Genomic DNA, 144,179 nt, shown 5'->3' with positions numbered 1-144,179 from the left:
CCCAAAGACAAGGCACACCTACAGTGTCTGGGAATCTGAGTACAAACTTAAATTTCAACTTAGTCTGGAATAGGGTTGAAATTTCTCTCTTGTCACAAGTCCCAGGTGGTGCCACTGCTGGTTCACACTTTGAGAAACCTTTTAGAACAAGCTGACCAGTTGAGAAAGAAGCCACCCACTTGGTTTGTAGCCAAAGTGATTTTACCAGATCTTTGGATCCTTATGACAGGTTCACTGTCAGGTCAGTTGCTGCCTTGTGGAAAGGGGCCACTGTTTTGCTAGCATACTAAAATTCCAGCTCCCTATACCTCCGAAGTGTGAAACAGCGATGTCTGGTCTGGAGTTGGTACCACAAGTTTTATTGTTTGACTTCAAAACTTCAGGAAGAAATTTTGTCTTAAGTCCTTTCAACGTTTACAACAAAAATGAACAGATGAGCATGCAGTAATCCAGGGCTCACAGCCCCTGATGGAAATACGGAAAAGCTGAGACCCCTCCAGGAAGAACAAAAGCTCTGAGAGACGTTCACAGGTGTACAGGAGCTGTCTACATAACCTTGAACTCGCAGAAGAGCCATGAAGCGTGATGGGCTCTGCGGGAAGACCTGGAGAGGATCTCCCACCTGGGAGCCCTGCAGCTTGGTACTGAGTTGCCTCCACACACCAAGTGCCAAGAACCATGCTGGGCCATCCTGATATTTCCAGTCCCTCCCCAGGGCACCCTGGGCCTCAGAGCTATGCATTTAACATCAGGCAATGGAAGAAAGGAGCCCATTATGCCAAAGAACCCAGCTGGGGTGAAAATGCCAAGTAAAAAGATCTTTGACTTGCAAAAAATCCACCACTTGAATAAAATTTATTAAATTTTGAGCTTTCTCTCCAGAGTTCTCTTGGCATGGCCTATTGTGTTGCTTCAAACAAAACAAAGTCCGCGAGTCATGTTCCTTGGTGCACACAGAACAGGAATACAAGTTGGAGGAAAATCTGAATGTATCCAAAAACAGCAAATGCATCCAGCTATGCAGAACTGAAGACTTGGAGACCTAGGAACTGAGTGGTCTCAGGGGTACTTGATTTAAGTAACAAAATATAAATTCTGCTCCCTTAAGATGACACTTATGAACACAGCCAAACTGAATACCAAGCATAAAAACAACTTCTTCAGGCCCAGCCTGTTAAGCCACCACCCATAAAGACAGCCTCTGGTGCTTCATTTCCAATCCAGCTCCCTGTTACTGCACCTGCAAAAGCAGCACTGGCACTCACCATGGAGGCGCAGATGGAATTCTAACCTCCTGACCTCAGCCTGACGACGCCTGGCTGTTGAGGTCATTTGGAAACTAGATGGAAGATCTGCTTGTCTGTCCCTTTCTCTCCGTCAATCTGCCCTTCAAATATGCAAATAAACCTTATTTATTTATGCAACCACTGTCGAGGTCTGTATGGCTGGCCTGCACATTGAAGAACGCTTTCTGGGGACAAGCACGTGTATTCCAATAGCTTTCAGTGGAAACCTTGTGAGATGCAGAGTGAGAAGGGTGGGAGAAATTGAAGGTTTAAGCAATGTAGTTATGGATGAAAGGATTAAGAACTTCAGGGAAATTTTACCTTAAAGAGAGAATAATGTGAAAGTTCCAGAAAGGGAGTGAAGGATACAAAAAACAGAAGAGCCAGGAGAATTTATTGCTACAGAAGCCAAAAGGAGAGAATGGTTTCAGAAGGCACAGAGGCCTGTATGCCACGCCAGACTGCTTAGGTTCGAGTCCTACTTCCTCCACTTAGCATTAAGATTTTTGCTAATGTGTGCCCATTAGATGGTTCCTTAAGGATTTGGTCCACACCACCCAGCTGGAAAACCCAGATTGAGTCCCGCACTCTTGACATTCTTCTGGCTCAGCCATGACTGCTGTGGGCGTTTGGAGAGTGACCTAACACCTGGAAGATGTCTTTCAGATAAAATGAAGACATTTTGTTTCAAAAAACTGAAACATCAACAGTGTTTAATAAAGAATATTAAAGAAGTAAAATCCACTGGAAAAAAGTTATTGGGTTTCCCAAACAGCTAGCCATTGTTTTTTCTTGACTCTATAATTTAATCAGATTCAATGAAAATGAGATTAGAGAGAGTGAAACTCAGGACTGTAGAAACCCACCTGGGCGGGACCCTTGGAGCATGCGCCGCATCGGGACCCTGGCTTGACGTCGAGTGGCCATTCTCCGTCCCCGGGTACTGGACGGAGGTTGGGTATGGCCTGTCCCCTTATCCCTGTTCTCCTACCCCACACAGAAATAGAAAGAAACAGAACATTTGTAAACATTTGTAAACAATACTCACACCTACTTCTTCCTAACCCTTGATCCATTCCACTCTGATCAACTATGTTAACATCATCTAAAATTTAAAAAAAAAAAAATGTTTTCTAACTAATAAAAAAAAGAAAGGGTGAAACAAAGAACAAAGGTCTGGCTGAGAAATGAAGTTGCACTTTGTGTAAAACACGATTAAACAGAATAAGAAAATGAAGTTTTTGAGAGCAAGAGAGAAAGGACAGGTCTATCTTGACATCCCAGGGAGGGCCCAAGCCTGGTGGCTTCAGTCTCTGAGCAGTCAAAGGTAGCAGGGCTTTTCTGAGGAGCAGAAGAGTAGGCCTGAAACATTCAGGAAACTAACAGATGAGAAACGCAAACACTTCTAAGCAAAAACACAGGTACATTTTCTGTACTTGGCACTAAAATTATCTTAAGGTACCCATTATAAAAATTAGTGCTATATCTTCAAGTAACTGGTTTTATCCTTGGCAGTTTTATCCTTATTTCTTAGGAAATAAGGTTTACAGTAAACCTTTTCTTTAAAAAAAATCTATTTATTTATTTATTTATTTATTTATTTATCTGACATGCAGAGTTAGAGAGAGAGAGAGATATTCCGTCTACTGTTTCACTCCCCAGATGGCCGCAATGGCCAGAGCTGGACCATTCCAAAGCCAGCAGCTTTTCCTGGGTTGCCCATGTGGGTGCAGGGGTCCAGGAACCTGAGCCATCTTCCACTCTGCATTAGCAGAGAATTGGATTGGAAGTAGAGCAACTAGCCCATGAACCAGTGCTTCTTTGGCGTGCCAGCATCACAGACAGTAGCTTTACTTGCTGTTCCACAACACCGGCCATGCGGACTCTTTCTAATCAATGATATCATGTTTGCTTTCCTATGTATGTCTCTGCACAGTAAGAATCACAGCAGGAAACCTGCAAAGAAGTGTGGCTGCAAAAAAAGTCCTGGATAAATATTGCTCCAGCCAGTGAGTCGAGGTTTGCGTTTTGCACAGGCCACACAGTAATTGCCTCTCATGGCTATAAATCCCCCCATTCGTCCACCCACCTTCATAATTCCATCCTTCAGATAAAGAACAGCAGCTAAAGGTTTTATTATCTTCTGGCATTGGGTAGCCAACAAGAGATGCAAATGTGCAAACCTCTTGAATTGAAACCCAGCCTCCCCACTGCAACTCCAGGTTATCTCCCTAGATAGGCAGAACTCAAGAGAGAGAGCGCCCTGTGTTCACTCAGCATTTTATCTACTTGGTAACTGTCCATTTCCTAATGAAATCTAACAGGGTATACCAAAGGATGTGTCATCATTTTTAAAAAATATTTTTGTATTAAATATTAACAACAGTACCATACAGAATATCTTAATAAAGATTTTATTTATTATTTTTGCAAGGCAATGGTTATATCAAATAGACTGTTTCTGTATCAACAAAATGACATCAACTGAGAGGCTTATCAATAACAGAAATCTATTTCTTTTTGCTCTGGAAGTCAAGAAGTCAAAAATCAAAGCAGAATTGGTGTCTGCCAAAGATTTCCTTCTGGTGTATACATGGTGTCTTCTTGGTATGTTCCCACATGGTCTGTTGGTTCCTTCTCTCTGTTTTCTTTCACATGGGCTAATCCCATTCATAATAGCTCCATCCACATGGACCCAATCACCCCCAGACAAAACTTCCTAACATCATCAACTTGATTGTGAGGATTTCAGCATGTAAATCGAGATGGGAGATCAACAACACCCAGATCACAGCGTATGCAAGCCAATCCGTGGTTTATCTTCAGGGGTAACTTGCACGCACTTTCACAATCTCCATGCAAATAACTGTTCCTGTCTTAGAACTGCAAAATACAAATCTGTGTGTATGTGGATATCTCTGTCTTCTGTCTCATGGCACTGAGTCACTCCCATTCTTTTGCTTAGAATTCTTTATGATGGTGTGCATTCGTGCCTGTTTCAAACCTTGTTGGAGACTTTGGTGTAAATAAAACCATTCTTTCTCTTGCTTATATGGAAAATAAGCCTACAAATTTAGATTCATCAGTATCACGTTCAAATTGTGTTAGTTAACTCCCAAAGCAGCTATTACCTGGAATATGTTTAGTTCTAACTCAGAATACAATCTCTTGATAATTTTGTCAATACTGCTATGATAAACATTGTTCTAGCTGTGTCTGAAAGATGAATCAAGGAGATGGGATCAGGGATTAGAGAGCGAGAGAATGAGAGAGACAGAGAGAGAGGAGAGATACCAGTTGAGACCAAAGGAATGCAGAGGCGAACAACTGGATTCCTGGTCAACAAAGAGCTGTGGATCAACATAAGTCTAAGCTAATTTGTGTTGATGTAAAACTCAACGCAAAGTTGTGACAAAAGGCACAAGCAAGAAGGTTATGAGACACTGAGAAGGCAACAAACACGGTTGCAAAAGCAGGGAGGGGACTGTTGCTTGACCCACATTTTAGGAGAGCCAGAAAGCTCCTTGTAAAGAGTAGGCACCTGTTTTGGTGGCAAACAAATAAAATTCAGATTAATGATTCAAAATCTGCTCTTCATTCATCAAGAGTTTATAAACCATCAGGTTGAGACATGCTTTCATATTGCGTACAAAACAAGGCAGATAGAATCAGGTGTTTTGTCATTTTCCCAAGCATCTGCTTGTACCAAATTTATAATTGTCCCGCTAAAGCACATCTCTGGTTAAGTCCAGAGTCAGTATGAAATGGCACTACCAAAGTTGCTGCCAACTGGGACCACTGAGGAAATCACCACCCCACTTTGAAGGGGCATCGTCAGTGCCTTGGCCATTCAGAGTCAGGTAATGAAGACCGATAGGTGCATGTGTGATCTCTTGAAAGATACCTTCAAAACTGACGTGTGGAGAGAAAGTACTGAGCTTGTAAATACTTGCTCACATGCTCCAAAGCGGGTACAGGAATTAGGAGCATTCAAGTCCTGACTGCACATTTCTACCTGCCAAGGCTTAGAAAGCAGTGGGACATTCAGGCTAGATATAAAGAAATTCTTGCAGACAATGAGAGTTGTTAAACACTGGAAAGGATTACTACAGGAAACTGTAATTTTCTTTTCTTTTCAAGTACTTAAAATCCAACCAGCCAGCTAGTTATCTGGTGTGTGTTCTTGGACAGAAGCAGAAAGATGAACTAATTGACCTTTTAGAGTCCCTCCAGACCTATTATTGTCCTGCTGAAACTATTCACACAGTGCAAGAAAGATTCTAACAGCCTGCCTTTTATTCTTACCACTTAACACACCTTTATTGCAGACCCCTCTCTGTTTGGCACTTTGCTTGGTGCTAGGGATGTAATCTCAGTCTTTAAGGAGATCATAGGCTTTGGTCAAAAGGTGAAGCAAAAATACCCCACCTACATTAGTTAATGGACTAAAGGGATAGAAGATGCTATTTAAAACAGTGAATGTCTTCAAAGCACAGACTTCTGTGAAGGGAAAGGTCCCTTACCTGAGTTTCTGCCTATCTTTTTGCCAGCCAAAGGAGCAGCAAGTTCTTTTGTTTAGGCAAAGCCATTGATTGATTTAAGAGAGACAACAGGCTTGGAGTACGATCCTAGGTTAGGGGCTAGAGAGAGTACTGTTCTCTGTATAATCAAGTGGAAGTTTGTGCTTTTTTTTCTTTTTTCTTTTCCTTTTTATTTAAGGATTTATTCATTCACATGTCAGAGTGAGATGACGTTAGGTAGAGTTGGTAGTTAGGTAGAGATGGTGAAAGAAAGAAATCTTTCATCTGCTGGTTCACTCTCCAGAGGATGCAGCTGCCTCAAGGGCTGGAGCAAGCTGAAGCCAGGAGTTTGATCGGAGTTTCCCACAGGGGTACAAGTACCCAACTACCTGAGCCATCTTCCGCTGCTTTCCCAGGTCACTAGACATGACAGCAATATCACAAGCAATGGTTTTACACAGGATGACACAATGCCAGCCTGAACTGGTGTTTTTCTAGAAAGCTACAAAAGAATGTGAGAGGAACAAAGATGCTTCGTGGAAGGAGAAGTACAGGCATTGCATTGGGGAGCTTTGTCAGTAGAAAATTCTTGTTGTTTAGGAATCTAACCACCCAACGTTAAATAATTCTAACAATGATGGCTGTTCTAGCCTCATTTCTCTCTCTCTCTCTGTCTCTCTCTCTCTCTCTCTCTCTCATTATCCCTGCAAAGTTCAGTGATAAACCTGGAAATGATGCAGAAGGTGAGTCAAAGGATTCGGAATTGTGCTCAGCAGGACCAACCAGGGCTGAGAGCCTGTTCTGATCAGCACACGATGAGGCCATTTCACCAATCCTGCCAGACACAAGACAGCCGCCCAGGCTCAGCAAAGAGGGCTCACCACAAGCACCCAATCCAAGAAGCTCTCTTTGTGCCCAACGCGCGATAGACTGTTCCCTCCCCTGGAGAGACACAAGAGGTGACAGGCCTACACCAGCAGGGACCAGTAAGATTTGCTGTAAGGAATGGGTCATGGACTTTCTTCTAATGGAAATGCACTGAAAATAATGGCATTCCTGTGCTGTGGGCAGTGTGATCCCTGCTTGGCTTCTTCCAGGTCCTTGCCTTCATGCTTGAAAGAATCTAAAGTGAAGGTAGGAAGATGTGCAGGGAAGCAGGACCCAGTCAAAGCAAATAGAAAGCACAGCACATTTTCCCCAGAGTGAAAAAGAGAATGAACCAACAGCCAACTCTCAAACACAGGGTAAAAAAAAGCCCTCAGAAATACATCGCTCTGTAAGATGCGGGCTGCACCTTTATGCTATTGGAAGACACGGTGGGTAATGCCTAGGCTGAAATAGAACTGATTATTCACACAGAGTAGAGCTTATGGTGCAGACTGAGTACTGTCCAATTCTGGGCCCGTTTTGGAAATGTCAGAGGGGTCTTGAGGAGAGAGGGAATGATCCCCTTCACAATTTTTTATGACAATATACTGACCTAAACCTCAGGGGACAACTCCTGCAGCCCTTTGTATTATCGCTGACTTGTGCTGGTTCTAGCATAGCAACATGGAAAAACATGCAACTTCCATTCTATGACAAAGCGGTTGGCATGGAGGTAAATGGGGAGCTGAGTCTGGACACTGTGAAGAGAAGCTTGACTGGGAAAAAGGATGCAGGTTACACAGGCCAGGGCCACGCTGTTCTGGAGGGTGAGGCAACAACTGTCCTGCAGCAGGTGGGCCACCAGAGCCCACATCACCATCCAATTTGACTGGGGCAGTCAATCACTGGGCCACCAAACCATGGTGGGCAAGAGCTGTCAGACATCAACTCCCTTCTATAACAATATATACCTGCCCATATTACCTGAGCATGAATAAGCAAGAAACAAGGAAAACACTGAATACATACTCTTTCTAAAACGCATGCTGTGGGAGACTGGCATTGTAATGTAGCAGGTAAAGCTACCCCCCCATAACACCAACTGGTTCAAGTCTCAGCTGCTTTACTTCCAATCCAACTCCCTGCCAATGTGCCTGAGAAATCAGTAGAAGATAGTCCAAGTGTTGGGGCCACTGGCATCCACGTGGGAGATCCAGAAGAAGCTGCTGGCTTTGAATGGGCCCAGCTCTGGTCATTGCAGTGGCCATTTGAAGAGTGAACTAATGATTAGAAAGACCTCTCCCTTTCTCTCTTTCTTGCCCTTTCTTCTTCTTCTTCTTCTTCTTCTTCGTCTTTGTCTTTGTCTTCGTCTTCTCCTTCTTCTTTCTCTCCCTCCTTCTTACACCACCTCCCCACCACATCTACCCCATAGTTTTGCCCTCCAAATAAACAAATCTCTCTCTTTTTTTTGCCACTGTTTCATACTGGCATTGGTTCCAGTCCTGGCTGCTCCAGTTCCAATCCAGCTCCCTGCTTGTAGTCTGGAAGATGGCCCTACAACTGTGTGGGACACCCAGAAGCTCCTGGCATTAGCCTGACCCAGCCCTGGCTACTTGGCCATTTAAAGAGAGAATAAGTAGATGAAAGCTTGCTCTCTCTTCTTTCTCTGAAATTCTGCCTTTTAAATAAATAAATCTTTTTTTTAAATGCATACTGAGATTGAAATAAAATGTATGACACAAATACTTAATTAGAGGTGGAGGTGAAGCATTGATAATGGTAAGACTACCCACCTGTAACCTGAAGCAGCAAAGCGTGGATGCCAGCAGTGTGTGACAAGTCTCACATGGATATTTTAACAGCAAAGCAACCACTGAGAAAACTTACAGGGTGAAACACTCAAAAACACTAGAAAAACATGAAGACAGAATTGAAAATAATTCAAGAAACCATGACATCAAGAGAAAGAAATGAACAAGAAAATCTAGAAATTAAAAAAAAAAATGTTCAACGTATACACTAATATACCAAAAGTTCATAGTGAAGTTGTTTGATGTAATAAGATTAGGGTTGGAGTTTAAAAACTGACCACTTAGAATTAACTCTATTAGCTCAACTAAACGGCAGAAATCAGTAGAATGGATTAAAAATGACTCAGCTATATGCTGTTTTCAAAAAAAATCACTTTGCATTCAAATGCATAATAGATTGAAAATAGACAAAGAAAAAGAGAAACCAATAATTTTCTAGAAAGCAAGGATGGTTATATTAATGTCAGATAAGGTGACCATTAGAGCAAAATAAATCACAAAGACCAGAGGAGTCATTACGTTATGACAGAGTACAAACACCCTAAGAAGATGCAGCAGCCATATTATGCATGTATACACAACAAACAACAGGCCATCCAACTGCATGAAAAAGCTTGATAGAAATGAAAGGAGAAACAAAAATCCATAATTTTAGTGGGACAACAGTATGCTCCTCTCACCAATTGACAGAAAACCAACAAGGATACAGATTTTAAATAATATAGCATGATTGACCCATTTGGAACACTGCATCCAATTACAGTGGAGCTTCCATTTTTCATGTCCTCATGGGAAGTTCAACAAGACTACTCACATCCTAAATCATAAAATAAAATTTCAATCCATTTTAAACAATTAAAACTATACAAAACATGTTCTGTGGCTACAGTGGAATCACAAAAACAAAAACACAACAGAAGGCCTGGTCTGTGTCCCAGCGGTTCAAAACGTGGCTTGGAACATCAGCATGCTGCATCCGAGTGCTTGGGCTAGAGGCTTGACTTCTAGGACCAACTCAGCTTCTTGCCACTGTGTTCCCTGACAAACTGCAGCTGCTGATTCAGATGCCACTGTGTGGGGGAGTGACTTGAACTCCTTCATTTTGACCCAATTGCAAAAAAAAAATAATAATAATAATTAAATTAAACACACATAAAACTAAATGAAAATGGCAATACAAATTTTCAAAATATCTGAGAGGCAGAGAGAATTACAGAGTGCTACACTCTTGGAGCAGAATAAATGTCTCCAGTCAATGGTCTAAGTTCCTATCCCAGGAAACCAATGAAGCAGAAGACCAAAATAGCTCAAATTCAGGCAAAGGGAAGAAATCATACAGGGTAGAATTTAGAAAAACTGAAAGAGAAAAACAATAAGGAAAAACAAAAGTTGAGGGAGCAGCATTGTGGTAGAACCGGGAAAGCTGCCTCTTGCTGCACAGGCATTCCAAATAGGCACTGGGTCACATCCCAGCTGCTCCACTTTCAATCCTGCTCCCTGCTAATGCGCCCGGGAAAGCAGAGGATGGCCCGGGTATCTGGGTATTGGAACCCACATAGGATGCCCCAAAGCAGCTCCTGACTTTGGATTGGTCCAACTCTGGCCACCACAGCTATTGGAGGAGTAAATCAAAGAATGGAATCTTTCTCTTTTTTTCTTTCTCTGTATCTGCCTTTTGAATAAACAAAGAAATATTTTTTATAGAAGTTATAACAGGAAATCTTGCTCTTTGGTGAGAAAAAAAACAAAACTTCTAGTAAGATTAAGGAAAATGAATAAAGACACAAGTCATTAATATATCAGTGCTGGAAAAAGGTAGAAGACTGTAATTTGTGTTCATTAAAATGATAATAGGGGGATACTGAAAAACACACTATAATTAAAAATCAGCCTAGAAGAAATAGACTATCAAAACCTAAAACTATCAAGTTAACACAACAAAATAGATAACCCAAATAGTCCTGTAACCATTACAGAAATTGAATTTGCAATTGAAAAGATCCAAAAAGCATAAATCTTCAAGATTCAGATTGACTTACTCATCGGAGAATTCTCAACAGCATTGGAGGTAGTATTAACAATTGCTTTGTGTAACCTCTTTCCAGAAAAAAAAAAGAAAATAGAAGAAAATATATCCCAATGAACAACATTACTCTCATGCCAAAACAAACCCCAAAATGGAAAAGAAATGTACAGGACAGTGTTATCTTACAACCTACATGCAAATACCCTCAACAAAATAAGAGCAAAGCAAAGCTAAAATGTATAGTGAAAGTTACGGCTGTTCCCAATTAGAATTTATTTTGGTTCTATGAGGCAGGCAACACTTGAACATCGACCAATGTAATTCACCAGAGTTGTAAACTGAAGGAAATCTGTTTGAGCACATCAATTATGCAGAAAAAGCATTTGACAAAATCTTCAACTCATTCATGATGAGATGCTCTCGGCAATTTAGGGATACAAGTTAACTGACTTAGAAATAGGCCCAACAAATATGCTCAACTGCTTTTTTTTTTTTTTTTTTTGCAAAAATGAAAAATTAGCTCAAACGTGGAAAGCTAGCTTGTTCAACAAATGGTGTTGGGGTCCTTGAATAATTATCAGCAAAACACAAACCTTTGATCTAAAGTTCTGAATTCACACTTGATACCAATTTAGTATAAAAATACATATAAACATGTATCTGTAAGACAGAGGGAAACAGGAGAAAATATTCAGCATATAGGGTTCGGAAAGACATCTTGGACATAAAATTTGAATATTCAGTTAACATATGACTCAGTAATTACAGTCCTTGGCATTTATACCAGAGAAATGAAATCATATTCACACAAAACTTGCATATAAATTTTTATAACAGTTCTATTCATGTCACTGTGTACAATAAGTGGAAACTGCCTGGGGTTCCTCAGTGAATAGCTCAACAAACTGTGCTGTGCCTGTACCATTGGATACAACTTGGCAAAATAGGAAACCAACTACTGATACATATTGCGACTTGAGTTACAGTATGAGACTATGCTAAATGGGAAACCCTGATACAAATGATATAGAGGCATCATTTGGAAATCCTTGTGATGGAAATGATCCACATTTTGACTGTCTTTTTCATTTTCTTTATTGCAGTATTTTATAATAAATTTCAAAAATAACTTTGAGGAGGCCTGGTTCAATAGTCTAGTGGCTGAATTCTCACTTTGCATCTGCCTGAATCCCATGTGGATGTGGGATCATATTCTGGCTGTTGCACTTCCAATACAGCTCCTGCTTGTGGCCTAGGAAAGCAATAGAAAATGGCACAAAGTCTGGGACCCTGCACCTATGTGCGATACCTGGAAGAAGCTCCTGGATCCGGCTTTGGATTGGCTCAGCTCCAGCCATTGTAGCCACGTAGGGACTGAACCAGCAGAAGGAAGATCTTTCTCTCTACATATCTGCATTTCCAATAATTTTTTTTTATTGATTACACCGCACTATGTGACACAGTTTTACAGGCACTGGGATTCCCCCTCCCCTTCCCAAAACCTGCTCCCCCCCATGGTGGATTCTTCCATCTTGTTGCATTACCACAGGTCAAATTCAGTTGAGATTCTCTCCTTGCAAGCATCTACAAAGCATAGAGTCCAGCATCTTATTGTCCAGATAAGTTCAACAGTTTCATGGGGAGACCATCTCTGGTCTGAAGGTAGAGCTGACAGAGTATCATCCCAATCAATTAAAAGCCCCAACATTACAGCAGTAACAATTTATAACGTAATGGAATTAGTTGACATGATATTGTGTAACAAGCATGTTCAAAGAGAGAGAGAGAAAAAAAAAAGAGTGCTAGTTCTGAACCACATCCTATGACTTCTACATTGATATTACAATTATTAGTTTATATACAGCTGGGTTCTATACACCTTAAAATGGCTATAGATTACTATTCAGCTGTCTCATGTCTATTTTCATTTTAGTAGTTAGCAGTTTATAGTGTTGAAGCATGATTTTGCAGAACCTGGCTGTTTTTCGGGTAGTCTAGCTCTATAAAAGACACATGTCAACAGTTTAGGTGAACAGTTTTAGGAGGGGTGGGCAGAGAAATCTTCAATACCCTAGTGAGTAGTAACTAATCTTTGTGCCCCACCCAGTGAGTTATAAGTGCATCCCCACTGCCTGTTTCCTGTTTCTAAGCTTTCCTTGCTGTTCTCCATCTATTCTAGCGGTTTTTTTGGTGTTTATTTGTTTATTTGTTACTTTGTTTTGAGGGGTTTCTGGAGCGATCTTGATGGGTCGGGGACCCAAAGTCGGCACCAGGCAAGAACCAGAGAAAGCTCCTCTCCCTAGTCCCAAAGGAAGTTCACTGTTTTGTTTCTGCGGACCGCTCAATGCTCTTGGTTGTTGTTCCGATGACCTTAGATCCTGCAAGACAGGGTATGGGCTTTTCCCATCCCATTTGGTAGATGCAAATGGAGGTGGGTGACCTCAGAGTTCTCGGCCTCCGAAGGCACTCCAATTCCCCGTGGTCTCCTTGGCGGTTGGGATGTAGTCCTCGGAGCTCGTACTGATAATCCTTGGTGAGGATCTAGGAGTCTTCAGAGTCGGGATACAAGCTTCCTCCTGTCTGCCTGCTCCACTCTGGGGTTCCCCCCTGCTCTGTGCATATGACCTCCTGTTAAGAGGTTGTTGGGATTGCTCCTGATTCCCCCATATGCCTTCGTAGTTTTGCTATTGTCTAATGCTGATTTGAGTCTGTTGTCTATGAGTTACCAGTCATGATCCTGACAGGTTATACTTCCTGTCTTCCTGACACCTTCTTGGGTGATGAAAGATTTCTCTGTTCTCCCTCCTCATTTCCGAGTAGCATAGGGCCTTACAAGTATATTAGGTTTTACAATTATTTGATGTAGATCAGAAGCAGTCTGACTCATATCGATTATTGATTCATTGATTACTTCACAATATCTTATTGCATGAGATATAGGCTGTTTGGGGTTGAAATAATATTACTGTTTCAGATTGACATCAATTCATAACAGCCACATCATCAACAACAACAACATCAACAACCAATTATATCACCCTGAAAAAAAAACACACCACTGAATAGCCAACACATACATGACAAAAAGGAAACACAAAAGTCTTTTGGGAAAAATGATGCCATCATATACTTCATGAGCACGTGATGAATTCTACCAGAGAATAGAGATTATTTTAAAATATAACTTTGGAGTGAGCGACTGAATAAATGTTGGGATCTCACAGAATTTTCTATATATATCTTATATATCAATAGAAAGTTTAGTTTTATAAAGTCAGGTAAGAAAAATGAGAATTTACATAGGAAAACTGAAACCTTACCAAAAGATCCAAAATAAGACAAAAACATCACAAAGTTTTTTTTTTAAAGATTTATTTTTATTATTTTTTTTTATTGGAAAGGCAGATATACAGAGAGGAGAGACAGAGAGGAAGATCTTCCATCCGATGATTCACTCCCCAAGTGAGCGCAACGGGCCGATACTATGCCGATCCGAAGCCAGGAGCCTCTTCTGGGTCTCCCACGCGGGTGCAGGGTCACAAAGCTTTGGGCCATCCTCAACTGCTTTCCCAGGCCACAGGCAGGGAGCTGGAAGGGAAGCGGGGCTGCCGGGATTAGAATCAGCGCCCATATGGGATCCCGGGCGTGCAAGGTGAGGACCTTTAACCATTTGCGCCACCGCGCCAGGCCCCACAAAGTTTTTAATGAAAAGATACAATAGTAAATATTATTTTCTCAAATTAGTGTCTGAATTTCAGTCAAACTGCATGTAGGATTTTGGGGACAGAGTAAGGCAAGTTGATTCCCAAGAAGAGTGATTTGGCCATATTTGCTGAAATTAAACACTTGTCAACTACGAAACCCCACCCGTAATTTATTCCACCAAATCTCAGGCAGGTGCACATGGAGACATATTGAAACATTAACAGACTAGAAATTCTTGAATATCCGTTAAGAGTTGATCGGGTAATAAAATCATTGCCATTGGAATATTACGCAGCTGTTAAAGAATAAAACAAATCTATGGTGCTGGAGTATCACTATACATACACTTTTAAATTTTTCAATTTTGTCATTTAAATGTAAGGTTCAAAACACTGAATATAATGCAATCCCATTTGTTTAACAAAAGAAGCTGGAAAATATCCATAAATACAAGAATACAAAAATCATTAATGCTATCTAGTTATTTCTGGGAAGGATACTTTGAGGTCTCAGGCAAGCGTACCATTTTACATATACACTCACATGCCCTTTGAACATTTTAACACATGCACTAATTAGGGATTCTAAAGCTGATATAAAGTATAAACCAAAGGAAAAAAACCAGGACAAAGAGATGCACAATTGTATGTTGCAAATGGCAGAACTGCAAAGATGGATATTGTCCCTTATGCAAAACACAACATATTTTTATAAAAGGCTTGCTTAGCCTGACCAACTGCCTACATGTTGCTCTGGGCATGAAGGACAACTAAGTTTTGTGCCCCAACCAGGTTACAGTAGCCATGAGATCCAGAATGAAAGAAAAGAATTTAGCAGAAGCCAAAGCAGACCACAACTGACTGGAAATGTGAGCTCCCTGCCTGCTCAACCACCTTGGTCACAACGATCCTGAGAGCGCTGGCCGCTGAGCGGTCCTTCGTGTGTATCACCAACACGGGCTTCCCTTTGCTGTCCCCCAGGCACCAACCATCTCATGCATGCCCGCTCAGATCCACTGACAGAAAACAGAGCTTGGATGATTTGATCAAAAATTACACGTTTACAGCTCTCAAAAACTTTTAAGATACTGCCCACTGACAAATTTTATTACTTAAATTAAGTAGGTGTTATTCCTAGGCTATAATAGCATCCCAATCTTCAGGTTGGAGCTATGTAAAGAACCCATAGCTTGATCTGTAGTAGATTTACTTTCACGTTTAGAAAGCAAATGGCCTGCTAGCGAAGCCCACAGTGACAAATCCTGCTCCTGATGACAGTGGCAGTGGGTGAGACGGATGACTCGAGCTTTCATACATTAAAATTTCCCCCATTAGCTATTTATAGGCAAATGTTTTAAAAATGTATATGCTTAAAAGTTTAAAGTGTGCTATTCAGGACATTACATTGACAAATGAGTATGCTGTAGGTTACTCAATTCTTTCACTTCAGACTGAATTTTACTGCCAAAAAGTTGTTCCAAGTTGTTGATCCAGATTCTTCAACAGCAAGTTTTTTCTTGAGGTAAAATTAAAAAAAAATCCTAAATAGAAAGCACCCCTCCTTTTTTGTTTGTTTGTTTCTTTGTTTAAGAAAATACACTTTTGGGACCAGCACCATAGCGTAGCAGTTAAAGCCCTCACCTTGGGAACACCGGGATCCCATATGGGCACCAGTTCTAATCCCAGCGGCCCCACTTCCCATCCAGGTCCCTGCCTGCTTGTGGCCTGGAAATGCAGTTGAAGATGGCCCAAAGCTTTGGGACCTGCACCCACATGGGAGACCTGGAGGAAGTCCCTGGCCTCAAATTGGCTCAGCTCCAGCCATTGTGGCTGCTTGGGGAGTGAACCATTGGATGGAAGATCTCCCTCTCTGTCTCGCCTCCTCTCTGTATAGCTGCCTTTTCAATAAAAGTAAATAAGTCTTAGAAAAAAAGAAAGAAAATACACTTTTAAGGAGTGATATATGAAGATGCAAAAGAATATTTGGACTAAATGAAAGAAATGACAAGGAAAAACATCCCAGCAGACCAATCCACACGGCTCCTATTGGGTAGTCTTGTTTCCTGGCCTCTGGCCTCTTCATTCATGTGACCTTGGAACTGGCCAAGTGTAGAAATGACCACGGTGACTGCTACAGGTGAATTTTATCTATCTAACTATTAACCGAAGTTTGATTCCAGTAAATAGCTTAAAGTGCATAAGTCAGAATATTGCGGTGGAGGGAACAATTGTATATAGTCAAATGCCACATTTAATTATCAAATAATTATTTCATCCTGGAAAGAGGTCTTGTGATCTATGCATGCCCATTGATAACAAAAAAAAACAGACCAAATCACGTCTGCCAGTACTGCCAGTACGTACTGCCAGTACGTACTGCCAGTAACCAAGGGCCTTAAAATTCTTAGAATCTACTCATTTATCCTAAAGCTAATTTTCAGAAAGTCAAATTGATCTTCCACTTGGCTTTCAGCTAGAAAAACCAAAACTCATTAACAAATAATATAATTTAATTTGAGTGACACCTCTCTTTTTATGCATATTTAAATCCTTGTGCAAAAGTAGTTCAGAAGGCACTTGGCAATCTTTCAACTTGTATGAGTCATACCGGAACAAACTCCCCTAAATTTGTGCATTCAAAGAATAAGTATTTTGAAGATCTGAATTTCTTCCCTCCTGCCCCCCAGTCAATCTCACTGCTCCTTCTTTTGGCTTCTATTATGTAAGCAGACGGTACACAGAAAAGAAATGGGCAAATCCAGAAAACCACACCCAAAAGCTGTCTGAAGATTAGCACCCAACAGGCGCAGCTTGGAAAAATGACTCCTGAAAAAGTCTGGAATTGTATTGGCTTTATTTGTTACTTACATAGTCTAACTCAGCTGACATTCCCCAGGATTCTCCTTCCAGATAGCTGTTCCTCAAGAGTGTAAACAATATAACAAATTATTCAGCAACACACACAAAAAAATTGTAGAGAGAGAAGCAAAAAACATCATCATCATTGTTGAAAGAAAAAAATATTTTACCCAAAATATGTGACAACAAGCATTTTCCCTAATGAAATGAGCTAGGCACTACCAAACTCTGTTGTAAACCGAGAATATTAAAATTAAGCTTCCATCTTCAGAGAGACCCAGTGAATGACCTCGGGCAAGTTATTCACCTTGCGTGTCTTTCTCTCCACATCCAAGCTATGAAGGTAGCAGAGTTCTATCACTCATGAGCTCCATGTAGAAGAAATGACCTTTTTTAGGTCAAGATTCAACAAAAGCACCTATGTTTAGGAAACAGGATACAATAGCTAAAGATTTCCTTTGATAACTGCTTTTATGTTTGCTGTTTTGCAAACATTTCTTTTTTCATTTTTTTTATTATTTTTTTGACAATCTTTACATAGTTAATTAGGGTAAAAAGATTCAAGGGCTATAGGAAAGTGGGTAAGACTATTATTTCCATATTGTTTCCTGCATGTATCTGAGGTAAAGGGGGATACTGAGGGAGAAGCCTCACCCAGTTTCCCACCCACCCCGGGTCCTGGATGTGGGGCATGCTCCAAGATTCTTGCTCAAGTGGTTTTGCTAGTTCACCAACTATGAATCGCTGCCAATCTCGCCACTCCACGCACGATGAGGTCATTGAAGAATCCACTGATTGACATAGTCCATCACAGAGTCTCCGGCAAACAAATTTAAAAAAAAAAAACCACTGAATTTTTTTTCTAAAAAATTTTTACATTATTAAAGGTAGGGAGAGTCAACAGAACTTGAAGTGTCTCCAAAAATACCTATCTCTAAGGATTTAAATTATTCAGTCTTCAAACAAGCTGACAATAGATTTTTTTATGAAATAGTTTATTTTAAAAGCATCTTGAGCTGTTCTATCACAATACAGAATACGTGTGAATATCATTTGTCAACTATAAAGCAACACAAAATTTAGATATCAGCACCACTCTCTAGCGCCAAGAAATGTCACACATGTTGCCATTGAGCCTTCAGCTTGTGTGGCTCATACCTCTTTATCTCCAGTGACAATCAAATCCAGATGTTAAAACAAGTTTCTAAGCTAAACCATCCATATGGATGCTCTACCGCCTTTGTATTTGGAGCCCTCGGCAGAGAGAGACATTGCCTAAGATGCTCCGGCACCCTTATTCACATACAGTACTGGTGCTGATTTTAACTCTAAGGCTACCTGGTGTCATTCATGTGGCTCTGGATGAATGAGTTTTAATTTGACCCTCAAGAGTCAGCCTAGCCAAATAATAACAATGAAAATGCATGAGAACAGCAATTTCAACCTGGCTATTTCACAGACAAGCTTATTTTATGCATCAATAGCAAATAAATCAAGAAATTGGATGGACTTGCTGAACGTCTTTCACCACTCTAAGTAAATCCATCTAGCTAGCGTAACAAGCAGTTCTGAAGATTGGAGTGTAAGCAGAGAAGAAATATTGATTGATTGCTTTATTTAGAGTAGAACTGTAACACCACCTATGCAAGGAATTTAGCATATACAGCTAGGCAGTACCATTTTGTTGCTATGAACTTAACTGCAGGAGAGATGAGACACCAGTGTCTGAAGTCTGATCTCATAAGGTAAAGCCATCTCTAAGAACAAAATGGTTCTTAATAAAGTCATTAACTTTCAGGAGATGCAAGTGTCTGCTGGGTGGTGCCCTGGATTTCCAGAATGCTCCTCGCCCCTCACAGGATTGCTCAACATGTGTGGAAACATTGAAATCCACCTGTAAGAGAGGCATTTCCAGTCAGCTTGGTAGCCATGTTGAAGAGAAAGAATGTCTGCCATCAAAGAAACAAGTTATACATTTGTGGCTCATTTGGAGGCTTGGAAGTTGTAATAGCAACAAAGTATTCTCTAGAACAACCTTCTCTGTCCGGAATTCTCTTGTTATTGTTTCAATTATCATTTCCCAACTAGTAATAACATCACTCAACTTTGAGTCATGCTTTGAGACCTACTAGATGTCTTATTGAGTCTAAAGGAACATGAAAGAACTGTAAAGAATAGGAAATTCCTGTATTAACAACGTAACTGCCTTGGTAGGGAACTGTGCCTAAGCTCCTGTTGTGTGAGGAGAAGTTGTACTCATAAATTGAGAACCATTTTTCAAATTACCCATTGGTGTGGACTCTCCTCAGCAGCTTAAGACCTCAAGAAAGACATCTGAAGAGGAGATAATCAAGACAGGTTTAATCCCCAGAGCTTCAGAGATCCACAAATTAATACATGGCACCATAATTTTTGAATTATTCTATATAATAAAGCAGGTTATATCTGGGGGGAAAATCCCAGTGACTTCTTCGATCCTTTCAGAGAGAATTGCTTTGCCAAGAATAGCCAGCTGAAAGAAGCATCCAGAATACAGGTGGGCCACTGCTCACCCCGGAGTCACAAGCCCTGCCCTGCCCTGCCTAGAAGTCTTACACTACAGGGTCCAGACAACTCCTTTAGAAAAATCACAGGTTTGCTGCAGAACCTGAGGTTTACAGACGGTCTCTTCAAACGTGCCATGTTGCTGTGAAGATCTTCATGGTCAGTTTCATCAGAAGAAGTTATCTCTTCTCCCAAACCAATGTGCAGAAGCGTTGATTATATCTGATATGAAAATCAAGGGGTAATGTTTCAATACACTGACCTGGAAGCCCAGGAACAGCAGCAATTTATAAGCTCAAGATGGATATGCACTTGTTGTTTTTAAAATCCTGGCTTACAAATGCCTGCAATCAGGGTCTTCACAGACCGTCTGTGACACCAACATATGAGCACCCTTCCCTCTGTGTAGGAAGAGCTAACCTATCGCTGCTGCCTTTTCCAAGCACCACACTTCCCTTCCTAGAAAAGCAGGTAGCATGTCTGGCTCCTAGTTCTTAGTTTTCACTCAGGCACAACGATGCCCAACAACACAAAACAGTGCATCTCCCTTCCGAGGAGATCCTGTCCTTCCACCAGCCTCTGTGGTGGCCCTCCACCCAGTGGTCTGGTCTGAACAGCATATGACTATATATACATCTACCTCTTTAGGAAAGTCCTCTGATTCATCTTCAGGTTCCCAACGTCAGGCCAGAAGTTCTCTCTCCTGGAAGTTCACACGACATGTGGTTACTAAGCTAAGTTGAATGATGGCATGTCCAAGCATTCGACTCTGGTTGCTCGTAATAAAGCATGAACGAAATTGAATAAATACCCTTAATGTCAGAATCACTCAATCGTACTTGAAGTGATTGAGTGAAAAGAGAGTCTGTAAAATAGTCCTGTGTTAACAGTTTGTTTCCTCAAGTACAACTACAGATTTTGATTTATAAAGCGAAAGAAGCTTCAGAAGCATCTTAGAAAAGGCTACTCGGGCTCTCGAAGGCAGGGATCAGATGGTCTCAGTGGGTGATTTTCTTCAACACAAAGTGCTGTCTCCAGCATGATGGGCTGGTTGTATGGAAATCCACCTTTCTCCCATTGGTGAGTTTCCTTCCACAGCCTAAGACAAAAGGAAAAGAGAATTCAGTTCTCTTAAATATTGCTTCTGCTGGTGTCAGAGAAGCGTTATCAAAGAGGTTACACAAGGCTGTCTGTTGAGGGCTGCGCAGGAATGATGGAGAAGACCGGGAAATGAGTGCTCATCTCACAGTGGCATGGCGTAGGGTGTCAACCCTGGTGGTTTCAGCCACGGTCTGTGTCCGACTCCACATGATGGGGGCAGTTTGTGTGTCTGTTCTAGACCTCCCTAGCAGTTATTTTCCTGAGTTTCTTTAACTCCCTTTCTACTCCAAGTAAGTCACAAGTTCATCTTCAAGGCCAAACAGAAGTGTAAGCAGCTTAAAACAAAGAGTGATTTTGAAAATGAGATGATTTTCCCAATTTCACACTTCTACCCTACTTTACATATTTTCCAATTCCCATAAAAGACCAGAAAAGCATTTTATTTTTAATCATATTTGGTAAATGAGAAAACAATTGATGTTAAGGTCTACTCTGAAGTTGGCAAGATGAAAAAAATTACAAATCTCTTTAAGATAATATAATCAACATATCCTAACAAAGAAGAAATTAAAGAAATTTCAGACAACTGTTTCCAACTATACAGAAAAGACATAAATTCAAGTCCTTTAGTGTATGATAATGCTTTCATGAGAAATCATTAAGGTGTGGACAGTAATGCTTAAAATGAAAAGGAGAGAAGTTTCTCCAAAATACAGATTAACTTCTGAGAAGGCCGTCATTAACTTATATACAAAATGGTGCTGAAAATGTGTCTGGGTAACTTCCACATCTGCAGAATAAAGAAAGCATCTTCAAAGTTCACACCCATGAAAGATTAACTGCTACAGGAACTTCCACCTGCTATCCTCATCTACAAAACTTAGATGAGATATACGAAACAAACTTCTCAGACAACGAAACAGGTCCGAGAGAAGAGGGGGAGGGAAAATGAAGTCACCTCTACGGGGAAGCAGCTATAGGACCAGAAGTGGGGACACCAAGAGAGCTGGCGATGTCTCAGGCAGAGTTTGGGCTTTGAAAAAAACGTTTTTTGACATGTGCAGACAAAACAGCTGCCAAGATCTATAGAAGGGTCCAAAGTGGTCATTGCCTGAGCGCTAAGCTACACATGCACAAGGTACAGTCAGAAAGCAGGGCGTGGGAATTCACCTAAGAAAAGCAGAACTAATGAAAATTAGAAAAACGTGAACAGTGCATTGACAAAACGATACTAGAATTTCTGCCTTCATCTCTACCTACAATATACAATACCATGATGCACTTAAATAGCAGAATGCTAAACTAGTAAGTGTTATAAAGTACTACACTACTGTAATAATATGGGGGAAATGGGATGGGAAAGGGAGGAATTCCTATACCCAAAAACTGTATGACAGGACCTGGCATGGCAACCTAGGAGCTAAAGTCCTTGCCTTGCATGTGCTAGGATCCCAAATGGGGTTGCTTTGCGTCCTAGCTGGCCCACTTCCCATCAAGCTCCCAGCTTGTGGCCTGGGAAAGTGGTCGAGGATGGCTCAAAACCTTACCACCCTGTACCTGCATAGCAGACTCTGAGGAGGCTCCTGGTTCCTAGTTTCAAATAGGCTCAGCTTCGGCCCTTAAAGTCATTTAGGGAGTGAATCAGCAGATAGAGGATCTTTCTGTCTCTCCTTCTATGAATCTACTTTTCCATAAAAATCAATAAATCTTTATTTTAAATGTTTTTTCAAAAAATCAATTTTTTAAAAAAATAATTTTTAAATTAGAAAAATCAATAACTGACAAGATGATAGGATTAAACCAAAACATATAAGTAATTATGTTTAATATAAATGGTCGAACAGTAATCAACAGTCATAAGTAAAACAAAACCTCAGTTATATGGTATATTCAAGAAAGTTAAATATAAATGTAAAATCTATATATTTAGACTTCATATACAATAGTTCATAACAAGCAAATATCAAAGAATGGAGAAAGACATAGCATGAATGAAAAATAATCAGGAGAAAACTGAAAGGGCTGGCATTCGGCCTAGCAATTTAAACACTGGCTAAGGAGAATCAAGATGGCAGAATAGGGTAAGAACACATTTAAATGGACTGAGAAACATTTAATCAGGATGAAGCAGAGAGGACACATTCCAGGAAATAGGAAAGGCCAGAACAACAGCAGAGGGGTACCTGGAGACTGACAGACACAGGAAAGCAGCAGACACAGGACTGTGGTGTTACAGTGACTGATATTCCAGCAGCATTCAGCTAACAGCAATCTGAACTCCACCAGCAGCCGGATCTCCACCAGCAACCAGGTGGGAAGGGACTTTCACTGGGAGCTCGGGAGGTGAACCCAGACAAAGACCCATCTGTCCTCCTAGTCTGTTTGATTTGAACAGGAGCAGAGATAGAGCAGCAGATTTCACAAGGGCAGTGCAAGAACAGAGTGGATTTCATAGCCCAGTCAGCCCCCTACAGCCGAATTGGGCACCATTTTTGCATAAGGAGGCAAAGGCAAGGGAAAGGACTGAGGATATGCTGAGCTGGGAGTTGACTCATTTCTGACTCAGTGAATTGCATCAACGTGGCATTCTACAGGTTTCACCCAAGACAGGTCTGGGTAGCCCTCCAGACCTGACTGCCAGCAGATCAAGAACTCTAGTAGTGGTGCATCAGACGCCATTTTGTACACTGTGGCAAAAGCTTTAGGACTGCAGGGACAACAGTGAACTGCGCATGTGCTGAGCTCACAAGAACTCACTGAGTTCCGTGGATTACACTGGTCCCACAGGAAAATAATACTGACTGTGGCATCGTACAGGTCAAAAGAAGTCTGTGAGACACCCAGAGCTAACATCTAACAGGTTACAGCAAGACAAGCAACACCAATAACCTAGCTATAGAGGACACATGGTGTCTCCCTAATGCTGGGACCTGCTCCAACTGCAAGTGGGAGAAGGTTGTACAGACAATGGTGCAGCCTCAGCACAGTGTCAGAGGAGGTGCAGACTTTGTGAGCCAGGAGCTGGGACTACTGAGTTCTTTGTGGAAATCTGACATAAGAACCCAGACATAGAACTTACTGGAGGGAGTGGCACAATTGGCTGACTACAAAGAGTCGTGTACCAACTGCAATAAGTAAAATCAAACTGTAGACCTGTGGGTAACACAGCTTAGAAACATGCCCCAAGGAGAAGACTCTGCTAACTAGAAGTACAATAACCAAGAGCAAAACAAGAGACAAAGGCACAATGAATGTTATTAAAGATTCCCTGCAAAGGAGCAAAACCCTTTGCCAACCTCAGAGTTCACTGAGGAAGACATCGAGAAAATGGGGGACACAGAATTCAGAAAACTCATTTTAAAGCTTCTGATCAACGATGAAAAGCACTATGCAGGAATTCAAAGAATTTAAGGAATATTTTACACAAGCAATAGCAGCAGTAAAGCAAATCAAGGCTGATATATCAGAAATTAAGAACACAGTAGAGCAAATGAAAAGTACAGTGGGGAGTCACCAAAATAGAATGAAGCAAGCAGAAGAAAGAATCTCAGGATTGGAAGATATTTCCTGTCACCAGAGGGAAGTAAACAAAAATCTGGAAGCAGAGCTGGATCAGGCCAAAAAAGTATTCAAGAATTGAAAGACACTATCAAGAGGCCAAATATAGGAGTTATGGGAGTCCCAGAAGGTGCAGAAAGAGATACTGGTTTTGCAAATATATTTAATGAAATAATAAAAGAGAATTTCCCTAATCTGCAGAAAGAATTGGGAAACAAGATCCAGGAGGGGCACAGAACTCCCAACAGGCTTGATCAAAAGCGATCTTCACCAAGACACATGATTATCAAGCTCTCTTCAATTGAATATAAGGAAAAGATCCTTAAATGTGCATGTGAAAAAATCAATTGACATATAAAGAAATGCCAATTAAACTCACAGGAGATCTCTCACAGGAAACTCTACAGGCCAGAAGAGAATGGTGTGACATATTCCAGAGTCTAAAGGGAAAAAAATTGTTGGTCCAGGATAACATATCCAGCAAAGCTTTCTTTTGTCTTTGAAAATGAAACAAAATTTTTCCATAGTCAAGAAAAGTTAAAAGAATTTGCCTCTTCCAAGCCTGCCCTACAGATGATACTTAAAAATGTCTCTTGACAGAGAAGAGGAATATCACCAAACAAAACTAAAAGCAAATGTGAATAACATCCCAGTAAAATAACAACAGAAGACTAAACCAATGAACAACCCATTCCTAAAATGACAGGACCAAAGTACCACCCATACATATTAACCCCGAATGTAAATGGCTTAAGCTCAATCAAATGTCATAGATTAGTAGACTGGTTTAAAAAGCAAAACCCATCTCTTTGTTGTCTTAAGAGACACATTTCACCAACAAAAATGAGCAGAAACTATCTACATGGGTTTTGGCGTTTTCTGTTAGTTTCATCTCTTCAAAACACTTTCTTCTGATTAAATTCTTCAGTTACTCATAGATCATACAGCAGTATCATTTTCTTCAAGAAGGTGCTTAATTTTCGTTTCTTCAGCTACACATTATTCATTTAGTAGCACGTTACTTAACTTCATGGTGTTGTTAATTTCTATTTTCTCCCTGATATTGATTTTGTTTTGTGGCTTTTCACTTAAGGGAATGTATAGTAGCTATGTAATGGGAGACTGTTATATCTAGTAACATGTTATTTAACTTCATGCCATTGTAAATTTCTATTTTTCTTTCTATTGTTGATTTTGGATTGTGACTTTTCTTTTCTTTTTTTTAAAGTATTAATATTTTAAAATTTTACTTCTTTTTATTATTATCATTTTATGACACAGTTTCATAGGCCCTGGGGTTTTCCTTATCCCCTCCCCAACTTCCCTCACCCTCACTGAGTTTCCCTATATCATCACTTTAGTGTAGTTCTTCACACACAATCACATTTCCATCATTGTGGGCTGGGACAATGGCAAAGAGCCCAGCATCCTATTGTTAAGATACAGTAAACAGTTTCATTGGGAGTCTATCTTTGTCTGGAAGTAGAGATGCATACTGCCTTGTATCTTCACATCTGGATGTGATTGTCTCCATTACACAGTTACTCTACATCCCCTTAAATGAAAAACCAAAATACAAAATCAACAGGAAGAAAAATAGAAATTTACAATGTGATGAAATTAAATAACATGCTACTAGATATGAACGTCTCCATTACACAGTTACTATACATCCCCTTAAATGAAAAGCCACAAATCATCATTAACAACAGAAAGAAAAAAAATGAACGACACCATGAAGCTAAAAAAAAAACATGCTACTGAATGACTAATGTGTCACTGAGGAAATGAAAAAGAAAATCAAGAACCTTCTTAAAGAAAATGATGCTACCATATGATCTATGAATCACTAAAGAATTTAATCAGAAAAAAAAAGTGTGTTGAAGAGATAAAATTAACAAAAAAAATCAAAATCCATGAGATAGAGTTTCCGCTGATATTTGTTGGTGAGATATGTCTCCTGTAGGCAACAAATAGATGGGTTTTGTTTTTTAATTCAGTCTACTAATTTATGACTTTTGATTGATGAGTTTAAGCTGTTTACATTTAGTGCTAAGACAAATAGGTGGAATTTTTTTTCTTTCATTTTAACAATGAGTTGTGCATTGATTTAGACTTCGGTTATTTTCCTGGAATGTTCTTCACATTTGCCTTTGATTTTGGTGGGTGCTATTCCTTTTCTCTGTCAAGAGAACATCTTTTGTCAAGAGAATATCATTTGTAGGGCAGGTTTAGAAGAGGCATATTCTTTTAACTTTTCTTTACTGTGGAAGAATTTTATTTCATTTTTAAAGACAAAGGAAAGTTTTGCTGGGTACATTATCCATGACCCACAAATTTTTGCTTTTAGAATCTGGAATAAGTCGCTCCATTCTCTTCTTGCCTGTAGAGTTTCCTGTGAGAGGTCTCCTGTGATTTAATTGGCATTCCTCTATATGTCAATTGATTTTTTTCACTTGCACATTTAAGGATCTTTTCCTTGAGTTTGATTGAAGAGATATTGATTACCATTTATCGTGGTGAAGGTTGCTTTTGGTCAAGCCTGTTGGGAGTTCTGTGAACTTCCTGGATGTTGTTTCCAAATTCTTTCTCTGGATTAGGGAAACTTTCCCTTATTATCTCATTTAATGCATTTTTATTGTTATTAACATTGTATTATGTGATACAGTTTTATAGGCACTGGGGATTCCCCCCACCCCTCCCATACCCCTCCCCCCATGGTGGATTCCTCCACCTTGCTGCATAACCACAGTTCAAGTTCAGTTGAGATTCCTTCCTTGCAAGCACATACCTAGCATAAAGTCCAGCGTCTTATTGTCCAGATAAGTTCAGTGGTCTCTTGGGGAGACCTTCTCTGGTCTGAAGATAGGGCTAACAGAGTAAAGATCCGGTCAGTTAAAAGCCCCAACAAAACCTCAGTATCAATATGCAACATTATGGAATTAATCGACATAGTAATGGGTAAACAATATGTTAAAAATAATGCAAGTTCCATTCTTCGAAACATCTGGGTTGAGACAGTATCAATGACAGGTTCAAAAAATAACAAACAACCAAACAAAAATTACAAGTTAAATCAAGGCAAACATGTGGTATCTAACCTTTTGGGATTCGCTCATTTCCCTTAGCATTATAGTTTCCAGTTGGGCCCATTTAGCCACAAAGAACTGCATTTTGTTTTTTTTAATAGCTGAGTAGTATTCCATGGAGTAGATGAACCAAAGCTTTCTTATCCAATCTTCTGCTGATGGGCATTTCGGTTGCTTCCATGTTTTTGCAATTACTGATTGTGCTGCTATGAACATAGGGATGCATGTTGGTTTGTCGTAAAACAGGTGTTTTGGATATATTCCTAGGAGTGCTATTGCTGGGTCATATGGTATGCAGATTTTGAGTTGTTTGAGTGCTCTCCAGACTGATTTCCATAAAGGCTGTACCAATTTGCAGCTCCACCAGCAGTGGAGTAGGGTTCCCTTTTCCCCGCATCCTCGCCAGCAAGCGTCGTTGGTGTTCTTGTTTATGTGGGCCAATCTTACTGGTGTTAGGTGGTACCTCATCGATGTTTTAATTTGGATTTCCCTTATTGCCAGGGAGCTGGAACATTTTTTCATATGTTTGTTTGCCATTTGGACTTGTTCCTTTGTGAAATGTTTGCCCATTTCCCATGCCCATTTCTTGAGTGGCTTGTTTGTTTTGGTTTTTTGGTTGTTTTAAAGTTCTTTGTATATCCTGGAAATTAGCCCCCTATCGCCTATATAGTGTGCAAAGATCTTCTCCCACTCTGAGGGGATGTACAGTAGCTGTGAAATGGAGACTAGCATATCCAGATGTGAGGATACAATGTAGTATTCATTTCTACTTCCAGACAAAGATGGACTTACAATGAGACTGTTTACTATATCTTGAGAATAGGATGCTGGATTCTGCCATTGTCCATGCCCGCAATGATGGACATATGACTGTTTATGAAGAACTATACTTTAGTAATGATATAGAGGAACTGGGGTTGGAGATATTAAGGTTGGGATAGGGGAAACACCAGGAGCCTGTGGAATTGTATCATAAAATAATAATAACAATAATAAAATGTGGGAAAAGAAAAATAAACAAATAAAAATATTTCCTGGTTAAAAAAAAAATGCTGGCCCTGATGTAATGTGCTCTTTACTGCAACACATGGATTCAATCCCAATTCTAGCTACAAATACCAGCTTCCTGCTAACAGAGACCCAGAGACCCAGCGGTGAATTAGACGAAAGTTCAGTGTCAAATTCCCGGGATCCACCTGGAAGATCTAGATTTAATTCCCATCCCAGGAAGGCAGCCTCAGCCTTACCCAGCCATTTCAGGCATTGTGGTAAAGAACCAGCAGAAGTGAGTTCATTCACTCTCTCTCTGCCTTCTCTTCTACTCTCTCTTCCTCCCTTCCTCTTTCACTCTTTTCCTACTTCTGGAAGGAAGGAAGGAAGGAAGGAAGGAAGGAAGGAAGGAAGGAAGGAAGGAAGGAAGGGAGGAAGGAAGGAAGGAAAAGAAAGAAAGAAAGAAAGAAAGAAAGAAAGAAAGGAAGAAAGAAAGAAAGAAAGAAAAAGAAAGAAAGAAAGAAAGAAAGAAAGAAAGAAAGAAAGAAAGAAAGAAAGAAAGAAAGAAAGAAAGAAAGAAAGAAAGAAAGAAAAGAAGGAGGGAAGAAAGAGGGAGGAAGGAAGAGGGAGGAAGGAAGAGAAAGAGAGAGAGAAGGCAAGAAAATTAGAAAACTAAAGTGGCATCAAACAAAGTGAGATCAGAGCAAGGCCTATTACCAGGGATTATTAGGGATATTTCATAGCAATAAAGAAATTAATCAGTGACAGTCATAACAATGGGTGTTTCAAATACATGTAGCAAAACAGCTGGATAAGGGATATACAGATAAATTCAAAATTACATTTTTTCAGTTGCAAAAAACACAGAAAATTCATGAGAATATTGAAGACCCTAATAACAAATATTGATCAACTTGGCCAAACCAAAGAATACATGTTTTCTCATTAGAAGAATATTCTCATTAACTGAATATAGAACATTCACTAACAAATACCATGTTTTAGACTGGGAAACAGGTCAGTAAACTTAAATACACTAAAATCATTACAAAATAGGTTGTTAAGTAATGCACTTCTAAATAACACATGAGTTAAAGAGTATCACAGAGAAAATATTTTAAATTAAATAATAATTACGCAAATGAAACATCAGTATTATGAGATGCAGCAGAAGTGATGTGTAGAGGTAAATTAATGGCATCATATGCTTATTTCTTAATCTCAAAATAATCATGTATGAAATTAAATCTGAACTCTTCAGTAGAAAGGAAATAACAGGACATGTATGACGTACAAGACTGATTAAGAAAAATCAAAGTCACCCAAAGTTGATTATAAAAAGCAGGAAAAAGATATGTTACCAATATTAGAAATAAAAGAACATCACTACAAATTTAGACGTTATAAGAAAAATAAAATATTTTAATGCATGTAGATAGGAAAAGGAACAAAGAAAGTATATTTGAAGACAGCATGGTCATTTATATAGAATGTCCTAAATAATGTGGAAAAACTCCTGGAACTAAAATTATCATTTATCAAAGTTGTGAGGTCATTATAATTCATCAATTACATTTCTACAAACTAACACTAAGCAGCAGGAAATTGATTTATAAAAGGAAAAATAACACATATTTGCACTGAAATTGAGAAACTTGAGGATAACATTAATATAAAATCTGAAAAACTACACAGGGAACTTCATAAATTAAAGAGAAATTAAGGAAGAGATACACCCTCATTTGTTAGGTATATCTTGTTAGTGGTTTTAAAATATATACTATTGTTGAGAGATAAATTCTCCCTAAACTAAATTCTACATTTAATAATGCAGTCAAAATTAAAATTTCAGCAGGATTTAGGTAAAAATTGACAAGCTTGTTCTAAAATTAATGAAGAATTGTAAAAGCTTCACAATGGTCAAACCAATTTAAAAAGAGAAAAACAAACATCCTTAGAGAAGTTACTAATTTCAGAACTTTTTTTTATAAAGAAACAGCAGCCAATGGGCCAGAGTTTGTCTCACGTTAGCCCTCTCTTGGGACAGTGGTGTTCCGTATAGGAGGACTTGGTTTAAATCCCAGGCTTTCCACTTTCAGTCCAGCTTCCTGCTGATGTCATCTTGGAAGCTGCCAACTGATGCAGCTTCAGCACTTGGGCCCCAACCGCCATGTGGGAGCTGCAGACTGGGCTCCAGGCTCCTGGCTCTAGCTGGCCCAGCCACTGCTGCTGCTGCACACATTCTGAGCAGTGAAACCAGCAGATGGAAGACCTTTCTGTTAGTTTGAGTCTCTGCATTTTAAGGAAAACCTAAAAATAAAATAATTACAGAAATAAAAACACTGTGGTGTAGGTGTAAGGACAGACATTAGTCTCATAGACCAGGATAGACTCCCAAAATATACATCCAAAATTATGGGGGATTTTTTTCTCCATAATTGAAAAAAAAACCACAAAAATTCATGAAAATACTGAAGACTTTCATCACATAATATTTATGTTCAATTGACATTCAACACAAATATCAAAGTAATTGAAAATTGAATAGAGAATAGATGTACTTTTCAATTAGTGGTGCTAGAGTAATTATTTACCCATAGAATAATCATTTACCAAATTATCTCTCATATTAGATCATTCAAAGAAATTAATGCAGCACGAGTCATAAGACTGTATTCAGCATACGTTCCTGTCCTCGATGCCTTAGGAGACAGCGCCAACCAAGGGAAGGGTGATAAAGTGGATGTCTTTCATCTCTTAATCTTCAATCTCTCCTTAAATAAGAATCTACAATCTTCAATCTCTCCTTAAACAAGAAGACCTATTTTCAAGACTTAACTGTGAAATATTTCACAAACTTGTATTTTGATAATAAGATGATCAATAATCCAACAAAAACCATACATAAGTGTGTGGGCATTTCTTAAAAGGTACTCAAACGGCACGTTAGCACATAGGTAGCTGTTCACTACCCGGGCCGTTAGGAAATACAATTACAACATACGCACTAAGTTGGTTAAAATTTTAAAACCTGGATCTAGCAAGTGTTGGTGAGGAACAGGACTCCTCAGAACTCTCTAATCTGGCTATGATGTTTTGATAAAATAAAGATTATTAGAACCACTTTGCAGAACAGCTTGGTCACGTCTTCTTAGGTTAAAAGCGCATTTAGTACAATGCCCAGAAATCTTAGTCAGATTTACTCAAGAGAAATTTTAAAAATACAACACAGAAAAAGTATCTAGAGATTCACTGTAGTGTAATTCACAACAGCCCCAAATGTTTACTGAGAAAGTGAATGAATGAGCAAATGCGGACTCCTATTCAGCCATGAGAAACGCTCTCATATTCTTAGATGAGTTATGCCAGGCTAAGAAGCCAGACACTGAGATCCACCTAGGTGCCCTATGATAAAAAAAAAAAAATGAGAGTGCCAGGATCACCAAGTGGTTCTCAGAGGCCAAGACCAAGAGGAGTTATGAGTAAACAGGACACAGGACAAGGAAAGAGGTCACGGGGTACAAGGTACAAGGCACAGGGGCACAGGACATAGAGGCACAGGGGACAGAGGCTTAGGACACAGGGGACAGGGCACAGAGGCACAGGGAACAGAGTACAGGGCTCAGGGCAGAGGGCATGGCACAGGACACAGGGCACAGGGGCACAGGACATGGGACACAAGGGCACAGAGGCACAGGGGAATAGCAATAGAGGGCACAGGGCACAGTTTGCAAGGGGGCTCTCAGTGCTGTTCAAAAGATTTCCTACTTCCTCTGTTGTGACTGTTACGGAACCTTATACGTTGTCCAAAGTACTTGAATTACACCTGTAAGTTGATTTATGTTGCCATATAAATATATTTTAATAACATTTACTTTGGGTTTTTTTTTAAGATTTATTTATTTATTGGAAAGTCAGATATACAGAGAGGAGGAGAGACAGAAAGGAAGATCTTCCATCCGATGATTCACTCCCCAAGTGAGCACAACGGCCGATGCTATGCCGATCCAAAGCCAGGAACCAGGAGCCTCTTCTGGGTCTCCTACAGGGTGCAGGGTCCCAAAGCTTTGGGCCGTCCTCAACTGCTTTCCCAGGCCACAGGCAGGAAGCTGGATGGGAAGTGGAGCTGCCAGGATTAGAACCGGCGCCCACATGGGATCCCGGTGCGTTCAAGGCAAAGACTTTAGCCACTAGGCCACGCCACTGAGCCCAATAACACTTACTTTGTTATAATATCAAAAGATAATATGACAGGTAATGCTATCATTCATTTTTTAGAATATATTTATTAAAAGATAATATTCTTGTTCTGTTACTGCATGTCCTATTGCCTGTTGTATATCTCACCATCAAGGAAAAAATCAATTTAAGGCCAATGATAATGTGTACAAAGACTCCAAAATGGTAGAAAATTATTTGTATTAGTTTTGGAATGCTTTGTAGTGACTGACAGTTTCTTGACCAATTACTGTGTTTTAGAAATAGAAAGAATATATGCAGATATTTGGGAATGTTGATGTATGTCATTTAAATCATAACTTCATTTAAAGCATTCTGATTTTTATAATCAATACACCATAGTTCATATATGGTTACTATGAAAATAGCATCAGGATAGTATCATGCTTACCTTTTCGCTGTTTCAATTCTTGTCTGTTTTGTGAAAATTTGAAAACAAATTCATTGAATGGAATAGAGTTTTCCTGACTTGGCTTTCCAATACGTTGTAACCAATCCCATGATGTTCAGCATGTCTCCTCATCAATAGGAAAGTTAAGCTTTACAGACTGACCTCATGGTAGAACAGGGGAAACGGAAGGACACACTGAGAATAAGCGACATTTCCAGACAATCAAGCCCAATAAAACAGTATCTGAATGTACAACGTGTAGAACAAGTCAAACGGAAAAGTGAAGTCCAAGACTTCAGGTAGCCCTTCCAGAATGAGAAAAGGACAGCCTGGCCCATCTAAAGCCCGCCCCGCCTGAGGCACTGCCTTGACCGTGTTCATCGGAAGGTGTCAATACACAGCACACACAACACAGGCACGTCGTCAAACCAATGAGGATGATACCACATTAAACAAAATACAACCACTTTTCTCCTGTGCAGGCTTCTCAGAATCTTCTAGACACATCTTCATCATGATTTTTACTGGAGGAAACCAAAAGTTAAAAAGTATACCTCTAAATTCTTACACCAGGCTTCCTTTAACAAGGATCAGCTAACGTAACTTGTACCTGAAAAGCAAGTTTTGGGAAAGGGACTTAAAGGCATTGTTTACTTTCCCAGAGCAATTATTTGTAAATACATAAGCGCACTTCTGCAAATCATGTCTGAATTGTTTAATGAATACTGTTGTTTCACTTATTTTGCTTAGAAAATGTGAGAAAAAATAATTATTTGTTGTTTAGTTTGTAGGTCTCTTGGAAAGCATTTGCATGCATTTGTATATATGAAATTCAATTTTGAGAAATAATTAAAGTGTGTGTATACAGCTTTGCTAATTTTGAATGGCTCTAACTTTGTTCTCTAAAACTAGTAAAGTAGTTTGGTTTATATCAGAGAGGCGCCTGGTTTATCGACCAGGAGTTGGTTTTTAAACAAAAAGCGTTTGTCAGAAGACAGTTCTCCATGATTGCCTGCATGTAAGTGTGTTTTTAAAGTCAACCCTACAGACAGCAGCAGAGAGAGAGGAGGAAGCAGACAGATTGTCTATCCACCGTTCAACCCTCAATCAGCCACCGCAGCCGGAGCTGGGCCAATCGGAAGCCAGGCTTCTGCAGCTTCTTCCATGTCTCCCCCATGGCTGCAGGGGCACAGGTGCAATAGCAGGGAGCTAGGTCAGAAACAGAGCAGCTGGGCATTGAACCAGTGCCCGTACAGGATGCTAGGGCAGCAGCTTTACCACTGTGCCATGGTGCAAGCCCTTATGTATGATGACCAACAGAAGGGTATCAGCAGCAAGTCTCCTGGGGAACTTTTGTACATGGCAATCCCTTGGAATACAAGAGGCCCAGGGCTGATTTGTGTGCAATCGGGATAAGAACTAACATGTTATTAAGACAGGTTGGCTAGTGACTCCGTGTGAAAACTGGTTTCTGAACTTGACAAATCTACTGCATGAGGAGTGTCCATGTGAGCTGTCTGAATCATCCCCTTGAGTCCTACAGTGCTAAGGAAACACTGAGAACAGGAAGAGCAGACCTATTGCAGCACGGTGGGCAGTAACGCCTTTGAAACTGACCCAGGAATCCCGTGCCCTCTTTAAGCATAAAACTGTGACAGGCAAATTTATTAGTTTGCAAATAGTACGAAATCTCGGGCCCTTTGCAGTCCTTGACAGCTGTAACATTTACACTAGGGTGACATTTTCAACTCAGCATCTCCCTACGCAACAGAAAAGGTTTGCTATTGTCAGTGGAAGACTGACTGACAAAATGGGGAAGATGTAAGATGGTTTAGACTTCTTGAACAGACCGCATGCATTGCATTGGTTTCCAGAAACAACTAAAGTGGGACACAATGACAAAGCCAGAAAGAGTGTGATGGAGCCAGAGAGGCAGAATGTTGAAGCATGATGTCTGCTGTCAAGGTTGGTACCCTGGTGTAGCTGCTAAGTCTCTATCAGCAATGCCAGCAACCTATATGGGCACTGGTTCGAGTCCTGATGGCTCCACTTCAATCTAGCTCTCTGATTATATGGCCTGGGAATGCAGTGGGAAAGGGCCCCAGTCCTTGGGACTGTGCGGACCCTGCACCCATGGGGGAGATTCAGAGGAAGCTCCTGACTCCTGGCTTCCAATTGGTTCAGCTCTAGCTGGTCATTGCAACCATCTGGGGGGTGAACCAGTACATAGATCTCTCTCTCTCTCTCTCTTTCTCTTTCTCTCTCTCTCTCTCTCTCAATTTCATTCCTCTCTCCATCTTTCCCTTTGAGAAACTCTGCTTTTCAAATAAAAATAAATAAATCTTCAAACAAAAATCCAGCATTACTCTCTACACAATTTATAGGGCTTACTAGAGAAGATGGAGAAAGGCAGTCAGAATGTTAGAGTTAGGACAGACATTCTGCAACTCCGCAGGAAATATTCAGAATACATTCCATGTATTAACAATAGTACATATTTATTTTGGACTTCCAAGCCTGGCCAAAATGCATACTGAAAGCTTGCTTTTGTAGGGTAGAAGGAAAGATTGGAAAGTTACCTTACAGAGAAACGATGGAGAAGAGCTTCCAGGGAAATAAGGACTTCAGCATTAGATGGATATGCTGGTACTATCTACATTCATACTTAGCACCCAATGGAAGACATTTCTCTATCATTCCCTTTTTCTTTTTCTCATTTTACTGTTTAGGTAAAAGCCCCCCACATCGGGTATAATGGAACATGCATCCCTGCTTCCATATGAAAGATGGATTCCCAATGAAACTGTTAGACATGTGTAGACAATGCAATGCTGGACTGTCTGACATTGTCTGTACCAACAATGTTGGAGTACACTTAAATAAGAAACTGATAGAATTATGATTCCATATGAAGGACTATACCATTGTAGTAAAATGGGAAAAATCTGTCAAGGGGTGGGAGTTGTGAGGGAATCCCAGCCTATATGAAATTGCACCACATAATTCAAAATTCAAAATAAAAATATATTTTAAAAAAATCTCACATCATAAGTCTTTGGATTATGAAAAACCTCTGCTTTTTAAATAATATTATGATACACAGAAAACTACACCCATAAAAGGCCTATGTTTTCATCCCAAGAAACTGAAAGGTGTTGCAAGATATGGCCAAAAAATTAAAATCTGCAGTTGCAACGAAAATTGTATAACTTAAAATGAAGTGATTATTCTGAGTTACCTGGGTAGAACTGACCTAAAATTAGCAAGATGAAGGGAACAATATGGCAGAGAGTAGCAGGAGAGGCACCCATGGGAAAAGCAGAGATCTGACCACCACTGCCGCAGGAGTCAGCTGCGGAATGCAGGAGCAAGGGCACAGGCAGCCTCTGGGAGCAAGCCCAGCTTCCCCTTGGAGAGGAGCAGAGGGCTATGTTAGCCGATGGCCTGTACGAACTTCAGCAAGGTTCATCCCCACAGTCTCCTTATGGCAACCTAAGCAGTGACCCGCTGCGTCCAACCAGACCTGGACATCTGACTGCAGAATTATGAGATCAGATACAGGCAACATTTTAAAAACCTAAATTCATGGAACTTGAGCTGTGACAGAATTAGAAAACTCATGCAAATGTTACCCTCCCTCTCTAACCGTGGATGGACAATGTGTATGAAGCTTGGGTATTTGAGGATTCGAGCAGTGGTGACCATATTAGCAAACCCACAGAAAGATGTTGCCAGTTTTTAATTCAAGTGTCAGTTATTTGCCTACAGACATTTGTCTAGTAAATAAAATAACTCAATGAATAATTGAAACTTTGCTATTTGATACCTTTTAAATTATTCGATAACAATATCATTGGCAGAGTTTAAATAAATATTTCTCTCCTGCATTTATTTAACTCTTACACTATGACCACGGTGTCAAGGCTATCGCAACAGACAGTGAAAATTTAAGCAGTTTCTTTGAATTCCTCTGTTAGCCATACAGTGCAAGGTCAATTTGGCTTAGTGGAGGATATAGGTTAGCATTTGCATCTTATCCAGCAAGTAACCTAATCCTTTAAAGGGGGTCTTTCTTTTCATTCTGTACTCGGAAGCTAGCTTCTTCTTGAGAATAGACTCTTTGCATAAGTCAAAACAGCAACATTGAATTGGCACCATCTGTGCTTTGTGGAGAGGCTGCTGTAAGTGGTAACGGATGCAAGATTATTAACCAATAGTAAAAATGGCATTAAATAATGGCAGCAGGAGGACAGTGAATGACTTGGAATGATCATATTTACCCCACGGTAAAGGATCACATTTGCCCTGTACTTTAGGGGAGTACTCAGGGACGTGAATAGGTTTTTAACTCTTTCCATGATTTCTCACAGCCCTTCATTTCACATGATGATATGCTCCCAGCAGTTATATGTTTCCAAGTGTTCGTATGTCCGAAGATGCTGCTCCTGAGAAAAGACCCTGTCATGGAGAACACGGAGCCCCTAAAGAGAACTTGCATTCTGACAGCCACGGAGAATGGTATCTCAGTCATCACGCATGCACTTCAGAACAGGGATGCCAGAGAAATTTAGAGGAAGAAAGTCTCCTTATAATGAGTCAAGATTTATTTTAGAAATTGCACCAAGACATGAGAAAAGGGCAAAGTCAGAGGGGAGCTTCAGGGCTAAATGTCATGTAGCTCTCCCTCCTATTTGCAAGGGCAACATGGAAATAATTGCAAGTGGATGAAAATCTTTTCTGATTTTAAAAGTTTCTCTGGAAAGGGCATTTTATGGTGTCCCATTGGCAAGTAAGAGCACTACAGTGTTCTAGAAATAATTCCTCTTATATATGATTCATCTGCTAAAAACTGCTTCTTAAGTCATTCAATAAATCATTAAATCCTTCAGTAAGTACTTATTTGGTACCATGCATAGTCTATTTCATTGGACAGCTCTATTTGGATGAGATGTTGTTTTAATGCAGGATATTTAGATGGAGGGCACTCCTTGCCTGATTCAGAGCACATGGAGAAAGTGGGTGGGAAATGGAGCCAAGGCTTGTGTTCGGTTCATAGCATCATTCACACAGGTTTACTGGTGTTTTCATTGCTACTTTACTGCCAGTTTCAGGAGGTCATGAATGACTGGAAGGGCAGTGGCTGGGATATGTCTGCACAATCCAAGCTGGACCCATCAGGCGGGATGGCAGTAGTTGTTCCCAAGAGATCTGGTCACCCAGAAGCAGCTGGGCAAGGTAGACATCTGAATCCACCACACTGAGAATCTTGTCGGAGAGGCAAAACAGGAAGCAATCAAGGACAGCACAGCCCTGCTTCTTGAAGGAGAAAGACAAGTGTCCTTAAAGTGCACACTGAGATGACAAAGAGTTACAGGAAATTCCATGCATCAGAACCTAACAATGTAAACTACACAATGTGGTAGTTTGAGTGCATTCGTGGAGTTTGGATTACCGTTAACCACAGCCTGTCACTCCAGAAACCTTCCCATTACACCTTTTTCTTCTCTCCCAACTCCCCTGAGAACCACCAGTCTCCCTTCTGTCTCCTCAGGTTCATTTATGAATTATAAACCACACAAGACATAGTCTTTCATAAATGATTTTGTTCTTTTAACATGATTTTTTCAGGTCCATCAGCATTGTGATATACATTAGTAGTTCTTCCCTTTTTGATGGCTGAATATTATTCTGTTGTATGGATATATCACAATCAATTTATCCATTGTTCAGGTAATGGAAATTCAGGTGTTTTTTTTTTTTTACTTTTTTGACTGTTATGAATATTGTTGCTATAATCACTTATATGCAAGCTTTTTGTGGAGATATGTTTTCATTTTTTTATCTAAAACTCTATGAGCAGAAGGATGGTTAACATTTTCAGGGGTTGCCAAACTGTATGCCACAGTGGCTTCCCAATTTTACATTCTCTTTAGCAGTATCTAAGTCATGCTCACTTCACTTGCTATCATCTGTCTTTTTATCATAGCCACCCTCACGGATATTAACTAACATCTCATTGTGGCTTTAATTTAAACTTTCTCAAGGAATAACTGTGTTCACTGTCCTTTCACATACTTATAGTTATTATACATCATCTTCTGAGAACTGTCCAAATACTTTCTCCATCTGTTACTTGGGTTCTCCTTAATTATTAAAGATACATATCAGATACATAATTTGGAAATATTTTCCTCCACTCCACTCTGTTGGTTATATTTTCATCTTCTTGATAGTATAATTTCCAGCAGAAAAGTTTTTAATTTAGATAAAGCATAACTAATTGGTTATATTAGCTAGGAAGCTAATGCCTAATCTGAAGTCATGCAGATTTATTACTATTTTCTTCTGAAAGTTATACAGTTTGAGCCCTTGCATTTCAGTCTGATGTATTTTGGGTTAATATTTGTACATGATATAAGGAAAGGGTTTAGCTTTATTCTAGTATGTTATTTCTGCATCATTTGTTGAAAAGAGTATTATCCCCATCCCCCCCCCGCCACACACACACACACACACTGAATTGCTGCAGCAGCTTTGTTAAAAAGTTAACTCATAATAAAGTCATGGGTTTGTTTCTGGACCCTTAATCCCACCCCATTTAGCAACATGATTATCATATTTCCAACGTGACACTATCTAGGTTACTATAACTGCTGGTAAACTTTAAAAGTGGGAAAATGTAGATCTAATTTTTTATTGTTCAAAAATAATTTTGATTTCTCAGCTTCTTAAGATTCTGAATGGATTTTAGAATACTGCGTCTTAAGTCCTACCAAAAAAGGTAACTATGGCTTCGATAGGAATTGTGCTAATCAGAGGAGTATTGCTATTGTCATTTCAATAATACTAACTCCTCTGGTGGAAGAATGTGCAATGGTTATATCTACTGCTTTAGATCTTTTCAAATTTTATACTTCTATTTCATAAAAATAAGTTTTATACATTGGAATAAACTCAATGCTCTATTTTGTTTAGCTTACTTTAATTATCCTAGCCCTTTAAACAGACATTTTGAACTGTTCTATGTGAGATTGCTTCAAGCACACAGATTTTTTGTTATTAACTTTAATCTGTTACAATATCCAGTTAAAATATATTGTATTCTGAAGAAAGTCAACTCTGAACAAACAATGTTTTATTGGTCTTGTAGGTTCAGATATCGAGATAGTGAGCCTAGGAATCAGGTTGCTATGCCTTGGGCTACTGATGAAAGTCACCCCAGGAGTAGCTGAGGAAGACTTCACAGATGCTGTTGCTGACATACAAATGACCTTTGCTTACCTAATTCTATCATTTGTAAATGTATTTATCCCCTTTAGAAACCCAAATGCCCAAGATGATTCAGTGCTTAGACACGAGGAAACCCATTTAGTCAACAGCAGCTGTCAGCCGGCGAAGTGTTTTTATAAGGCATTAGGTAGCAAATTGTGGGCTTGGCACGCTCTCTACCACTGCTTTAAGGATTCAGCTTTGCCACCAGAGCAATTCAATGGTTGTACTGCTCGCAGGAGTAGCCAACAATAATACAGAACTTACACAAACACACACTCACACACATACATGGATATGCATGTGCATGTATCATTGTTTTGATCCCAGTGGTAGCCTGTGGTGAAAAAAAGACCTCTCAAGTTAGCTCATACTGAATCTGAACTTCAGAGAGTGCCCATAATTTCCTTAAGTTATACCTCTAGATGATACAACTGGAAAGATCCAGGGTTCTGTCTCAGAGCCAGAGGTAGTTTGATTCCCGACAACGCCCAGATTGTTCAAACTGCTACCTCCTTATTTCAAATAAAAAGAAAGGCAGAGCATTTCAGATTAAGAAAAAGGAAATGGGCCACAAGGTAGACCTGCTGAGGAACCAAGAGCCGACCTCCTCATGGAAGAGGGACAGAGGACAAGGTGAGCAGGCTGAGTTGGAAGCAAGTCCCAACCGTGAGTGGAAAGGCATGCATGCTCTCTCCCCGCTCCTACTTGGCAGATGGTCAGAGTCTGCAGCCCCAGCTGGGGAAGACGCAGTGAGGTCCCCTGGGTCTCTCAATGCCTGTTTCCAAGAGGGAAGAAGTGGAGGAAATCCCAAGCCCTTGCTCCTACCTTGCCATCGCTGTGATTACAGTGGAGCGGACTGCAGTAACTGGTTCTGGTTATTCCCAGGTACTTTTCTTGATATTCAGTCATGTAATGTGAAGTGTGGGAAGCACGCCAGGTCTGCCTGCAGCCTGTTTATAGAAGAACAGTCTTTGTGTGGGGAATACCTAAGGAAAAACCTGCACATCAGAATACTTTGTGTTGAAAAGAAACTGTACACTCCTTCTCCCCAGTCCTCCGGAAAAAAGCTCTTGATTTTCTAAAGGGCATGTTGCTTAAATTGTTCCCACCATGGCTGTACAGAGCTTTTCAAAGAGCCCTCTACAGCTGCCCTTGGGAGGTGGTGCCAAAACACATTAGATTTTGAAACTGTAATTTGAAAAAATGTTTCTCATTCAGATCGCACTGCTGCCTTTGGTGAATTCCCTGATATGATTTCTCGTTATACTTCCTTTTGGCACTATATATAATCCGACCCTTCTCTGCACCCTTCAGATGGCAGCCAAGAGTTACTGCATGTCTCCAATTCATCATTTAACCAAGACATGGAAAGCATATTGAAATATTTTAACCACTTTCTTCAGGCACAAGTCCTTAATGTGATCTCTTTATTGGCCCCTGCACTTTTCTGGTTAGGAGGATCTTGAAGTTGGAAGGAATTCTAACAATCATCTTTGTCTAGCCACCCAACAGATTCCTAACTCCTGTCCCACCAAACTGTGAAGTAAGTCATTTTCTTACCTACTTACTCATCAACTTCACTAGAAAACATCCAACTTCTATTTCCTGAGACAATTCCAATCTCCCCAAAGGCCTTCTTGTCCTCTCAGTAGAGCTGCTAGTTCACATTTTTTTCCCATTATTTACCTTAAGCATTTCCCTGAAGTTCCTACTAGGTGATCAGTAAAAATAAATAAATAGATAAGTGAGTAAACAATAACAGCTTTTTCTGATAACATCATTATATTCCATGGGAGATCTTTAAAATACTTAACATGAAAATTACCTGATGCTGCAAACATCAGATGACCTAGCAGTTTTAAAACAGTGATATCTTAAGATCATAAAGTTATTTGTATTCTATTCAAAGTAGGATAATGTGTGTCCAGAGGCGGGGAAGTATGTAGGAAGAAGGGGGTGGCAAGACAATGGCTAACGGATAGAGGAGTAGTTACATAGAAGGAATAATTTCTAATGTTTTATAGCAGATGAGGTAACTGTGGTTTACAACTAACTAAATGTTTTAAGAGAGCTAGTTGACAGAGAATTTTGAATGTTCCTAACTCAAAGAGATGATAAATGTCTGAAGTGATCCATACATTAATTGTATGATCTGATCATTGTAAATGATGGACATATGCTAAAATGTTGCATATCTGTACCAAAAAAAAGATACAATTATTAGTGAGAATTAATTAAGTCTACATGTGCATGTCTACATGGCATGTCTATACATATTGTGTGTGTATGTATAGAAAGGGAAATTTGTCTAGCCTATCCCTAGTACTGGAGAATATTAATATACTAAATCTACATTCAATACTGAAAGAATTGAGTATGTTATTTGTTTTGGAAGATGCCTCAACAACACGTCTGGCACGAGCTGCAAATCAGTTCAGCTGAATTGCAGTTGCAACTGGGAAGTAAGAAGCTTACCACAAGCATAGTACCATGGATACTCGTATCATGAAGTGAAAACCACTTTTGACTAATTCTTTTTGCTCAGTTCTATAAACCCCTCCAGCATGTAGACGGAAAGACTCATTAGCTCAGCTGTCCATCTAGAGACAACACCCAGATCTTCCTGACTGGGAAGAAGATTGAGGTCTCCCTGGAAGGGAAGGCCACTGTGCTTGCTTTTGCCAAAGCTGTGGTCACCATTGCCAGCAAAGCACTTTAAAATAAGACAACACATCTCTCTTGTGCCTTTTGCCCTGATTCCACCCCAGGAGTCTCTTGGGCATTTTTTTATCATACTGACATTTTTACCCTCCTGACGTTGCTGATCTTTGCCAAGCCAACTCCAAACTGCTCAAAGAAATTCAGCAGTTCTATTTGCTTCTAGAATAGTAGCAAGTTTCACCTCATAATGCAGAGTAATGATTCTGAGTTGTGCTAATCCTTCCTTTTTGAGCTAACCTCCCATATTCCCTTCAGAAATCCTCTGATTCGGGCTAAGCCAGCCACAGATCACAGCTGCCACACACACTTTCACCCCAGGTGGTAATGTCCTTTCTGCCCCAGTGCCCTTTGCCACTTGTTTCCAACACATCATTCTAACTTACCATCAGAGTCTACTATGAAGACCCCACTCACATTGCTCACAATTTCTCCTTTACATCCTCAAGGTATTTTCTTTTCAGAGGTATATAAATAATCTGCTTCAGTCCTGGGTGTCCAGCGAGCTAAACCTCCGCTAGCCTAGCTGCGGAGGCCACTGGACAGGACGGCTGCCTCATGCCCACTTCATATGAGCCGCAGCTGCATCCATGTGGTGGGTGACCACTGGGCGGCTAGCGCACCATTTGGCGCTAGGCTTTGCCTGCTGGCCACCCGGCCAGGGAGCTCTGGGATTTTTGTTCTGTGATATGATGCTTAGATAGCTCCTAGCTGAATCCACAGTACTTCGGGATCATGAATTAATCCCAAAGACTCCCAAGGACAGTAAATCTGCCTCAGATAAACCTGTAATTAATACTGTCTCAACCCATGTATTCTGAACAATTTTAAAACCTTTTACACTTTCAAAACCTTGTGCTAATCAGAAATGGGGCGGGGAGCAAAGAAATCTTCCATCCCCTTAGAATGTGTGAGGAAGACATGTAGTGTAACCTAACAGGAAAATGACAGGTAACTTATTGGTAATTCAAAACAACATTAGACAATAGTGAGACTACAAAGACACACAGGGGGAACCAAGAGCAATCCCAACAACCTGCTAACAGGAGGTCATATGCACAGAGCAGGGGTGGAGCAGGGGGACAGGAAGAGGCTTGTTTCCCACACCTGGAGACTCCCGGATCCCCACCAAAGACTACCAGTATGGGCACCAAGGACTGCATCCCTACTGCCAGAGAGACCACGGGGAACTGGAATGCCTTCGGAGCCCGAGAACTCAGAGGGCATCCACCTCGCTTTGGATCTACTACACGGGATGAAAGAAGCCCGAAATCTTCCTCGTGGGATCCAAGGTCGTCAGAACAACAACCAGGAACCAAGAGCGGTCCTCGGAATTCACAAGAACAGTAAAATTCCTTTGGGACTAAGGAGAGAAGCTTTCTCTGGTCCTTACTTAGTTCCAACTTTGGGTCTCCGCCCTCTCTGCAATGACTATCAGGGTTGCGCCAGAGCCCCCCCTCCAAACACACACACACACAGATTAGAATAGATAAACAGAGAACAACAAGGAAAGCTTGGTCAGCATGGACTCACACATACCTTACCAGGTAGGACACAGAGCAATTACTCCTCACCAAGGTACTGAAGATTTCTCTGCACACCCCTCCTATAACAGCTATGCACCTCAATTGTTGAAATGTCAATGGAGTAGACACAGGATATGGTTAAGAACTTGCAATATTTACAATATATTGTTTACTCAATACTATGTCAATTAGTACCATAACATTGTATACTGTTGCTGATATTATGTTGGGGCTTTTGATTGATTGGGATTTTACCCTGTTGGCTCTGCCTTCAGACCAGAGAAGGTCTCCCTAAGAAACCGTTGAACTTATCTGGACGATAAGATGCTGGAATCTATGCTTGGTATATGCTTACAATGAAAGAATCTCAACTGAACTTGAACTGTGGTTACGCAACAAGGTGGAGGAACCCACCATGGGGGGAGGGCTATGGGAGGGGTGGGAGGAATCCCAGTACCTATGAAACTGTGTCGCATAATACAATGTTAGGAATAAAAAAAAATCTGCTTCCATTTTACCGCCTATTACCTCGCCCATGAATGTTCAATTTTTATCCAATAGCATAAACATAAACCAGTAACCCAAGCTTATTCACAAAATCAGATTCCAATGAAAAGCAAATTAAAACAGAAAAAGGCGAATGTACTTATGCACTCTATACATACACACATACATTTACATGGTCATTTCAGCTTTTTAGAATATTGACCTTGGGCACTTGATTCAAGGAATTTTTGTGGTTACATCACTGAGTCCTTTGTCACGTACACATTTTTGCTGTTAGAGGAAAAGAAGACAATCCTCACACCTGCCTTTCACCAGGAACTGACGCTGCTGCATTAGGCTGGAAACCATTGCCTGTTTCTCACCACTTTTGTATTTTGTGAGTTCTATTTCATCCCTTTTAACATTTCTGTGCTGTCCGAAGTCTTTGGAGTTGTTGCAAATACCATCGTGACTTATAATCAGTGAGAAAACTGGAACAATTCAATTTCCTACCAACATAACTCCGGGTAATCCTCCTTTGGTGCTAATTCTACAAAGGATCGGAAAACACAAAGAAAACATCAAAGTGCTATTTGCTGAAATAATTCCATTCTCCCCAACGCCTTCTGAGAAGTGACAGCGGAAGCAGAAGAAACCAGGTGTAGCTTCCAGAAGGTAATGATAGGGCTGCCATCCAGGACTGCAATAATTGAGTTTTAATGTCCTGAGCTGTTGCTTGTCATAAATCCTCTATATGTAAAACCTGAGCTTCCACTAGGCGAGATTAATGGGTAGCAGTGTATATAATATTTATTAAACCCCTTTTTATGTCGCTTGGCAATCTGTGCTACCATCAAACAAGTTGAAATAATTGACATTTAGCACATCAACCTGCTTTTGACTGAAAAGCATGACATTCATGTAGATAGTAAACATTTGGCAATTGCTGTAAATGTCTCCAAATTTAGCGTCATGACCTTTTCTCAGGTAAATGTTTTTGGATAAAATGTAAATAATGATTCACTGTATGTCAAATACCACAGTATGTCAAATACTGTGCAATGTCAAGTTTACTGTCTTGTTACCCTCGAGAGGTTCATAGATCGGTTGACCTGTTGAATCTTTCAGGGAGTCTTAAATTAAAACTCACTTTTATTTGTTGTAATCTATTGGTTTTCCATACTTTACCCCTTACAATATTTCTGATTAAGAAGTGTGGTTTGGCTTCATTGTGTAATTAAATGAAACTTGACATTTGAAAAATCTATACGCAGGCATGAAGAAAACCTCTGGATTCTATTTCAGATGCCTCTTCAGCAAAAGGATACATAACGTGCTACAGAATCAAAGAAAGTCACAGCTTCAAATCACCAACCAGAAAAAGGGACCAACCAGCTCCAGGCCCCCCCCTCCTCCCACCTGCCCAGTCACGCAATAATTGCTAATATTATCAAAGCATCATGTAGCTACAGCTAGCTGTGCCACTCTGAGAATTCATACCCACTCATCAACTTCAAGAGGGTTGTTGTAATTAATAGTCCAGAGGTGCTTCCAACAGTATCAGCACATTTAAACAGTTTCCCTAAAAGGACCTAGTTCTTCACACAATGCTCACTGAGTACACACCAAAGTGGAACTTTTTCATACACCTTCCATCCTGTTAATTTAACAAGGTACCCCTAGATGCAACATTTTGCACTGCTTAGATGATTTAATGAGGGTTATATAATATAGCAACAAAAACAGATGCATAGATGTGTTAAGAATAAAATTAAATCTTTTTAAAAATGTTTGGACATTCACAGATAACACATTTGGGTCAAGTTCCTACCAGTTAAAACAATACAATAAGAGTAAGGCATTGTGACACAGGTTTAAACTGCTGCTTGGGGCTGCTTGCACCTCATATTGACTGCTGGTTCAAATCTCAGCTACTCCACTTCAGATTCACCTTCCTGCTAATACCTGCTTGGAAACAGCAGGCAATATTTCAAGAGCTTAAGCCTCTGAAATCCATAAGACAAACCCGGATGGATTTCCAGGCTCCTGTTTTTGTTCTGAGCCAGCCCTTGCTGCTGTATTTAGAGAGTGCACCAGCAAATGAAAGATGGAACTCTTTCTCTCCTTTTAAATTTGATGAACATAATTAAATTAACACTAATCTAAAAGGTGTGAGGATGCACTGTGTATCTGTTGTTGCATGTGCACTTTGGACGTCTTGTTGACAGCTGAAGAGGATTGTGTTGAGTGCCTACTGTAGAGGAAGGCCCACGCGACCCATGGTGACTGCAGCTCCGCAGGACACCAAGCACAGTACCCTCCTTGACCTTCCACCTGGGGGGCGTCTTGATGTGTTTCTACTGCTCCTGCAATGCCACTTTACTGTTAAAGTTGCCGAGACCTTACAGACCACATCTTCCAACCACCTCATTTTAGACAAGTGGAACGTTAGAATTTATATGCGACTTGTTCAAAACCACACAAAGTAAAATAAGAAGTGAGCGGTCCTACTCCTAGAAGACCTGTGATTTTCTCTTCTGATGTTTAATCCACTTTGCAGTTCACCTAAAATTAAGTTACCCAAGAGCACCCTCACAGAAAAGTTTGAAAAGATTATCTGATTCCCATGCAATCCTTACTACATGAAACACAACAAACTCAGCATGTGCATTTTAACATCTCTTAGGAGTGCGGTCAGATTGTGGCTTGGAATAGTGATAATGATGACATTGTCATCCAATACCTATGCAGTGCTGACGCCTTCTGGATGTATTTCTAAGATGTTTTTTATTTTGCATGTCCTCACAATATCCCTGTGAGTGGTTATTATTGGTATTTCCACTTGACTGGTAAAAAAGGAAGCACAGAGAAGTCAAGAAACATGCTCTAAAACAGCACCTGCTGAACTAATGGTGCAATGCAAAAATGAGCCAACGGTATGTTGATGTTGTAAAACTTCCCTGCACGTGTGCAATTGAAAGATATGTATTATATGTGTTTAAATATATACCTATGTGTGTGCTGCTCTCATTTCTTTTGTTTTAATCATCAGGGAACATTGACAAAATGTATTTTTCAGGGTCGTCAACCTAACTCATCTACGGTCATATCCCTGAAAGACTTCATGCTCATGGATTTATAAATAGAAGGTTCTGAGGAGTTCTCTTAAGACTGCAAGAATGTTCTAGTCATGGTTTGTAACAGGTCACATTAGGTTTAAAGGTCCAATGATCTGAAAATTCTAATGGTATATTTGCGTTTTTACGAAGGAACAAATGTCTCAGATCTTGGGCAAGGGTTGGTAGACTGCTTGAATACTGAACGTCTGTGAAATCTCTCATATCACAACATGCCACAAAAACAGGGGTCAGAATTTTAATTGTTATTCCCTGATTTAGACCACTGAACTGCAGTGCCCTTTAAAGCTAAACTAAATTTTAAACTCAATTCACTTGAAAGAAGTTCATTGGTGACCTTTGAGAAATCAATTGCCTAGAATCCCAAGAAAAAAGATGATCTAACTTCCCTGTAAATTGACGACCTGAAAAGATGTGTGCTATCCATACCAAACACATTGGGAGAGCAATATCATGTTTAATGACAGACTACTATGTCCTAATGGAAAACTCACAGTCCCCACAAAAACAGGGACTAGATGATAAACCGAGGATCAGCTCTAAATTGGTTAGATAGCAGAAAACATGGCACATATTACAGGTTCTCTTTTGGCCATGCCGTCTTATTGTTTGGACTGTAAATTGGAATTGTTTGGAATGAAAATTAAAGTCTTTTCTTTTTTAAAAAAAAAAGATGTTTATCTAATAGGAGGAAATTAGAGCTGGCATTGTGGTGTTTCAGGTTAAGCTGCCACCTGAAATGTTGACGCTTCTTTTTGGCTCCAGTTCACGTCCCAGTTGCTCCAATTCTCATCCAGCTCCCTGATAATGGACCTCGGGAGGCAGCAAAAGATGGCCCTCTGTTGGCTTCAACCCGGCCCAGTCCCAACTCCTGTGGCCATTTGGGAAATGAATCAGCAGATGGAAGATCTCTCTCTGAGTGTCTCTCTGTGTCTGTCTCTCTCTCTCGGTAACTCTGCATTTCAAATCACTTTTTTTAAACAGTAAATTCTCTCTTCTTAATAGAAACAGGTAAGAGTTATTTGAAAATAGAGAAAATTTCAGAGATGGTCACAGAGATAAGTTTTCAGCATATGGAGATGGAAAACAAGAGGTCTCACCATGAATTTTCCTAACTGCCCAGAGAGCACATCCCCTCCTCAGGGGCCAGATGTTGGCACTTCCTGGGCTGAATTTTGGGTTCTGTTTCTTGTCAATACAAAGGACCTCCATAAGTGACACATGATATCCTCCAGCAGCCACATATACAGTAAGCAAATCTACTCCAAGGAAGCCCAAACAAGACTCTAGAATTTTGGCTAAAGAGACGGGGCAGTACTTTCTGATAATTCTGTAACTGACTAAAACTGCCAGTTCCTAATTCTGGTGACATTTATTAAATGAATAATGCCACCAGTGGCGGAAATGACCAAGTACACAATTCAGTCAAAACAATGAGAAGATGATTGCACTGTGAGATCAGTGTTAGTCTGAAGGAAAACGGAGGATGGGGCCGGAAGATGGAGACTGACGGGTGGAGAAGCATGTTTCATATCATCTCAAAGAGCGCATTGCAGGACCACCCCCACGCAGGTTGGAGGAGTTGCTATAGAACCTCCAAACCTGTCTCTGCTCACCTGAGGTAAGGACTGATTTACCCAAGGGGTAAAGGGTGAAAGTTCTAGATCAGTGATGGAGCTGAGAGGCATGGGTTCAGCACATGTCCAAGTACCGGGTTGGGCAGAGGTGCTCATAACTGGGCATGAGTTTCCATGACTGGGCAGTGGCATGGTGCCCTTTAAAGAATGCTTGTGATTGGCAGACAGGAGTTCATCAGTCTAGGGGCATCCTCTCGGTGTCACTTCCTTTCTGTCCTGGATATGGGATTCCTTTAGGAGAAACCCTCTCCTACCATTCATTAAAGGTGTTTATTGGATAAGCAAATGAATTCATGAACCTGGTGATCAGAACCTTGTAGGGCTGCCTGGACCACTCCCTAATTTGGTGAGATAATTTTAGAGCTATCAAAAAGCAGGGGAAGGACTAATGAGGGCAGGAAGGCTAGGAGACTGAAGCCTTAGGGTACCTAGTACCTGCTCTCAAGGCATGGGGCTCATTGTGTGTGCGGTACTCAATAAACACGGACCAGAGACCTACCTCCATCCGGCTCTCATGAAAAGCAAACACTGTTTCTCAAGACAGCCTTATATAAATAAGTTATGGACAATATATTGCCAGCTTCCACCACATAATAACATCATGTATTTTTTATGTATTGTTGGGATTCGCAAGTTGGAGGCATATCCATTGAGATAGATAATGGCTGTGCTCTTTTATTTTATGCACTTAGCTTTCTTATTGAGAACTGCATTAATCTTGTGTTTTATAATGGTGAGTGCCAAGAGGTGTCTATTTCTCTCTGTCTGCTAAAGAAAAAAAAGAAAAAGGAAAAAGAAAAATCCCGTCTTGGTTTCTAATGCACTTGCTACTCCTGCTTATCCCCAACTTTATACATTTTTATTAGCATAATTGTTTTTGGAAGCATAAACCATACTCTAGAATATAAGGAAACAGAAGTTCTCACGAAGCAAATTTATGATCCAATATGAAAAATTCTTGTACTTTGAAATCCCCAAAGTCAAGAAGGATTTGATGTCAGAATGTTTTTAAATCATTTTCCGGAGATCTAATACAAGTGCCTGGAGACACCAAGGTTCTTGCAAATGGAGTTGAATTTCACATTCATTTGCATTGGTATCAAGCAGTATTAGGTAATTTAACCATCATTAGTTTCAAATTGTTGTACAGCTTAAAGAGCTATTTTATTCTAAATGCAAACACAATAGCAAAACACAGAACTATTATTTAATTGTTTTAAATAGACTATAATTTCTAATATTTCCAAAATGACAGTTTTCCCCCCAACTCCTCTGAAATAAGTGATGCTGCAAATCTGCAAACAAGAGCCAGTGAGTGCAAACACATCACTGCACCATTGGTAAGACAGCTTAAGCAGACACAGGGCTTTTGCCACTGTACATCTGCACTGACATTCTAATAGCCTCCTGCTCCCTCACCTGACATCGGAGACCAGGGGACCGTAGAGGATAATCCCATCCAGCACCGTTATTTCACATCAGACAACCTGGGGGGAGGCTGGTACGTGGATTATCACACTGCTGTTTAGAGGAAAAGATTAAGTAAGAATGCAGAGCTTTTATCGCCTGCTGCAATGTTCTCTCCACCAGAAAATACCACGTCTGGAAGAGGGGCTTCAAACAGTTTACTGAAAATATGTATCATAAAAGAAGCTATGCATGAATTTCAAGATGTTTGCACCAAAACCAATTCTCTTCATTCTGAAGCACTCTTCTATCATTGTGTATAATATATAATATTTGATAATAAAGAGTGTTGCTAGTTTATGCATTTAACACATTATAATTTCTACCATATTTTTTAAAATGTCTTTATATTACTAAAAAAAGAAAAAGCAGGCTGGTGTTTGGTGCAGATGAAGAGGGTGAGTGGAACCCGGCGTTCCTGTCGGAGTGCTCAGGCTCCATGTCTGCTCCCATCCCTGCATCCCACTTTCTTTAATGGGCACCCTAGGAGGCAGCAGAGATAACCCAAGCATTTGGGTTCCCGCCATTCACCTGCTGGACCCTGATGCAACTTCCAGCTCCTGCCTCAGCTTGGCCAGCTCAGGTCCTAGCAGATACTCGGGGAGTAACATCAAATATACAGGATTTCACTTTCTCCCTCTCTCTTCCTTATTCTCTCCCTGCCTTTCAAGTAAAAGCAAATTTTGTTTTTGAAAAGGCCAATGTAGCTGCCATTGCTCTGCAGTTAGTCAGCCACTGCCTGGGACACTCACATCCCACATAAGCACAAGTGGAAGGTCCTGGCTGCTTCATTTTTGACCCAGCTCCCTGCTTAGGTGCCTTAAAAAGCAGACACTTCCCAAATACTGCTCACTCACATGGGAAACCAGGATGGACTCCCTGGCCTCTGGCTTCTGGCTTCAGCTTGACGTTTGATATTGTGGACATTTGGGGAAAGAACCACAAGATAGAAGGTCTCTCTCTCTCTCTCTCTCTCTCTCTGTGTGTGTGTGTGTGTGTGTGTGTGTAATTCTGCCTTTTGAATAAATAAATCTTTTTAAAAATCCAACCTTTATTATAAAATTAATATTGATTTAATCTCACATTGTTTAATTCACCATGACCATTTAAAGACAGATGTATTTATCTATTTGAAAGGCATAGTTACAAAGAGGGAAAGACACAACAAAAAGAGAGACCTTCCATCTGCCGCTTCACTTCCCAGATGGTTACACTGGCCAGCAGTGAGCCAAGCCAGGGGTTCCTTTCAGGGTTCCAAATAACAGGGAGCTGGATCTTAAGTAGAGCAGCCAGGAAACAAACTGGCACCCCTATGACACACCAGTAGCCAGGACACAAACTGGCACCCATATGGCATACCAGTATCGCAGGCAGTAGCTTTATCCACTGCCACAGCTAGCCCCCGTCAGGCCTGTCAGTGTACTGAATTCACTGCTATTATGCCAGCAAGACACAATTGACCTGCAGACAAGATTACAAATGATTAAGAATTAAAAAGGTGGGATATCAGAGATGGTTCCTGCCTTCAGCTAGGCAAGTCACATTCTGCCTTATCTACAGTCTAAGCAACAGAAGAGGTTCCAGGACCTGCCTCTCTACATCAGGACCCCATATGGGTGCCGGTTCTAATCCCAGCAGCCCAGCTTTCCATCCAGCTCCCTGCTTACGGCCTGGGAATGGAGTCAAGGACAGCCCAAAGCCTTGGGACCCTACACCTGTGTGGGAGACCTAGACGAGGTTCCAGGACCTGCCTCCCAGAAGGCAAGGCCTTCCAATCAGTGGAACATGATTTGTCCCCGAAGCTCCACGTGTTGGGCAGATCGTTCCTAGGTTGATAATGTAAGGGATGGTGAGATCTCTGAGACAGGGAGCCTTAGGAGGAGTATATTGGTCACTAGAGGCACTGCCATCTGAAGGGATTGGCATGATGTATGTGGGATCGTAGAAGTGGCATTCACATCAGAGCTATTAAGAGGAAGAGTAAGGCTGACTTACTGTCCTGCAGCAAGATCATTCCCTGTCATACAGACTCCTGTGTTGTGACATCAAGAAGCCCTCTTTCGAGGCAGGCTTATGCTCCAGAACCACAAGCTGAGTAAGCCCCTTTCCTAACCTGCTCTCAACAGCTTGTTAATGCAGCAGTGTCTCTCAGCAGCTCGGTGTCTGCAGTGTTGGCAAGGGTTGCATTGCATGTACATACAATGTTGATGCACTGTGCTTTAAGCACTCCACAAATAGCTATGTACAACACGGTGGAAAAGGGGGAGGTGAGTCGAGCAACACTGATGGAAAAGCTGCTGAAGGATGTTGGGAAACCCAAGATGGGTTGATTGTGGAACAAAGTCACTTGCCAGAGAAAATCCTCACTCTGGATGCCACTTCTTCATCCTGGAAACAGATGCATGAAAGGCCTTTTATCTATGAAGAGATCAAGTTACTGTCAGGCTTGAAGGCATTGCAGGAAAACAAGACGTGGGGGCCTTAATGCAGACCACAAACTAAACCCCTGTGGCAGGGTACAATGAGAACCTCAGGGTCTCTGAGGACACCAATAGACAGACGCTGCCAGTGCCCGGTGGGAGTAACAAGAAGTCTTGGGTGACCCAGCTCTTCTTCCCAGATGGCCTCCTGAATGGCTATGCCAACAAATGAACAAAGCACTGTTCAGAGGATAACATATCTTTCCAGGTTTTGCTTATCTAGGTTTGTGCAAATACACTCTGTGAGATCCGCACAATTAAGTTGCCAAATGACATGTTTCTGTGAACATATACCTGTCCCTAGTGATGCATGACCGGGGTAGCCCAGCAAATCTGACTCCAAATAGCATAGTCAGCGACTGGAAACCAACTTAGCTTCAGTGAGCATGAGGTCAAGTAGAGGTCTGAGCACAGCTCATCAGGAGCTTCTCTGAAAGCAGATTTAGCACCAGATAACTGCATGGAACTTGAACCTCTTGTCCACTAGCCTCAATCAATTGCCTTCAATTGCTCATGCAAATGAATTTCCAGATACGTAAGTGCCAGCTCAGAGCTCAAAGGAAAACCTGCTAAGAATGTAACTCTCATTAGCATACTAGGGTTCCAATGAGAACTGTGCTTGTAACTAAAAGCCATGGCGTATCATTCCATCTCCCATATACAATCACTGTAAAGTCACCAAGGTTGTAGTTCATTGTGTGAGTGGAAGCCCAAATACATACATAGCTTTTGCTTTTAATAAGTCAGATACATTGATGAATATCCACTGGCAATAAAAACATAGAGCATATTTATGAGTGTACAGGGACATATGCTTAACAGTACAAATTAAAACATTATGTAAGAAGCAAATAGACAATGCTATACACCGTAAATGCAAGCGGTCTTATTCATCTTATATTCTTTGCCTTGTTACCTCTGTCATCTTCGTGTGCCATATTTTAAGTTAGTGTTGGAGTGACAAATATTACAAACACACAGTAAGAGAGGCACACATAAGAAATCACTTGGGTTGCAAAAGGCTAGGTGAGAAACCTCAAATGGATCAGCAAAAGCTCAACTGAAGATATCTTGGTGTTCTATTTCTGAAATATTAGAACTAAAAATGAAAGGATGGCTTCATTATCTGATGCCATTGCTTTAAGTAAACTTTGTATGATTTTAATTCAAATTCTAAAGTATTGATAATGAAGTGACTCATAGAGAGTAATGACAGTAACCTTTTACCTTTGTTATATCTTGAAAGGTCACTTGGTTTTATGGAGTTTTATAGGCACTCATTTCAAGTAATTGTGTACTAAATTTCAGTGAAATCAGATATATAATGTCAGAAGGGGAAAAGATGCCCCAGCCTAATTTTGCCCTACGTCTTCCAAGCTGAAGGTCATGGTGATACACATTTCACATTAACTTAGTATGCTAAAAGAATCACATCTTGAATACATCTAAGACGACAGAAATGCTGTCATAAATCTTAAACAGGAAGTCCTCCTGCTTGCCCCCTGTAGATTCATAATTGTCTATGTATTGGTACACACCCTGCTCTGCTGGGCTAGTTCCTTGAGATGGTGCCTACTTCCTGCTCCTCAATGAGTCTCCCCGTTCCTCCTTGCACCCTCAACGCTGGCCCAGCACTGTGCACTTAGTAGGCATATGACACATGCGTGTAGAGTAAAAGAAGACCAGAAGAAAGAGAAAGGACAGAGGAAACAATTCTTCATCTTCTCTTGAAGGAACTCCACACGTGTAATTCCATCAATGGCATGGCACACGAATGGAGTCAAGACCCAATTCACGATGCATACATTCACACAGACAATAATGATTCAAAAAGACATCGGCATAATATTCTGTTGCTAAGAAATTGAGAGGAAAATCCTCTGGTTGCAATAGAGTTCCCTTCAATTAGATTAATCAAGTATGATTTCATACTTATTGTTTCTTAATTTTAAAGCACTCAAGTAGTATTTATTGTCTAGTATGGGTCTTATACTAGCTACTGAAAGAAAAACAGAAGAAGTTGTGTAGTCATCCATTCACTCAGCATTTATTGAGTGTGTAGTAATTTGCCAGATGTGCTGAACACTTTCCCTGCCCTTGAGATGATGGTGTTGTTCCTGGGAAGCCAAAGCCTGCAGGTGTAAAACAGAACACTACAGGAACACTGAGATAAACACAGCATTTCACAACGAAGGTAGGACTGCCCTGTACTTAGCAAATGCTCACTATGTGTCAGAAAAGGTGCTAAGCATTTTTGCATGCGTGGTTTTATTTGATGTTCACTGTACTATATAGCCGTTACCATTCAAATCCTCATTCTACAGTCGAAGAAATCTCAACTCAATCAATGCACCTGCCTGTTTTCATCCATTCAAGCCACTGTGACAAAATACCTAACCTGAGTGGCTTATTAAAATCTTTATCTCATGGTTCTGGAGACTGCCAAGTACAACAGGTTTGATGTCTGATGTGGGTCCATGTCCCCATCCATACCTCTCTCCCCATTCTAATATTGTGTAATGGAAAGCGACAAGGCTGCTCTAAGGTGTCTTTCCTAAGGACACTGAACAGAATCATGAGCACGGAGTCTTCATGAGCCAATCACACTTTGGAGGTGAAAAATCCAACACAAGAAATACAGGGAGAAGGAGCGACTTTAAAAAATCAAACCATGGCATTACTCAAAATCACCAGCTAACAACTTGAGTCAAAGACAACTTGAGTAGTAGTCTTTCCAGCTTTGAAATTCAAACACATATGCTTCTGTTTCTGCCTAAATGCTCAGGGCCAGATAAATACATCTAAAGAATGGAGATCCCACTCTGGCTAAAACTATAAGAAAAATTTCATAGAAGGAATGACACTTGAAATCCAGGTCCTACAGCATGACATGATGTGTATGATTTGAATAGACGGAAGACAGAATTGATCTTATTAAAGTAGGAGAAGTGAGCAGAAATTCCAAAACTGTGAATGCACAGCCACATAGAATGATGTTCTGTCTGGAAACAGTTTATTTAATAGAACTGAAGCTTTTGCTCAATAAATCCACCAAAACCGATGCATAAGCTCTGAATGGCAATAGTGAGTTCAGGGACAACCACACAACACACCTGCCACTTACAGCCCCATCCCAATTTGCTTCATGATACCCAGTTCCTATTCCTGGAACTTCTGAATTCATTTTATTCTCCTGCATCTCTTTTACTTAAATAAGTTCTGAGTCTCCCAACTCTTCCTAGGATATGTGCTCCAATGTTAACTTGCTTGGTCATCCGTGTAAATGACAAGTCTCTTTCTAACCCTCAGTTTTCCTGCTAATAAAGTGGACATGATAAAACGTTTCTCCCAGCCTGGAGTAAGTAATAACTGAGCCACCAAAGGCTCAGAAGCTGGCAAACAGTATGAACATGCATGGGAAGACTTTCTGCTCTAACCCATCAATTAAGCTTGTAAACAAAAGATTAACAGAATGAAACACTACACTGAATTCCATTCAGATTTATAATTTTAGAACTTTCCCTACTTGCGAATGCCTTTGATTCACAATAATCCTTAGGCCAAAGTGGCAAACCTAATGATTCCAGGAAGAAAAATGAGAAGGAACAAGTGGGAAAAAATCGTATGGAACAGACAAGGCTGCCTCTGAGCTTACGTGAGAGAGAAACAAAAAGAGTGATCCACTGTGTGGGCAAACAGGCTCTCCAAGGAGGAAGCCATTAGAGAGGCGTGTCCTCGCAGAGAGGCGTGTCCTCGCAGAGAGGCGTGTCCTCGCAGAGAGGCGTGTCCTCGCAGAGGGGCGTGTCCTCGCAGAGGGGCGTGTCCTCGCAGAGGGGCGTGTCCTCGCAGAGGGGCGTGTCCTCGCAGAGAGGCGTGTCCTTGCAGAGGCGTGTCCTCGCTGAGAGGCGTGTCCTCGCAGAGAGGCGTGTCCTCGCAGAGAGGCGTGTCCTCGCAGAGGGGCGTGTCCTCGCAGAGAGGCGTGTCCTCACAGAGAGGCGTGTCCTCGCAGAGGCGTGTCCTCGCAGAGAGGCGTGTCCTCGCAGAGGGGCGTGTCCTCACAGAGAGGCGTGTCCTCGCAGAGGCGTGTCCTCGCAGAGGGGCGTGTCCTCGCAGAGGGGCGTGTCCTCACAGAGGGGCGTGTCCTCGCAGAGAGGCGTGTCCTTGCAGAGGCGTGTCCTCGCAGAGAGGCGTGTCCTCGCAGAGAGGCGTGCCCTCGCAGAGGGGCGTGTCCTCGCAGAGGGGCGTGTCCTCGCAGAGAGGCGTGTCCTCACAGTGGTCCAAAGCCTCCTGCAGCAGCTAGGAGAAGGTGGCAGGTGAGAGAACAAATGCAGGAATGCTGGGATTTTGATTTAGGGAGATTCTCCAGCGAAGTGAAAGACACAGACACCCTTGCTTCCCTATTCACTCAAGCAGCTCTTTGCAGACAAGAGATAAGTTTTCTTAAAAAAAAAAATAAGGCGGGGGAGGGGGTGAGTTGGGAGAGGACTACTCTCTCTGATCTCCTTCAACTTCAGCTGCTCCTTAGAATCTCTTTACCATCCTTTAAAAAGCAAAGATATTTGGACCACTTACCAGAAATCCTCACCTCACTGCTATGTTGTTGTCAACGTCCCAGCTGACTCAGATGCACAGCCTGGTTGGAGGGCCCCAGGCACGGGATTCCGGGAAGGCTGGAGCACAGGCCTCCCTGGCTGTCTGTCAGAATCAGGATGGATTCCTGCTGTACCTGTGGAGAATAAAACAACTGGGAGCAAGGGCAGATTAGGAAGAGAAAAACAAGAGATCTTAATGAACACATCTGTCTCAGCTATATACGTGGGGAGCTGTGCAACAAACAGCTCAGCAATATGACTTCAAACGTTGGTCTATGAAGCTCCCTCCACAAGCGATAATAAATTTGTAGTGAAAAGACAGGGGAAAGTGATTTTAGGTTTCCAAGTATTGCAAACAACGTGTAGGTAAATGTATGAGTAACTCTTAGTAGTAGACAAAGTGGGCTGCACAGCCTTCTGGCTCCATCTCCAAGCTAACAGCATCTAAAGCTGTCTCCTGTGGCTGCCGCTCATTCTCTCCAGCAGAATGGGGAGTCTGACAACCATGAAAACGTATGTTCTGCTTCTAGGCAAAGATGGGGGAGGGGAGTTTTCCTTCTCTCTGCTTAGTCTCAGTTGCTTTCAGCTCAAAGCAATCTGTAGACCAAAAAGGCATGCAAGGGAACCTGAAATTGCTATGGAAAAATAATAGGATTGAGAGATAATCTTTATTTCTAAGCTCCCCCATATTTGGTACTAATGCAATCTGGTTGTCTCCACAAAACAGGGACTGTTAATAAGAACTAACATTTCATGTTTGTTTTTAAAGATTTATTAAAGATAGATTTACAGAGAGAAGGACAGACAGAAGAAAATTCTTCCATCCAAAGTCAGGAGCCAGGAGCTTCTTTCTGAGTCTCCTGTGAGGGTGCAGAGTTCCAAGGCTTTGGGCTGTCCTCCACTGCTTTCCCAGGCCACAGTCAGGGAGCTGGACAGGAGTGGAACAGCCAGAATATGAATAAATTCTCACCTAAGTAAGTTTGCAAATTTGGAGCCCAGCGCAATGGCTCAATGGCTAAATGCTCAACTTGCAAGTGCCAGGATCCCATGTGGGAACTGATTCATATCCCTGACTTTGGATGAGTTCAGCTCAGGCCAATCGTGGTCATCTGGGGAGTGAACCAGCAGACAGATCTTTCTGATCTGCCTTTTCCATAAAAATGCTTTTAGAAGCATTTCTTAACCGTTTGGACATTTTTCAAGACTGGTGAACAGAATAGCCTCAGCTACCCTGAACTATAGCTTCAGCAATGAAAACCTATTCCTTTGTGTAAACACATGTGCAAGGGCAGATGCCCGCACACTGGCACGCACTATGCCTGTGTTCAGGAAGTAGATGTAAACAGATTAGCACATGTATGCGCCAAGTTCTCATGTACACCTTAACCCGGGAGAGTTCGGCCCCATCATAGCCTTTGCGATGCACTGATAGCCACAACATGGAAAGGCCAAGACACTGAATATGTTCATGTTTCTTAATTTGTAAATGACAGAAAGACGAATATGGTGGGTGTTCCTCACCAGGCTGTAACAATGTTAAGGTAAATCAAATATTATACCTCATTTATTTAGCAGGATTTGTTGTTGTTGCTGTGACGCATTTTTAGCCTCTCGGAATACAAAGCTACACATATTTTTCAATTTTTTGAAAAAGAAAATAAATGTTGTTACCTCTTAGGCAGTTTATTATTATCGGTCACGCTTCTTTTCTTTTATTAAGTGATCATTTGTGAAACACGACTTCAAGATGGTCTCAAATGCTGCCTTTGGAAAGACTGAAATGTGGGAATAAGTAATCACAGTATAATGTAATCAGAATGTTTAATTAACACATAATGACAAAAAAAGAAAAGCAAATAGTCTCCTCACATTTCTACCCACAAGTCAGTAACAGGGCTCTGGATTCTGCTTAAAGAAATGACGGCGCAGACATTCTGCCTGACAGTGGGAAGCCATTTGAAATAGCAGCATTTCACGTCACAGAGCCTAGAGTGGCTGCCGAGTTCTAGCTCATGACTCCAGTTTCCTGCCAGGGCACAGCAGGAAACCGCCCATGATGCCTCAACTCACTAGATCCGGGTGAAAAACCCGGATGCAAATCCTGGCTCCAGGCTCTGGCCCCGCCCCCGCCCAGCGCCCACCTCAGTGCATCAAGACACGAGAGCGCCCTCTGTCTTCGCCTCTACCTCTGAGTCCCTGCCTCTGGTAGAATTAATATGAGACGCAGTACACTTTAAACATATTATAGCAGAGTCACATGAAACATTCATTGATTTATTTTTCCGTTTCAAGCAGAAAGTGAGAAATGTGCCCTAGAACTGCCACTGGCTGCTGCCTTGGTTGTCCCATCAGTACCCGAGCATTTCATCCCATCCCACAGGTGGCTGTGTTCACACCACCTTGTGTCCAGCTCACAGATTCTTCCTCCTCCCGAGCCAGAGATTACCATTCAGGGTATCCTCCTAGGTCAAGACTTGGGTATTTTAACTTCTGATTTTTTTTCCTGTTTAAATCACGCGAACAGAGATATAATCGTAGAAAATCAGTGAGAAGCCAAGGAGGACACGCAAGTTTCTACACCCAATTAAATGACAAAACACAGGTCGAGTGAGGAAGCTGACTAGGAATCAGAGATGCTACTAAGCATTGTAGTGGCAAACATAGATCAGGATCAAGTGCCCTTTATGCATTTTTCTATTCATGGACATGATGAGGTGATTTAAAATTTATTGCTTCTTTAAAAGCTTCAATAAACTTCATGTACATATGCCCTTGTGTTTGTGAATGAGAATTACTTGAAGGTAAGTATCTAGCAGGAAAATTGCTACGTGTTAGGGTAGATAAGCATCTAAATCAGCCACATCCTCCTAACAGCTTTCCAATGTGGTTCCAGCCTTCTTCAGAACAGTGGGGGTGGATAGAGCTCACAATTACCAATTATATATTTTATGAATAAATAGAAGAGATGGGTTGAAAGGCTTCCAGCATAACATAATGAGGAGATGGAAAGCTTAACTGTGCAAGTTGATAAATACACAGTGTACACGTGTATGGAAAATAGCACACAGTATCCGAGAAATAGATACAATTGCTAAGTGGTTAAAAGAAAGAAAAAACAAAAACCTGGTCAGTAGGGAAGCAGGCACGTGGCCCAACAGTGAGGCTGGCACCTGAGAAGTTGCCCTCCCCCCCAGCAGAGTTCCTGGTTTGAGACCCGGCTCTGCTTCAAGTCCCAACTTCCTGCTAAGTACACTCTGGGACACAGCAGGTGATCCCTGCAAAGGTTGATCACTGGCATCAGTGTGGCAGGCCTGGGTTCAATGCTTAGTAAGAAATTCACTAAGTACATCTTGGTACTGTTTTAAGTATTCTTCTATACACAACACTTGCTGAAATTGGTGGTTATGTCTAGAAACTTGATCAAATAAAGGCTCAATATTTTGCTTGGCAAAACTGTCTCATATTGTTTTGTGCCAGGAAAAGATGTGTAACATTCTTTGGATTTTGTTCTGTGACATTAGCAATCTGTAATGATACATTGTCTAGATCCCCTGAAGTTGAAGCTACTTTAAGGTCAAGGACAATGGGAGACGTTTTTTTCCTTTTTATTATTATTTTCACTTGATACATAGCCTTGATTATAGCACTCTTAAAAAAAATAGAGATGTTGGATGGATCTTGCTTTTTAGCCATAACTTGCACTCCTGATTTTTCTACTTTTTTACTTGTTGAATGTCACGGTCAGCGGAACATGAAGCCTGTAGAATGCATTGACATTGTGTTTCTGCAGAAATTAGAAACAAATCAAAGATACATGAGGGAGAATCTAGATGGCAGAACAGCGTGAGGACACATTTAAACAGACAGAGAAACATTAGCCAGTGTGAAGCAGAGAGGGCACATCCCAGGAAACAGGAGAGGACAGAACAACAGCTGAGGGGCACCTCGACACTGACAGACACGGAAAAGCAGCAAACACGATGCTGTGGTGTTGCAGTGATTGCTACCACAGCGGCATTTGGTGAACTGTGATCTGACTCCTCTGGCAGCCGGAACCCCATCAGCAACCAGGTGGGAGGGGACTTTACGGGAGCTCAGGAGGTGAACTGCAAATCCTGCTGATTTGACCAGGAGCAGAGAATATCGGCAGGTCCCAGATGGGCAGTGTGGTAACAGGGTGGATTTCACAGCCCAGTCCGCCTCCTAGAGCTGAATAAGGGGCCATTTTATTTAAAGGAAGTAAGGGCTGTGGGACAGGACTGCACATGCATGGAGCTGGGAGTGAACTCTGTTCTGGCTCAGTACACTGCAACAACAGGGCAGCCTACAGGTTCCACCCAAGACAGGTCTAGGTAGCCCTTGGATCTGACAGCCAGCAGATCAAGAACTAGTAGTGGCACATCAGGAACCATTTCTTACAGAGTGGCAAATAATTTAAGACTGCAGGGACAAGCTTTGGGAGAACTCACCGAGCTCATTGCATTGCACTGGTCCCACAGGAAAATAATACTGACTGTGTCATTGTACAGGTCAAAAGAGGTCCGTGTGGTCCTCAGGCCTAATGGCCAACAGGTTCCAGCAAGATTAGCACCAACAACAACCTAGCTATATAAGACACATGGTGTCTCTCTAATCCTGGGACCTGTTCCAACTGCAAGTGGGAGAAAGATTGTACACACAATGGTGCAGCCTCAGCACAGTGTCAGAGGAGGTGGAGAGTGGTGAGCCAGGAGCTGGGGCTGTGGAGACCATGGTGGAAATCTGACATAAGAACCCAGATCTGGAACTTGCTGGAGGGAGTGGCACAATTGGCTGCAAGCAAAGAGTTGTGTACCAACTGCAATAAGTAAAATCAAACTGTAGACCTGAAGGTGACAGAGCTTAGAAACCTGCTCCAAGGAGAAGACTGCTAACCAGAAGTACGATTACCAAGAGCAAAACAAGAGACAAAGGCACAATGAATATTACTAAAAATTCCTTGCAAAGGAGCAAAACCCTTTGCCAACCTCAGAGTTCACTGAGGAAGACATCGAGAAAATGGGGGACACAGAATTCAAAACACTTGTTACAAAACCTCTTATCAATAATGAGAAGCATGTAAAGAAGGAATTCAAGGAATATGTCACACAGAAAATAAATCAAATGAAAGCTGATATATCAGAAATGAAAAATATAGTGGAGCAAATGAAAAGTACAGTGGGGAGTCACCAAAATAGAATGAAGCAAGCAAAAGAAAGAATCCCAAAATTAGAAGATATTTTCTGTCACCAGGAGGAAACATGCAAAAATCTGGAAGCAGAGCTGGATCAGGCCAAAAAAGTATTCAAGAATTGAAAGACACTATCAAGAGGCCAAATATAAGAGTAATGGGAATCCCAGAAGGTGCAGAAAGAGAAGATGGGTTTACAAATGTATTTAATGAAATAATAAGGGAAAAATTCCCTAATCTAAAGAATTGGGAAACAACTAACAGGAGGAGCACAGAACTCCCAACAGTGTTGACTGAAAGCGATCTTCACCATGAAAAATGATAATCAAGCTCTCTTCAATCGAACATAAGGAAAAGATCCTTAAATGTGCATGTGAAAAAAAATCCACTGACATATAAAGCAATGCCAATTAAACTCACAGGAGACCTCTCACAGGAAACTCTACAGGCCAGAAGAGAATGGAGTGACATATTCCAGAGTCTAAAAGAAAAAAAATATTATCCCAAGATAATGTACCCAGCAAAACTTTCCTTCGTCTTTGAAAATGAAATAAAATTCTTCCACAGTAAAGAAAAGTTAAAAGAATTTGCCTCTTCCAAGCCTGTCCTACAGATGATACTTAAAAATGTTCTCTTCTCAGAGAAAAGGAATAGAGCCCATCAAAACCAAAGGCAAATTCAAGAACATCTCAGAAAAATTAAAACAGAAGACTAAATCAATGAACAACCCATTGCTAAAATGACAGAACCAAATTTCCTCCCATTCGTATTAACCCTGAATGTAAATGGATTAAACTCATCAATCAAACATCAGATTAGTAGACTGGATTGAAAAACAAAACCCATCTATTTGTTGCCTACAGGAGACACATTTCACCAACAAAGATCAATGGAAACCGTATCTCGTAGATTTTGATTTTTTTTGTTAGTTTCATCTCTTCAAAGCAGTTTCTTCTGATTAAATTCTTCAATGACTCATGGATCATACAGTAGCATCGTTTTCTTCAAGAAGGTTCTTCATTTGCATTTCTTCAGTGACACCTTAGTCATTCAGTAGCATGTTATTTAACTTCATGGTGTTGTTAATTTCTTTTTTTCTTCCTGCTGTTGATTTTGTTTTGTGGCCTTTTGTTTAAGGCGATGTATAGTAACTGTGTAATGGAGACTGTCATATCCAGATGTGAGGATACAATGCAGTATGCATCTCTACTTCCAGACAAAGATGGACTCCCAATGAAATTATTAATTATATCTTGACAATAGGATGCTGGACTCTCTGCCATTGTCCATGCCCGCAATGATGGACATATGACTGTGTATGAAGAACTGCACTATAGTAATGATATCGGGGAACTCAGTGAGGGGGGAGGGGATTGGGAAGGGAGTAAGGGAAATACCAGGAGCTGGAACTGTAGCATAAAATGATAATGATAAAAAGAAATTTAAAAAAAGAAAAAGAAACAAAAGAAGAGGAGTTGAAGGAGGGAGAGGTGGAAGGAGAGAAGAAAAACTGTCTTTAAATTGTACCTGTGAAACAGATGAGATCTATTCTTTTTAATTTAATAAAATATTTAAAGTGTTTTTTTTTACAATTTAAAAAAAATCTGCTTACTCATTTAAAAGGAAGAGTTACAGAGACAGAAGGGGAGGGACACAGCTTCCAAGGCTGGCTCACTCTCCAAATGGCTGCAACAGCCAGAGCTGAGCTTATTGGAAACCAAGAGCCAGCAGCCTCTTCCACGTCTCCCATGTGGGTGTCAGAATCTCAAGCACTTGGGCCGTCTTGTGCTGCTTTCCCTGGTGCGTTAACAGGCAGCTGACAGAAGTGGAACATCCAGGACATGAACTGTAGAACATGAACAGTAGAATGCTGGACTCTCCAACACTGTCCATGCCTACAGTGTCGGAAAACACTCCAATAACAACACGATGGGCTTGTGCCTGCTCATAAAGGACAACCCATTAAATACTAGAGGGAATATCAATGTGGCAGGGGGGACTTGGGGAGGGAGTTGGGAAATCCCAAAGCCTATGGAACTGTATCATAAAACAAGAATAAAACTGCGATCAATAGGGCCCCGCGCAGTGGCGCAAGTGGTTAAGGTCCTCGCCTAGCACGCCCGGATCCCATATGGGCGCTGGTTCTATCCCGGCAGCCCTGCTTCCCTTCCAGCTCCCTGCCTGTGGCCCAGGAAGGCAGTTGAGGACAGCCCAAAGCTTTGGGACCCTGCACCTGCGTGGGAGACCCGGAAGAGTCTCTTGGCTTCGGATGGGCATAGCACCGGCCGTTGCACTCACTTGGGGAGTGAATCATCGGACGAAAGATCTTCTTCTCTGTATATCCGCCTTTCCAATAAAAATAATAAAATCTTTAAAAAAAAAAAAAAGCAATCAATAGAAATGTTGGCACAGGCCCTGTGGAATAGCAAGTTAAGCCTCTGCCTGTGAAACCAGCATCCCACCGCAGTCCTGGAGGCTCCATTTCTGGTCCAATTGTCTGATGATGAGCCTGGAAAAGCAACAGGAATTTGCACAAGTGACTCAGTAGAAGCTTCTTTTTGCTTTGGATGGGGCTCAACTCTGGCTATTTGAAGAGTGAACCAGTGAACAAAAAGTCTTTCTCTCTCTCTTTACTCTGCCTTTAAAATACCTTTTTAAAAAAAAAAAAAAAGTCTCTTAATGAATTATTTAATTGGTCTTAATGAATTGTTTAGAATAATGAGCTGCTGCCCCAACAGCTTCCATAACTGACAGAGAAAGGGCTTTCTTGCTGGTGTCTCTGTAGAGTCAAACATTTGAACACACTAGACAATGCTATTATCTCCATCCATACTGACATCTGACAAGTTATTCTCTTTCGGACTTCACAAAAAAAAAAATCATAGCAATAATTACACAGAAGTTATACCAAGTTATCTCAGTAAGGAATTTGCCAACATTTTGAAGTGTGTATGTCCTCTAAGTTACAAAAGAGTAAACTTTACTTTTAGAGACAATATTTTCCAAGGCTTCTATATGTATTGACAGATAAAGAATATTAATATTAATATTTTACATTTGTATTCATACATTCCATCTCTGATCAAAAAGAACTTTAAATTTGGCTCAAAAGTCTCCTTAATATGTTATTTGTAGTCTCTGATAGGCCCACTGCAATTTGATATGACTGGATGCTCCAGGCTCTCAAAACTTCTCCATTGAACTTGGCACCATGGTGTAGTAGGTTGAGCCTCTACCTGGCATCCACATGGGAGCCAATTCAGTCATTCTAGTTCCAATCCAAATCCCTGCTGGTATGACGTGTTCCAAGTCCATGGGCCCCTGGGCCCATGTGGGAGACCAAGAAAAAGCTCCTGGCTTCATGATGGTTCAGCTCTGGCCACTGTGGCTCCTTGCAGGGTAAACCAGCAGATGGAAGATCTCAATCTCTCTCTCTCTTTTTCTCACTCTCTTTTTTTTCTCTCTCTCTCTCTTTCTCTCTCTCTCCTTCTTTGTGTATGTGTGTGTCCTTCTCTCTCTGGAAATTTGCCTTTCCAATAGAAAATAAACCTTTTAAAAAAAAATTATCCATGGATTTCTGTTTTTATTGACAAATGATATTGAAAAACAACAACCTGAATCAAGGGATACATTCCATTGACATTCAATTGTTTTTACTGCTTTTCTAACACCTCGCCATAAGAAGAACTAAGAAATAATCTTTTAGATAAGATATATTCTGATTTTTTACTGATCCTGCTCATTTGAATTCATATGATATGGAATCTACTTAGCATCACTGCTCTCACATCCGTTATTTTTTTTCCTACACTGAGAACCTTGGTTCTCAAGATATCAACATAAATACTCATTTTCTGCATCCTTCAATACACACAATTTCAGAAAAATATTACTGCTAAAAATATATTTTATTCATTTTTCCTTACAGTATATACCACAAAGAAGTTGGAAAATTATTTCTTAAAAATAATTTTGGATAATTTCTCTCTGTGTAATTAATGCTTGATTACCTCCTATCATTTATATGTCACCAACATAGAGTCCATGGGCTGTTTTGCTAGTTTGTGTAGGAAATAGCTATTGTATGTAAGGTCATCTCTCACTGTAAGGGAAGCCCTCAGCTCCCATGGGATATTGACTAGATCCTCAGTTTTGGTTCAGTTCCAGCACTTTTCAGTATATATTAAGAGCTCTAACTCTCACAGTGAGGAATGAATTTTTCCTTTGCACCTTTTTAAATGCAGATATTTTCTATTCCTATTAATAGCTAGAGCAATAATTGCATAACTCCTGTCAAATAGGAGACCTGGTACCATCTCTTGGGTATGCCCTGGGGCAACTTGCTGAACTCACAAGTCCTCAGAGCGACATATGAGAGTCATCGTCTACTAGCACTTGGCCTACCATCATCGTGGCGGTGCTTGGGGTTTTTCACTTTTGTAATAAACTTGGTTATGTCTTTCTTTATATCTGCAACTCCTGCATTTGGCACTTGAAAAATTTCAAGGAGTAGTGGGGCCCTCTGCATCTGTGAAGCTCATGACCATGACCCAAAGTTTCTGAACTCCACCTTCTGCAGAAGTGTCCACACAATCCAGCAAACCCGGATGAAAGCTGGAGGCTTTCTTCATCTAAATATTTTGATATTTATAAACATCTGAATAATGGATGGAACCCACCTGGAAAGTCATAGAGATGTGCATCCACCTTTACAGGTAACACTCACAAAGGATTTTAAAACATTTCATTTAAGTTATGTGATATTTTTACCTTAAGCATGACATGCGAGCCCCCGGTGTCTCAATGGAAATGCTTTACTGCATTCTAGATACTGCGACTCTCAGATGTACAAATGTACCCTCGAAGACCTAACAGGTGGTACGAGTTTGATGAAGCATTTTTCAGTATCTCTTCTGTTGAATTACTTTGTCTCTTCAAGAGCCTGCCCAAGTTGCCGAGTTCCTCAAATTCAGCTCTGCTCTCTTCTTAACTGTCAACATTTTTGAAAGAGAAAAAACCATGACTTTTCAACAGTTTCTTGTTCTATGTCCTCAACATACTGTATTACAATTTAAGCAAGACATTTAAAATGCAGTGTATCCCTTGGCAATTTGATTTGTGGGCTAAGAAGAGCAAAGTTTTACAAATGGAATACTTTTAAATAAATCATAATTAATTAACTATGCAAATATATCAAATAAATTTGGATATACAGTTAGATGACTAATTACAATTCAGAAAGGTTAGAAATTGTAATACTATTTTTTAGCTTGGTTAATATAATATTGTAATTGGGGTTGCTTTGATCATCGGGAATGTCAGAGACAATAATTTTTCAAGCTTGGCTGATTTTAAAATCATATGGTTATGAGTATTAGCAGCTTAATATGAAATATGGTACTGTCCGCAAAGCTAAAAGAAATTATTTTTGTCATAATAAGGTATATTAATTTCATTAGTTGTATATATGGTTATATATTTCTTTTGAGAGTGGCAGATAATAGATAAAGTTCCTAAAAGACTAAAAAGGATTCTTTCATACTTGAACTAATCCCACAGAAGAAATTTGTGTCTCCACAGATTTTGCTGTTTCATGTTGTAGATTCTCAAAGAGCTATTTAACTCATAAAATGATCCAGTAAGCTTTTCCATGGGGCTTGGCACTGTGTTAGGGGCTTCCATTCCTTAACATCGTGTGCCATTTCCTGGTCTAAAAATATCTCCTACTTGGCTTTTTTTATTATTTTTATTATTTTTTTATTGGCAAGGCGGATATACAGAGAAGAGAGACAGAAAGGAAGATCTTCTGTCTGATGATTCACTCCCCAAGTGAGCGCAACGGCCAATGCTATGCCAATCTGAAGCCAGGAGCCTCTTCCCGGTCTCCCACGTGGGTGCAGGGTCCCAAAGCTTTGGGCTGTCCTCAACTGCTGCTTTCCTGGGCCACAGTCAGGGAGCTGGAAGGGAAGCAGGGCTACGGGGATAGAACTGGCGCCCATATGGGATCCCGGGCGTGCAAGGCGAGGACCTTAACCACTTGTGCCACCGCGCGGGGCCCCACTTGGCTTTCTTTTAGCCTCTTGTCCTTCAGTCTGTCCTCTACTCTGCTTCCCATAATATCTGTTGCCAAAGTCTTGGGGCCAGCGCCCCTGTATTTCATGCTCTCACAGGGTCTACAATCCCCTCCCTACCCACAGGGGCAGTCCGCATTTCCAGCTTCTTGGGCTCATGCTGTAATTGCAGTCTTGTTTTCTTTTCATGTGAATGTGTTTACAAACTGAAGGAAAATATTATATGTAAAATTCTAGAACCCAGAATTTCCTTCAGAGACTAACAGGATAGAATAGTGTTGGCCCCTCTTCTGCCTGGAGCTAAGCAGAGGCTGCCCTTTTAGTACGAGATCATTACTATTGTGCATTACTTGGCAGCAGGAACCTTGGCCTCCTGGAGTCACCAGCAGAGCTGCTAGGATTAAGAGCTTGTGGCGCCTGGTTGCAAGCAGATCTACACTTTTTGTTTTTCCTTCCAGACAACGGTGTAGTCCTTCCAGACAACGGTGAGTCCGGCAGCAACTGTGGCTCAGCAGCTTGAGCTGAGACATGGGCACCCACATCCCAAATCAGAGTGCCTAGGTCTGTCCCAGCCGCTCTGCTTCCACCCCAGCCCCACTTCCGTTAGTGTGTATCATGAGAAGCAGCAGATGATAACCCAAGTATCTGGGCTCCTACCATTTCTGTGGGCGACCTGGACGAAGTTCTAGGCTCCTGGCTGTGGCCTGGCAGCCACAGCTACTGAGGACATTGAGAGACTGAACCAGGGATGGAAATCTTTTCTGGCTTCTAGCTATCATCTACCTATCTGTGGTATCAATCTTTCTACCTCCCTCTGCTGCTCCACCTGTCAAAGAAATACTAGGCGAGTTGCATGATGGTCCCCAGTAGGCATTGCAGAATGTAGCATATTTTGGGGTATTTCAAAGTCAAATCACTCTGGCTCGGTTAGAGCAGCCCTTTTATATGACGACAAGCACCCCTAAAAAAGATGGAAAAATGGAGCACGCAGAGACACTCAGAGAAAAGTAGGCCATGCAAAGACACGGGTGGAGACTGGGCTCTGCACCCAAGCCAAGGAACACCAGGATTGTCGTGAGCCCTGAAGCTGACTCTCCCAAGTGAGCCAGGCCCGCCAACACCCTGATTTTGAACTTCTAGTCTCCAGAACTATGAGAGAATAAAATCTGTTGTAACTCTGCCATAATCAGCAGTGATCAGCAGCTTTTCTCCAATGTCCTAATACCTTGCCCTCTCCTTGGCTCTTGCTCACACATCTACAGTTCCTGCATACCCATGTGGCTTTGTGGCTCTGTCTTCGAACTTTAACCTAGCTGTGCCTAAAAAATCTCTGCACATTTATTTCTGAGTCCCTGATGGAAGAGACTTCTTCTCCCCGCAAACTCAGACCCCTGCCCCTCCTGACACTGCTGTTCTTAGCATACTTCTTTTTAGCACCTTCCACCCCGGGCTGAAATTATTTCAAAGGGCTTGTATCAAAGTTATCCTGGAAGTGGACTAAGTCTATGAGATAAAGAGTTGGTAATTTTCTGTCAGGTTGATTAAACTCCAGTGCCCAGTAGTTTGACTAAACCGAAGTCTACAGGAAGACCTGAAGGTGTTTTTTGAAAGTGACTCATTCTCTAAGCAGTCAATTTTTAGTAAATCAGATTTTCCTTCACAGAATGAGGGTATCTCATCATATCAGTTAAAGGCATTAAGAGCAAATTTAGAGGGTGCATGAAGTAGAAGAAATTCTTAGGGTTAGGGTTAGGGTTAGGGTTAGGGTTAGGGTTAGGGTTAGGGTTAGGGTTAGGGTTAGGCTATAGAGAATCTTGCCTCAACTTATAACCTACTACCTAGCAAATTCACATTCAAGACTCCAACATCAACAGTTACCTGACTTCCCAGCCTGTCCCATAAATTTCAAACTTGCCTATTCCTGCAGTCAGCATGACAATTCTTTAGTGTGTGTGTGTGTGTGTCCTAGTATATCTGTGTCCCTAGCAATCTCATGCCAGCACAAGTCAAAAAGAGAAGGAGAAACAAGAAGAAACACATCCATTGGAGCTAGTGGGTCCTCATAACTGCTCTGATTGCAGAGCTTGCATAGAAGTGAAACAGCCACAGTGGCATGATGCCAGTGGAGAGCAGCAGGGGCACAGGGTGGGCAGCTGCAATGAATGGGAGAGGACCTCCCGAGATACAGAGGCAGACTCCAGCAACACCATCAGATGCTGGCTGGGCTGCACTGCGGCTTCCAGAATCTGTCCATATCCTTTTCCTCTTGGCACCCCAGCACCTAACATGCCTGGAACACAACATTCAGCAACTTTAGTAAAGTGAAGACCTGAAAAATCACACCAAAAGAGGAAAAGAACAGATCAAAGAGAGTTCTGGTACCTCTGCATTAGGATGGCCACATTTTCCTTTTGTAGCCTCTTTTTTTTTTTTTTCAAAAGCAAAACATTTGAAAAGCCCTGTAAATCTCCATGTCTTTGCCCTTCCTCAAATCTGTGTGGCCTATAAATATCAGACACTATGTGAATTTAGCTTCCTATGCAAGTGACTTGCCATTGGCCCTTCCTCCAGCTGGTTCCTAATTTATCCAACCTCTTTCTTTTCATCATTCTATAGTTCTTCCATGGATCATTCTGAACCATAAACAGATGAGATGCAATAGACATGGCAAGGACAGTGTATCTTGGTGAGGAAGTCTAATTAATTGAGAAGAAACCATAATTGGTTTGAAAAAGTAAAGTATTGGGCCTGGCAGCGTGGCCTAGCGGCTTAAGTCCTCGCCTTGAATGCCCCAGGATCCCATATGGGCACCGGTTCTAATCCTGGTGGCTTTGCTTCCCATCCAGCTCCCTGCCTGTGGCCTGGGAAAGCAGTCCAGGAAGGCCCAAAGCTTTGGGACCCTGCACCCGTGTGGGATACCAGGAAGAAGTTCCTGGATCCTGGCCTCAGATCGGCATAGCATTGGCCGTTGCGCTCACTTGGGGAGTGAATCATCGGACGGAAGATCTTCCTCTCTGTCTCTCCTCCTCTCTGTATATCTGACTTTCCAATAAATAAATAAATCTTTTTAAAAAAAAGGAAAGAAAAAGAAAAGGTAAAATATTAACTATCAAACTTAGCAATGCTAAATAAATGTGGTGGTTCTTGATCATATGCCTCCAAGAACCAAGTCATAGTTGACCAAGTGCTTTTGAAGAAGCTGAGTGGCACATTGCACCACTCCAGTCACCTTAACAAGACACCATTCTGGGGCTCTGCACAGTGGCCTAGCAGCTAAAGTCCTTACCTTGCACATACAGGGATTCCATATGGGCGCCAGTTTGTGTCCTGGCCACCCTGCTTCCCATCCAGCTTCATGCTTATGGCCTGGGAAAGCAGTAGAGCATGGCCCAAAGCCTTGGGACCCTGCACCCATGTGGGAGACCTGGAGGAAGCTCCTGCCTCCTGGCTTTGGATTGGCTCAGCTGCGGCCATTGTGGTCACTTGGGGAGTAAATCAACGGATGGAAGATTTTCCTCTCTGTATATCTTACTTTCCAATAAAAATAAAATAAATCTTTTTTTTAAAAAAGATACCATTCTGTATCTGATCATAGTACCGGATTAAGAAAAATCCTTGCAAATTAGAGCAATGATTGGGCTAGATGGAATAGCATGTTAGCTTATGGCTCAGCTAGCCGCCCCTAGGAAAACATTCAGGGCTGGATTCTGTACCACTAACACAAAATGAGATAAGGAGTGGAAATTTAATTTACATAGAAACAGGTGGAGTGCCAGGCACAGATTTACTTATTCCCAACCAGCAACAATTAATCAAATGATGTCCAGCCTTAACACCTCCAGTGCCCAGTCCACTGGTCTCACCTGCTGGAAGAAAATTCAAACTGAAAAATTGGAGAGCTGCAGGGAGGCTCTCGCATCATGGTAACATTTGCAGCTTTGAAAATGTCTGCAAAGGTTGAAATGCAGCAGGAGACACGGGGTATCAAAAGTAGCTCTAGAACAAAGTCCCAGCACTTGTGTGTCCTGGCCGGAGCTCGTGGCTCTTGCTGAAGATCAGCGTCTACACGCACGCTGTAAGTCCTGCACACTCACTTTGATTCCTCCTTGTGGCCAAAAGAATTGCTAAAGGTATGACAACAGGAAATATAAATTTTAGTTTGAAATTATCTATTAGGAGCAAGCATTTCTTCAAAACAATTGTGCCAATCGGTCATAATTTTGAACTGCAATAAAACTTCCAAACTTTTGACATGAAGTTTGCATTCTCTCAAGAACTCTGCTGCCCATAAGGAAGGACAGAACATCACCAAGTGTCTGGCATTGCCTCCACCTTGGACTGAAACAACTTAACCACTCCAGTCTCCCCTATTTCCCCCCCTTCTTGATTCAAGCTAATGGGCTGGGCCATCACAAAATGTTTATAGCTCTGGAAGTCAATCCAAATAGAAGCCTTAGTGTAGATAAGGAAAGCTGTCACCAATAGTCAGTACCATGCCTCTCTCTGAGCTTCGGTCTTGAAGCCACATGGCCAGGCAGACCTCAGATTTTGCTTTGGGCACAGAGGGCTTACAGCCCAAGTGTGGACATCACTATGAGCTCTCGGGAGAGTGACTTGGTTTCTTTGCTTCTTTATATCTTTTCATTCACCAAACAGGTTTTCTCAGAACTCCTCCTAGGTGTCACAGCATAGGAAATGCCTGACACCTGGGAAACCCTCTGGAGTCACCCATTCCCAAGGCTTGTGCCGGTGGTTACACCTTCCATAATAGCACTTGCCAGGAGCTGGGGACCAGGATTTGGGCTCCTGGAGGGATCCCAGGAGATGCTATATATTAATTCTTTCACCCTTGATCCCTGTAGCCATGAAAACAAATATACCACGAGTGATACAATGAAACAGCCAGCACTCTGGAACACCTGACTGTAGTGTCATTTCTCCACTAAGCAGAGCAAGCACTTCTCATGGTCCCTTAGCCTGCCTGGTTCCTATTTTCTCCTTTGTCCACTGGAAAAATTGCTATTCATGAATCCCATATCTTGAGAATCAGCATGCTAGCCAATTGGAGTATAAGATACGGTGCGACAATTGTCTCAAATGTAGATCATTAGGACTGCTTGTGGGGACGTGTCCCACCTCATGGGATGGTGGCTAGAACAATGGCCACAAGCATGTTTGCTATGCTTTAGTTTACCAGTTTCCTTATGTTCTCTTTATGGAATATTCATAACAATGCTTTTATATTACCAAGCAAATATCAAACTCTTTACACACTTAAGTTAATCTCTTTCACACGTTTAACTTCCTCTGATTTCCAACTTTTGAAATTCTGTGGGTTTGTTTTTATTTTTTGGTCCTGCTTTCTAATGGTCTTTTCCCAACAAAGTGAATCTTTGAAAATTGTAACAATGCAAACATTGGTAGTTGAGCAGAATCCTAGCAAATAACACGTAAGATGACAAGTGAACAGAGAGACAGTTCTTCCTGGAGGAGAGATAACCCCGAGCAACGTTGGCATCCTCCCCTACAAAGATGCCATGCTTTCAATGATGGCTTTATTAAAAAAAATCTACACTTTTGCTTGACTTTCTTGTTCTTTCTGATCTCTGATCAAACAGTCCTACAGGTTAGTAAACTGGAAAAATGGCCCTAGAAGGATTCAAAGTAAAATTTGCAGCTTCTCTAAACAGATCGTGGAAACTGACTGCTACAAGAAATATGTATTTGTAGTAGACGGCTTTGTGTTGTCTCTGCCCTCACTGTCTATGAAATCAAACGGATGTGATTCTGGTGGGCGTCCTCAGCCCCTCCACCTGCAGCCTACACTGGTGTCAGGCCGTGGCTCAGTGAGCACGCGCAGAGGCAGCACAAAGACACGGTGGCAAGTGCTCCTCTCATCACAAATATGTGTCTTCAATATTTAGTTGTTGTGGCAGGGAAACGCCAACAAATACATGAACTGTAAACCATCTGGCTTGAAATATGTTCCAATCTGAATGTTCATCTTGAAAGATGAAATCTATGGAATTCTGGCATCCACTTTGACTTTTGAGAGATGAACAGCTTGGATATGCAAAGAAGGGATTTCTAGACTCGCCTTCTTCAACTCTAAATTCCCCGGAACTCACACGTGAAATGATTCACTAGCTAGAAAGGAAAACTTCGTTTTCACTTTTAAACTTTAATGAAAGTCACTGCTGGCTGATGCAAAGGGAAAAAAAAGGCGCGGCAGCTGCTTCTGTGAAGGGCTCTGCACAGCACTGTCTCACGCGCCGAGAAGCCGGCAGAAGAATGCGGCTTGACATTATTCAACATTTCCTAAGTTCCAGTGTGTGCTAGACACAACATGGAACATTAAACGAGCATACTAATCCTGTCTTTCAGCAAAATTCTAAGCCACAAAGTTAAGAATTGTCAAAACGAGGAGACGGTCAACTGCACCACTGAGTTTGTGGTGGGAAACGAAGAATTAACACTCTGCTCCCTCCGGAACTGGATTTCTGGGGTAACTCGGCTTCAGCACCTTGCAAGCAAACCATTTGGGAAGGGTTTTTAGGCAAGTGCATCAGTGGAAAGTAATGCATTGCAAACACGGCTAAGAGGAAGAGGAAGGCAGGGAAATGTGGAGCAAAGGAAACATGGGCGCAGCAGCCCGGCAGGCGCTCAGAGGCAGGGCGTTTTCCACCTGCTGACGGCTGTGTTGTGGGCATTACAATGACTCTTAGAGAGTCAGAAACCCAGGCTGCTTCTCTACTCTCTCTCCTTTACACTCTATGCTTTTTGACAAAGTCTCGCTCTGCCCACCTCCTCTGAAGACTTTTGCCCAGAGAAACTCTGGGAAACGTGGAAGTTCCATCACTCTAAGTGACTCTGCATTTGTTGTTCCATGCACCTGTTGTCTCCCCAGCCACATCACAGGCATCTGCGTAACTAACCACAACTCACATACCTTCTGCATCTTGCATTGTGGGATACAGGCAGTGACCTCAGTCAGAATTCCTTTGAAGTTGTTGCGAGCTGCATAAGTGATTCATGGAAAGGGGAGTGGGGAGTCAGCGCTTAGAGTGATGTTCACCAAGTTTGTGCTATACGCCATTTTAAAGTGACAGTATGGCTAGAGAATGATTCTGTTCGTGGTTGAGCCATCCGTGTTCCACAGTGGAGTACCTGGGCTTCGTTCCTAACTCTGGCTTCCAACTCCAGCTTCCTGCTAAATTCAGGCCTTGGGAGACAGAGCTGAGGCTCACATGACTGGGTTCCTGCCACCCACGGGGGAGATCAGGAGTAAGCTCCAGACTCCCAGCTTCAGCCCCTTTCCAGTCCTGGCCATGACTAAACTAGCAGGCAGGTATGCTATCTGTCTGTCTGGCTTTCTCTCTCTTCTTTTCTCTCTCTACCTTACTCAAACAAATCTAAAAAATTAAATTTTAGGGCCCAGATGAATAGCCTAGTGGCTCAATCCTCACCTTACATCTGCTGAGATCCTATGTGAACACTGATTCATGTCCCAGCTGCTCCATTTCCCATCCAGTTCCTTGATTGTGGCCTGGGAAAGCAGTAGGGGTGGCCCTAAGCCTTGGGATCCTGCACCCAAGTAGGAGACATGGAAGAAGCTCCTCGCTCCTGGCTTCGGATCAGCTCAGCTCTGGCTGATGTGACCACTTGGGGAGTGAGCCAGCAGATAGAAGAAGTTTCTCTCTGTATCTCCTTCTCTCTGTATATTTACCTTTCCAATAAAAATAATAAATGTCTTTAAAAATGAAATTTAAAAATGGTTATGCAGCAAGGTGGAGGAATCCACTATGGGGGGAGGGTTGTGGGAGGGGTGGGGGGAATCCCCAGTGCCTATAAAACTGTATCACATAATACAATGTTAATAACAATTAAAAAATGGCATTAAGAGAACACAACGTTTTGTGAAACAAAAACACAACATATTTAATGCCACAAAAGGTAGAATGCTAGTGATTATTTAATTAAATTTGGTTTAAAGACATGTATATGTGTGTATGTGTTTGAACTTCCTTTTATTATATGTTTCCTTTAAGATGGAATTTATCCAATATGTGATTTATATAATTGCATAATTATCACAATAAATGCTCTTCAAATAACCAAGTGAGGATCTGGAATTATGTTTGCCTTTGAGCATCTTTTTTCATCCCTTTTCACCTTAATACTTAGATGTTTATAAATGCTTTTAGGGAATGGCAAACGCATGTTTAGTGCTTAGAAGAGGATAATTTGGCTGTGCTATTTTTATCTCCCTGAGTTCTCCATCTACAGGGAAGCTAGAGCTGAGTACACAGCAGTGGAGGTTGCCAGGTGATCAGTCTCACCCTTGAGGATCAAAGTGTTTCTTTGCAGGGTCAACTGATCCAGGAAGAAACTTAAAAGGAACTAAAAATACAATGGAGCAAATCCAGGGCAGGAACGCAGCCTGGATGGTGCAGAGTTTGCATGTGTATGTCCAGGCATTAACCTGCTTTTGTACACATACTTGTTCTGTTTTCCTTCCACTTTCCCCATTGCACATGATTTGGTGTTTGTTGGTTTTACAATTCCGGGAGCCCATACCCCTTTGATCAGAAAGACAGTAGCCACCTTGGAAACAAACAAAGCAAACTTCTTTTGTTCTGAAAAGTAAACTGGGCATTACCTATTCAGAATGAAAATAATTCAGTCAAGATTGAGTTCTGAACACTTCGTTCCTTTCAGCAGAACCTGCGCACTTTCGCTTTTGCTCCGGTGCAGCTCCATGAACAAGGCCTGAACCCTGGGAACAGCGGGAGTGCAGGACACACATGCCCACGCTTTCAGCAGGTGAGCCCACCAAGAATGACGGCAGCCTACGGTCTTACTGCTACAAACTGAGCACTTCCGAAAAGGGACTTGGCTGTATAACACAGGGTATTGTGTCCTAGTCTCAGCACGTCTAATCCAATATTATAAACCAATCAGTTACATCATCAGATGTAATGGATTGAAATGAAAACCCACACCCTTCTGTTGCACAAATTGTCAGGCTCTGAATAATGGTATCATCTGAAGTTCACATAGGATTCTTTGAATAAGCTAAAAATCATTGCAAGCTCTACAAAAGTAAAATCTATAAAGAAGAATGATTGCGTTAAGCCATAAATTACGTTTTCATAATGCAAGTATACACGATTTTATATACTATAAAAGAATGATGGCTACACTTCAACACTATGTCCCTCACATATTCAAAATGAAGAATAAGCAAATCATACTTTAGAAATCAAGGTGGAGTGTGTGAAGATTAATATTTAAACCCAAACTTAAGTATTGTAATTTTACCATAATACTAAAAATATTCTAAGGAATTAATAACAAAAACTAACCATACATTAACTATACAGCAATATATATCTCTCCTTTGTAATACTACTTGGAAGGCTAGGAAATTTCAGCTCTTTATGCTCGTTGAATCTAAAATAGGAGAGATACTATGGAATTCTAGATCTATTCTCTCAGAATTAATTTTTATAACTCCACTGAATAAGGCTTCTAAGATATGTAAATCCTAACCACTTCAGAAATAACAAATCACTCCATCATGGAAGATTATTGGCTTAGAGAAATGAACATGAAGATTTTACATCTTCATGTTGCTCACTGTTAAAGGAGTAACTGAAGGTATTTTACTAACCACACTCTAATCTCAAGTTAATGCTGGCAAAATACCAGTGCTTTTATATATTTCTAGAGGGAAAAATTCCTCTAAAATGATGATGTCTTCTTCTAAGGAGAAGAAAACTTACCAAATTTTTTATTGGCATATCTGCCTTTTCTAAAAGAGGTATCACCCTGCTTAAGTGGATGTACTTTTGACACACGTGTGTGTGTGTCCTTACACATATGCATTAGAGCAACTGGAGGTAAAGGAGGAATGGGGTTGACTGTGTGAGATAGGTATGACAGCTATTAAAATGTGTCCTATTAAAAATGTGTAAACTGAGGTTCAAAAGAAGTAACTCACTGCCAAGGCTGTGATACCAAAATACAGATGTTGTCAGTTGTATCTGAGACTTGTTTCAATCTGCTCTGGTGAGAGGACAGTCCTGGAGCCATCAGCCTTGAAAGAAGGGTTCACGGCATACAATCCCTAAGAACAGAGGTCCTCCATGCCACTGCAAGACACCTACAGGAGGCACTAGAGTTGACCAAGAGGCAAAAGGGGCAGCAGAAACACATGATTAATCGTGGCTTCTATAGGAAGAAAAGGAAAAGACAGTATAAGACACTATAGACGACAGGCCAGGCAGAGAGGCAGCGAGCTCAGCTTACAGCTTTGGGTTTGTGAGGGAATATTTGATTTGCATATCCAAGGGCAAGTGCTTGGTGACCTCCAGGGCTAAGCAAGCTATTGTGATGGCCCCTCCCCACATCTGTAGGACTGAGTCTTACTCCCTCTCATGATGCTGACACAGAATACTGGAGATTGGGTCATTTCTGAAGATCAGAAATTTGTTTTCCACAGTTCCAGAGGCCTGGAACCCAACGTGTAAAGTCTGGCAAGGACCCTTTTGCTGCATCAGTCCACGTCACAAAGGCAAAGAGAGAGCAAGAGAGAAAGCAAGAGGGAGCTAACCATGTCCTTTCACGGTCAGCCGAGTGCTACCGTGACAATATTCCTTCATTTATCCAACCAGGGTGCTCACAGCCTAATCATGGCCCATCATGCCCCAGCTCCGAACACCGGCCCCTGGGAATTAAGTTCCTAACACAGGAGATTTGGGAGACATAGTCAGACCACAGCTGGCCCTGAGTTTTCAAAGCATCACATAATGCAGGAAAAAAAAAAAAAGATTAGTATCCTAGGTAACTTACTTGTTTTTCCGTCACCTTTGGCATTTTGTAGAAATAGCACACTTGATGATACTAACCTGGATGAAATAACCCGGATGCAGCTGTGATGAATAAATGAGGGGGAGGTATTGGATACGGTGGTTTGTCAGAGTGGCTGGTTGAGTCTCAGCTGCTCCGCTTGCACTCCAGCCTCCTGTGAATGTGCATCTTGGGAGGAAGCGGGCGGGAGCCTAAGCATTTGGGCTCTGGCCACTCCTGTGAGCTCTTGGCTCCTGGCGTCGGCCTGGCTCAGCTCTGAAAAGTGCAGGTGTTTGGGAACTAACCAGGACACGAAAGATGCCTTTCTCTCTATCTCTTCCCTTAAACAAGGTGAAAATAAATAAGTAAAAAGAAATCATTGCCACTGAGTTAAATACATCTGATTCATATTATATGTGATTATATATGTGACTATATATTATATAATTATATATGTGATTATAAGGGCGATCCATTTTATATGGTACATTTTGATAGACAAATCTGCAGGTTACTATTTTATTAAGGAGCTAATAAAAAGCAAAGGTTAAAATTGAAATTGCTAGATCCAGTACAGTGGCTTAGTGCTAAATCCTCTCTTTGCACACACCAGGATCTCGTGTGGGCACCAGTTCATGCTCTGACTACTTCACTTCCCATCCAGCTTCCTGTTTGTGGTAGGGAAAGCAGTAGAGGACAGCCCAAAGCATGGGATCCTGCACCCATGTGGGAGACCCAGAAGTGCCTCCTGGATTCACATTGGCTCAGCACCAACTGTTTCAGCTACTTTGGAATAGAAGTACTTGGCTCCTGGCTTCGGATGGAAGATCTTTCTTTCTGTATCTCCTTCACTCTGTAAATCTACTTTACCAATAAAAATAAATAAATCTTTTAAAAAAAACCTTTTCACTAGAAAAAAATGATAATATTTACCAAAAAAATGAAGATGCTCAAAACCAAACCAACTGGATTCAAGCCTCACTGCGCCTCCTACAAAGCAACTTCGGCAAAGCCTGTTTGCACATCTGTGTGGCAGGGCTTAACAGCTGTCAGATGGAGATAATGCGTGATTTCACTGAGCAATATTGGAGATGTCCTTAACATAAATACGAGACAACAAGTCTTTACATTTACTATTTTTCCCAGGTTTTCGAATTTATTGGACAACTAAATAGATGTACCATGAGAAAACAAAAATGCCTGGACAAGTATCTACATGACTGGAAACTTTTATTTCCAACCTAATTATCTAAATATAAAATATCCTGACCAGAACTAATCAGAAAAAAAAATGCTTAGGACATCATTGCCCACCAAAATGAAGTCAAGAATCACGCCATTTAACAAGTAGGACTTGCATAAAATCAAAGGCTGACCGGTTCAGGAGCAACACTCCTGAGATAGAGAAGGTGTGAGCGGATATTCTAACCTGCCACCAGGGTGTGCCAAGTGCGATTAAACATTAAACAAAAATAACATTTAGCCCATTAATCCCACAGAAGAAGTTACTACTTTTTTTATAGTCACACTTTTAGACTTGCAGTTATTTTCCTGTCCTTTTTTGTAAGGATCTTTCCTTTCTTCAGCATTTCTAGAATTCGTATTTATTTAGCTCTGACATCATAGCATCTACTGAGAGTATTTTTTAAAGAGGGAAAAGAAGAAGACAGAATAAGCAAGGCAAAGAAGGCTCCCGGGGCAGCTCTTCTGTATGCGGGTAGGGCATTTCTCAAATTTACATAGACTTCTAATCATCTTGACTGCAATCATGTAGAAAATGAAGGGGGATAAAGTCCATGAGGACAATTTAATAAACCGAGCTTTCTTTTCTTTTGAAGCCTTTGAAGAATGGAATCATCAGATGAAACTTGCCTTGTATTTACCCAGGTCATGAGGCATGTCAGTTTGGTGATGTGCCTTTGGCAAGAAGCGCTTAATTAGAAATTCCAGGAGAGCTGCTCCCAGTAGGTGCTTCCTAAGACAAAAAGATGATACAATTTAGTAGGGAAATCCTCCCCAAGGATACAACATTGGGGCTCAGGTGGATGAAAAGATCAACTGACAGCAGAACGCAGGTGTCAGGATGAGGTGTTGGGTTTTGAATGAGAGTCTCCCTGCCACAGTTGTAGTAAGTATTATCTTTGTTATTCAATCTTAAATATAGCATTTTAAAATTTTTGGATAATTAGTGTGGAAATACTAAATAGCTTGAAGTGTGACTCTAGTAAAAGATGAAAGCTTCTTAGAAAATATTCAGCAGACATGTTTCATTTAGCCTTATGGAATCATGCAAAGTTGTTTTCCGATTGAGTTCATTTTTAATTATTTTTAAAGTCAAGTAGTTGTTTTTGCATAATGTATGAATGTTTCTCTAAATCAAATGAAGTCTTCAAATTAGACTATGAAATGGGGATTTTTCTAGAACACACTCAAGCTGTTTTTAAATATTTTTCCCTTCTTGACATCATTGTCAAGGTGAGGAAGGTTTTGTGCTTGTTAAAATCTTCCTTAATTCTAGCTCACATGCGCCTAATATCTTTTTTATGAAGTTAATAATTTCTTACAATTGTAATCACTGCGAAAATCTCACCTCTAAGACACGATTAATATGAGAACTCTCCACTGAAAAACTGATTTGAAAAGAGGAAAATTTGAAGATGGGACTGATTGGATTTGTCTACTTTCTACTCAAGCTCTTGTGGCTGGGAGTGAACGTGTATCTCTTTGTTGACACATTCCGTTGGTACGAGGAGGAGGAGTCTTTTCTTTACACACGAGTTATTTTGGGTGTAAGTAGAGTTAATGCATCTTACTCTTTCAGAAAACGAACGTAGACCCTATTCTCCTGGGTTCCTTGTTTTCACTGGGCATCTTGGTTTTGTCTTTGTTCCATCTGTAAGTCCACGCTGGCTTGGGCAAGAGCGTCTGCACTGTGCTTGAACTTCAACTGTATGTTAATCCTGCTACCCATCAGTCGAAACCTGATTTCATTCGTGAGAGGAACAAGCACTGTAAGTACTAAAGTATTTACAACAGTCTCAGTTCTTACGACAGATGAACGCAAGTGCTGTTGAAAGCAGGTCCCCTTTACTGTGACATTCCCACTCACCCTGTGGAAACTCAGGGTTATCTCTTTGCAGGAGAGCATAGGATGGCTACAGTTGAACATCAGTCATCGGCGTACATGACTTGGCTGCTGCCATTACCACTGACTTCCTCTAGGGCACTCACTGTCGGAAACTATAAGCAGGCACAATTTCTAATTAAAAAAAAAAGACAAGCAGTTAAATCTATCTCGAGAAATTCAGTTCTCTAACCCCCAGAAAGCACAATCGTGATATAGATTTTCACATTTTACTTGCTTTCGTTTTACTGGAAAGGTGGAGACAGCTAGAGAGACAGAGGAAGTGAGTGAGATCTCCAGCTGCCTGACTCACCCCCCAAATGCCGAAACATCCAGAACTGGGCTAGGCTGGCATCTGGAGCCAAACACTCACTTCAGGTCTCCCAAGAGGGCAACAAGGACCTTGAACCATCCCCTGCTGCCTCCCAGGGTGCACGTTAGCAGGAATGTTAGACTCAGAAGTGGAACTGGGACTTGAATCCAAGCATTCTCATAGATAATGCATTCGCCCAAGGGACAGCTCAACTGCTGCACTATATACCCAACCCCACAACACACACATGTTAGCATGCAGATTTTTAGCTGCTAGCAGGCAGAGAGGGCATTTCCTAACTGCATTGATTCCACTCTTTGGTGCTCACCTGTTGCCTGTTAAACAGAAAGACACAGAAACAACAACTTAATCAACCTGTGTTGGTTGAATTAACTTATCCTAGCAACGTTACCAGCTTTCATGACTATGAGATATAGATACATATGATACTTGACTTTGCTTAAGAAGGATAGTTTTTGGATGTCTGAAATCACCTGAAGAAGGATGTTATCACCACCTGCGTTTTCTACATAGAGAAGCTGAGTGTAGTGTGGAGGGTAGTATGTTAATCGAGTTCTGAGATATAGCCAGGCAACTGAAAATTCAGTCATTTTTACCGAAGCGAACTATCAGCTTACCTTTTAATTTTGCTGTTTCACAAATGGCCACTAACTTTCGCATCCTGCAAGAGCAGATCCTGTGTCCTAGTCTCTTCATTTTGTTTATCCCAAGTCCTATGTTCTTGATTCTCAGGATATCATTATTACTGTGATTGGTCCTTTATTAGGCCTCTATTTATATATTTTCTCACTCTAGTGCTGCAGAGGACCATGGGGAAGACAATTAGACAAAAACCTCAAATTCCACAAATTGGTCGCCTATGGAATAGTCATTAGTGCAGGTAAGTACTTAAGTACTTCTTCACTGCCTGAATTTTACAGTACCTGATTTAGTTCTGCTTGGTGATACTCCTCCCCTTACACCCCTCTCTCCATGCCTTACCTTAGGTAGAAGAAATAATGGCCATCTATTTGGCCACAGAACCCTTGGAGAAAAGGGCTTTTAATTTGCAATTTATATTCCTATAGGAATATATTCCCCTACCAGGGCATCAATTTGTCAAAGAAAAAAAAAGTTGTCCAAGTAGATTTTCATTTGTGAATAATTAGACTCGTCAGTAACACAGTGATAAATACCTCCTTGAAAAGTGAACACATTCGTAGTCAATGCAATTCACAATGGAAATAAAATTGGCCAACACTCAAACTCTCACTCAGGGTCATAGGAAAATGACTGGCACGTGATATCACGGGCAGTAAAAGAAAAGCACAGAGATCATAGGAGATTCTGAGCGGTACTGAGCCAGCAAATATAAAACGATCTTGAAAGGATAGGAAGTTTATGATCATATAAAGTATAATTACTATTATTGCATTTGTAATTCAAATAAAAGGCCCTGGAAATTAACATCCAAGGCCAACTTTAGACAAGGTTGAGGAAGAGCAGAAGAGGGCTAGTCATTAACAGGCTTGTGCTGTGCTTGGAAAACAAAGATCTAGAAATAAAAGGCTCGGCTTTTAATTGATCAGATGATACTCTGCCGGCTCTACCTTCAGACCAAAGATGGTCTCCCCAAGAAATCGTTGAACTTATCTGGACAATAACATGCTGGACTTTTTGCTTGGTAGATGCTTGCAATGAAAGAATCTCAACTGAATTTGAACTGGGGTAATGCAACAAGGTGGAAGAATCCGCCATGGGGTGGGGGGGCTTGGAGAGGGATGGGGAGAATCCCAGTGCCTATGAAATGTGTCACACAATGCAATATAATCAATTAAAAAAAAAAGAAATAAAAGGCTCTCCGAACAATAAAGAGTTCTGATTCAGGACCATTTTCCTCAAACTAATTTAACTATAAAATGTTTTCCCCATTTGTTTTTTTCCTCTCATGCATAAAAAGAAACATAGCAGAATAAAAGGAGCACTCAAAACAAATGTGAATTTAATTAAACATCAAGATATGACAGATAGGGGCCTGAGTGCCAATTAACACAACCATGGGTGTGCAGTGAGACACAAGGGAAAGAGGTTCCCCACGGACTGTCCTCAACATCCGAGTAGAGCAGCCCCAGAAATGTTCTGCCAAAGGTTCTTGCAGATTGTGAAGAAGTGGGTAGTAAAAATAGTTCCCATTAAAGAGAAAAACCAGCTCAAGGAGGTGGCAAGCCAAGAGCCCAGCTGATCATTTTCAGGCCCCAGCAGGGTCAAAGTCATTGAGAACATATGGGGGCTACCAGCATTCGACCAGAGGGAGAAGGCATGAAGGAATGAACACTCAGGGAGTCTGGGGTCTGCTCCAAACCTGGACAATTATGTGAGGCTAGAATGAGGAGGCTGAGTGTCCCGTTGTGAGCAACAGCCAAGCAAAGGCCAGGTTGTTCCTTCGTAGGCTCATCAGAGAAGGAATTTAAAGAAGCTCTAGACTTCAAGCCTTAATTCTTTTTCTTTAAAAAAAAATTATTGTCATTACTATTTTCCATGATACAGTTTGTAGGTATAGGGGTCCCTTCATTCCGTCTTTGTTTTACTTCCCATTTTCTTTCCCACCACTATTTCCCCCAAAATACTACAGTAATATAGTTCTTTAGTAACAGTCACTGAAAGAATGTAACAGTTCCTGTTATTTAAGCACACCAGGGGATTGTGGGTATAAACAACAGCAGAGAGTTTAATATTGTTTTGTGTTTTGCATGAAGGTTGCCATACGTTAGAGAGGACATATGATATTTGTCCTTTTTGGAGTGACTTATTTCACTGGGCATACTGATCCCCAGTTGGGACCATTTAGTTGCATTTTTAATGACTGTGTAATATTCCATGGAGTAGATGTAGCACAGTTTCTTTATCCATTCCTCTTTCGACGGGCATCTATGTTGTTTCCATGTCTTCACTATTAAGGATTATGCTGCTTTAAATATAGGGTTGCAGGTTACTTTCTTGCATGAAGATTTCATTTCATTTGGATATATTCCCTGGCGTGGGATAGTTGGGTTGTAAAAGGGAAGACATAAGAGAGTAAAATGGCAGAAAGAATAGTAACAGCACTGAAACAGGTGAATGCAGAGGAAAATTATAAAAATATTATACAGCAAGAAGAGGATGGAAACTATCATTCTGACATATCATAAGAGGAAGCAAAGATTTAAAAAAAAAATGGGTGTCATGAAACACCTTTCTCCTTAAACTTTTGAGTATGTCTCCTTTTGTAAATGTACGCACATGCCAATGGTATAAAGCAGTGTACTGCCTCCCATCTGAAAGATATCCTGCTGAGCGCTCTATCCTTCTGTAATTAGTGCGGTCAGGACGCGCTAGGGATGGTAAAAGGCTGCAGTTGACCACTGCTGGAAAAACCACATGCCTAAGTCATTTCATACACCTGCACTAGGTTGGTTGTGTGACCCCAGATTAAGTTCCTGGTGGTCTTTCCTCTGTGGTATTTAAAAAAAAATAGACTCTAGCAGTTTCAGTGAGATGAGCTGGTAATTGTCAGGACTCTCCCTATGTGAGAATCTGCAGGAAACAAGGTCCCTGAGGATTACTCTTCCAGGTAAGATTCCATCAAGACTCCTTGGAGTAACTAACAGGCTTTGCTGATGTAGCTGCTACTCTGGTCTCATTCTGACCATGCTCCCACCCCACCCCATCACCACATCCCCAGGACTCAGTTCCGGCAAGTATCCAAAACATCCTGTACCTTTGCCCAAGAAGTTCTTTGTGCCTAAAATGTCACACCTCTCTTTGGGGACATGATATTCAGCAACCATTGCCTGATCCCCCTTGGCAGGACACAGTCCCTCCACTTGCAGGTGCCATGGCCAGCTTCCCACCAAGGAGTCAAATTCAGTGCCGTCAAAGTCAGGGACTGTGCCTAGTGCATCTAGTTTCCCTGCCCCATGGCACATGACAACTCTTCAATAAATGTGGTCAAGCTTGAGGATGAGTGCGATTGAATGAGTCACTGGATAAAGCAGTGCAAAGCCCAAGCATGTCAGCTGTGGAGGGGAGCATTTTAGGGCAGACCAAATGCAGGGAGTCACCAGGAGGGAAGAGATTTAGATGCCCACCATGAGATAATAAATTCCCATTGTGCTGCTGCAAGAGAAAACAGAGCTTCTTTCTCCAGCTTTTCCTCGCCGACCCATGGAGAACCGAGTCTTTGTTTTCCTCTTGCATCCCCACTGCTTTGCGGACTTGCAGATCCCTCCTAGGGCTCCCACAGCAGGCCCCAGCTGCCTTGAGAGCCAAGCACCCCTCGTTCCACACCTCCATGGCAACCAGCTCACTGCCGTGATTTCCATTGCCCCGCCAAGGAGGGAGGGTGTGGAGAAAGCTCTTCGCTTCTACCCAGCCCTGACAAAGCAATTATTACATTTCACAGTAACTAAGAAATGCGGCTGGCAACCGCGCTTTTAGGAGGAAAAAAAAAAAAAGAAAAACACAGGCGAAGCGCTGGGTCGTAGCTGCACTTAGGCTTTGCACATTGCGTCCTTCTTGTGTGTCCGCTGGGGAGCAGCTGCAATGTCCCTTGGCTTATTTTATTAGCCTTGCCCATTACGCCGCTTACCAAATAGCCTGCTGGCTTAATAGAGGTGTGTAACCTTGAAAGAAGTGCATCCACATCGAAGTTTGCGTGCCAGGATCTAATTTCTCATCCGTTCCCCTCTAAGTTGAACTGCAAGCTTTAATTGGTCAAATCATGAAAGGTTGTAATTAGAGACTGGTAGAAGTAGGCTGGGGAGGAGGAGGCAAGAGGCAAAACAATGCTAGCTAGGCTCAAGGGCACCGCCAGGAACGCAGGGACAGGAACGATTCTTCTCTTGGCTTCCTGCCTTCAGCTTGTCTGCCTATGATAAGGGCTGCCAGAGCTAGTTTCAGCCGCTAATAAATCATTTTCAAGCACGTATAGCCCCCCCGGAGTATCAGAAGAGTAGTTCTGCACCCTCTCCACTCTTATTAACATGGATCTTTTTGGATTCTGTGGTCTTCAGTAGACCTTGAAATGCCTAATTGAAAAGTAGTACTTGGCACCTGCGCTTTCATCGAAGGGGGTGGTGAATAGTAATCCAGCAATGCCACAGTTTGCATCCACCAGCTTGCAAGGGTGGACCATCACCCTGAAGGCAGCTCCTGATGAGCGGCTAAAATTAGCTGACCAACAGCAGTAAGCAGGATATGTGCAGCTAGGAGGAGAAAGCTCAGAAGAAGCATCCAGAGAAAATAAAGATCCAGAGGTCGGGAATTAAGATTAGCCTTGAAGGCACAAGCTCTTCAAGCTCTGATCCCTGAAGGGCTCCACCTGTGGCCCCAGGAGCTCCCAGGAAGGTCCGACCCAGGTCCATCCTAACAGAATTTCTGACAAATGCATGGCATCCACGGAGCGTCAGAGTCCAGGAGTTGTCCTGCAGAAGTAAGACCACAAATCGGAAATTGTGGGCCCAATTCTGACCACAGACTCTTGATTCATGGTACTGAAAGGCTGTCCCATCATGAGTTTACTCACTCCAAAGGCAACAGCAAGGCCTGAACACACTCCCAGGAGGCCACCACATTATGTTCCCTTTGGTCTCCTGAAAAATGAAAAGAAAAGAAACAAGAAAAATGGCTATTTCTTAGGGCAGCTGGCTCTAGTTGCAGCCTTCCTGAATTTTTTCTTGTCATTGTTCAACTCATCTATGAGAGATTTATATTTGTTTTTTATGAATATTTTTATTTTGAATTTTGAATTACGTGGTACATTTTTATAGGCTGGGATTCCCCCCAAACTTGGACCCCTCATGAGATTTTTCCCATTTTGTTACAATAGTGTAATCCTTCATAAAGAATCATAATTCTATCAGTCTCTTATTTAAGTGTACCCCGACATTGTTGGTACAGACAATGTCAGAGAGTCCAACATCCCATTGTCTACACATGTCCAAGAGTTTCACTGGGAGTCCATCTTTCGTCTGGATGCAGGGAGGCATGTTCCCCCATATCTGGACATCTGTATTTGAACTTGGAAGTTCACACATCAATTAAATACACGGAGTGTTCCCAACATTGCCACCCACTTTTAAAAGAAAACAAACCAAAAACAAGTGCAAAAAGACCTAGACGCTGCACTCTTGGGCCACACCTTTGGGTGGCTTATGAAATGTGGATCTTGGGTTCTTCCAAGGACATAGCAGTGCATGCCAATTGAAGGCCACAGAGGCCTAGCAAAGAATTTGCCTGCATATGGTGATGATCTTGGGCTTACAGTGGGACATTGCGTAGATCTTCAATCTGAGAATTCCTGAGAGTAAAAAAATTCCACTTTTTATCACCTGATAAAAAGGAAAACAAAATGGAGGTAGGTGTGGCAGAAGGGCATTTTGGACATGAATTTTCAAGCACAGTGCAAGTTTTCAATATATTGCCTCTTGAAAGCCTTCCTGGCTCCCTGAGACTCTATCCTGAGTCCCCAGCTCTGTTAGGAGAATCCCAGCACTAGGAATGGATAAATAGTTCAATATCTTTGTTCATTCAATCAGCGTCCTTAAATTTAGTTTAACGGTGTCAGATTCTCATGTGGAAATCAATCTACTAGAAAACAGATTGTGATCAACAACTCATTACAAGGGAGAAGGATGTTATGACATACAGAAGAATCGGAAAGAGGGAATTTGTATTCTCTCTATCACGTACGGATCGTACAACGGCAAAGCAGGCACTGAACTTAGGCTCAGCTTCAGCTTCTATTTCTGCAGATGGGAAGGGCTCCACTCCCTGTCTGCAGGGCCTTAGTCTACGGAAAGAGAATGGATGCCGCAAGTGGCAAAGGAGGAAAAGAAGAGGATGGAGCAGGGAGAGACCAGCCCCACAGGCTAAACCAAGTGTCATGAGCCTTTGTGACAGCCGAGCTCTAAAGGAGACTCCAAGTGAATCACTCAAAGAGCTTTTCTCAACCCCAAGAGAAATTGTGTTTGAGTAAACGAGTAAGACATAACAATTTCTGCTGCGTTAAAGAAAGTAGTAGAGCTTCGAGACTGAAATCTGAGACCCAGAAGTCGCAGACAGGGCTTTATCCCATATTTACCACTAACAGATCTGTCTTAAGTCGCTTTTTGAAATATTGGTTTGCAAAATGGGAAGAAGACTAACAAGTGGACGGTGTATTGGGTAACATTCCTACAACATTTATAACACTGCCTGGGTGTACAGTTACCACTCAATGAATGTCATAAAAAAACAAACATTTACTTCCTTCTCAAGGACGTCAGATAGTCATCAGAACACAGAAAACAGGAATTCTAGACAAAGTTTATATCTAAATTAGCAAGTAGTTCCCTTTTCTGCGCAGCATTGGAAGAGGCTAACTTTGTGGCCACTATTTCTAAACCAGAGAGCTCAGGTGTTTTGTGAGTGTGACCAAGATGGCTAAGGAGGGGTTGCACTGAACCATAAGCAGGTGGTACATCATCACAGAAGCAGAAGTGCTGTTATGTACCGCAAGTCTTAAGACATGAGCAGATCTTTGCATGGCTGGAAAGGGGGTGGATGTGATAGAAAGAACGCAGTTAACAGAGAGAAGCTAAATAGTGAAATAAAGCTTTTTTTAAAAGTGTCACTGGCACTACGGGGACCAAAATCAGTACCCTTAGAGGTTTCTGTCGCTCCTTCCCTCCTCTCATTTGTCTGTGACTCGACCTGCAGCCATGCAGGTTCCCATAACTCATTCATAACTTCTACAGTCTAAACAAGTAGTTGACCCTGCTACCTCTCTTTTTTAGTGCAGGAGAAACAGATAGATACCCACCGGGAAATTATCTATGCCTGGGTAATTATCATTTTACATTGAAATCCAATTCTGGTGGTGGGTATCCACTGGCCACCCAGCCAGTGTCCCACTTACACTATATTGTCACCTAGATATTGAAACAGATTTCACATGCAAGAGTGGCATCAGACACTGTCTCTGGGTGAATGGTGCTGGTGCTGTGTTCTAATCCTCATCATTTAGAATTTGGACGTCGCCAGGGACGGATATTCAGCCTTTCTGCTACTATGTCCATGCCCCACATTGGAGGACCTGAATTTGATTTCCCTAGTGTCTGTCATATACACAAAAAGCTCATCTAACAGTGTGCATGGTGTGCAATATTCTAGAATAATGCTGACTTCTTAAGGAAATCAGTTTTCCATCTATAATTATATATAATTCCTTCCTCAAGAATTCTATCTCATATATGATTATGTTTTGATATTGTTTGAATTCATTCTACTCCCAGAATGGCCACATGTCTAAAATTAAATCAAGATGAGTGAGATTTGTGGTGAACCATAGAGCAATTTCAGACATGTTCAGTCTTCTCCATTTGAGATGCTAGGAAACGCACAAATCAATCATCTTCCTTGGAATTTGTAAAAGCAGCATCGAGAAACTTGATCACAGGCACAGTGTGTTGTTGAGTTACTGCAAAGAAAGAGATCCATATGGTGTGTGTCCAATGCTGTGTCCACATCCTCTTAGCCATCCACATTGTGGCCCATTTATTCAACTTGGAACGCTACCACTTGAGCCAGTCAGAGGAAGCCCCCGGGCTTCCGGCTGCACTCTCCAAACTTGGCAACAGCCCGAATGAAAGCTACCTCAACCCCATCAGGACCTTCAGCACGGTGAGTTCCTGCATGCTAACTAGTTTCTCATCTCACAATGCTTCATTTCTCTCATCACTTTTCCAGGAACACTACATTTCAAATGTTTTTAATAAAAGATCTGGAGAGAAGATTCTGCCAAAGGTGCTACTGATTTTATCTTTTCTAAGTATTTCAGTTAATACTGCTGAAAGCTTATGAGCAATGGGAAAATATATGTCACTTAACTGGCTTATAGCAACAATCAAATGCAAATAAAAATATGATAACTTATTAAAACTCTAATTTTAAAATATTAAAAGCAGCTCGTGTTTAGATTTTCACTGGTGTTAGACTCATAAAGAATGTAAGGTATCAGCTTGCTTTTAAAAATACTGGTTTATTTTCATCTACTTGAAAAGCAGAACGACAGAGAGAGATCTCCAACTTTCCGGTTCGCTTCCTCTATGCCCTCCACAGCTTGGTGTGGGCCAGGTGAAAGCCAGGAGCCAGGAGCTCATCCGGCTCTCCCATGGGAGTGTCAGAGGATCAACCACTTAAGTTATCATGCATCTGCTGTGATACATTAACAGGAAGTTGGCTTAGAAGTAGAGCAGCTGGGGTTCAAACTGACATTGTGACAGCAGGCTGTAGGCATTGCAAATGACAACTTGGTGTGCTACCTAAACATGTGTCCTGAAGGTGACATCTTCACCTGGAGTTTATAAAATGCCTGTCCTTCTTAGCAATATTTAGATGGTTTTCTGAATCTCTTCCCCATGTCTCATGCTTTGGCATACACTTGAATAGCTGGTTTGCCAGCTCAGACCCTGAGCAAAGCAGCTAATTTCATGAGACTAGCCTTGCTGGGGAAAATACTAATGCTAGTCACCTTTGTGTAGACAATGGCAGTGCCTGTGGGGTTGGGAGAAAAAGATTGAATATAGTCCCAGCAACCCATCTTGAAAGATATTTCCTTCCAACAATCCAACCCTACCTCTTTTTTTTTTAATTTTAAGTTTAAATGTATTTATTTGAAGGGCAGAGAGCTAGAGAAAGAAAGTTACTATCTATTAGCACATTCTCCAGTTACCTGCAGTACCCTGGGTTTGGCCAAGCTGAACCTGGAACTCCATCTGTGTCTCTCCAGGGACTGATCCACTTGAGCCATCACCTCCTACCTCCTAGGGTGCACATAAAAGGGAGATGTAATTGGGAGTGAACACCCAAACCAGGTGCTCTGATTCAGGACATAGCCCATCTTGCTATGTCTGAACCAAGCCTTTTCCCATGTATAGTCAACTACCAACATGTTGACCACGATTTTTTTGTTAATCTGCATTTCCCAAACCTGAAGGCAATACACTCCAGCAAAGGTAATCTTTCTATTATTACCTGGGCTATCTCTTTAAGCAATCATTGTTTTCATCTAGCTTTATTTGAAGAAGGAAAATCCCAAGTGTGCTTGGGGAAAGACTCTTCAAACTCATGCTCCCTAATTCCAAGGTTTTGTTTCAATATCAGGCTATTGACCACACTGAGCTGCTTTTCTTAGCTGACAACAATGAGAAGTGTAAGTTTCGCAGTGACATCAAAACTACAGGTGCCCTATGTATGTGAGCGTGTCTTTAGTGTCACTCGGACCAGTTACAATGTTTATCTGGACACCTGCTACAGCTTCCCTGCTAAGGCTCAGAAAAATCCACCACAACACAAACCCAAGGATAAATCTAAGCATGTTAGGAGACCATCTAATAAACAGTATTTATTAAAAATAGTGTTAACGCAATTGAACAAGATCATTAAGCTACTCCCTGTGCATTTATTTCATAATTTTAGAACCAATATGCTATTCAACTACTAGTTAAGTTCAAGAAACCCTCTAATTTGGGATGTTTGGAGAAAGATGGGTATCAGTAACACAAAGCACACTTTATAAAGCGTACTAAAAGGTGCAGTGGATGAATCTAGAAGATACCAAGAAACTCAAACCAGTCTTGAATGTATCAAAAGAAGAGAGAAGAGAGAATAAGCAAAGATGAATGATTTGAAACTAGTGGCACATCCAATGATACAAATGAATTTCTAAAGCGCCTGGGTCTATCTGAAAGAAAAAAATCTCTTAAACGTTTTAGACATACCCTTTTCAATTTATTTCCACTCTTTGCTCCTTGAAGAAAGAATAAACAAGAGAGAGGTCCCTTTCCAAATTACCTCCAGATCTCAAAGCAGCCCAAATTAATGAGGTTTTACTGACAAAAGATATAGTGTGAGTTTATTGAGCTATGGTTGTCTCAATAGGAAGACAAGGGATACATACCAATGACTTAGTAAGATGATGGAAAAATCACAATAAAAGCAAAATGCCTTGCAATCCATATTTTTTGAAAGGTTGTTTAACTCTCCCATGCACTCACAGACCAGAATTCTGAGCTTTTTGGCCATCTCTATTCGATAAGAATAGCTGTGCTTTTATTGATCACCAAGGCTTTACCAAGCCTTATTCCAGGCCCTCAATGTGGCGAGAAAGAAATACAGTCACGGTGTTTTCGATTAGAAGTGAGCACAGGAATGGGGCTTGCACTGCTTTGCTAGGAACACCCCAACAGACTGCTCAAAAGTGTATTTATTATAGCTAAAATTAAGCATGGTGATCCAATTTTTATTTTTAAAATTAGAAAACCAAAAACTCAGAATTATTTTACATTTTATCCTAAAATGCTCTTTCCATTATATTGTCTGCTCTCTCAATTCAACATAATAATTTTGACATGAAAGTGGATTTATATGACCCAGAAGATGTAATTCTTGACATGGTGGTTTTGCGCAAGTTGAGCAGAATGGTGGCTGCCCTAAGGTGTGAGGAGGAAGAGAGAGGGAGGCAGCTGGCACCGTGTCCCTGAGCCTCGGAGTGAAGCATTTGAACGGCTCCCTGCTTGCACTCTCTAGTGTTGAGCCTAAACATTGAAAATGTGTGAGGATATTAACGTCATGCTGCGCGTCTCTCTTAGAACACAGTCACGGAGCTGCTAACGACAATCGCAGGCATCACCGGCCTGGCGCTCTCTTTGACTTTGATCTTGATCGTGACCTCCTCAACTGCGTCCATCAGACAGGTCTCCTATGAGTTATTCTGGTACACACACCACATTTTCATCATCTTCTTTATCAGTCTGGCTCTCCACGGGGCAGGGTAAGTCCTTACTATGTTCAGTCTGGTAAGACTTTTTTTTATCTCTATGAATTTATTAAATCTCTATGAATTTATTAAATCTCTATAATCTTAGAAAGTTATTTTGAGGGAGGAATAAGACATTCATTGAGTAAAGGACACATACTCTGTGTGAAAACACACCTTTGCTGTGGTAAACACCTGTCTAGTTGATACTGAAAATAAACTACATAAGTGGTGAAGTTTTCCAAGCTGACTCAGTTAGTGAATCTTGACATGTTTATAAGATTCAGAAACTCTAACGAATGCTAGATGACAGGAGATCTATGTTTCATTCAGTACCCGTCTCTGCAATCCAAATTTGTGGGATTCATCAGGATATATATTTTTGACACTCAATTTCCTTTCTGCTTAACCAAAACCAACTGAGTGCCTGGCCATGGACTGGGACAGAGTGTAAAACGGCCAGTCTCGTTGTCCATCACAGTGTCCGTGGGCAAGCCCTGGGATGTGTCCAACTCTCAGCTTCTCCAACTGAGTCCTGAGACTGCCTTCTTGCTCAGGCTGTGCAAAAAAGTCTGTTCCAGGGCTCAGTGCCCACCCGACATTACTAACCCCTACAGAAGCAAGCAAGAGCAGCACCTGAGGCATATGAGGGTTTGTGGCGTATTTATCGGCCTCTGTAACATTTTTCAATTCTCTAGATATTAATAACTAGCCCTGAAGTAGCTCTTGCTTGTGATGACTTAGTTTCTCCCACTGTTTCATAAATTTAAGCCTTTTCTCCATTTTACAGTCTTCAAAATGCATGATCAAATTGACCTAACAACAGTTCTGTTCATTTCTTGAGCCTTCACAAGGAGAAGTTGCATGTTCACAGGGATAAGGAACACACTCAAGCTCCCACATCGAACAAATGGCCAGTCTTCAGACAAGCAGAGCCTCACATTTGACAAGCCCTTGAGGAAGGTGGCCTCGGTTCCAAGAGTTAAACCTGTCTCATCCTTAGGAGAATGTGCCTGGGGGTATTACACACACCTGCATGGCTTGCCAGCAAAACACCACCAGCATACTACACTTCTCATCCTGTCCCTCCCCCGTTTCTAGAAGGAGATTCTGATACCACTGTTCCTGCCTTTGCCTAATGAAGATCTCCTCTACCATTCAGCAGCTTGTCTGACACACATACCTTGTCAAAGGGAAGAACTGTTCCAGGAGATGGAGCCCATATTTCACCCTAAAGGATCGCCCTTCCCACTACTCACCTTGAGTCATCTAAGTCAATCATTACATGCATGCAGCCACATGGTTAAAACTTACAACTTCACTTCCAGGTTAGAAGTAACTGTCATCTCCCCTGAAGGTGGGTTTTCTCAGCTTTCCTTTTCGTATTTGGGACAGGTGGGATGAGTGGTGCTTAGTCCCAATATGTTCCACCTGCTCCGTATTTTCTCTCCATGCCGGGCTTGTTAACCACTCTAGCACATTCATGAGGCTCTGCATTCTAATCTGCATGTGTCGACAAGTTCCCTTCTCAGAATTTATGCATGCATTCTTCTAAACTAGGTCCCCGCCATCCACACCCTGGTGCCAGGCAGAGGAAAAGAAGATGTCAGTGGGCAGTATTTCATGGGAGACATTTTTTTAATTTCCGAATAACATTTCATAAGATGAGTTGAAAGGCTTATTTTGGGATAAGGGCTTCGTATAATCTTCTCAGCTTGAAGTATTCTACAGCTACTGTTTACAGCAAAAAGTAATTTGCAAATCTATACAAAATGCCAAGTAAATGTAGGATTATTGGAATGCGTTAAAGCCTGCTAATCTCCCTATTATGGGATGGCATAGATGAAGCCATTTAAGAAAATTTTCAAAAATTTTAAAAAGATACAGCCTTTAAAGAAATGATCTGAAAATTCTTGTAATGAAATAAAGAGTGGCTCCTAGTGCCTGAGAATGCAGGCGTTAAAACTTAAGGAGTCCTTGCCATGTATTATTCAGCCTTCCTACATCTGGGCAGCATTTGCACATTGGAGATGTACTGATGGTTTCGTTCATCTAACTCAAAGGGATGTTATCCATTCTGGATGACTTCCATGAAACAGCCTGGAACAAAGGCAAGCATGTCAGTTCCAGCCGACAGCAGCCTGCTCCCAAGGGTGTATGCTCCCTCCTCCCAGAGCCCTGGATTCCAAAGGAGAACACACTGCTCCACAAAGATAACAACCCAGAAATGGGACTCTGTGGGACACTCGGGCTCCCAGGCCCTGAGGACAGCATGCCAGGAGGCTCCTCACAACTCAAGGTACTTCGTTCATAAACACTGAACGAACGTCTGAGCGAGCAGCTCCTAGACGACACACCTCCAATATGTGGTGGACCCATGGGAACCCCAGCAGTTTTTGCTAGAGTCAGTGACACGATTGTGAGAGATATTTCCATCAGGGCATGGAACTCTGCGTCCAGTCATTCCTGAAAGCTGGCTTCTCTTTTGTTCTTAAAGGTGTTGATTCTGTCTCGAGGACACACTTCACGGTGATTTAGCTTGACCCTGTCAAATACTGAATCTGCCAGTGGTTGCTGAGGGAAAACAAGCCCTTCTTTTGACTTCTTCACTTGACAACTCTTAAGCGCTCAGAAACACACCGCAAAGGGTAAAAGTTAAATCAATCTGCAAAAGAACCAAATAGTACAAAGTTAGCCAATTAGCCCAAATCAGCAATCAGGATGAGATGAAACCTAATTAAATTCAACAATCTACAAAAGGATGCGTTCAAACAATTTCCCTTCATTATGAATTCTCTATTATAGACACTTTCGATTTAACACAGGGGCACCTATTTCCTGGGATCTTCAAAGTTCTCTCCAGCTTTTTTAAATGCCTATATTTAAAGATGAGTGATAGCCTAGGTTTTGAGAGGTGGAAGTGTAACTCCAGAACCTACTGGAAAAACCTGGATGTGGACTTACCCAGACTTGCACAAAAGCCAAGTGTTTGCGTTGATGTCTTCTGTTTGTCTGTTTTTAACAAGTCGGATTGTTCGTGGTCAAACTCCTGAGAGCCTCTTGCTGCACAACGTCACCTTCTGTAGACACCACTATGCCAAGTGGCACAAGGCCGCCCTGTGTCCTGTACCTCAATTTTCTGGCAAGGAACCCTCGGTAAGAATAAGAGCCCTTTGCAAAGATAATCAGCCCCATGTTAAAAATAACTTGTGCTTTTATATACTTGAAGGAGGAGCAGCCGTGTTACCACTGACACAGAGCCACCTCTATATTCAGTGTGCTAATGACGAAATCAAGTTATGGGTAATTTTAAAAGAGGTTCGCTGCCAAAAGCACTCTACTCAACATCGAAATGTGTTCTTCGACTCCCCTTCCTACGTGGTCATCTGATATTGTGGGGCTCTGTATCAGCATAGGTCCGCATTCCTGCCTCCTCCATCCCAGGAGCCAGAGGTGCCACTTCCCAACCTTATCGCCTCTCCACCTTGCAGGGAGCGACAGCCAGAGAGGAGTCATGCCCTCTTCAAAAGCTGAGCTTCTTTCTTTCTACAGATTTGGGGGCAAAAAATAGACCATCTGAATGTCGATTGCATTTACCTTTGTTCAAAGCGGGTTCTCATATCTGAAATAATAACACCACCAGTACTAGCCAAGGAGAGAGCTGATTAAATTAGTTTGAGCAGGTTTGAATGTTCACAGATTCTAAAAGTAAGAACAGCTGCATGTGTACCCACCCATCAGTGCAGTGGGCAGCATAGGTGTATTGCAATAATAATCCTATTTGGGGTCCTTAGGTGTCTCAGAACAATGCATGTCTTGGACGTAGTTGGGTGTTGCATCAGAGAAAATAAATGAAACCCACAAATTAAAACTAGGAGGAAACAAGTGTCTCAAAACAGATATAAAAACTGGCAGCATAGAATATAATAATACATAAATGTTAGAGATTTAGGACAGTAAGTCATCAGCATACAGAGAATATAAGTGATTGCTTTTGCTTCCAACTCTCAAGTATGTTAAATTAAGTACTGGATTTTAAGGATAAAGCTACTGGGAGAAATGTTCAAAATAGAGAGAAGCAGAATAGACGTGCCCGTTAGACTGTGGTTCTTTTAATGGCCAGTATAGATTGCCTGTGTCTTAAACTCAACTCTCAGTAGCCACTACCCAGCCTGCATATTAATGAGGAAGGTGAATGCTGCTCTAAAATTTTCAGCTACAGCATCTCCATAAAAAAATCAATGCTCCCCCACACCTCATGAATACAGACCAGGGCCTGCTCCCAGCAGTTCATGCGGACATTAATTATCATTAAGAGGGGGGAACTTACCCATCCCTCGGTTCAGTCTGCCCTGCTGCACCTTCCTGCACACCCCAACTCACAGTGTCACTCTTTCCCATTATTTTTAATGGGTCCTGATTCAAAGCGTGTGTGGGCTGTGCAATCACTGCTTGGCTGAGCTCTACGATATTCTCTGGGACGTCTTAGACGCTGATCTGAAAGGCATCCCAAGGACGAATGGAGCTGCCCATGCTCCACCGCACCACACCAACCCCATCTGCTTCTCTTCCTCTTCATCCTTCTTAACTCGCCGCTGTCTTCTGGTACAATATTCATCAATTCACCTTCGGGGGGCGGGGGGACGACCTCTCGGCATCGGGACACAGAAAGCTTTGTACATCACTGCAGATAAACTGGACTGATTAATGGGACTAATTATGCCTTGTGGCTCCCCTCCCACCCATGGGCGGCCCTTTCTTTTGTTACCCAAAGTTATTGCTATAGACAGGACTCCACATTCCATGCAATCCAATCCCAACAGATGTCTGATCCTTCTTAGCCAAAGCAGCTAACAAATGATAATCTGGGGCAGGCCTTTTTTTTTTCTTGAATTACTAAGGAACTCTGTGAATGGTAATGAGGAAAGCTATAGCCCAGGCTGAGTCGATGCAGCACCCCTTCTTCAGTACAGACGTGTTTGGCATCGTGCTAGACACGGGATTCCAAGGTGTGGGCCCTGCCTCAGGAGACCTTATTGTGTAGGAAAAGAGTCTATTCATAAACACAGACATAAAATAAAAATCAAAGCCAGCATGTTCTCATTTTCTGGGAGGAATGAGAAACCAGGAGTGAAAGTGGAAGAAACAAGTCTCATTACTGCTCCTTTTAAATCAGCATCGTTTTATGTCTGTCGTAAAACCTTCACTGTACTGTGACTCTCCGAGTATTTTTGGAGCAGAGATAAAGCTAAGAATCTACTGAGTGTCTTAACGTTTTTTTTAAAGAAAAAAACTTATAAACTGACAAGCTCTGCTCTTTTACATAATAGGTGAGCCACTGAGGGCCCAAGAATTTCAATTTCTTACCCTTGATCACAAAAGTCATTCCCACCCAAACCACATCAAGAAACCAAGGCTCCGTGGCTGACATTGGACCTAGTGGTTAAAATTCCAGTTTAAGTGTTCATGTCCCATATCAAGTATCCCATCCCCTGAACCCAGCTCTCAATTTCAGCTTCCTGCCAGTGTAGACTGTAGGAGGCAGCAGGTGGTGGCTCAGGTGGTTGAGTCCCTGACACCCACAGGAGAGACCTTGACTGAATTCTTAGCTCCTGGCTGCACCTTGGTCATTCTAGACATTTGAGAAGCAAATCATCAAACAAGAGCGTTCTCCTCCCCTGCCTTTCAAACAAATCAATTAGTATTTTTCTAAATGTCATAAACAACTAAGCCCTCCTACCTCAGTGGCCAGAAGTTTCTTCTCTCTACGTCACATCGTTACGTCTGAACCTCTAGCCTTCCCCTAAGCTTCGTGTTATCAGTTCCCCTTTGCTACCTACAAGCATACATCCCAAGCGGTGTGTGTCTTATTTCGATGATCAGAGCCAAAGAATTTCAGAGCTGGAAGGAAAACTAAATAATCACCTTTTTTCAATTATTTCCTTTTTGACAAACTAGAAAATCAGAGGATTGTGTAACCCAAGATGTGCCTTCGGCATAGGGTGAGAGAAGATGAATCCAAGCGCTGAGCCAGTCCCTTGAGAGACACAGTGAACTTCCACATCCCTGCTTGGCCCTCCTCCTCTACAGTGATCTTGTTTTCTCATTCTTGTTGCCTTGGTAATCACTGTACTGGTTTCCCAACACTCATCTCTGACCATACCTCCTTCCTTCACTTCCAGAAGCTCCTGGGCAGCCCAGTGTAGCCAAAGTGGATTGTCTGCTTCTGGAGCAACTCCTACACTAGTGAAGAGCAAGAGAAGGGATTAAAGCTCAGATTCTCCTTCACCCAAGAAATAAAAACAGCCCATCCAATTTCATCCACATAGGCTGCTTGGATGTCATTAACATATAGTGTATGTTGCCCAAAACCATCCAAACTGAGTGTGGATGATTCTTTGTAAAAACATGCAAAGACTATGTGAGCAATTGTGTCCCCTGAGCATATGCAGAAAGAGCCACACTCCTGCTGCTGTGTCTGTAAATGTCCACCCCAATTCTTCAGATGCTCTATTTTCTTCAAGCAGCGGAGATCTCAGAATTCACAATATCTGTCCAACCCCATCCTTACCAGGTTTCCTTCTCTGATCCACCAATATGTGCTCTACCAGCACAGGTGGGGAAAAACTTTGATCTTCTCTGCTGCTCTACATGCGTTGCCAAGCCCTCCAGAAACAGAAAAGAATAAATGGATCGAATTGCCTGCAAAAATCTAGACTTTGTCAAGCAAACAAGAGGCTCCCTTTAGGGAAAAAAAAAAAAAAAGAACAGGGCTTTATAGATTAGAAGGGGTACCATGCAAACAGAACCAGACATTAAAACAAGAAACTAAGAATATCTCTTAAAAGTAGAAATCATGTTAATGTCCTGTCACCAAACAGCCAATGAGGGAGTAATGAGTGATGTGTTGGTTAGAGTTTAGCAAACTGAGTGAAACCATGAGGTGCCTGCTTGCTGCTAAGGTGCCACTCCAAGGATTTCGGAGGCTTAGGAGGAAATGAGAGACACTAGGAAAGATGGGAGCTCCCGTCTTCGCTCTCTGTAATCTAGCTCTGCCTCTCTGGACAACTCAAATTCCCAGAAGGCCAAGTTTCCTCTATTTTGAAAGAAGAGTTAGGCTGCTTTTCTAAGAATGTATAACCACAATAAAGTATGCACGTTCATGTGTCCCTGATGTTTTGTTGAACTGACAGCAGCTTCATTACTTGGTAAATCCTCAAGGGGAGCAGCCTGGAGGAAACTTAGCCCAGAGTTCAGATACCTCTGGGTCATATCTCTGCTGGACACTTTATTGCCTTTGGGGCTCTGGACAGTTTGATCTTTCCTTCACCCTAGTCTGCAAAGATGATAGCCTAATCTGACAGTTTGATGTCAGACTTGAAGTAAATCTTCAAAATTTAAGTTTCCATTCATTCCCTCTTACTGTGTTGGGCAGATCACTGTTACAGAGTAGGCTGATGTTGAATTAATCACCCACAATGTCCGTTGTATCCTCAAGTAGTTATCTCATGGGCGTACATTTGACCTGGTGTTTAAGGTACTGCCTGGGACACCTGCATCCCACACTGGAGTTTTTGAGTTTGAGTCCTAGCTCCGCTGCCATCTCCAGCTCCTGGTACTAATCACCCTGGGAGCAGCAGATGATGAGCGAATTGGGTGCCTGTGACCCATGTGGGAGACCCAAATTGAGATCCAGGTCCCCAGTTTCTGCATGGACCATCACTGGTTATGGTGGATATTTGCAGTAGTGAACCAACAAATGAGCATAATCAATCAATCTCTCTCTTTCTCTCTCATCTCTCAAAGAATAAAAGATTAATTATAAAGGATTAGTATAATAGTTGGTTTATTGGGAATAGAAATTTTTATTGCCCAAGTTCTCCAGATCATTATTGAGAATTTTGTTCTGGTTCTAGAGCTGAGATTTAGGGAAGTGAGAAACTCACTCTGTGCCGTGTTCCAGATAGCATGGAAGTGTGTATCTGTCTGCATGTGTTCATTCAGGCACACCTCCTAGTTGAGATGCATTGTGGGCCCCCAAAATCTTCCATTTGAACGGGCTTAATTTAATTTCCCCTGTCCTGTGTCGGCTGAATAATGTCTCTCCCTAAACCTTTGACTTTGATGACCCTATCCTATGGAACATAAACATCAATCTGCTTTCTTATTTCTTTGCAAATTCAATTATTTCTAATTACATAAAGGCAGCATTGATCAAGTAAGCATAAAAACCAATATAGAAGAGTTTAATCTCTTAAATAAGCTTGTAGGCTTCAAGGGATAATTGAATGTTATAGTACTTAATACAAGGAGATATCTTTGTTATTGATAACTGGCCCAAAGTGAAAGGAAAGTGTGTGAACCCCATCACGCTGTATATTGATTTGCTTCAAATTGAAAATATTTGGATTCTGTTTTCATTTCCTTTTTCCTCTCTCTGCTGCTCTCTGCAGGCTTGGAAATGGGTTTTGGGACCTGTGGTCTTATACACATGTGAAAGAATAATTAGGTTCTGGCGATTTCAGCAAGAGGTTGTCATTACCCAGGTATGCATGTGGCTTGATGTCTGAATAAAAGGCTGAGCGTAGAGGAAATGTTTTTATTAGCCCAGGTTTTTAATTTGCCATTTTTATTGCAGAACTGTCTGTAACTTAGAGGCTCTTCTTCAGTTTTAGTAATTGCTTGTATCCTGAACATCTTTCAGTGTGACTGATTTAACTGAAGGCAGGGATCATGGCTCCAGACCAATACACAGAATTCTGATACGGGCTCCTGAAAGAGCATTAAGATTGTCTGGATGTCTCTTCATATGGTTCTCTCTGGGGGGAAAAGACAGAGGAATCAGGAGGCTGCACATTGATCACAATAACTTCCTCTACCACACAACAACATGGATTTTACAAACATTCATATACTATCAAACGGTGCCGAGCATGCCCTGCCTCCTGGGACTGCTGAATGGAGGGGCCATGGTCACTGTACGATTCAGAGCAAGAAGGGGCCCACATGAATCTACCCTAGCAAATGGAACATTTTTTGGTAGAAGGTGCTGACCCTACTGTCCATTCTCACAGCTTCTCAATCTTCACCACATGCTGCAGGAGGATAAGAATGGGTCCACCGAAAACCCAAATCCAGGAGATTGAAAAACTACCAAATATTCTTCCCCAGGCAATTTTTAACTATCCAAAGACATCCCTGCTTTCCAAACGTGCAGCACTTTGGTAATATAATTTTGACATGACACTATGTCCCCTTCACTGTCTTCATGAAAGCAGATATACAGAAATTGCTTCTTACATCTGCCTTAAGCTGTTTCTGTGTTGCTGTTTTTAACTTAAGCATCAAAGGGTGTCAGCCTGTATCAAGCGCAACTGTTACTAGGGAGAGCACTTAACAGCAGAATCAGAACAAACAGTAGCGGGGAGAGGAGAAACCTAGCACGAATGATTAAAATGCTGTGAAATTCACTTCTGAATGGAAAAATACTGTCACTGTATCTAGATATTAGATTTTGTTCCCGTTTACCTCTTGACAAAAAAGATGTGGAGGCTTGGAGAAATTTTGTTTTCTTTCAGAAAATGAGACAGAAATTTTCAGAAGAGAAATTAGGTCTTTCCTTCAGAGAAACAACAAGTAAAAGGGCCTCATAAAAGGCTGTGAAAACCCAGGCATACTTCCTCATACCCTGAGAACCTGGGAGGACACTGCACAAGCCTCGAGTAAAATAGCACAAACCAAACCAAACATTACAAAGAGAGCTGGAGGGTTATTTGTTGTTGTAAAATATGAATAATTTGAAGGACTTCAAAAATGTCATGGAAAATGGTGTTCTAAGATCATGTAAAGTGTTGGCTTTAGCCCAGCAGTCAACATGCCAGTTGGGATATTCCCATTCCGTATGGGGATGAAGATAATTACTGCCTAGCCCAGGTCCTGGCTCTAGCTTCCTGCTGATTCAGATCTCAGGAAGACAGCAGGTAACAGCGCATGCAGTTAGCGATCTGTCTGTGTGACAAACCTGGATGGTTTATCGCTTGGCCTTGGCCTGGCCCAGCCCAGGCCATTGCAGGTGTTTCGGAAATGACGAGTGGGTTCGAAGATCTCTCTCTGTACTATCTCTTTCTTTCTCCCAAATAAATAAACACTTTTAAAAGATAATGTATGTTTTCCTCAACATTCTGAAGACCTTTCACACTCAGGTTAAATCTACAAGGGATGGAGAAAAGATGCAAATAATTGAAGAAGATACTAGCCTGCTACAAACATGGATTTCTGACTATTCTTTTTGATAGCTTCAAATTACACGATACACTTAATACATAGTTATATATTCTCATAGGGCTGACTAACCAATTCTTTGGGGAGTCTGGTCATGACAGGTGTCGCATTGTCACCCAAATTTCAAACCCAGAGCTCTGAAGGTGATAGATTTTATTCATGCCCAAGTGGCAATGCCAGACATGAAAATGGTGGCCAGTGGCACTGGAACGAACAACAAGTGATTTACATAAGCTGTATGTCAAGAAAGCCAACTTGCAATTTTCAGTGTATTTGATGAACCCACGTGAAAGACATTTCTCTTATTCTGATTTAGGTGATCAGTCACCCATCTGGAGTCCTGGAAATTCACATGAAGAAGCGTGACTTCAGAATGGCCCCGGGGCAGTACGTCCTCATCCAGTGCCCAGCCATCTCCAAGCTGGAGTGGCATCCCTTCACCCTCACCTCTGCCCCCCAGGAAGACTTCTTCAGTGTACACATCCGGGCAGCTGGAGACTGGACAAGAGCTTTGTGCAAGGCCTTTGGGGACCAGGGACGAGACCTGCAGCAGCCCCACACTCTTCCCAGGTTAGAGAGCCTTTCTTGTGTGTGTGTATAAATCCATATTGAAAAAGAATAATAATACATCAATATGGTGTCAAATTCAGCAATATCTTTATTCTAGGTTATAAAGTTTGACCTAATTATCTTTTCTAAACTAGTTAATTTTTAATGCAGAACATACGGACAAGATAAAACCACTTGTTATACTTTCCAGTACTACTCTCAGCATTTTACTCTTTTTGTCCATACATTTCCACATTTAGCATTTGTAGACAATTTCTTTTTATTTTCATCGGAATATGAAGTGGGTTTTGTAATGTATTTATAGTATTTAGATACATATGGCAAACATTTTCTATTTCAGCAAACATTCCACAGTAGAATTTAAAAACTAATTGGAAAAAAGATGTTATTTGGAGTGCCCCCATCCCATAATAGAGTGCCTGGCATGAGTCCCAACCACTGCTTCTTATCCCGATTCCTGCAAAAGTGCAGCCCAGAAGGCAGCAGGTGACTGCTTAAGTGCGTGAGTCCCTCCTCCACATGAGAAATACTCACAGAATTAGGGCTCCAAGTTTTGGCCTGGTCCTGCCTTGACTGCTGTGTGCATCTGAGGAGCAAAATCAAGAGATGGAAGATCTCTCTTCCTCTCCCTTCCTCTTTTTTTCTCCCTCTCCTTTCCCTTTTTCCTTGTTCCCTTTAAACTAATTTTTTAAAATCAGAGAATCTACAATAAAAGTTTCACTTAGGAGTCTTCCAATAGAAGCAAGTGTATTTCTGTAAAACAAAAAAAAAAGTGTTCAATAAAGGTAGATGATTTGCCAGGAAGGAGGAACACACTTTCCCGGCTCTGAAAGCATTCTTCTGCTATCTGTTACGCAGGCAGTTATGGGTAAGACAACTCTGAACTTGCACTGCCACAGCCTAGGGACCGCAGACTGTATCTGCAAAGTCTGGTCTTCATAAGCAGGTTCCTGGGTCTCTGGATCCCCTTATAAAGTCAGGATGCTTTGAATTTCAGGGTCCAATCAGCTCCCATGTGGCCCCATCTATACATGATTCATTAATCTGCAATCCTATTTTTAAATAAGATCACATTGTAAAGTACGGGGTATTAAGATGGGTAATGACTTCAACATTTCAATGAGGGATACAATTCAACATTCAGTAAAAGCCTGGCCCATAAAGACAAACACCATGCATCCTCACTCCTGCGTGAAACAGCTGAGTGATGCTAAAGCATCAGAAAAAAATACTGTAGAAAGGATGCCTAATGGAAACAGCGGTACACATGGATAGGAGGAATAGATTCTGCTGTTCTCTAGCTCAATTGAATGACATGATTGACAGCCCTTATTTCAAAAGAGCGTGTGAAGAGTCTGAATGTTCCAAGCAGAAAGGAACGAGAAGCATGTTGGTGGCGAACATGCCTGTGATCTTGGTTGATCATTACACGCTGCATGCATATATTAAATTACCACACTGTGCTCCATAAATATAATTATATGTCAATTGAAATTTATTTTCTAAAAAACACAAAATAGAAAGAAGCACCACCTGGGCACATAGCAAGTATCGCTACTCCTCTGCTCTTGGTAGTAAACATTGGCCTAAATTGACATCTACTGCAACAACATGATCACCCCAACACCAAGGAAGTCCAGGTCTCCTGTTCGGCATCTCGGAAAAAATAGGGATCCAAAAACGATGAGAAAAATGTTTTCCCACAACTCAAAACAAACATCAATACTAAGTCAGATAGGAGAAAGATGTTCGGTGGTCTATGGCACAGCAGGGGGATTCTAAACAGCATTGATATGTAGCAGATAGTCTTAAAAAAACAAGAAGAAAGTATTTTGAATGTTTTGTCATAAAGAAATGACAAATACTGGACCGATAGGTATGTTCACCTCAATTTGAACATTATACATTGTGTAGATGCATTGAAACAATAATAGTATCCCACAAATACACTCAGATTTTATGTGTCAAGTTGAATAATTTAAAAATAAATGCTGAAAATTTTGAAGGGGTTAATAAGCAGATTCCTATGGTAGCCGTCCTTGGGGAGCATCAGAATCATGCTACACAGCAGCAGCTGCTGCAGGAGCTTTGGAAGGAACCGTAGGAACCGCACAATTAGAACGGGAGTCCCAAGGTGGGTGAGACGCAGTGTGGCTCTAGTCCTACCAATGGTTCCCACGCAGGGTGTGATTTCAACAAGGAATGAACCACTTTACAGGGTTCTTCAGCTCATTTAATTGGATAAATACGTATTGATGATAAATCAGACACCATAATAAATGAAAGGCTCAAAATCTAATCAGCCCGTAGTCCCTCCTTCCCATGGGATGCAGAAATGTGGCTGTGACTGTATGTATGTTGTGTATACAATGTCACCTGTCTTCATTTCAACCACTAGCTCTTTTTTGTTGTTGATTTTTTTTTGAATTTTTCAATTTTATGGTAGAATTTTGTAGAAACTGGGATCCTCCCCAGAACTCCTACCCTTCGACAGATTTTCCCCATCAACCACTAGTTCTAAGGAATCGTATGAGATCAAGCCAGCTTTGACATGATGATTCCATTAAAACCTTTGCTTTCTTGGGAAGAAAGTAAAGTAACAAAATCCTGAAGTTCAGCATACAGCACAAACATCAGACACTGGTAATCGAAGTAGACACACACAGCTTTCCTGTGGTATTGCCAAATCCCACAACGTTATCACTTTTGCTAGCTTGGCTGCTTCAATGTGTGCCTGCCATTGTCTTGTCTGTCAACTGCTATTCCCTTTCACAAGTTGGGTAGCATTTCAGCCAATCCCCTGCAAGAACTTCTTGTGTGTTTCTCAGTAGTTGGCTTGATTTCAGTGTGTAGAGTGCAACAGCTGCTGTGGGATCTTGACCTCTTGGGCCTCCTTGGTTCACAGTTCATGATAAGGCAACCCATTGGTCTGGCACATGAAGAGGTGGTGGACGGGGCAGGTAGCGGACAGAAGCAGAGAGTCAGCGAGAACACTCACGCACACCTCTTTGTCGCTCCTTGGAAAACCACCATGACCTAAATATGAGGATTCCATCCCAACAACTCAATCCAATCTAATAACTCCCCAAAGGCCCCACTTCTGACACCCTAATCAGATTAATTTCCACCACTAATCCATTAAGTATTAACATTAATTCAATACCAATCACCATAAGACTTTGGAAAGCAAGCCTTTGCCATGTGGCCCTCTGGGAGATACACAAATCATAGCGCTGAGGAGAAGCGTTTTATCTGCTAGGTCTACTGCACCATTCCCAAGCCCTGGAAGAAAACCCTGCAAGTAGTAGGCACACAATAATTTTTTATGAAATGAGTAAAACTGAACCGTCCTCATTGACAGTCTCGCCTCATTTGTAAATTGTTTGTCCTCTGCCTCTATGTGGTAGGCATAGGTTCGCCTGTTTTCCAAGAAAATAGATTTCTTTCAATACTTATTCATTTATTTGGAAGGGAGTGTTAGAGAACTCCTGCTCTTCCCAGTGCCAGTTCAGTTCATAAATGGCCACAACAGCCAAGCTGAAAGCAGGAGTCTGGAACATCCTCTGAAACTCCCACGGGAGTAACAGGGGCCACAGCTCTCGGGCCATCATCTGCTGCCTCCAAGGATACATTAATAAACACTCAACTGGAGGAGGAAGAACTGGGACTGGAACTACATCTCAGATATGGGACATGAGCCCTGAGTGCAGTGGCCAGACCAGCCATACTGCCATGCCACTGCCCAAGAAATCAGAACTGCTTAAATTTTTAACACATGAGGAATACGATTTTTATTTACTCTTTTGAAGATATTGCCGCTCAGGACTATGATTCTCCAGACTGGGCTGATTAACACATCTTTTCACTGATTTAGGAAGGATTTCATTTAGTCCCAGGGATTCAGGAAGTAAAGGGTAAGGGAGGTCCCCAGGAACTGAGAAGAAACCTAGACAAAGAGCAAGTGAACTTCTTTATCGGAGCTTAAGGGGATGGGGGGCGGGAGGGAGCAATCTGACCAACTTCTGAAGCAAACGAACACATTTCTCAGTTAATATTGGAATTCCAGCAATTTAACCTGATGCCCAGAGCTAAATGTTCAAATATGAGATGACTTGGACCCAAAGCTCAACTTTGTGAATAATCTTAGGCAATGTGATTAACCCCTTGCTTCAGTTTCTTCATCTAGACAGCACAGATGATAACGGGATCCCATGAGATCCCGCCTCCACTCACAAACCCATTTGTCAACATTACCACATTCATCTGAGCCCCATTTAAGACATGAATCTCCAGAGCCATGAGCCAAAATCAACTTCTTCCCTTCCTGAGTCACTTTCTCACACATTTCGCTATAGTAATAGAAAGCTGTCTAGTACAAAATGATGATTAGATGAATAACTAGTGGTCAGTTTATGGGGACAAAACCTTAGGTTACTGGAGGATGCTGGAAGCGGTGCTGTCCAAAGCCAGGAAGGGTACCACAGGCCAAGATGCTACAGAATAACATTCTTAAAGTTGCATTATTACAAATTCTGTATCAGAGTCAAGGTGGGAGTAACAATAAACCTGATAAGCAAAAAGTTGCACAAGGGAAGCCATCAAGATGAAAAAAATGTCTTTAGAAATAGAGAAACGTGAGTCCCCCAAAAACAGTAATTCAGGGGTCATGCCAGCTAGCATGAGCTCCAAGCCCTGAGATGTCAGAAAGGGAGCTATCTGAAGTCGGCCACTCAGGAAGGTCAACTTCAGGGAAGCCTGGGGAGAAACCGCCTCCTCCATAGAAGTGCACTGAGCTGACGCGCTGCCCTGCAGACACACGTCAGACCGTGGTCGGCTCTCAGAGTGGTAGAAAGGCAGATAATCTAGAGGCAGGAGGTTGCACTGAATATTTTCTCTGTCATTTCAGATTCTCAATCCTGTTATGCAGGCATTTATTGTATATTTCTGCAGATTCCGTAACTCACTTCCCAAACGTGACTATTTGTAAACATAATAGACAATAAGACATCTTAATCTATGGAGAGTTTTTCCTTTCTTTTTCTCAATTCCCTTTATTTAGTTATTTATGAAATAATCTACAGTGAGCTAAGACACTAGCGCTTCCTAGTTAACGACCTTTTATTTGTATTCTTTCGTTTCCATATATCAATAGGCAAATAATGCATAATTAATTAAGATGAACTTGAGGAGAGTTCATCTAAATTATTAGGATTCTGTCATATATTTTTGAATAAACCCAATTAAACTTTCCTGAACACATAGGGAGACCCAAATGGGTCAATCTCTGGTGCCTTCAACAGACATCCTTTAGGGAATGGTTATGAATGACTTAGAAACATTTTAATTAGCATATCTTTGTTCATATGTAAATGTGTGCTGCTGACTGAAATATTTTCAACAACTCCTAAATAATTTATTCAAAATTGCTATTGAACAAGTCCATGTTGGAAAGCAAGGTAAGACTTTGTGATATTTAGACATGTGCTCAGACAAACCTGGCTCTCCAGTTGGCCCGATGGTCTAGAGAGCAAGGCAGAGGGAAGGTGAAGCACTCATTTCCAATTTACAAAAAATCTGCAAAATTCTGAATGTGATGAGGGACACTGGAAGGCCAAATGTGGTGTTCTAAATTTTATGAGAAGACAAGATTTAACTTGGCCTAATGGGTCCAGGAAGACCTCGTTAAGAAAATCACTCAGATTAGATATAATGAAATGTAGCCTGTTAACCATGTCAGAAGACAAGGAGAAATAAGAGGACTGCAAGGGGCACCTTTTCGCACATGTGCTGTGGCACAAAATAGCACTGCGTATTTTCAGAAATGAAAGAAAAGCCAGTATGGGGAACCAGCCCTGAGAGATGGAGAAGATTCCAGGAGCCAATCCATGTGGGGCCATGTTAATGACTGTCTTGTTCATCCAATAAATATCCTTGGTCCTTGTAAAGAAACAATTAACAATTAAAGGCACAGTATCGGTACTACCTCTGGCCCACTTATCATAGATTTTAAGTTAATCTAAACTCACGAATTTTAGAAGTTTTGCATAACTGATAAACCATTCCAAAACTATGTTCATTCCAAATGGATGGCTTCCATTAAATTAAAATTACTTAAGCAGACTCAGAGGTGTGACCGAACAAATGACAGCAGGAGAGAATGACATTAGGAACGTGAAAGGGCCTTCCTCTGCTAAGTCAGGGCTGGAAGAGGAGGAAATGCCTCTTCCACGAGCCTTCGTGACAGAGTCAAAAAAACATTCCAATAACTGTACCAAGAACATATCTCACAGAAGATGAGCAAGTTGGAGCCAGAGACATGGAGAGTGATAACAGGTTGTGGCCACCGGGAGGCCAGCCCTGGCCCCTTTACTGTCTAACAGGACTTGCTCTGGCACGCGCTCAGCCTCTCTACAGTATGAAGACACATGGTGCTGATAACACTGACTTTGGAAGGTGCTCAAGCCGACGTGTTCTGACGGTCGCTCTGCTTGCAGGCTGGCCGTGGATGGACCTTATGGAGCTGCGCTCACAGACGTGTTTCATTACCCCGTGAGCGTGTGCGTTGCCACGGGAATTGGTGTCACTCCCTTCGCTGCGCTTCTGAAGTCTATATGGTACAAATGCTGTGTGCCCCAGTGCCAGCTGAAACTAAGCAAGGTATGGAAAAATCATTAGTTCATACTTCTGTGGATTAAAAGGTCCAGTGTCTTATATCTGTCATCTGCAGATTCTTGGGGAGGATTTTAATTAACTATGAGGGATAAATTCAAGGATCCTTAACTATACTTATGTTCTTAAAAATCTCCTTTCAGTATTACATTTATGAGAAGGGTTATGTCTAATCTTGTTAAAGATGACAAGACATAAATTTTATTGCTTCATTGCCATTACAGGACGTGTAATTGTTCATCTTGCTAAAATATAGACAGGTGGAAATAGCTGTGTGACCAGGCAGCAGTTAGCCACATCAGCAGGTAGCCTTCTCCTTAGCATCCTCAAGCTAATACCATGGCGACAACCATCCAGTTCCATATTGTCCTCTCACACTGGCATTGTCGTTCATCTCCACATCTCCTCTTGGTCATGACGTGTGTGTTCTTCAACTAGATCCCTCCTGATTTCCTTGCTTCCTTGGTCCTATTTCAAAACTCCATCCCATAGAAAGAAAAGGAAGCCTCTGTCCATGAAGATTTGGGTCATCTGTGTCACTAATACAAATGAACTGAATAACAGGAGAAAAGTCCAAAAACTGTATTAAGGTACAGCTTTCTGGGCATCACATAAATTGTGAATCTCAAAGAAGAGTCACCTATTTGAAGCTTCAAAATCCTCTTTAAAAGAGGTAGGAAAGTGAGGAACGTGGGCCATTTTGGTGGAGAAGTGAATGTTTTTAATGGAGATGAATGGGCTTGAAGAACAGACAACAGACTTGGAGAGAGCGTCCCTTGGCTCTGGGATTGCTGGTAATTCAGACCTCTGTCCCTGTGAGTTCTTCTGGAGGATCCAGCCCTTAAAGCGCACACAGGAACTTCATAGAAAGCAAAAGAAGAGAAAGAGGAGCAGAAGGCCAGAGAGAGACTTTGGGTTTTCTTTATTTCAAAGCATTCAGCATGCCAAAACCTCACAATGGAGGCACCGTTCCTGAGCCCCAGCAACATTTTAGGGCCAGCAGCAGTAAAAGCGGAGCCATGAGAACTCCTAGTGCTGTGGAACACAGACAGAACCAGGGCACAGGTAATCTTGGTCCAGGCCCTGGCCCTGCCTCCTCTTCTCTGATAGGTCCTTTGACTGCAGTCTCTTCCTCCATCCATGAAGATGCCTGACCCAATTAGCATTGCCAAAGTGTATTTATGTGATGTGATTCAATGGCCAGAATTCTACGGTCAGATGAATTTAAGAAATACTCCTACAACTTCCCACACTGGAAGATCCACAGCCCCACTCAACTGTCAGATACATTCTACAGCAAAGAACCTCACACCATTTTGTTTCACCTTTCCTCAGGCACAGAACCTTCTCCATCAAAGTCTGTTAGCTAATCTTATTCTTTGAAGCACTTTGGACAAAACTGACTGCAAGATCTCTGATATTGGAGCTTTCTCAACTAAGAAGCAAAAATAACTAGCTATTGCAAGTAATAGGTGCTTGAAATCCATTTTCATCTTTTCTGTTTTATAATCTTCAATCTTTTGGATACTGGATTCTGTACTTTTGTCTACACATACAATGCCATGATACACTTGGACAGAATGTCAGACTTGTGACAGTTGCTGAAAGATTATACTACTGTAATAATATGGGGGGAAATCGTTATGGAGGGGAAGGGGGGGAAGGGAACGTGAAGGGGGGAATCTCTACATCTATAAAGCTGTACCGTGGAAAATAATATAAATTTTGAAGATACATTTATTGTACACTAAAGTCAGTCAATGGACAGTCTCTGTGTCTTCCTCTGTCTCTGATTCACTACGCAAAACGGAAGAGCTAGACTGGTCTGAAGCTGGGAGCCAGGAGTTCGGTAGATGAAAACGTTACTGGACTACAGTCTTGCAAAGCAAACAATACAAATGCTATTTGCCAGAAGAAACTAGAAGCGATTTTCCCTGAATCTGACAGAGTTATAAAAGGCAGAATCAGGGTTCCCACCCAGGTTCATGTGGCTCATCCTATGACATGAACAATATGTGGTGAACATGCTGCAGTCCTACTGCGACACTGTGGGAAGACCATGGGGTTCACACTTGGAAAATTGCGCCTGGATTCTCCCCTCACCAGTGACAGACTCCTCCGGACCCTCCCCTCGCTGCAGTGCCACCTTCGATGCAGCCGTTCACCTCTTCTGCACAATGAAGGAATAAAAGATCAGTAGCCAGCAGAGAATCTTAATAACAAATAAGACAAGTAAAAAGGTGGGAACCCAGGATTACAATGTTTGCAGTGATATAAAAATTAATTATATCTGCCAAAGATGCAAATATATTACTGGACTACAACTAGCCCAGACTTACTAAGTGTTGACTGCCCAGCAGAGAAGAACTAGGCTTTTATCAATTGCTATTTGACAGCATCTTTTGAACATATTTCTCCCACTTTCCTTCCCATTTTACAGATTGGAAAATGGAAGTTAGATCACAAAGCTTCTGGAAGTAACATCAAAATCCATTCGCTTAAGCAATATCCTCATTTTTATTAGTCGGTAACCTAAAACACACAGGGTCAATAAGTATTAGAAGGAGGCTTCAAAACTAGCTTGTCCTGGTGCCAGCTCTCATCTGTTTCCATCTACACCACAGTGTGTTTCATGAAACAAGTAACACGGCTCCTGGTGTGCATGCTTGGGCCCCACTGGAAAGCTTTGCTCTGCTTAGGGATGTTTTCTCAGTTCCCCAGGCTCTTTGAAACTCGGGAAGAGAAAGGCGTCATGCCTCACTGTGTCTGTCCCATCGCAGGGTCCCGCCAGTCTTTGCAGGGAGACGATGTGGACAGTACATCCCAGTGCCATTCATTCATTCAACCAGCATTTATTCATTACCAACTGTGTGTCAGCCGTCTCACTCTCCTCTGCTCTGTGTCTTCTTTCCCATCTGATACTCCTGCAGAGTGTCTTGTTTTCCTTCAGCACACTGAGCTCCCTGAACTTGGCTTTTTGGAATCCCTTCCTAATTACAATACTCAAACAGATGCTCCTCAACTTAAAATGGGTGAGGTTATTTCCTAAGAAACACAGTGGAAGTCAAAAATATCCTAAATCATAAATCCACTGAATAGTCCATAAACCCTTAGTAAAGTCAAGAAACCAGAAGCTAAATCATTGCACATTAGGAAATCTCTGTGTGTATCTAAGAGTCTTCCAAAAGCTCATGGCAAGTGCATATTATAGAGGAACTCAGAGGTGGGGGGAATTGGGGAATGGGGTAAGGGAAATCCCAGGGAATATGGAACTGTATCACAAAACGATAAAAATAATAAAACAAAAAGAAGAAAAATGTATATTATACAGAAGCTACACATAAAATTCTATAACTTTTTCATTAAGCTTATATTTTATTTATAAAAATTCACTTAATTAATATTTAAAATATTAGATTCATTTTTTCTTTAATTTAATTTCATTTTATGACACAGTTTCATAGGCTCTGGGATTCCCCCAACCCCTCCCCACACCCTCCCCCCATGGTGGATTCCTCCACATTGTTACAGTTGTGTAGTTCATATTCCAGTCATGATTCCTTCATTGTAAGCATGGACCATGCATAGAGTCCAGCATCTTACTGTTCAGATAAATTCAACAGTTTCTCAAGGAGACCATCCCTGGTCTGAAAGTAGAGCTGGCAGAATGTCATCCCTTCCAATGAAAAGCCACTACACAACTTCAACAACAATTTACAACATCATGAAGTTAATTCACATGGTATTGAATGACCAATATGTTAGAAAATGCAAGTTCTGAACCACATCCTATAACTACTTCATTGACATCTCCATTTTAGTTTATACACAACTGGCTGCTATAAACCTTAAAATGGTTATAGGGTACTATTTGGCTGTCTCGTGTCTATTTTCATTTTTATATTTAGCAGTTTATAATATTGAAGCATAATTTTTACTGAACTTGGTGAATTTTAGGATAGTCCAAACAGGCTTATAACTCTAACAAGGTATATGTTAACAACTGAGGCACAGAACAGTTTTAGGATGGGTGTGCAGAGAAATCTTCACTACCTTAGTGAGGAATAAGGTAGTGTCCTACCTAGTAAGGTATATGTGAGTCCAAGCTGATCGTTTCCTGTCTAGTTCTAAGCTTTCTTTGTTGTTCCCTGTCTATCTGATTTAATTTTTTGTGGGGAGGCCTCCAGCATGACCCTGATGGTCATTGCAAGAGAGGATGGGGATCCAAAGTTGGAACTAAGTAAGGACCAGAGAAAGTTCCCCTCCCGAATCCTGAAGGAAGTTGACTGTTCTTCTGTTTCTGAGGACCGCTCAGGTCTCCCGGCTGTTATTCTGATGACATCAGATCCTGTGCGGAAGGATCTGGACAGATATACTTCTAAGGACACAGTGACATCCCTTCTCCCCTCTCTATCCTATCCCTCCCATCATTCCATTTCATCCACAAACGGTAAATTATAAAATAATCACGTATCATTAAAACTACAGAAGTATAATATCCTTAACCCAAAGTTTGACAGATATAAAAGAAAGTTTTACAAAACCAAATATGCAGCAATCCCAACATATACAGAAACTTCTCTCTTTTTTTTAACTTTAGCTTTCACTTGTAAGACAGAACATGTGGTGTAGCCAGTTGCCATAAAGCAGTAAAACAGAGACATTGGTGGTCTCCATTCCAAAAAGAAAAAAAAGAGTATGTGAAATCACAGAGTTGGATTCTAAAAAATAAACAAGACTATTTTCATAACTTAACAAATATTTGAGGGAATATTAGGATGTGTTTCCATGGAAAATAAAGGTGGTGGTAATGATATGTGGGAGACAGAAAGCTAAAAGTGTAAAATCACAGAATCCCCTGAAGCCTTCCTCTCCCACTGCTGCACATGGCAATGAAAACTGCCATCTTTATTTCAAGTGGGCAGTGACTTAGTCACCCAGCTGTTTGGCGACCAAGTCGGGATGTGCATGCACATTTCAGATTTCCACTGTGAAGTTCTTTTATGAAACAAGTGGGGTTTCCACGCTACTGAAAACTTTGATAGAGAGTTGTACATAAGATCCCATAGCTGCATGCGAGAGCCAAAGTGGAGGAAGCCTCCATCGAGGCTGCTTGATGCTCGTGTGAGTACAGCTATCGTTCGGCTTATGCATCTCACCACATGTGTCAGGACCACCCACCTGCTCTTGAGATATCAGTACCGCTCCTGCCACTAAACTCTCAGCATCTATATAACTTTGAATGTATTGCAGAAAAATTGATAACAGCATCTTATCAATTTCAGATCTGGACTATAGTTTCCAAGATGTATCTATCAAAAGAAATAAAATGAAGGTAAAGTTGACACAGAGCTAGAATTTTAAGTTTAAATAGTTCATTTCAATTTAGTGGGATTTTTCTCCTCCGCATGTAAAATACTATCTGGCATGGAAGTATCAATGTTTACAGGCGTACATTTTAAAAATTTGCACCACCTGAGTTTTCAAGGTTGTTCTTTTGCAAACTCTGTCTTCTTTACTCCTTTCCTCTGCCTCTTTATTTTAGAAAACTTCTTAAGTCAAATTGAAGAACGTCACCAATGAGACACCAGCTGCTTGCTTGGGATCAGAAGTAGCACTTTCTATTTGAAGCTGATGTTTTAAAAGCTCTTCGTTTCAAGCTAGCTTTTTTTTTTTTTTAAACTCTATGAAGTGTGGGGAGAGGTAGGAAGAAATAGGGGCAGAAGACGCCTCCTGAAGGCAAGTTTAATAATGACTTACTATGAAGAAAATAGGAAAAGGTTGTGCTACCGCAAAGGGATACAGAAGCACAGGCCAGCCTTCACTAGGCTGCAGGCAGAGGCCGGTCTCCCGCCCTCATGGGACCAGGAAGGGAGGGGGGTGCTGAGAAATCTCTGCTCCAATATGGCCGAGAGTGGAGGCACACCAACACCGTGTAGCAGCAAGGCCTCCCGCTCCTGCCTGGAGGAGCTGATGAATTCTACATCAGACTCAATTTGTGAAAAGAGCCCTTGAAAAAAATTAGGACAGTTTGCTTGTGCAAACTGTCAAAATGATGAATGAAATTGGTGTGTATGAGTGGGGAGGGAGGGAGAAGACTGCTGACATCAATAGATTGCCTTACACACTTTCGTTTTCCTTCACATCATGGCTGTGTACATGGGACGGGGAGAACCGCTGATGGCAAGACTCAGTTCTTTTTCCTAACTGCGTATGTAATCTTCAGACTACAATAAAATAGATTATAGACACATGGAGCTAATCCCATTTCTTCATAACTTGTCTTGCTTCATCAGCTCCATAATAGATAACTGTGATAATGGGTATTTATAGTTTGTCCCATGCAAAATGGCCTTTGGGTTCCTAACCTAATATAATAAACAGATAATTCAAATAAAAAGACAGCACGGGCCAATGGGAACAGGGAAAAGGGGGCCAAGAGAGACAGAAATCCATACTCTACTTGAATATATTAATAAAAGAAAGGAGGGCTTGCTCTAATTCTAATGAATGAAAAATGCATTTAATTTCATCTGTTTAGTTTGAGAAATTATTTGCTTTCTCTCTCGCTTACACTGGAGTCCTGGCTACTCCCAGAATTGATCCCCTCTGTAACCTCTGAGAGCTATAATTGATGGAGCTGGGGAGTGGGAAGCCCTGCTCTCTACCCCCTCTCACAAGGCTGCCTTGGACGAGTTCAGCAGCCCACCAGCCCTTCCTATCCCTCTGGGGGGAGGGGCAGTGTTGATTTTTTTTTTTAATATCTTGGTTTATACCACACACAGGCCAAGCCTGACTATCGCCTTCCGTACAAGGTTAAAAAATGAAATGCACCATCCAAAATCTCCCTTTATCACATCCTGTCTCACACCAACCACCTCCACCACTTTTGCTCGCCATGATCTTGCCAACACTTGAGTGGGTCGCATGCCATTCCATTCCCACACACTCTAGAAAGCTTCATGATAGCAAGGGACTTCAAAAAAGTTCTTGGAAAGTAAATCAAAAGATAAATTAAGGGTTGAGCATTTGACACAGCAAATGCCTCCAGCTCGTATCAGAATACACGGGTTCAAGTCCTGGCTGTCTTTCTGATACAGCCTTCTGCTGATGCACATGCTGCTAGGCAACAGGTGCTGGCCTAAATGGCTGGATTCCTGCCGCCCACGTGGGAGACTCAGATTGAATTCCCAGCTCCTGGTTTCCAGATGAGCCAGACTTGGCTGTTGTGGGTTCACTTGGTCTCTCTGCCTTTTCATAAAGTAAGTACTTAGGATAAAATACCAGGGACAAAGATATTGATATACCAAGCTAATCCTCCACCTACGGTGCCAGCATCCCGGTCTGTGTCCTGGCTGCTTTACTTCTTGCCTTTGTTTTCCATTATAATATACAATATCCATAGTTATGTATTCTGTTTCCTATTGGCAAATTTATGGTCAACACTTGATGATCTATTTCATTTTATTTGGTGCTTCCAGGGTATTTCACAGTTTAGCTGGCCCGTCATTTACTTAACTATCATATTATTAATGAATGTGTCAGTTATCCAACAAGTATGATTTACTGCAATTATTGCAAAGAGAAACATTTTTAAAATGTCAGTTGTAGGCTTCAGGGAAGACCAGCATTGATGTGAGGAAATAGTTACTGTGCCTTTAAGGAAAAGACTTGCGAACAAAACACAGTTGGCCAAGGCCTGTCTGGGTTTTACAATGATCAGCCAGAAACGTATTCTGTAATATTATCACTTTACAACTGGAAGGTTTGCACATCAGAAGGACATTTCTTGTGTATATCTCCTTGCATTCTATTATGTTTGTCTGCAACTGCTGTGACAACAGCAAAATGGAATCCAGGCCAAGGGGCGCCGTCCTCAGAGGGGGCAGCATGCTTTCTCAATACCCATCACAGACTGCATCTTCTCAGAACAGAAAGCTCTTTGTAGAGGACAGTCAGGATTCACTGGGCAGGGTGTTCTTTGCTCTGACCATCTGGGGCCTCTGCCTCACCTGGGGTGCTGCCCAGGAGGCTGGTCACTGTGCCGCCCACTGGCCATTTCCTGGTCGGGGAGGCAGCTGGGAAGGCAGCACTTGGACAAAGGCGTCCACGTGGATCTGACATAGATGGAGTCACCAGGCTGTGGTTGCCCTGGTGAGGGGGTCTCTCTGGGAAGGCCTGATTCATCACAGTCTACCCTGAAAGCCCAGTTCTAATAGCGATGCTGGAGATGAACTGTGGCCACTCTTCTCAAAGATCACTGTATCCGGGTGCCAGAGAGACCAGACTATGCCAGGCAAATGGCCCTCGCGGCTCTGATGTGAGTACACTGCACCCATTCTCATGCACCTGCGAGCAGTAATGAGGACAGTAACAGCAACAGCTAACATCTTCTGAGCATCTGCTGTCATGCCCTAAGTGCTGCACTAAACATCTCCCTGCTTCCACATAACCTGCCCACGATGGATCTGGGGCCATGAATAAATAAACAGGTACATATTTCCCAGTCATTCTCAGGGAATCAACTTCGGTTCTAAAGAATACAAATGATATTGGTGGAAATGCCCTTTGTGTTGTGGGCATCTATGCCAGGCTGTCACATGGGCTTCTGCACTGATTTAACAGAGTCATATGACTCCTCACACTCAAAGACTTAGACTAACACTAAATGGAGTGCTGTTCATGTTTGATGGATTCAAGTGGAGATTTGATACAATTACAGTGTCTGAAGGTGGGACTTTGGGGAAGTAATCAGATCCAACCAGGTTACAAGCATGGAGCCCCAGGATCACATCCTGATGGCTCTATGAGGAGGGACTACACACGGGGGAGGGCGGGAGGAGGAGCATGCTCCCTGTGTCTGCAATCCTGTAGCCTCACCAGATCTTAGAATGTGAATTTCCAAACTGTCAGCAGACAGCAACTTCCGCCTTTGCTAAGTTCTCCTCTCAGAAAATGTAGCTACAGTTAGGAAATGCTGAAGAGAGCTTCTGAGACAAACTACCAGCCCTGGTAGGGCTTCATACAACATACTCAGGGATCATTTATCAAAAATCTGTACATGACCATTTCTCACCGGCCCCAGACAACGTTGGCCTGGTGTACAAGTGCTGTTGATGTGTTCTTAAAGAAACCCAGGCTTCTGGAACCATGGAAGTGGCATGGGATGTGGGAGAAAGCACATTATCAGTATGGCTTGCACCCAGGTCCTCCATGAGCGAATGCACCCAGATGTGTTCATTCATTTCTGATAACAGCAACAGAATTCTGAGAGCCAGCCTTTACTCTGATTTTAGGGTTGTTTTATTTTTAGAGGTTATGGAAGGGGGTGAGTGACAGAAAGCAAGGATCACAGACTTCCAGCCTGTTGTTTGGGAGACCTGTTCTCCCGTTGACCAGGTGCTTTGTCCTGGGCGAAATGCAGAGTTGGAACTCTGGTGTCCCTTCATGATGAGTGTGGCTGGACCATTCAAAAAGGAAAGACAATCCAGGTGAAACCCATTCTGCTGTTCACAGCCTCTTCTGCTCCTTGCTCTGCCTGAAGCCTTTCTCCAGAGCCTTCCATCTCCCCTGCACAATGTTGGACACCGAAGCCACCCCATGTTCCCTGGAAGTCAACTACAGAGGGAAACACTCACAGAGCCATTACAAGGCAGTTTAAAAAAATTAAAGCATAAAAGGCTTGGCAAGCCCTGGGAATGCTGACATACAGCTAAACCACAAGAAAGTGAGGACAGGAACAATTTTTATTAGAGAGAGCAGCATGGGGAGGGCGCTAAGATGTGGGCATTTCTCAAGCAAGGATAATCAAAACTGAAAATAAAACTTGTTTCTTTTCTTTTAAAAGAGCAAAATTCGTGGCTTATTATTTATAGATTAATACATTTTAGGCTTGCTCCTAGAGAAATCATAAAGAAGAAATCAGTGATGTTTGCTGTATGCCAAATGCCATCCCTAATGCCATGAGATAAAACCACCTGCCCAAGTGAGGAAGGAGGCACAGTACTCCTTGAATCCAGCCAGGAGCCTTTCCATTTCCACCAGAAGCACAGCAAGTCAGTGTGAAAGCAAACAGGTGCTAGCCCAGGTGCCAAGGGAGAACATATTCAGTGCCAACCTGACAGCCAGCAAGACTGTCCCACAGGTCTCTGGTGATAGCACACCCAGCTCCACAGCCCTCACTGCTCCAGTTGACTCCAAGGAAACTTCTCTGCAAAGCCCTACAATATGTGGGCCTCCATGGCCTTCCCTCTTCGTTCACCTCCTCCTGCTCCCTCCACACTCACTGCTCAGCCTCCCTCTTTCCAGGGTCCCTGTACTCCTGTTTATCAGAACCTGGAGCAAAGCAGTCTCCGCATGTACAATCTTAAGACTTCAGTATGCTTTGTTGCAATGTAACTTTCTACTCTTGGGTTCTGAGCCAAAGGCTTGCTTCCTGCTTCAGAGACACTTTCCTTTTCTTGGGGGCTGAGTTGGGGCTTGGTTAGCCTACTTAGGGACTGAGGGCAAGTTGTGCTGAGATTAATGTCTTGCATGCCCATCCAAAAAGCAACTGTCCAGCAACTATGCAGACTGTAATTCTTTGGACAAAAGCTTTGCTTTTCCTCACTGACAATACTATAAGCTCTTGCAGAAATCTGAATAGCCAAGATATTTAGCCATGAGCTAAAGGCTGCAACTTTTGTTTCCCTCATGAAGTTGATTTATGAATTGAATCTCATCTCTGGCTTTGAATGTAGGACTGGGAGTTTGCAGGCTGACAGCAGCGAATTCTCCTCTTTAGAGGAGGTGCTTCCAGCCGGGGACACACCAGGCAGGTGCAGAGTCCAGAGCAGCCCCATCAGGAAGTCATCCTTATGCATCTTTGGGGAACAGGTGGGAAGATGCAAACCTTGGTACCGGCAGGTAGGAGTGTGAGAAAAAGCTGGAATTTAATAGATTTGTCTCCTGTGGTTATTTCAAGTCAAAATTATCTGAATCTCAAAGCCCCCAAAAAAACCTTTATTTTACCAAATTCATGCCACATCTTGCCCCATGCCATTTGCTCAACACAGAGTTTTTGAAAAATTCTTCCCCAGACATTATTTCATCCTAGTGGTTGACATACAGACACAGCTCCACCTTCCTGGACACTGATCTGTCTGGCTGAGAGGAAATTTCTGGCCTATGTGTCTTGATTCTGCAATTACCATAATCTCCACTCTCCAGCGGCCAAGGCTGGTAAAGTGGATTAGTGCCCAAGCCTGTGGGGTCTCTGGGGCAAAGAGTTCAAATCCTGAGCTTAGGTCGTAAGTAACGATGAAGGGGGTTGGTCTAACCGTTGATCCCCCGTTGGGAGCAGTCAAAGGCACAGCTAGTTATGGTTATTAATCTTGTTCTGAGGAAGCACAGCCAGATACGTAGCAAGTTGATCCTCCGCCAGAGGAGCTGGCAAAGCCCACAGGCTCCTGACTCTGAATTCACTCCGGGCTTTTTAAAACACAATGTGTACTTTTTTTTTTTTCCAAAAGAAATCACAGTGTGACTGTTCACTGGCAGAGACAAGCATGTTATTTTGCAAAAGTGCCCATTTGGGCTGAAATAATTTAATGGAGATGAAGTAGACTGCGATTATCAGCCCATTATGAAAAGTGGGACCAACCCGTTCTCTTGTCTTGCCTCCTGACAGGTGTATTTCTACTGGATCTGCCGGGATTCAAGGGCATTTGAGTGGTTTGCTGATCTCCTACTCTCCCTGGAAACACAGATGAGTGAACAAGGGAAAATCCACTTTCTGAGTTACCATATATTTCTTACTAGCTGGGATGAAGACCAGGTATTGAAAAAACTCTGAGATGGAACCTTATTACTTGATTTGCTTAATAGCACAAGAGTAATGACTTGCAAAAGCAGTGGCTTCCAAGTCCAGTGGCTTAAAAGAATTATTTTTGTGTCCTTAAAAATAAAATGAAATAAAGCAAAAACAAATTAGGAAGAACTGGGTGGAGTATAGCAAGACAAGAATGTAAAATGGACTCGTTGAGGAATACAAAAGAGAGTGAATATGAACAGGACACAACTTGAGGTTGGAAGTCCCAAATAAAATTGCATCTGTCACTTTAAGAGTGATTTTGAACAATCATTATTGATTGGGTGTATCACGCTGATGAGTGGTGGATTGGATTTAATCCTACACTTTGAGCTCTTCTGACTTAAACAGAACAGATCCCTAGGAGTTTGCACTTGACATTTTATATTGTAAAGTATGTGAGTGCCTAGAGAAGATAATTATGAATACATCATTAATCCAGAAATTTCTTCTCCTGAAGATGTTTTTAGGAGGTGTGCACATTTGCTTATTTGTCTAAGACCAACAGGCTCCTCAGTGCATTCTGCTATTAAAATATTAAAGCTGAAGTTTCCAAAATCATGTATATTAAAATGTGACTTACATCACTATTTCCATGTTGATAGTATTAAAGTGACTATTGCATTTTAATCCATACAGATTTCCCTGATATGCGAGTTAGCTATGAAGTGATTGCTAGCTTTCCAAATGCATATTCTAACCAGTACTTTCTTAGGAACTATCACTGATTCAGACGTCTAAGGAAAGTATGTGTTTGAGCCAAGATTTGTTTTATTGCTAAATTGGCAAATGAATGCGCTGTGTGTTTGTCTTACACACACACACACCCCACAGAAACATACACCAATTCTTCGGAGAACCCTTATAATTTGACTCAGTGCTTCTGCCGAGTGAATAAGACTTTGCTTGAAATTCGATAGGTTAATGAATTTTTATGGTCTTATTTGCAGTCCTCCTTAAATATTTAATCCTCTGGGATAAGCTGAAATGTAGGTTTCTTGGGAAGTAGGCTTGAAACATCTTAATGAATTATATAGTGTTAATTATGTTTTTCAAACAAACATTTTCCTTATTCAAGTGGGATTTTTGACTGATGATACGTTGGCGCAGCACAGATGCAGCTTTTGTCTCATGCTTCCTAGCTCCATGCTGCTCTTCTACTTTTAAAATAAATTGCTCCCGAGTGTCCGCCGAGGCAGCCTCGTCACCTGGGAGTTGTGAGACTGAGATTCTCATCAGTGAAGCTGATTTTGTGACAACATCATCTCTGTCACTTCCAAGTGTATGTTGTAAAGTATATATATATATTTTTCTAAATACAAATAGATTAAAATAGATGTCTCCTTAAATTTTTGCCATGACATATTGGAAATTCTTTAGATGCTCACATTTCAAGCATGAAATCACTAACCTCAACATTTAAGGGAAAAAAATAATTGGTGCATTCTGTCAGTATTTTAAGAATCAAGAGTCTGTTTTTAGAAATAACCAATTGCTAAGCTGAATCCAACAACCTCAAAGTGACAAAATGACAAGAACAGAAGGGACAGATGGGAGAGGTATTGTGAAGGGCAAATTAACAGAGTTTGCAGATTAATTGAACATTGGGTTGAGAAATATGGAACAAACATAATTCCACATCGACGACTGGTGGCACCACCACAAAAGCTAAGAAGGGAAGGGCCTGCTCCCATTGTTTCGGAAGATTAGCAAGTACCCTAAGACCCTCCTCAACCTGATTCCCACCCACCATCCAAACGCACCATTTCCTTTGGCACTGGCACTACTCATGATGTGTCTCCATCATGCCATTTGTTCATTCTACCAAGTCTTGGCTCCCACTGCCCTATCCATGACCTGTCATCGTTCTGTCATTTGCCTCACTCTCTCTTCTTACGTGCTCCTCTTCTCTAACTCTTTCCCAGTAGTAGGCCTGATCCTCTGGGGGCTGATCCTTCTGGGACTCCTGTCAGGATACTTCCATTCTAGTCCATATTCTACTGACTTTCCACAGCCTTAACTGATTTTGTAGACTGCAGGGAAGACAAGCCATGGAAGCCAGGCTGCTAACAAGAATCCGGCATATAAAATGGGCCCAGCAGGGTCATTTGCCAAACTAGTGGCATCAGGAAAACTAAAAAATCACAGCAAGTTGAGCAGCAAGAACTAAGACATGTGAGCTCCATGGTTGCTCATGGGCCAAAAGGTGAACTTAGGGCACAGGTCCCAGGAGACAAAAATGTAGCAGCTACCAGATTTATCATGGGCTTAAGCAAGTCATATCAAATTAAAAGAGAATCATGAGAAATTAATATAGTCCATGCTCTTACCATCACTACTTAGTTACATGTTGCTTGGATTTGCTTAATTTGAAAACAAACAATCGGGTACCACGTTCAAACCATGCTCCTGCTACCTGGCCATCATGTCCTATCTGTTAGAACTTGAAATCTAACAGTAAACAGTCAACCAGTCTTGCATCAATATCCATAGATTCAACCAATAGTGGGTCAAAATATTTAGGAAAAATCCATTCATACTAAATATGTACAAGCTTTTCTTTCTTGCTGTTATTCCCTAAGTAACATTGCATACCAGATCTTAGTATTTATTTCGTATTAGGTATTATAAATAATCAATAGATGAGCTGAACTATTTAGAAGACTGTACAGAGTTACAGACAAATACTACACCATTGGGCCCGGCGGCGTGGCCTAGCGGCTTAGGTCCTCGCCTTGAACGTCCCGGGATCTCATATGGGCACCGGTTCTAATCCTGGTGACTCCACTTCCCATCCAGCTCCCTGCTTGTGGCCTAGGAAAGCAGTCCAGGATGGCCCAAAGCTTTGGGACCCTGCACCCGCGTGGGAGACCCGGAAGAAGTTCCTGGATCCTGGCTTTGGATCAGCATAGCACCGGCCATTGCACGCACTTGGGGAGTGAATCATCGGACGGAAGATCTTCCTCTCTATCTCTCCTTCTCTCTGTATATCTGACTTTCCAATAAATAAATAAATAAATCTTTTAAAAAAAAAAAAACAAATACTGCACCATTTATATAAGAAACCTGGGCATCTTTGGACTTTCATACCAGCAGTGTTACACAAGCAAGGGACCATCCTAGATTGAATCGCCTGTGAATACTAAAGGACACCTGTCCATCAGACTGCTTAAACCCAGCAGGCAGATCTGATTATAAGATGCAGGTTCATTCCAGACATCTCACAGCACTTTAATCTTGCCATGCCCTTCCTAAATCTTCAGGGTTTACTATTAAGTGAATAGGCCCAGCAGGTGAAGATTAATTTTGGAAGAAATTTATCAGAAGTAAGCAAGTCATTTAGTGTTGCTTTTTCCTAACCATACTGATTTATTACTCTCAACTATTCAAAGAAAATATTTTCCTAGGCTAATGCCATTGCATACCAACGATGTATAAGGAGACACATTCCAATGCAAAAATTATTGAGGTAGTATACTTGCCATAAAATAGAGCATCTGATGGCTGCCCATAATAAGCATTTCTAGCCTAGCTTAGAAAAACGGAGTGTGCTAAATCTACTAATGAGCATAACTGCTTTATTCTTTATTTATAGAAGCATATTATTTTTTGTTTCTAAATATCATCTGATATCACATTTTCCTTTAGGCTATTCACATAGCTTTACATTGGGATGAAAATGTTGATGTGATTACGGGCTTAAAGCAGAAAACCTTCTACGGGAGACCTAACTGGGACAACGAATTCAAGCAGATAGCCTACAATCACCCCAGGTAAAGCGAGTCCTTCTTTCTCTGCCCACTGGGAGCCTCCCCAGGGAAACCCAAGTTGATGCTGAAATGGGAAGCTCATCTGCAGGATAGTGCATCTTGCTCGGGGATAAATGATGCTACACTGGGTTAAGAGGAGCTCAGTTTTTGACATATTTAGTTGAACATGCTTGTTACACATGCTCGTGGAGAGACTAAGTAGGCAGACAAACGTCAGTCACGAGTTCAAGGGATTAGTTGGAGCCATGACACTGTCCATGACAACCAGAAGAGCAGATGAAGAGTTCAAAATCCACAGTGTGGAAGCATAGGGAGATAGAGTCTCTCTTTAAAGGTTATGGAGTTACGGCTTACTCATATCTACCTTGACAATCTTGCCACTTAGGTCTTTTATACGCGGATCTTTTTCCTGTCCCCTGTGCCACGGTTGAACCAGCAAGCTAAATCTACAATGTTGCCAATCTTCCAGCCCTGAGAATTTCTCCATGGCCACACCATCTCTTCCCTCTGCTCTGTGACGTTCCTTCATAGAAGTTATGCTTCGTTAACTTTTTGTAGTTCCCTAGCATTTTTTTTTTCTGCCCCACAGACTATTTTCCTGGCGTTTTTTTTTTTTCTTTCAATCAATGTGATTGCTCCTTCTTAAATTTTTCCTTATAACTCTGTACCAGAACTCTGTCATTTTCTCTCTTATTAACACAAATGAGCCATTTGTAGGAGTGACCAGGTGGCCATCCAAAGTTTATAAACCTACAACGCCAGCTACCTCCTTCTGTGTGGGGTTACTCTGTCTTAAACCAGCCTGTGCTCTCTGAGACTCCTGCCAGATCTATGTCCTGTGCCCCAGCAGCCAGCCTGAGTAACCCTGACCCCAGGATTATAATGTCCAGTGACAAGACACAGACTCCTGAGCGCTCCCCACCCTGCCACAGCCTGGAGAGGAGGCAGACTCAAGGAGTGCTGTGGGGACCTCCTCCTGCTGTGCAGTCAGCCAGGGAGTAACAGCTTCCCAACTTGGAAGCCAAGGAAAGCTCAACTTCTGACGTCAGCATTTGGAGGAGTCAAATGCATCTTATAGTCTTTATTTTACCCCATGGGTCACAGCCTCAGCTATCCACAAGAGCTCTCACCTGTGGTAACTGGCCTTGGAGATTTCTTTTGCCAGCAGTACTTCTAAAACCCATCTGGTCACCTTGCCTTCTTGCCTTGCGTCCAAACTGATACGTGGCCCGGAATCCAGTTGGGGCTGTGCTCCTCTCCAAGGTCAATGCATCCAACCCTCTGAATCCAGTTCCACTGGGCTCTAACTCAGCAAACAGCCCTGGCCTCTCAGCTCCCTCCTGCCTCAGTGTCCTGACAGTTACCACCCCTCCTGTCTCACTCCTCTGATTCCTGTCCACAGCATGCAGCAGATAATGCCATCAACAGCTTGAAAAACTTACAGGTAGAAACAAGCAAAATATCACAAGCTCACATATGACAACTACACTTTTTGTTCCTATTTTCTCCTTTTGGAAAAAAAAAGGCATATGTTTTTTGATAAGTGTTTAACACTCTGTTTTCAGTAGTCACAGAGTGAATTTTCCCCTTTTGCAAGATTTTGACACAGACACACAGAGCTTGGTTTTAAGTTACACACAGTTCCATTCTCTGTTAGGGCTGTCCCTTATTGACATCTCACTCCTCACTTGTTCATTTTTGTCGCACATGAATTTTTCAGCCCAGTGGGGAAGGCCTTTCAAACCAAATCGTTTCATTATCTCCTTTCCCTCAGAAAGCCATGAGCCAGAAACACAGAGTGCCAGGAGAGCGAGGGCACAACCGGGCTTGCACAAACTCTGCCCAGACAATGATGTCATGCAGGGCAGGGACGTGAGCCGGTCCAACATTTGCAGGCTGCGAGGAATAGAAACAGTTTTAAGCTGGGAAAATTATATCACTGCTGCTTCCCTGTTGTCCTTGTGTGGAGTGTGCTCTTTCCTGTTCAGAAGCCATAATCACAGCAAAGTCCAGAAACATGCTTTGTACCCAGCTGCAGGCTTGAGTAACTAGGCGAACTCTGTGTCCTGGGCGGATGACTTTCTCTTTTCCAGGATATAAGAGGCCCCCCAATATTCAACTGTCATCATTACCACCTAGCCCCAGATTTTAGAAGAAGGAAAGGAAAGCAGATGGGAGGAGAGGAGAGGAGAGGAGAGGAGAGGAGAGGAGAGGAGAGGAGAGGAGAGGAGAGGAGAGGAGAGGAGAGGAGAGGAGAGGAGAGGAGAGGAGAGGAGAGGAGAGGAGAGGAGAGGAGAGGAGAGGAGAGGAGAGGAGAGGAGAGGAGAGGAGAGGAGAGGAGAGGAGAGGAGGAGAGGGAGGAAAAGGGAAGTGAGGGGAGGGGAGGGAGGAAAAGGGAAGGGAAGGGAGGGGAGGGGAGGGGAGAAGGAAGGAAGGAAGGGAGGGAGGGAGAGAGGGAGAGAGGAAGGAAGGGAGAGAGGAAGGAGGGGATTTTGGTTTTGAGAAGCAGAGATACCAGTCTGTGCTCCCGTCTGCTTGTTCACTTCCAAAATGCTTCAGCAGTCACACTGGGCTGTGGCTGAAGCCAGAAGCCTGGACCCCAATCCAGGTCTCTCTCACATGAATTCCTGGAAACCCATTCACTGAACCATCACTGTGTTAGCCGGAGAGTGGTATCAGGAGCCAGAGGTAGAGACCAAACCTGAGGACTTCACTGTGGGACGCACGTGTCCCTAGTAGAGTCTTAGTAGCAGGTCAAATACCTGCCTCCCTCGCCATTTTTTAAAATAAAAATGTTAGTTATACCCTTGGACTGTAGAACACAGCAGCTTGCTAAAGCTTCAGACCTCAATTAAATGAATGCTAGACACATACGGACTACGTTGGTTGTGGATGTATGCCTGGAATGCCACCTCCCTGGGAAATGACATGTCACCAGTCACAAGCTTAGCACTACCCCTCCAAAAGACTTTTCAAATGACCTCCTTAAAATAATTTTGTTTTCTGCTGTGTAAAAGAAGATTTATGTTTAATGAAGCTTTTAATGAAGAAATCTCGGAAAGAGAATGCCAATAAAATCTAATTTTTAAACAAGAAAATCTAATATCAAGAAGTATTTCAATATCCTGGCCTTTGTCCAGATAGAAATGAAACACACAATCCAATTATTGTTCTGCACAAAGGACAAAGTAACATTAATTTTCCTCAAGATGGTTATTACAGAGATAAACAGTATGTTTTTTCCTCATTATGTCAAGGATATATTTGTTCTCAAGCCTGCTTGGCTACTCTTACAAGACAGGCCTGTCCTGCCATTAGCTCATATCTTTCTTGGCGAAGATGGGTCAGAGGTGTTGGTGCACCTGTCAGTGGCCTCAGAAAAGGATCTTTGTCCCTAAAGGCCTTTGAAGGAGGCTCCTGACCCTCTTTATTCATCACCACAGAGCTCAGGATTCTCCGGACTTACTCTTTGAAAAATAGTTGCCTGTTCACTCAAAGCCCAAGTTAGCCCCTGCTCCAAGAGGAAGCAGTTAAATCAAAAGAACAAAAGAAAGAGAGGCAAAAGTGGTTTTTTTTTTTTTTCACAGAACATGAAAAATAGCACCAAAAATAAAGCTTGAAGGGGAGAAGATCAAAGCGAGTATTTCAAGCACTAAAGGAACCAGAAAATTGCAAAAATAACAGTAATAGAGATACAAATTGATGACATCAAAATGAATACAAATAGGGAAGAGGAAAGAAAAATTAAAAACAGATCAAAGACTGGAAAGAGGAAAATGGATTCTCTTGTTTCTATTTGTAATTAATTTTGATAATTATATCAAAACACAAGTGTGGTTTTAAAGATCATCAACGAATACTAGGTAGATAGATATGAAAAGCTCATTCATGTGACAATTAATGCATATTACTTCAGCAAGACACACAGAGAAAATGCTAAAAACAAAAGCAACGGAAATCATTTTCCCAATTAAAACCGTGTAAGTTAATTAAATACATATGTTAGCATTATTTTTTCTTAATCTATAGAAATAGGTCTTTACAAACATGTAAGTTGCATTTCTGTTTTTTTTTAAACCTTCTAAATATGTTCCCAAGTTTTAGACAAATGTCCCCCCAAAAAAAAACCCCAAATAAATCCCAAGAAGATAAACAAAATGACAATAAATGTCACACCAACCTATTTATTATAAACACAGATTTTGCATATACTTGACCTTCTAAATTTGTGGGTTGATTGTTTTTAATTAGCTTAATAGGAGATCTTTCCGTGAGCCTTTGGTCCTTGATCTTACACCGCAGGAAATACTTCCACTTTCCTTTGTCTAACTTAGTTGTTACTAACTTCATGCATTTCAGGTGTAAACTTTGCATTATTAATTAATGACCTAAAACTAACTGGTTGACCCTTTGTGTAACTTCAGCAGAAGTGTTACTTTTATTTTATTGGGAAAAAAATAATCATTGATAGAAGAGTACCTCCTTTTCTTGGAGCAGGTTTATCGAACCCAACGATGAAGAAAGATGGTGACTTCTCATGTGTTTGGAGTCTCTTAGTCCTATTGCATGAGTTTATTTTAAATGATCCACTGTTTTCGGAAATGTGAAAGTACCTCTATGCTAAATTCAGGAAATGTGTCCATCTGGAGCTGCATTTGCTTGTGTGCACAGCCTTCAGTTCTCATTTATCCAGGCATATGGGCAAAACATTTTCACATGAAATTTTAAAGAAATTAACATACTGATTATAGCGTACTCTTTATCTAATAGGATATCCTAAACATTCATTACATGACTAAAATGTTCAGTATATTCAAAGAAATAGACTGACATGGAAACCCAACACATGATAAATGATAGCTTCATGAGAAAAATAAAAACATAAACATATGGCAGGGATGTTGTCAGCATATTTACATAGTACTGTTCCATCAGAGAACATTCAATTCTCTGGCTATCAGCAAGAAAAAAAAATCAGCAAAAATTGCTGCAACTACTCTGCAGAGGCAGTAGTAAGAGAGGTGAGAACAGAGTGGATTTATTATGACTCTGCAAAGTTTCTTTGATGAGATGATCAAATTATTATTTATTCAAAAATAGTTGGGTACTTACACATAAAACTGCATGTACAAGGAACTCTCATGAAGTCCACCAAAAAATGAGTGTCACAAGGATAATTATGTATGAATTCCAACATTTTTGAAATAACTTTGAATTCTATTTTAAGTGAACTTCTTGAAGTACCTTTGGGTTTTCGTCCTTTATTGGAGTGATAGACAAAACAGAATTGACAAAATAGATGGCTCTGCCACTTTGGATCCAGTCTACACTGTCAGTTGTCTTTCTTTCTCCCCTGTCTTCTTATACACTATTCATGCACGAGCAAGCTGGAGTGTTAAAGGATGGTGAGATGAGTGAGGAAGCCAGAACCGAGTCCCATGCAGCCAGTTCTGGCTGCCTCAGATGGCCGAGTGGGTGGGAAGTGGACAGCAGAGTCTCCAGGTGTACAATGCTGGAGACAGCCAGAGCTCCTAAGCATCATCTGAGTCAGTGGGGCCCAAAGGAAAGTCCTGAAGCAGACTGCTCCCTCCTGGGAGATAGGGTGAGGATAGCATCCAACAGCACAATGGCCATCACGGTAATGGAGAGAAGAGAGTGCAAAAATATGATGCTGGGATGGATCAGACGAAGGCACGTCTAACGGTCGTCAGGAACAGTGTCCGTTGTCCCGCACACAGTGTGCTGTTCTCGTTGCCCTCTATCTGAGGCTCCATAAATCCGCGGGAAGCTTCTGTTTATCGATTTTATTTGCAGAATGCACTCAGGGTATAAAGTAATTTGATTTTTTTTTAAATGGGGTTTAGGGTCTGCCCCGACAGGGTTATAACTTACGAAGCATAAAAGCCAACACATAAAAACAAACATACAATTTAAAGCGAGAAAGGCTCACAGCAGTGGAACCTGGGAATCCAGTGTGATGGTGGGATTACTGGCAGGTGCACCCACACTCCTGTATATCTGCTGGGCTTAAATCTCCTGGTGGGTGATATTTGGGATGTCTTTCATGCATGTTATCGCTGAACTGTTTTTGAAAAATGTACCCACCCCACCAAGAAGAGCACCACAGTTATTTAGCAAATATACAGGGGGAAGGAGGCGTTTCTGTATTGTTTACCAGCGTTTAAAATACCGCAGGGCCACTTAACCATCTTTGCAACCTGTGTAAAATGTGTCCTTCTCCCATCAAAGTCAGCAGCCCCAACTGATCAATGCCAGTAATGTTGTCCCTGATCCAGCCCCTCACGTGTGCTGCAAGCTCAGCCGTTTGCAGGCTGTAAACTCAAGAATAAATTGCACCTTATGTTTTTATACTTCTTATGCAGAGAATCTGCTTTTTAAAAATTCTGAGTAATAGCTGTTAATTAAATTTTGTAGAAATTTTTTGTTCTTTACCAACCCCATTAAGGTTCTGTAGCTCTTGTCTGTTGCCTTATAGAAAGAAAGAAAGAAAGAAAGAAAGAAAGAAAGAAAGAAAGAAAGAAAGAAAGAAAGAAAGAAAGAAAGAAAGAAAGAAAGAAAGAAAGAAAGAAAAAGAAAAACAGGAAAAAGCTGCCACATGTGTGCCTGACCCATCCACTTTGCACAGATTCTCGGCTCTGTGGTTCACAGTATGAATACCTGACAAGCAGTCTATACTCAGAGCAGGCTAGGCAGGGTGAATAGCAGAATGGCATGAAGCAGACCGTGAGGTGCACAGAGCTGGAGAGCCACCAGTCTTCCTGCCAGGGCAGACAGTACCTAATGAATGGTCTTTGTGAGGCTTTGGGGAGATTACATCACTATGACAGTCATGGACCCTGAGTTCAGAAAACCATGTTCTTAGCTGTGCTGTGTAATAGCCACAACTTCAAAAGAAGCAGGGGAGTTGTGAACTGCTGGGGACACCAGTGGTGCACCTGCAGCCAGCAATCAGAGTCCTTTGAAAAGCACTCTTAAAGGCAGAGCATCAAAAAGCAGCATCAGCCTCTGCACAGACACCGTGGCTGCACACCAAAGGGCAGTCCTAGCTGGCTGGGCATGGGCAGTGGGCAATCTTTGTAGTGACATCTGCAGTAATGGAAAAACATCACCATCCACAACGACATCTTTGAAAATAGATGCTAGGATCCCTCTGGGCCTCAGACACAAAGTACAGCTGTGACTGCTCGCCACCGAGTCTTACCTGACCCATCCTTCACTCCAAATGTTTCATCTGGAGCTCGAAATACGAAGTACTGATGCCAGGTCATCTCTGTTGAGCTCTGGGTCAACATCCCAGAACCCATCTTCTGTTCCACAGGGGGCAGGCCGACTCAGGCAGACATCCTGTTGGGGGGGATGTTGATGTCAGTGCACACTCAGGAAGCTCACGGTGTGACAAACACGGGTCAAAGGCTGAACCGCAATATCTTGTCTAATCCTCACAGCTCTGCTCAGAGCCAGGTTCAATCATCTCTCCCATTTTATTCCTGGTGAAATAAGGGCTTTACAAAGATAATGAAAAAGCCCAAGACTACCTGCCACCAAGTGGTGGAACCAACAGTTCTCACAACCCTCTCCTTTTATTTCAATAAACACCTTAAAATTGCCTTATTGAATCATCTTTTTCATTGGGAATAGAGCTTTAAAAATAGTCATGGGAATAATATCTTTGAAAGTAGTGCTTGTACGTTTTAAACAGGTTATCATTTATAAATGAAGCCATTTGATAAGTGCCTTTACTGCTTAGGTTTCCACTATGGTCGAAACATTGACTTGTGTGTGGTATTATGGTTCCCAATTACATCATCAGGACACAAGGTGAATGCTGTGGAGTTGAACTAGGCTACAGGACACTGCCCAAAAAGAGTCAGGGTTAAAGGAATGGCTGCTGTAGAGGGAATTAGTCCCAAGGACTAATGAATTTCCCTGGGGAAGTGTTTCTTATACCTTGCTAACAGGACAACCTGCCTCAGCATCACCAGAGCACCTTGCTAAGCATGCATCCTGGGGGTCAAGCCTGGAGAGCTGCATTTTCACAATCTGCCCAGCTTCGGATCTCGACCAGAGTCAGTCATCCAACTGACACCAGAAACGGGAAAAACACTGCACAGACTAGTTGCACCCAAGACTAAAGCCTAAAACACATGCTGTCTATACAGCCCTATAGAGAGTGACAACGCCAGGGCACCCGGAACCCCCACATCAGCATGGTGTTGTTATACAAACAGAGCCAGGGAGGTGAGCTATCGTGGAAGCGTTCTGATATACAAAAAGCTTCCATGCTGCTTTCTGAAATGTCATGAGCAGAAATTATAGTGTCTTGATGACTACATTTTCGGCAATGTCTTTGTCCTTTCAACAGCCCTTCCTTCTGGCTTTCTTTGAACCTTCAAGTAATTCCAACTGGAGAAATAAATTAAGTTGCAATTAATTTAGCATAAATTTTATTACCTATAAAATAGGCAGGGTGGAACAGAGGATTAGTAATAGCTAACCCTTTTTAAACCTTTCTGGAATGCGTTCTCTCATTCTGGTTTTGAGAAGATAGACAACGTAGTTGTTTATCATCTTTGTTTCACACACGCAGACACTGAGGTGTGGTGCCTTGGCCAGGAGTACACAGGCACAGCAGTTAGCCCAACCACCTACTACTCCTTCAGCAGACAGATGCTGTTTCTCCACAGTATACCAAGTCCTAGGATCTACAGAAATGAGATAGTGGAGATCAGATTCTGTTCACAGGGAGCTATGTTACACTCATGGATCCAAGAGGTTGCTTATCAAAGCCACCGGCCAAAGCCCCAGGAGCTGGCATCTCTGTCACAGTCATCAAAGCCCTTTGCAGCCTTCCAACTTCTTGGTCTGCTTGTTCAAGGCAATAACAGAACTCTGGAGAGCTCGGCAAGAGCAGGTGCCAGCCAAGGGCATCTTAGAAACAAAGGACACAGACAAATAAGTCAGCAATCTTAGAACCACTCCCTGATTCTCTACCCCTGCCTGGCCTCTGTCAAGTCTAACGAGTAACACTTTCTGTTCTCACTCCCCCTGTAGCAGCAGCATTGGCGTCTTTTGCTGTGGACCCAGCGCTCTTTCCAAGACACTTCAAAGGATGTGCCGGGTATATTCATCTGCTGACCCCAGGGGTGTACATTTTTATTACAACAAGGAAGGCTTCTAGTCTTTGCAGGTAAAAGCAGAACATAATGTAAGGGGCTGCAATCATATAGGTCAGGAAATGTTTCCTGGAAAAGGAAGTCATTTGAGGTTTTCTGGACTGTATAGTTCAATCCCAGCTTCTCAACTCCGCCATTGTAATATACCATTGTAATTGCCATAGACAAAGTCATTACCTAGTGGGAGTGATGGTGTGCCAATAAAACTTTATGAACACAGAAGTTGAATTTAATGTACATTTCATAAGACATTGTTTTAATTTTCTTCAGCAACTTAAAAAATGTACAATTTTTTCTTAATTCAAAGACCACCCAAATTATGGGATGAACCAGATTTGCTTGTGGGACATTGCTTGCTCAGCCCTGAAGTAGGTCACTTTTCCCAGCCCAGTTTTCATGTTGCATGTTACATTCAGTGTGGAAACTTTCCTTACTGTGCAGCCTGAAGTCTCCCTTAGGAGTCATTTCAAATTTTCATTACTCTGATATTAAAGATAACTGCCTTTTAGGCAAATCTGATCCATTCTGCTTTGTATTTCAGCTTCTTTGTGCTCTTATCAAGCCACCAACTGGCCAGAGAAATCACCAATAAGAATGTTCTTTCGCAACAGGCCTTTATAGAACTTGAAAATGATCATGAACTCATCCTTACCATTCCTTTCTACAAACACAAGTATATGCTTAACCCTTTCGCCTTATATATCGCAGCCCTGCAATTATTTTTATTGGCTTCAAATGACTTCAGTTTCTTCACATAGCTTTTGAATGTGTTGGCTATAATAAGACATACTATTCCAGCAGAAGCATGATGGGTATTGGGTAGGTCAAGGATTTTTAAACTTTATGTGTCAAATACATACAGTTAGATTCTGCTCACTTTCCTCCTTTCCTCATTTCCTCCTCCCCTCTGCTCCTCCTTTTTTCTTTCCATGTTTCTTCCTCACTCTCTTATCAAATGCTTCTTTTTTCCCGTCGTATTTTATTTCCTGGCCGTGTTGATACCTATAACACAACTCAACATCCCTCCAAGAAATAACCAGCACTTTTGGTTAATTTCCATTGAATCAATCTCTCTGTATCATGAAATTATTTTATCCAAAAGTATAATTCACCTTTTGTAGGTATCTATACTCACATTGATCAATGTTTAAAAATTTTATAATACCTCAAGATTGTTTTTGAGGTTTTGCCCCAGGTAATGAACATTCATATGTAGCTTTGTAATATCTGTAGATTTAATCAGTGATCTTTCAAATCTTATTTTTTCCATAGGTTTTCAAGCACATTATTGACTTCAAATACTTCTGGCAGGAGTTCCTCCGATTGCCTGTTAATATTATTGTCCAGCTGGGAATCCTTTAACAACATAGAGTCATTGGCAGACAATATACCACATCATATTTCCTTAGCTTATGAATAGTATGCGTATACAACAAAACTAAAACATTTGCTAAAATTAAATTAGATTATGTTTTCCAAATGCTTATCATTGTAGACTGCTATTCTGTCACAAAAGAAAATTAAATTACTCTGACATGATTTGTCTTTACAAAATCAGGCAGCCACTTAAGCTATTGCAAATATTTCTAAATCATAAACTTAGCATTTATTCTATTTCATTCTCAAGTAGGAAATTTATTTTATGAGTTATAATATAAAAAGTCCTTAAAAGGATATATTCTATAATAGCACAAAAATTGTTTCTACTAGCTCTGCACTGTTATTTATCAGTATATTTAAATATTGCTTGATGCATATCCTTGAAACTCCACTAATGTTAATACAGCCAATCATTTTGTGCAATCACATCCCCATTTAAGTTTGAATCCATCTAAAAGTGATAGCCAATCTGTTCTTTAACAGGAAAATTAAATATATTGAACTTTCTTCCCTTGGTCAAATTCAATTATTGCTTTTCTTGATGTGTGTATTTAAAAATAAAATACACTTTTCAGTTGTCTAATTTTTGTCTAGTAAATTTAAATATGCTTGTGCTTGTCATTTGATTTTAAAAACTGGTTTTTTGTGTCACTTGATTTCTAGGGATGCTCTTTGCAGCCCTTTTGGTCTTGAGCTTTTTTTTTAAAGATTTATTTTTATTATTTTTTTTTTATTGGAAAGGCGGATATACAATGAGGAGAAACAGAGAGGAAGATCTTCCGTCCGATGATTCACTCCCCAAGTGAGCGCAACGGCCGATGCTATGCCGATCCGAAGCCAGGAGCCTCTTCTGGGTCTCCCACGCGGGTGCAGGGTCCCAAAGCTTTGGGCCGTCATCCACTGCTTTCCCGGGCCACAGGCAGGGAGCTGGAAGGGAAGTGGGGCTGCCGGGATTAGAACCGGCGCCCATATGGGATTCTGGGCGTGCAAGGCGAGGACCTTAACCACTTGCGCCACCGTGCGGGGCCCGGTCTTGAGCTTTATACTACTTTCTTCTGTAATATGTAGTCCATACATCCTTGGGTTACATGCTGTGTATGCCCAAGTAGGAAAAAATACAAATACCGATAGATTATGTTAGTGCAACAATACCAACAACACAGAGAAAGTGGATATTTTTCCTTAATATATATACATATAATCTACTCAAGTTAGAAACGTAGGGGCTTGCGTCGTGGCACATGAGGCTAAGCCGTCACATGCAATGCCAGCATTGCATACCAGAGTGCTGGTCTTGGCCCGGGGTGCTGCACTGCGAGTCCAGCTTCCTCCTACTGCACCTGGGAAGGCAACAGAAGGTGGCCCAGCTGTGGGAGGCCCGGATGGTGTTCCTGGCTGCCAACTTTGATCTGGCCCAGCCCTGGCTTTTGCAGCTATTTGGAAATAAATCAACAGGTAGAAAACCTCTCTGTCTGTGTCACTCTGCCTTTCAAACAATTTTTTTAAGTATCAAACATACAAATTTATTCTTAAAAAGTATTCAATATGATTGATAAGTGAGTCAAAACTATAGGAAACATTTACATTTAAAGACTAAAAATAGTATGTCTCTAAACAGAACCGTTAAACTAAAGATACCACTTTGTTCCAAGTCAATTAATAAGCTAAATTAAATCCAATCAAAATCTATACTTTCTAGGTTCTTTAAAAGGACATTTACTCTAAAAATCAACTACAAAAAGATAAGATGGAAATTTTAAAAAAAAACATGAAAATAAAGGAAAGGAAGAAGAAATAAAGGCAGGGAGGAAGAGAAAAAAAGAAGTAAAATGGTTCCATATATGGAAGTATCACCTTCAAGTAGAAGATCTCAGAGAAGCCAGACAAGGGAAAGTTGAGTAGCAAACACCTACCTGCTCAAACACATATACTGGGAACAGACTCTGAAGACATAAAATATGTTCAAAGTACTGGGGAGCACCAGTGCCGGTGGGACATTTGGGACTCCCTGACAAATCCTTATTCAAAAGCGAAGGCAAAATACAGATCCTTCTGAACGAAAGAAAACAAGAGGGGGGAAAAAGGAGAAAACTGAAATGTACTTCCTTCACTGAAATAGCTACAGAAGGACAGAGGATGAAATTAACTGATGAGATGCAATCAGTAGTGATGAGCAAAGAAAGTGCCAAACACTTTGTGAGAATCTACATGAAGCATTGGCTACAGAAGAAGAGGAATATTTTCAGGGAACATTTTTATAAAAGTAAAACTGAAATACTAGGCAGCAAACGTGAGCTTGTCACCTCAGCAAGGGCATGCTATGCAGGACAATGAAGAAACTGTCAAGTCAGTGGAACCCTCATGAAGTTCTAGAACCAAATCAAAAGAGATAATTTGAAGTGGATCCACTTACCCTAAAACTAACACTACATTCTCTAGTCCTGAGTTTCTATGGGACCTAAGCTTCCAATGCACTGGATTGCCAAACAGCAGATTAAGATCTGCCCATGAGTGCTACATTCTCTGATTTAATTCATATGGAGAATGTCACTGTGGCTTTTTCCTCAACTGACACTTGCCTAACTTGCCATCATTTCCTTGGTCCCTCTTCTCTTCCTATCAGAACTTTCTAGATCTTTCCCTAGTGTTTTTTTGCCATTGTACATTGCCATAATGGAGGATAAGGCTAAACTTCATCCTCTCTCCTTTGCTAGTGAATTACTTTCTTTGACTGGATTACTAAATAATTTTTCCTTTATCTTTGAAGTTCACAACTTCCTGTATTGAGTTTTTCCAATAAAAAATTTATTACAGAACATATTATGGGACGTTTTTTTCTTCAGGAAAATTGTCTTGTATTATGTCTTTGTATACACTTCTGTTTACTTTGTCACCCTAATTTATAATTATCAATTATTCTTAGAGTCATTTTCTTATTTCCGTTCTGTTAGGTTGTCTAATTTCACTTCTTTGTCTCTTCTATTTATTTATGGTTTGTGTTAATTTATTATTGTCCTACAATCTCTTTCTGAAACCCTGGAGGCCAAGTCTATTTTAGAATTCAAAGTGATTTCCTATTTTAGAAAATAGCAAGTACATGGTCCATATGTTGCGTGATATTCCCATTGGCCTGGGCAGTACTCAATGCTTTTCCAATGAAAGCTATAAATATAAAGATTCAAAATATTCAAAACAAACATTATAAGCAACATCACATCTGTTCAGGACACATTACACCACCAAGTGGATTACAGAAAAAAAAAAAAGCAACCAAACTAAAACCACCACCACTTTTCATAGTGTTTTGGGTTGTGGAAATTTAGGTTAAAAAAAATTGAACTTGAACTCAGTCTTCAGTAATGTCTGTCAGATTGTTTATAAACATTTTAATGAGTTTTACAAATCTATTTCTTTGAGCTTTAATTTGCTACCTTGGACTTACAGATACCCTCTGAATCTAACTTTCTTTTATTTTCACAATTGGGGGAGGGGGAATCTTGTCTTAGTCTCACTGCTTCACCTATGTCTTCGAGGGTTTCCTTTATGTTTTGATAGTTTGATCTTCATTTATATCAGATTGGGTTGCATTTTTCTTCTTCCACATAAAATATTCTCTTTGTCCTGTAGTGTCTCTTCACAGTTGGTATGTCACCTGTGGGGATATTTTCTTCACATTGATTTAGTTCACTCAGCCCACAAATTTTATTGGTTCTTCTATCCTGTGAATAAATCCTTGATGGGTTTTCTCTCTGTCATCTCTAAGACCATTATTGAAATGTAATCCTTGTACCATAAAATTTTCCCTCCTCTAAGTATACCACTCCACAGTTTTAGTATATTTACAGAGTTGTGTAACCACGGCCAGAGATATTTCTGGAACAATTTTATCATTCCAAAATGAAAGCTCATATCCATTAGCAGTTGCTCCTTATTTCCCCAAGTCATCCATAAGCTTAGGAAACCTCTATACCACTTTCTGTCCTTACAGATTCTCTTATGCTGTACATTTCATCTAAATGATGAAATGTATTATGCAATATATGCAATTATGCAATATATGGTCCTTCGTGATTGGATGCCTTCACTCAGAATGATGTTTCTGAGGTTCATCCATGCAGTCGCACGGATAAGTAATCTCAATCCTTCTCTCTGCTTTTGTTGAAACACCACACTGTTGTATGCGTATACAGGTTTTATTTATTAGTCAATAGACATTGATTTGTTTTTCCATTGGAGTCATTTTAAAAATAATGTTTCCATAAATATTCAGGTACATGTTTTTTCCCCAGGATTTATTTATTTGAAACAGCAAGTGACAGAGAGAAAGCAGCCACATCATGCTGCTGCATTCCAGCCCAATACAGACCTTCTGTTCCTTTGTTTGACCATCAGTTTTTAAAATGTATTAACTGGGCCCGGGGGCGATAGCATAGTAGTTAAAGTCCTTGCCTTGAACATGCTGGGATCCCACATGGGTGCTGGTTCTGGTCCTGGAGGCCTTGCTTCCCATTCAGCTCCCTACCTGTGGCCTGGGAAAGCAGTCGAGGATGGCCCAAAGCTTTGGGATCCTGCACCCACAGGGGAGACCCGGAAGAAACTCCTGGCTCCTGGCTTCAGATTGGCTTGGCTCCAGCCGTTGCGGTTGCTTGGGGAGTGAACCATCAGATGGAAGATCTTCCTCTCTCTCTCTCCTCCTCTCTCCATATATCTGCCTTTCCAATAAAAATAAATAAATCTTTAAAAATATACATATTAGCTTCTGT

At 41.6% G+C, this 144,179-nt stretch overlaps 1 protein-coding gene across 1 annotated transcript; it reads left to right on the top strand.

Annotated features, from left to right (window-relative positions):
• Positions 1-82,514: 82,514 nt before the first annotated feature.
• Positions 82,515-138,041, top strand: NOX3 (NADPH oxidase 3). Its single transcript, XM_040965675.1, has 13 exons — positions 82,515-82,559; positions 83,125-83,220; positions 83,332-83,442; positions 84,685-84,769; positions 92,423-92,568; positions 95,538-95,719; positions 98,731-98,860; positions 104,158-104,250; positions 106,302-106,555; positions 113,050-113,212; positions 124,893-125,039; positions 128,721-128,845; positions 137,915-138,041. The coding sequence occupies exons 1-13, from the start codon at positions 82,515-82,517 to the stop codon at positions 138,039-138,041; spliced, it is 1,704 nt and encodes a 567-aa protein (XP_040821609.1).
• The last annotated feature ends 6,138 nt before the right edge of the window (positions 138,042-144,179 follow it).

This window comes from Ochotona curzoniae, unplaced genomic scaffold (assembly GCF_017591425.1).
Source record: "Ochotona curzoniae isolate NIBS_2020 unplaced genomic scaffold, NIBS_Ocur_1.0 scaffold_3890, whole genome shotgun sequence".
NCBI classification, from domain to species: domain Eukaryota; kingdom Metazoa; phylum Chordata; class Mammalia; order Lagomorpha; family Ochotonidae; genus Ochotona; species Ochotona curzoniae.
This window is presented reverse-complemented; position numbering and strand designations above follow the sequence as displayed.

What these genes read in the sequence shown, in the direction of transcription:
- NOX3 (XM_040965675.1), top strand. Translation starts at nt 82,515, where the DNA reads ATGAGGTGTTGGGTTTTGAATGAGAGTCTCCCTGCCACAGTTGTA. An exon ending in CTGGCTCTCCACGGGGCAGG is followed by an intron (nt 95,720 to 98,730) that starts GTAAGTCCTTAC and finishes GTTTTTAACAAG; the next exon opens with TCGGATTGTTCGTGGTCAAA. An exon ending in ATAGCCTACAATCACCCCAG is followed by an intron (nt 128,846 to 137,914) that starts GTAAAGCGAGTC and finishes CTCCCCCTGTAG; the next exon opens with CAGCAGCATTGGCGTCTTTT.